This window comes from Sprattus sprattus (assembly GCF_963457725.1).
Source record: "Sprattus sprattus genome assembly, chromosome: 10".
Lineage (NCBI taxonomy): Eukaryota > Metazoa > Chordata > Actinopteri > Clupeiformes > Clupeidae > Sprattus > Sprattus sprattus.
The window spans coordinates 13,682,160-13,811,562 of NC_137908.1; the positions used below are offsets into that span (position 1 = coordinate 13,682,160).

Consider the following 129,403-nt stretch of genomic DNA (forward strand, 5'->3'; position numbering starts at 1 on the left):
GCATAGCTGGGAGCAGTATGAGCACACTTGCTTGCTTTGGGTGTTTGGGGTCAGGGTGTACAGTGGAATGATGATTTGTACAATTTTGTATACCTGGGAAAAACTGTCCTGTCATTTCAGCTCTGTTGTGAAATGCTTTAATTGTATTTCCTGTACGATTGTTATTTAATAATAAATAGGTCATACGAACACAAGTTATGTCGAAGAAACATTTGTTGAAAAATACATCTAACAAGGATTTGTCTGTGAAGTCCCGCCCCTCTTCTTCCAGCAAATTTGATTTTGCCTGAGAAGTGGGGTCTGGCAAAGATTGCACAGCATTTCACTACAGCATTCTCAGGATCTATGGGACCAATCACAAACTGGCTTTTGGCTACCTGGCGCGCCATTGGCGGATTTAAAATAACCACGTCTACGTTACAAAAGCGAAAGCAAAGACAAAAGCACAGCAAAACGATGCTCTCGCGGCTGTCTTTGATGATTTCAAAGGCAACTTTTCTTTGAAAATAGAACAGAAACATTTCATACAGACAAAAGATGTGTTTGCTTTATTACCGATCGTTGTATCGTTGTATAGTATCGTTGGTCTGATTGGTTAAAGGCGTGTCCAATTACGTGAGTGAAGTGGACCTCCATTTAGTACTTCGCCAGACTAACTGAGCAAATGAAATGCAGTGTAGGGGCGGGGAATTCCCAGACAATCTAAGGATGTGATTTGATGTCCTTTTCCACATAATAGCATACAGAGCTTTTTCACTTCTGGTATAAAGGTTATTTTGTGATATTCTGTCACTTTTTTTTTTTTTTGCAAAAATGTACCAACATATATTTAATATATGATGGGGCTTTCTTCAGGTCGGAGACCCAAGCACTTCCTTATTCTACTGTGGGAAAAATCTTTATCAGGGGTCGGCACTTCAGGTTTTCAATTGTGAGTTAAGTTTCATCTTTCAGATTCATTGTTCCTTAAACACAAAAAGAATGCACATAATTGCCACAAATAATTCAAAATGATTTGTCACCTGTTGTTCTTCATAGTCATCTTTAATCCGACAGGGTAAACACATCTAGTCATAGTCCTAAAATGATCTGCCATTGAGACTTCAAGACATCAAGTTTGTAATTGATGTTAGCCATATGATTTAATATTGTATGTGTTTTTTCCTTACTGTACACCCCTCGTAAAATTGCAAACATCCCGTCATTGTGTTATTTGACTGCCGAGTGGCATCACCTCTCACACACTGGACTGTGAGATGGTCTGATTAACTGCACATATAAACTCTGTAGTCACATACATGCACACAGTCCTACTGCGAGAGTCCTCTAAGGAGGCAGAGAAGCTGTACTGAGGGTTAAGAGTTCTTGTAGAAAGAGAGCATGTCGTCCAAACTCTGGGGATGGCTCTGCTCAGACCGAGGAGGAGGAGGAGGAGATCTTGTGTGACTCGATGACTGCTGGGCCGTGGGTGCGCGTGTGTGCTGAGATGAGTGTGGTTGTGTCCCGGCCCACTTGAAGGAGAGCTTGGCTTTGTTCTGGGTCTCGGCCCGGTTCTGTCCACCGAAGTAGGCAGATGGTGGAGCAAACTCGGAGTCCCTCTCGTCACGCCGACCGCTGACCCACTGGTCCCACATAAACTCTACACAAACCACATGAGAACAGCACATAAGGGCAGATACCAGATACCTCAAATCTGTGTAGGAATATGTGAGTCTGTCTGAATGTGTGTGTGTGTGTGTAAGAATATGTCGGTGTGTGTGTGTGTGTGTGTGTGTGCGTGTGTGTGTGTGTAGGAATGTGTGTGTAAGTGGGTCTGCATGTGTGTGTTATATGTGTGTAAGGGAAGAAAGAGTGAGTGTGTATTTGAGAGAACAAGACATCAGCTCAGTATGTGATTTGCATGATATGTATGCACAAATGAGTGTCGAGAAGTGAATGTATATTCGTGAGTGTGTAACTGTACGGGTGTATGTGTGTGAATACACAAGTGAGTGTGCTCGCTGTGTTTGGTTGTTTAAGAGTAAGTGTGTTTGTTTAAGAGTAAGTGTGTTTGTGAGTTAGTGAGTCAGAGCATGTGTCTGTGAGTGGAGTGTGTGTCTGTATGACAAAGTGAAAAAAAAGAGTGTGCGTGGGGAGAGTGAGTGTGTGTGTGTGTGTGTGAGTGAGTGTGCATGTTTACCTTTCCCTCTGTCCCACTCTCTGACGTGAGGAACACCAGGTTTGGTGTCCTTCCTCTCCTGAATCTCCACATCCACCTTTGGCACTGGCAGCGTCTCAGGAACCTCTTCTTCCTCGTCCTCCTCCTCCTCCTGCACAGCAGCACCTAATGGGACATCAAAGGGGGGAGACGTCTTAAAACAATCCTCTTCATAGAAACTCTACTGACATACATTTTAAACTAGTGTTTGTTCTCCTCCGCCTTCACATATGATGTAAGGACATGTAAGGTCCAATAGTCTGGCTAGATACGTGAAAAGAAATAGGATAATGTTATTAATAATCATTTTCTACACACGGGCTTCAGTTTTGAAGCTGACCTATTCTCACTGTTAATGAATTATGGTCTTCTCCCTAGGTTGTAAGACTGCCTGTATGAATGTAACACTATTGTGTGAAAGATAACTTCATTCTACTAATCGTTTCAACTGCAACCTTAGTTCAAATCACACCTGCAACAAGTCAAGATTAAACTAAATGTTTATATCAAATGGTAGGCTTTGAATTCATTGGACTTATTAATGCTGAGTGTAGATGAGGGCAGAAAAGGGCCATCTTCAAATACATTTTTTTTTTTTATGTTCATTGACCAAAATCTTCACAAGCTCCCAACCCAGCGCACCTGAATCCTCCTCGGATCCGTCCAATTTGCCCTTCTTCGTCTTCCTCATCCTCACTTTGGCCAGTCGAGCCTCCAGCATTGCTTTCCTCTTCTCCTTCAGTCGCTCCCTCTTACTACGCTGGTCTGTGGTCTAACAGGAGAGGAGGAGAGAGACAACAGTAAGGAGTAGTGATGTGATGGTGGTGGGGGGAGGTTGGGGGCAGAGGAAGACAGTCAGACTAAGGTTGCAGTGAACATTTTGTGTGTTTGGATGGACACCACCTAAGGTGCTTATCTGTTAACTGTACCTGATCTCTGAGCATGTCCAATGTATCTCTCTGTTTCCGTCGCTGTTCCTCATCATTTGCAAACGCAAAGTAGCCAACACCCAGCTCTCTGGCCTCTGCCAAACAAACACACACACACACACACACACACACACACACACACACACACACACACACACACACACACACACACACACACACACACACACACACACACACACACACACACACACAGTGAACATAATCAACACTCACATTCATCACTTAGCTGTCACTTTTATTAAAAGTATCTTGCAGTACACTTAGCCAGAAAGAGAATTACCCAACAAGAAAATGACACACACCACACACACTCTCTCTCTTTCGCTCTCTCACCCTGTTCTCTGATGTTCTCATAGTGAATGGGCCCCACAGGTCTCTTCATGCTCTCCTCCTCCTCTGCTTCCCACTCCTCTCTCTGAATCTCTCTCCGCATGTCTTCTGAGAGCAGAGTCTTATCTCCGCTACCCAACCTACAAACACAAACACAGTAGATATACAACAATGTTGTCTAGGCATTAAGGGAAAAGTTACCACAAATGTTTCCAGCAGTTAGCATCACTTAATACATTAGGTTAAACAAATGGACATTAGCAGTTAGCTTTACTCAAGACATTTGTAAGTCCTCTGCAGCTTGTGTCTTATGTCTTCTGGCAACACCGACGTGACATGAGAGGTAGATACATGGATAACTCTCCAGAGATCCACATGGCATGCCTAAAGACACTACTCGTCGAGAGATATGTACCTTATAAAAGATGAGCAACACTGGCCAGGATAATTGTGTGAATCTGTAGCTATATTAACGGTGTACCTATTTTTCTGCAAATTCTGATCCATCTTCTGGAAGTCTGGCAGGTCTTTCCTCAAACATTTCCGTGATCTCCCCAGCGCATCGACATACTCTACCCTGAGAAGCAGAGACAAGGCACTGAAACATGATGATCATGTCCAAAACGTCAGGTGTTTCCTCAAGTTCAACTTCAAGTCTGAAGTGTCAATTCATTTTGATAAATACAATTAAAAAAAAAAGAAATAGATTACATTACAGTAAATTGAGAAAAAGAAAAAAGAAAAGGAGATTACCATTCTTCATTAGGGTTCTGCGGGGGTGGAACTGGAATCTGTTGGTCCAACTCTTCTTCATCCCTGGTGTTTGCGTGTGCGTCCCTCCTCTGGTCGATGATCTTCTGGGTGAAGTCCACCAAGAAAAGCCCCTCCGTCTCCTCATCTGGAAAAGCAAAACAGAGGCCTTCATCTAACCGCCAGATATAATATACAATTCACCTGTGATATATGTAACTAAACAGTTTCTATATACACTGTAAGTGTCTGTGGATGTTGTTTTGTGAGGACCTGGAAAATCTCCTTTGGTCATCTGCTCATAGAGACGAGCTTTCTCCTCCAATTTCTTTCTGTAAGAATGCAGGACAGATGTATAGGTAAGCAACGGAACAGTTCTTGACGGTAGCAGGATTCCTGTCCTCATTGCTGATCATCACCCAGAGATCATGTCAGAAAACAACCAGTTGGTATTTCAGAGGGAATTTTTAGCCAATGGATAGTATTAGTAGTACTGTTACTTCACCTACTACTCACTCTAAATTCATGAGATCGATCCTCTGCATGTGGCAAGGAACATTAAGAAACTACACAACACAAAGTTAAACCACAAAGTGTGCGCAGTTGGCCTCCTCATAAAAAACAACTGTACCCTTAAAATGCAGGGCATAGAGTAAGATGATGCTAAATGGTAGCTGGTGGTATACAGGTTTGAGGAAAGGACTGTTGCTAACGTGGCTCACTTTGATTTTTCCAGATTATTCTCTTCCTCTGCACTGATTTCCACATCCCTCTGAGCACGTGCAGTCACACCTTCATTCTGTTTGGTCCAGATGCTGGGTTTCTACACACACAAAGTCATATAACGTCAACAATCTATCCTGACGAGGCACATCTTCTATGGGACTAAATGCCTACAAGTTAATTCTGTTACCTTAAGTTTGGGTCTGGCTGTGGACCCAGCAGTAGAAGTACCTCCATGCTGGGTTATCTTTTCCTGTTGAAATTCCTGCTGTTTCCTGTAAAGCTCTGCCTTCAGGTCCACCAGCTATAAAAACAAAAATTTTGAATTGAATAAATCCAATTCATTATATCATGAACAAACCATTTCCGAATATGGTTACATATGGAATATTCATTCGTGTATTCACCCTCCACGATGTCGCACTGTTAATTTGGTCAAACTCTAGCTTAAAGTTCTATTAAAGAAAAACGGCCTCTTTGTTCTGGTGTTACTAGCAGCAATCGTCCAAGTGAGTAGATCATTCATGAGTAAGTGAGAAATGCAATAGTACAAAGCATTATGGAGTCCAAACACAAGTTAGCTAGACAACTATTAAAACGTCAACATTTCCCAGTCACTGAAAGACTGTAGCTATGACGCCTTTCTCAGCTGGAAGGTACATTTGGTGCTTCCTTGATGGAGGACGTTTATTCAGAAAACGAGGATAATTTGAAAGCAAACCACAAGATAAGTTACGTTATCAGGGTAGATACACAGCTAATTCGTGCTGCATATCGACGTTATTTAGCCCCAGAAACGCAACTAAGTTAAACATTTGACTTTTAAACACATGAGCTAGTCGCGTGTCGCGTGACTTACCGAGGAGGCTGTCACTTTGAACTGCTTCTTTTTGTCCATGATAGTGGAAATTAAGATGATTATACATCCAAGTACACAAATTGAAGTAGAGGGTCAAAACATCTTCTTCTTCTTGAGTTCCAGCAGAAATGGAACTACTAAGAAGCGCTACTGCCTCTCCCGGTTATATCTGGTACTGCGAATCTTAAATTCTACCGAAGCATACAGACCAGTGGGTAGCAACCATTGCATGACTATCCTAGCAACCAGTTTAGCAACCAGTTTAGCAACATCTTCAATTACCATAGGAACCTCCATGTCTACCATAACAACACCCTATTACTTGTGTCTTACGTCTCTATCTTTCAATGTATCGCAGTTTTACGTATCTCTACGCTTTTTGCACTCCTTCTCCTTGTCTCTCTCTGCATGTCTTGAATTGAGTAAATGTCCTAATTTTTTACTTAATATTTATTTTGAATTTTGAATTTTGAACTTTTGCTTTGCATGCACTGGTATTTCCCTCAGGAAATGCAAATCTAGTTACCCTATTATAATATCACAAATGGCCCAATGTAAGTCTATGGGAGAAATTGTATTAGTTTTTCTGTAATATGTTAAACAGTATTAAGTTAAAAAGACGTAGCTGAAGATTCCTTTACGCAATACAAATACTACGCATTTTGCGTTAAGTGGTTCAAGCTAGTTAATCGCAGAAAAAGGTACATAGAAGAAGCCACCAGATAACAGCTTTGCATCATTTCCCTTCAGTCGCTCATGTTATTGCTTTTCCTAACACTGCTGATCCCTAAGTATACAAAACAGGAATGATAAAAAAAAAAATGTGTGAGCTTATGTTAGACATGCATGCCATTGAGGGCAGCATGTTTGTTTACGTATAGTGATCAGCATAAGAGGAGATACTGTATGTCCTTTGTGTAACTGATAGCGATAGACATTCAACATCTTTACCTTTAACTGAAATAAAAAATTGTAAGTCAATTTTTAGAAGGCAGAATCCTACCATTTATTTTATTTTTTAATTACACAAAGTGAAATGTGACAGTGTTGTTTTGTGATCAAATGAGCACCCTGTATTTGAGCAATGTCTATATCATGGTGAAATACAAAATGATTCAACATACAATTTACTATATCGGCATGGGATTTTTTTCTATTTTGATCTTAGAAAAAAAGTAATCGCTTGTTGATTCTTTAGTAAGTAAGTGTTGAGTGGATGAGTATTCCGTTACTTTTGAGCTTTTGAACCTCTCGGTGCAGTTGTGTTGTCGTCCTGATGCAGGCCCTGCACAATGTCAGTCCATGTGAGGACCGTATTTCTGATGATAGAGATGCTGCAATTGAATATTCAGCAAAATGAAAGTCCTTATAATTGTGTTTTAATTTCATGAAAGTAAGAAACACCTGATCTTCAATAAGGCTTTGAACATTCCAACCAGCACGGTAGGTGACAGAGTCCTCCAAGCTTGTGGCACATTCAGCAATTTTATTTAAAAAAGTCTTTATCCGGGAGGCCTGTCTCCATCTTAACCACGTCATTGCTCAATAGAGAGGCAGTGTACCGGCTCTGAGAGTATGCCAGCCTCTGCTTAAGAAGCCTCAGCTCTCCCTTGACATCTTTCAGCTCCACCTCCAGAAATATCTTCTCCATACGCTCATAACTTACAAGACTATATGTTTGAGTGGCAACACTGGGACAACTTTTGGTTAAGACTGGTGATACAACATCAACTGACTCTACAGGAGGGATATCATTGGTTATGACAGATTCCAATTTGCATATTGAGTCTTCAGGAGTACTATTACTGGTTAAGAATCGTTCCACACCATACACTGATTCCACAAGGGGAATATCATCACATTCTTCTTAACATGGTGGGGCGGACGGTACCTGGGTATTTTATGGTCAGTACAAATGGTCCCATCTTTGTTCAGGAAACAAACAGGACCGCTTTCTTTTTTTTCCTTCTGGGAAATGACAACCACAGTCTGGACGTGCAAAAACATAAAAGGCCTGGTTTGAAATCCCCCACACCCCTGACTTTGAAAACCCCCAAGTGAACCTGTTCTGATATGCTTAAAGGTTTAACAGCAGTAAGCTTGATTACTGTAACGCTAAATATGGGGGCTTGTAACTGGAAGCCCTGCCTTTTATTATAAAGAGCCCATCTATGATCAATCCACCAGGAAAAAAAAAACCCTATGCTCTTCCTAGAAAGCAAAGCCTGGGACTGCAACATGACCCATACGTTTAGGTACACAAAGACAGACCCCTGTCATGCCACAAAGTAAACGTTTTAAACCTTCTAAAAAGGTAGAGGGGCTCTGGTTTTACTTTCAAACATAAAGTCACCTCACCCTATGACACGGACCCATCCTCGTCTTGTCGTTGGGAAACTTGTAAAACTTACAGTGGGCCTACACCACCAGAATTATGATTACAACGCGTTACTAAACAGTGAACCATATGGAGGCTACAGGTCCAAATGTCACCCACTGATATTTAACATAGCCTAGACTTAACTTTTACTGAGAGGTTTAAACCATTTGTAACCAAGTGTAAATAAGCTCAACAACAACAAGGCAACAAACAAGCCCTATTTCGACGCCACAAGATGACGCACCTTCTGCCTTAGATGTTATCAGAGATGTAATGTTTTTACATAGCGTAACATTTCAACATTAAGTCATTTCTGCTTTACTAATCATGTGTTTTGTTAGTTTTTCAGGGGGCAGCCAGCCTAATGCCAATATCTTAGAGAAAGTTTGGCTTTGACATACCGGGAATTCACAGTTGCTGGCATATTAAATCCAAAGTTACTGACTTGGGACCTCAGAACCCTTTATCTAGCCAGTTGCATCACACCATGTTTGGAATTAATACTGATAACATGTTCAACACACACACAACGCAGACATGTACACCCCGCTTGCTGCTTATTTAGAACAATATCCCAGACCTTAAACATACATTATCCTCAGTAGGCATACATCCAATTGCAATTAAGTATCCACTTTGTATATTTGCACCGACGATCTGTTGCAGATACATGCAAGTATCCAAATATATTTAGTTTGTTTGACCGTTGCTATTTACTTACATTCTTTCCATTATTTTACAAAAGGCACACATGCTCTATAAAAAGAGGCAAGAGTCACCTCTTCAGGAAGAACAGTAAGCACCTGTGTCTGGTAAGTACGTCTCCCGCTTTTCAATTTTCATCTCTAAATATCCACATTTTTCCAACTTCACCTCCTATTAGTATAAACTTTAGGCCTATTTGCTGTTAATATTAATACTTACTGCATTACGTGATTATGTGAGTGTGGCAGCTTTCACAACAGTATATCTGGAGTATATATATGTAGTATATATCATAACAAGGGTGCGATTTGTGTGTGTGTGTGTGTTATTCACTTAACTTAGAATCGAATTAATTTCTAGGGTGATAAAACTTGTCTCCACCGGGAATTAAAATGATTTAGGTGAGGCAGGGATGTAGAGACAACTCTGAGTAGAATTATAAAAATGTTTAGTGTTATTCTTTCAGATTAGCTCAGTGGACCTTACATCTTTAGCCATGTTGCTGTTGGGCGGCCGTGCCAGTCACATGATCGTGCTCGTCTGTACCCTTGCCCTGTTGATGGAGACGGTCAGAGGAGGCTCCAGCTTCCTGAGTCCTGCACAGAGACCACAGGTACAGCTGTGTGTGCATTCTAGGTTAACCCTATAAATCTCAATTAATGAATCAAATAATAACGTTAAAACATTGAGTGCATCCTGTCCAGATATAATCTGGATCCAAGATCGGACCCTAACCAGTCATAGAATCCCAGAGTGCATTTCTATTGAAATAGTCATGGATTAATCAAACATTGAAATGAGGTGAATGCGATGGCTGTTGAGGAGTCTACCAGGAGTCGTGTGCCTTTACTGTAAAACTCTTATTCAGTGAGTGTGTTCTGTGCCTGATTGTGTGTGTGTGTGACTGCAGGGGAAGGGAGACAGAAAGCCACCTCGAGTGGGGCGAAGGGATGCAGCCCAACCAGACAGCCCACAAGGGGATGCTCACTTTCTGGTACACACACACACACTATATGTCTATATCTATATCACATGTATTTATCTCTCTATGTATCTATATGAAAAACACATGTGCTCAGACACCACTCATGCGTAATTTATTGTTACTCTAACTCAACTTTACCAACCTATTAGGCGAGTCCTCCATTTCGGCTGGGTGTGACTATGACTGAGGCAGAGTTTGAGGAACATGGCTCTGCCTTACAGAAAATCCTTGACAACATCCTTGGAGACACAGAAGGTAAGTAGGAAGATTGGGTACAGCTCTTACCCACACAAAATTCAACTGTGATGTGTAGATTGGTCACAAAAAGAGACTATCTTACTTTTTTTAATCTATCCCAATTACAGAAATAACACATAATGTGATTGGCAAGAGAAATACACACTTAAAACTTTGGGTTTGAAAAAATCTCAAGAGGGTCTACTTTTATTTGATCAATGTGGCTACATTATCACATGCTCATATTCTGCAAAGATGGAACAACTACAACATAGGTTGGACAGACAAGCATGGGATATTAAGACCTTTAACACAACCTTTTATTTTAAACTACTTCTGATTGAGAACCAGTGCATTTTAAAATGATTTTCAGCATTAAACAGCGTGTGATACTACTGTGCTGGAAAACTAAACTCTAACAACATGAGAAAGTATGACACTGATGTATTGTGGGTTTGTTTCAGACTGATTCTACCGCTTCCTTGGAGAAGAGCATTTAGACAGGGTTCCGATGAGAACACAAAAGATCCACACACAACAAACACACACAAACATTTTCAAAAAATAAACATGACAGAAGCATGAGTGCCTCAATTATCTCTGTGTGTTATGGTCGTCCTCTCTTACTGCTATAGCCTTCATAAGTAGATTGAAGACTTCTGAGATAGCGGCAAACTTTGTCCGGAAAGAATGTGGCCTAAATCTACACCAGAACAGAGCCAGTTCCATTTCAGAATCAGCTGTGCATTCCGCCATGAAGCAATCTGAAGTTTCATTTTAATTAACAGTGGGTCTAACTGGGAATTACGTTGATCTTTCCATATCTTGTCCTTACACAGACCTACATTCAAGTGTGAAGGCAACGCAGAGGGAAAACTAAGACATTTATCTTCAATAAAGAACTATTACAAATTAAAGTAATGCCAGCATTTTGCACTAAAATCACAAAGATCCTTCTACTGACTTGAGACAGAAACAAATTAACATCTCTTTATAATATTTACAGCAACAGATAACAATTCCTTTGGACAGCTTTTTTAACAGAAAATTGTGAATTTTTTCTCCGTTTGTTTTTTTACCTAAAAAATGTGTCAGTTCAAACTCAGAAACTCACTTTTTATGTCCATCTCTGAAGAGTTAAACTTGTATCAGAAATATATATATATATAAATATATATATTAAAAAAAGGTCCTCCAGATAAACATCCGTTTCCAGATTAATAGAATCACTATAACTGCAATGGGATTGACCATGGCAGTATCGTCAAAAAGTGTCCATATCCTTCTGAGTCTTTGTAATGGCCCACAGCTGTTGTGAACACCAGCGTCCTGGGTACAGGCAGTGATCTGTGGAAATCACGGTTCCACGCCGTAGATTTTGACAGTGTTTTGACCAACCGTTTGCAAGACAGAGGAGAGTGGTTCACCCTTCAACATGCTGATTTCTTCCAAGACATGTTTACCCATCCCAGGGTGGGCAAAATTACACACACTCCTGCTTACCTACAGGGAGAACACACATAATTACATACAAACACACATGCGCGCAAAATAAGCACAGTAAGACACCAATGAGGGAACATGATGGATAACCAGTGCTTCTAGTGTGTATTGTGATCGTTGTGTGTGCATATTGTACTCTTTCTCTCAGTAAATCTGACCCCTTTTACAACAGTACACACTAATTGGTAAGAGTGAATTATTAACAGACACATTTACAGAAATATAACTTAATCTAAAGAGACTACACACTGCTTAATAGATAGTGCCCGTACACGTGTACTGTACACACACACACACACACACACACACACACACACACACACACACACACACACACACACACACACACACCTACCTGTCGTGGCAAGAAGTAAGGAGAATCTGTCTCCATCAGAATACGATCAAGAGGGATTCTTCTCACCGAGTCCCGAACCTCCACAGCCCTCCTATACGTCACCAGTCCTGTGAAGCCCACGCACAGGTTTGGGAACTCTGTCAGAAATGGCTCGATCACAGAGAATTTGTTAGTGAAGCAGTGCCTGTAAAAACACACATCACACACACACACACACACACACACACACACACACACACACACACACACACACACACAAGAGAGACATACAAACACACGTCAGGGAACGTTTTGTAATGGTTTCATACATTTCACAACAAATGACCAGGGGCCTTTACCAAATGTTGCATAAAATTCATACTAAAATGCACAAAGCTGGAAACAACAAAAGATTCTAAATTATGAAACCATTTGCACCTTTTCTTTAGTAGTAAGTAAGTTTAGTAGTAGATAGTTTTTTATAAAAGAGTCCATGACATAAACAAATATAAATATAAATGTATTGACCTGTGTATTTTGTAGTCAGGAGGGACACACTTTTTCATGATCTCCAGAAGGTGGTCATCTGCATCTCTACAATGAATCACCAATGGCTTGCCCATGGACACAGCTAACCTCAGCTGCCTCTCAAACACCTACACACACAAATATGCACAGCACACACACACACACACACAGACGTGCACAGCACACACACACAGACATGGATACACACAGACATAGACATGTACACGCACAGATAGGCCCACAAACGTACACAGACACAGAGGGACCACACATACTGATGAAAATCTATATCTCTAACGTACTGAAAGTCCCTTTGGACGTGTCAGAAGTTCTGCTAGTACATGTATATGTTAACCTCTGACCAACATCCCATACCTCTTTCTGCTTGCTATACTGTGTGTTATTTTTGTGAGAGTAGTCCAGTCCAATCTCTCCAAAAGCTATAGCCTTGGGGTGCCGCATGGCTTTCATGATGATCTGCTCGTGCTTGGCGCAGTAGTCCTTAGCGAAGTGGGGGTGGCACCCAAATGCGCCCCACACCAGCTCCTCCCCCAGGAGCCCCTCCCATATCCCCTCAAGCTCCGTCAGTCGCGGGTTGCAGAAGTTCGACACACAGCCGCGAAAATTCGCTGGGAAGCTGCTGCTGTACTGACTCCGGAAGCTCTGGAAAGTTCCGCGGAAGCCTAGCTTCCCGTACAACATGTCCAGGTGGCAGTGGGTGTCGATGAACCCAAAGGACTCCGTCGTTCTCGCCTGGCCAGGGTCACCTGAACAGGTAGGGGTCACCTTCCAATCAGGTGCATGAGGGCTGTCAAGGAGGTCACTTAAAGAAAAGGGACTGGACGATTTGCCTTGATTTGACGAGGGTGAGGGTGTTGCCGACCGTAACGCATACGGATCCGGGGACGGGGCACAGCAATTGGTGTGCTGCTCCCTGTAGCTGCACCATGGCATCAGAGACGGGGTCAAGGGAGTGTGGCCTTTTCCAACAGAACTTCCACTGCTCCCAAACAAGGACTGATTGGGTGATACTGTCAAAGAGCTTCCACTGTTTCCGATCCAGGATCGGTTAGGTGGTATTGTTGAAGAGGTTCCATCGCTCCCAAACCAGGTATGTTTGGGTGACACTGTTGAAGGGTACATTGAATAACCTGGTGGTGTGACAAAGCTGCGAATCTGAGAGGTAGATGCTTTGTCTAGCTCTTTCTTCATCGTCTTTGTCTCTCTTCTCTCGTTCTGTGGCTCGTCACTCTCGCCCTGTGACAGAGTCCTAATTTCGACCTGGTCGTCCAGATCTGACCAATCAGGGGAGTCACCACCACCACGGACCTCAGGCTAAGGGGATGGGACAAATCAGACATAATTTACTCAAACTTAACTCATGAAACAGCCTCCTGACAGCTGACATAGTTCAGAGATGAACAAACAACCCATCCATGGCAAAGGATGGAATAGGATAGAATAAAATGTGATAGGCTGGCTGGCTGGATGGATGGATGAGATTGCATCCTACAAGACTGCTCACTGATCCCCACAAAAATAAAAAATAAATGGTACACTCTTGACTCTAACAACTTGTCAATCTGTACAAATTCCAAACTAATTGTCTCTCTGGAATTCAAATCCATATATGCCAAAGAACCTTATTAAGTCTCAGTATCTCCCTCACCCTTTTGCTGGTTCCTGGATGGTTCTCCACTTCCTCTGTCTTGATAAACACCAGTGAGGCAGGCCCTGGATCGCAGCTGACCTTAGGGGCTGGGAAAGACTCTGCTGTCTTACTGGCTGAACACCGGCCCCCAAAGACCACTGCATCAGGGTCTAGCTCCAAACTGGGCATAGCTGGTGATGGCCGCTTCCGGAAAAAAGAGGCCTTCCTCCTGTTCCTTCCTCCAGGAGTGCTGATCACGTTGACCTCTGACCCTTCAGCTGGGGTCTCTTTTGATCCCACCTGGCAAAAAAGGCAGAGCAATCTATATCAGAAAGCTACATTTGCAAGTTGGGGTACACAAACATACACTGCCTGTGAGCATATAATGTTGACATCCATGCCATGTATAGGCATAGGCTATCACCTAAAAAAAGAGAATATAATTATTCTCTAATATCTCCACTAGCTGAAATATAACGCATGCAGGTAAGATGAACATGAATTTAGGTAAGCTTGTGTGTGTGTGTGTGTGTGTTGTGAGGCCAGTGTGGACACGTTACTGTGGTTACCTCAGAGAAGCCTTTGACTTTCTCAAACTTATCGAGCAATCTCCTGGCCTTGCTAATAGTCCGCTGTGCTTTAGGGGTGGCCTCAGACATGTGTGTGCCGACTTCAAGACCACTTTGAGTCAACTGTGGAACCGTCTGAGCACTGAGGGGCTTTCCGGTTGGGCTTGTCAGCCTGATGTTGGCCACTTTCCCCAAACTATCTGCTGCCTCTGTGCTGTCTTTGCCCTCCTCTGCCCACTGGGTGGGCTGGCGAGTGCCCCAATTACTCTTCTTCATCTTATGAGGGGAGGCCCCGCCAGCTGTGTGCAGCCAACCAAATGTAAGCAGTTTTCTTTTTTCTTTCTTCTTCTTCTTCTTATTTGGGTTCATCATGCTCTGACAGAAATGATCACAACATAAATAATGTATTAAATAATTACTTAATATCCAATATATTAATTAATATTGAGTTCATTTCCTTGAGTATAGGGTCACTGCATATGTCAAAATTATATTGAAATATAACTATTAATCAACTAATTACAATTATGTGTAACTTGGACATCTGGTGCAGATGTTTGGTACATTTCCGTCTACAGCGATAGGAAAGACTTAAATGTCAGCTAATATTAGCAAGCTAGCATTACGTTTGCTACCCACACAACAAAGTCGTTAGAAAGCTTAATAAACATTACAACTACTGGGGACCCTCAGTGGCTTCAAATTACATAAAATACAAATGAGCGTGAGTATAAAAAGGGAGTCATTTCAAAAACAGGTTAATGCCACCATCATTGGCTAACTCGCAGGTCACTCACCTAATTTAGCTAGTTAGCCATTAGCTGGATAGCAAACGTCAACTCTGACCTAAATACATCTTAATCTTAATCATACGAATCGTTTGCGGACCAACCTTTGGATGTGGTGGGCATGATTCCAGTTAACCACCCCATCATTCATTTTGATTAATCCAGTTATTTAAAATACCACTCACCATCTGTAACGAATTTCAGAATCCAACGGTTTGGATTCCCCCACCACGTGAACTTCTTCAGAGCACCTGCTTGCATCTAGCATACGGCACACATCAAGTAAGCTAGCTCGCCAGCCAGTCAGATTTTTTTCTAAAATGCAATGGCCATTTAATCTTTCCACTTACATACAGCTCTAAGATGTTTACTGAAAATACCGTATGCATTTATTTTGCACGAAGCTTTAAGGGCAAGGACATTTTAACACTCACCTGCTCTTACTTGCAAGGCATGAAGAAATTAGTACACATTCTGGATAGCCAACCTTTCTCTCAGTATTGCCGTCTACGGAAATTATTCTGTCCGGAGAGCCTTCATTGTTTTTCTTGCAGTCCCCCCCCCCAGGTAAAATGAAATACCTCTAACTCTATCCGTTTCCAGAAATCAATTGTTTCAACCAGTTAAAAACTAAAGGAAGCAACTGTTTCTTCAGACAGACACTTTTATCTTTCAATATGATAACCATTGAAATGCTTGAATTTAAAATCCCAAAATTGTCCATGACGCTGTGTAGAAGTTGGATTTAGTAGGATTTTTTTTTGGCGGGTCAATTAGTGAATATATTTATTTATTTATTTAAATGTTTTAATTAGTTCAGATGAGAAAACAAGAGACCAATTTAAGTGCATAATTTTAATCATACATTTCAAATATAAATGTACAAATGTGTTTTTATATAAAGTTACTATGACACATACACATTCACTCACAACAATAATAATCTTATTTATACGTATCCATCTTTTCCTCTCTCTCTCTCACTCTCTCTCTCTCTCTCTCACTCTCACACACACACACACACACACACACACACACACACACACACACACACACACTCATAAGTGCTCTTGTTGCCTCTCCTGCAGGAGCCTCTGCTCCACACGCTGTGCAATGCGTTGAAGGTCTCTCTGGAGGCTTGGCTTGTCTGCCAGGTCCTCCTGAAGAGTCTTGGCGATCTCCAGACGAGGGAAGTCCTCTGCAGAGACATACTTCCTCACTGCCTGCAGGCAGCGCTCCCGCAGGGTAAGCACTACACACACACACACACACACACACACACACACACACACACACACACACACACACACACACACATATCATATAACACACACAGGGGTTACTATTGTGTCCTTGTGTTGCTGCAGTTCAGAGGTTTAAGATCAGTATCAACTTGAGGGGAACTAAATTGCTATGCAAACAGCAACAGCAGTAGCAACATTGCAAACACACTCAAACACACATACACACCACAAAGCCATTCAATGCATATAGTTACCTAATATAGTGCATATAGTGTGAAAGCACACACTTAATATCAAAGCAAAACATTTTGTGTCATACATCATAGCATAGAGCCATACACTGGCTTCAGTGCTCTGGTCTGACATGTGTATACCCATATGCAGGCACAAACCTGGTAAAGTGATGTTGATCAGTGACATCTGTGACCTGGTGTTCTGGGCTCGTGGTAGGTACAGCTCCTTCCCATTCACACGCATGGGATCATCTGACTCAGCATCACGGAACATCCAGGGATGCCCTGGGGGCCATTTTTGCTGTTAGTCTAAAGTCATTGTACTGACAGACACTGACAGGTAATATCTATTGTCAGATGCTTACACCATTTTACACCTCTAGTCACCCATTTTTTAAAGGTGACTCATCTAGACTACAGGGGCCCAACCACTCAGCATTTTGCCTAGGAAACGTAGCCCTCCACAGCATGCACGTCAAACTACTGTGGAATTGTGAAACTTCCCATAACATGATATTTAATAACAACTGGCGCAGCTATGTGCTTGCAGGCCACTGATTGCTGCTCATTGTATCAGTTAATATCTATCATAATGATTGGGTGTCCATAGAAACTTTTATAAAGAAGAACGTATAAACAGTCGTGTTTTACTTTCCCCTGAGCAGTGTATAATCTGTTAATACCAAATACAACTGTGGTTTTCGGTTCCCTGTTGTTCACACCACCAAATTTAAACTCAAACCTGACTAAAATGTTCAAACTCACCAACAAAGGTAGTCATTCTCTGGCCCGTCCAGGGCTGGATTGGGCTGAAAGGCTGCGGCTCACCACGGAAGTTGATCCACACTGGGAGAACAACGCGAGGACTTCGGTTGCAGAAAACAACATGGCACGGGATTCCACTGGGTAGGGACCGCACAAGTGGAAGAGGGGGCTCTGATTCTTGCGGCATAGCCAAAAAAACTGCTAAGCAGACTCCAAAAACAGACGCACAAACACCGCCTCAAATGCTACATGGCTAAGGGTACGTAAACAACTTTACTCACCAAGCAAGACAAATCTAACTAGAAATAAACGTTATACAGTTGTATTTGTATCCCATTGACTGTTTGGATAAAATGCCTCCACTGGCAGAAATGTTTTTTTTAATGCTGGTGAATGGGGATCAACTAACTCCAACGTTAAAATTCCATAGCAAAATTCTGATCTCCGTAATACGTAATATGACCATCTTCTTCTTTAGTAGATCTGTTCAAAGGTTGGGCACGAATTAAGCAGACGTATAATGACATCTACTGTTCCGGAGTATGAACAACAACCTTTGGCTGTCTAGTGACAATTTAACACCGATCAACTCAGTCTGTTTCACTTTAGTGTACAAACCTCCAGTTAGCCAACCCCTTTTACCATGTACATAAGCCTGGCACAGGGCCTGATATAGTATACAAATACATTATTCGAATTAGACCTTCTGTAAAAAAACACCGGAAGCACAAACATTTCAGCACTAGGTTTATGACTTTTCACACAAATAAATCTTACATCCTTTTACAATATGCCATGGGTTTTTGTGCATGTTTTGCTGTTTTATGAATCAAGCAGTGGTCTGTGAGACATTCTGAGAGTATATTTGGATTTCGGAGTACTGTTTTAATGATCTTTCACAGCGATATGTTTTCATTACTCATGTGAGAGAGGCACTCACCTTTTCCAACAAAATTGGCTCTGATGGACGTTAATCACAAAAATACAAAAATATAATAATTACAGAAGACAACTTCCTCCATATAAAAACTCTGCACTTAGTCCCCATTTAAGTCTATCAGGGTCAGCTGATTACAGAGCCACCTCCCCCCCTTCCCTGACTCTTGTTTGATTCTCATATTCCATTGGACTTCCCATCAAACTGTGTCAACATCATGGCATAGCATCAAATCATACGATCTGATTTGAAACAAAACAAAAGAAAAATCCATATGGATACAAACATGGCACACCCCCAACTTGCAGGCACGCATGCGTACGAGTGGACTAAAGCTAGAGAGTGCAGAAGTCAACTGATGGACAGAGGAGCTCACTGTGTATTTGACATGGTTAGATTAACCAAGATACTGATATGCTCTGGTTTTGGAGACAGATCAGATAACACTGTGTATTACCTACAATTCTCTCGATTCTCTTTTTATCCTATCTAACTCAGTAGTTTAACCCTTCTCTTTTCTTCACGTCATTCCTACCCAGTGATATTCACTTGCCCTGCACACTCTGATTGTCCATCTGTATAATAATGATCTTAAAGGAGGCGGACCAAGATGTCGGGGTAAGAGTAATGTGCGATGGGGGTCAGAATTGAGTTGTAGGTCGCGGAACGGTGTATAAGTCAAAAGGTCAGAGGCAGAGCACCCGGGAACCCTCCAGGCCCTCCTCGTTCTGTGGGATTGTGGGTAGCAGAGCAGAGCGGGTCAAGCCCCAGAAACGCACAGGGGTCAAGTCCTTCTTCACCGCAGTGAACTTCCATCCCATGTGAGAGCCACATGTCCGGCACTGTGCGATGGTCCACGCGTACCTACAAGTATGTGTGTACACAGACACAGTTACAGACACAGACACAGACACAGACACAGACACAGACACAGACACAGACACAGACACACACACACCACACACACACACACACACACACACACACACACCACTTTGAGATCATGCTTGTTGCCATACAACTCTATATGGTATTCTCTTTCTATGCCCCCCGGCCCCCATTATCTCTTCACATGCAAATACATACTGGACAAGTTCATAAAGTGTATTTGAAGTGCACACTTGGACTTGAACGTTAAGCATAAAGGACAGTACAAACGTAAACAAACACACAGGTACGAGGAGGCTTACCCCGGGAACCAGCTGTGCAGTGTTGAAGGTCGTCCAATCAGATTGAGGTTGCTAGTTTTATAGACAGTCAGCGTCTCATGCACGTAGCCATGAGGGTTCACGTACGCCGCCATAGGCCCATACAGAGACAGACTGCAGCGGAGGAGGGTAGAGCGTAGTTAGTCAGGGTGTGTTGCGGCCATCCAGTCTGTATTTGATCCTAAAGTGTCTCCTCTCTAAGGCATTTTCTAGCTGCGATCTGATTGATTGTGCCAGCGCACATGGCATGTCTCTTTAGACCGTATAAAAGGTGCTGATAATTGACTTTAAACTGCAGTTGGCTGCTTTTGTGTTATTAAAAAAAAGATATGTGTTTGCCACCTTGGTTGATTTGTTTGTATATATCCAGTTTATGCAATAAAACACCTGGTCTTACAGAGTCCCTACTTAGCTACTAAATCTAAACAGTAAGTAACAGGTGTCATATGGTAACATCTGATGGGAGGGTAGAGTGTGGGTAGAAAGGGTGTCATATGGTAACATCTGATGTGAGGGTAGAGTGTGGGTAGAAAGGGTGTCATATGGTAACATCTGATGTGAGGGTAGAGTGTGGGTAGAAAGGGTGTCATATGGTAAAATCTGATGTGAGGGTAGAGTGTGGGTAGAAAGGGTGTCATGTGGTAACATCTGATGTGAGGGTAGAGTGTGGGTAGAAAGGGTGTCATGTGATAACATCTGATGTGAGGGTAGAGTGTGGGTAGAAAGGGTGTCATGTGGTAACATCTGATGTGAGGGTAGAGTGTGGGTAGAAAGGTGGTCATGTGGTAACATCTGATGTAAGTTTGGCAGGCAGCTGACCTGAATATCTCACTCTTAATGGTGATCTCTGTGTCTTGACACTGCTTACAGCAAAGAGAGGTGCACTGTATGGGGTAGTAAAGCAGTACACATTATAATAACAGCCACACAGACACGCACACACACAAAGTAAGCTCGTGGACAAAGGATATAAAGGACATTACATTCACAGTCTTGACCCTTGAGCTAGGCATATCAACAACCACGCCACTTTCATAAGAATCACAGACCTCTCAGTGTTTCCTTCTAGAGAAACCCTATTACTATGACGACTGCTGATAGAAGCTAAGCAATAGCAATATAATTATTATTTATATTACTTCGATATCCTGGATAGGCAGCCATACTCTGGACACATTTACACAGACAGTAAATACACACACACACCCTGTCCATGATGTCAAGCTCACAGCGTAGCCGCTGGATGGCACTCCCAATTTTCAGCAGCTGCAACCTCAGAGCATCATCGATGGGCAAACAAGCAGCAACCCTGTAGGAGAAATCTACAGAGGGAAAAGAGGAGGACGGAGTAACTATGAAGTTATGGAGTCTGTGTTTGTGTGTGTGTGTGTGTGTGTGTGGTACCTATAGCATTTGTAGGAAGGGATTCATCTTTGAGGTTCTCATCCCACTCGTGAAGCTGTTTCTTTACCCTTTTCATAAGTGTGTCCTGAAACACAAAAAAACTTTTATCAGAAAGATGAAGGCCTGAGCAAACACAACACAACTTCTATGCCTAATTCAAGTACAGGGGAGCAACTAATGTAACTCAGAGACAAACATTTCATCAGGATTAAACACAACCTACAGTACAAACAGAATTAGGCAGATGACTTATGCAATTCTGTTATTTGTCCCTCATTTTAAAAACACATCAAGCTCTTCAATCAGTCAAAGCATAACAAACATAGACTCATCCAATTGCTTTGCAAAAATGACTCACTGAATCATAAAGTGCATAGACCCATGGTGGCCACGCGGTCATACTGGCACAGCGGAGAGACTTCTGTGAAAGAGAGAATGGTACATCCATCTCATTTACAGCTCAGTTTTTTTTATCTCAATTAAAACTTAAAATGAATTAATTAAAATGTACTTTAAAAATGTTAAACTGTATTTGACAATCAAAGCCATTCATATGTCCAATCAAAACCACTGTGTGACTCTGCATGATTGCATCTGAATGCAATACCTGTCTGTTGCCACGGCATTGTTGGTTCTGCTTGTGTATGTGCATGCGGGTTAGAAGCTGAAGTGCACACAGGGGATCGGGTAAAATTCGCTCTGGAAGGATCTGCACCGTAGCCTGCCGAATCCTGAAACAAACATGCCACACACATCATTCAGGTGTATAGAAAGGGCCGTGTGCAGCAAAGGAGAAATGTGTGTATGGAAAGGGGGTCATGTAAAAATAAAGGAGACGTGTGCGAGTGCATGTGTTTACAGTGAGAGGGATGGAGGTGACTATAGTGAGTATTAGACGTATGACTAATTTAGACAAGCTGTGTGTGTGTGTGTGTGTGTGTTACTAGCTAACCCATCAGCCTGCGTCCTCAGCTCGTGGACACGAAACCTTTGGCGGCCGATAGCTTTTAGCTTCACAGTCTCAATCCCGTACTCCTGTTCCTCTCTGAATGCATAGATCTCTGCCGTCGTGCCAAACTCTGCCACCGGCTCTCCACTGTCACTAGGGCTGTGCGCACTCACACACACAGTGGTATATATTATAAACTCAGTTGGACACAAATACAGAAACTTGACATTTTTACAAAAAGGTTAATCATTCCGGTTTTGTTAATTACTTTACTGTTTGAAACACGGCTCACTGTACACATGACACCTGCAAGTTTATGTAATAGGGTGTTACCTGTAAGCCAGCACAGCGAAGGTGCGGTCTCTGGTGATGAGGTTGCGCATCATGCTAACCTCGTGTGGTCTGAAGAGTTGCAAGGGAACAGTCTGGCCGGGGAGCAGCATTAGTGCCGCATGGGGCAGCACCGGCAGGACCTGGACGCTTTCTTCATCATGCACTGTGCGCCCGTGGAACTCCTCCATGTCAGAGCCCAAATACTATTCTCACACACACACACACACACACACACACACACACACACACACACACACACACACACACACACAGCCACAGGCATTTTATATGTAACCAATGCAACCAAGTTGCTGTGTCATCCTCAACAAACAAATTCTCATCAATCCACAACATCAGACTATCACAGCTAAGGTAAAATGTCTCTCTCTCTCTTTCTCACACTCACACTCACACACACACACACACACACACACACACACACACACACACTCACACAAAAGACCAGATGCTTACTGCATGTGACGTCGGCAGACTGGTGTCAAAGTTGATAATGTTGGGTTTTTCGGGCTCATCACTGTCCCGATCTTCAATCTCCAAGTCATCATCTTCCTCTTCATTTTCTACAGGAAGTCCATAAACACAAATCATTCAATGAAATCCTGTCAATTTCACATTCGTTAATAAAGAGGGTCTTTTATCAGTTCAGGAAACGTACTGCATGCATTTGATTTACAATTGACAGTTCTCACAGAAACGGCATAGCTGTGATTAAATACTACCTTAGTTGAGACGGTAAAGCCAATTACTTGGGCTAGCTAACAGAAGCGCACTCCCGACCCACGCAGCAAACATCAGCGTGAACTTAAAACGTCACCATACTTTAGCTGGATTTGATTGCTGTGCAGGTGTTGCAGCCGAATAGCCACACGTACTCGAGCGAGTGTTTAGTTGCAAAATGACTTGCAAGCTAATTCAACATCCATCCGCATTTTGTAGCTAACCAAGCGTTAGCTAGATAGCTACTCCCAAATGACGTCTATGAAATAGAGCCTAAACAGCGTGCAAACTGCACATTTAAACAATGGCAACAGTTGTCAGAGCACGGGTATAGGAAACTAATTGATCAACTTTCTCACCAGGTAGAAGCTGTAGCTGGTTTCCCATATTATCCTCAATGTTGTTGTTGTCGCCTCCACCCCTATCGTCAGCCATAGCCGTGTGTTTACACTTTGCACTCTTGCTCTCCAGCTTTCCCTTTCTATAGCAGCTTACTCCAAGGAAACATTACCGCCACCTACAGTTTCTGTTCTTTCCTTCTGCAATTTAATTTTGGTGCATCACCTAAGCAAAGCCGGTGACATTTACTAAACATTAATCCTGTAAAAAAAAAAATTATTTAATAATAACTATTTACTGATAAATTGCTTTCAAACCTTGGGGATTAACATGGATAAAACACATATAGTTGATGTATGTATGGTGTCAAAATATAATTAACCACATAAAATAAACATATGAATGTGGAAAAACAGTCTTGAGAAGATATTTGGTTACTGTGCATAAATGTTTATTGCATAAAGTAGAAAACATTGAAAAATTCATTACATTAGTAAGCATGGGGGTGTTAATACGTTAGCATTTCTATTCAAAGTTTTATTCTCGGACCAAACAGATGCTGGATTTCGCTGGTCAACAGGAGAGCTTCAGAATTTTGGAATGTCCAGTCGTTATGTGAGTGTACCAAAAGTGCAGAGGCCTAAGGCATTAGACCTCAGCATTAGTCTCTCTTTCTCTCACACACATAAGCAAGCAAGCAAGCAAACAAACACACACACACACACACACACACACACACACACACACACACACACACACACACACACACACACACACACACACACACACACACACACACACACACACACACACACACACACACACACACACACACACACACACACACACCAGTTTACCTTACATTTCTCACCAATAGATCTCCATACCTGATATGGTGCCATATTATCATAACAAAATAAACTAAGGAACATTATACACATGCATATATTATCTTTGATATAAAAAAGTCTGTGAATGACTGAAACAAACTTGGTCTTATGTGTACCTTATCTCATGAGTAACCAACAGACCCCTTAATGGGTGGGAAGAGAGGGGATCACAATAATTTGGGTAAATTACATTCTGTTACATTTGATAACTGTTCGTAAAAGCTGTAATACACTGACCTATATCACAGTGATGGACTGGTTTGACAGACAAGCCTTGAGCTGGAGACAGTAGGGAGAAGAGAGAGAACTGTGGGACTAAGGTATACATTATGGCTCTAATTTGCTACTGAACAGCAGTGGATCTTCACAATGATGCTCCTGAAACAGGTTGAGTTGATCTCCTGCTCCTTCGTTGGCAAGTCTGTTGTCTGTAGAGTAGCTTTGCTGTCTCAGAGGCACCTAGTATCTCCCTCAGTAACCAGTGTGATGGGCGTCACATGGCCAGTGCAGACACTCTTGCTTTTCTCAGAACTGTGGAGCAGAAAAAACAACTTAACTTGAAAGCAAACTCCAAGGAAAAACATGGGAGAGAAAAACAACTGTGACAAAAACACAAGCAACCCCAGGCAGTTGCAGAGTCATCCATTATATGTGAAGAGATGAAAATAATAAGAAACCACTACAGTAGGAAAGAGACTAACGTTTTTGAGGAATTCCTCGGCGACGATGCGAGCGCGGGCGTTGACTGACAGCTTCATTTCACTGATCTCCTTGTCAATCTCCTCCATGAAGTTGATGACAAAATCCACCAGTTTATGTTTGTACATCTGCTCCGTGTGGAAGTTTGTGATGAGAAAGCTAATGTCGTAGCCCTATGATGACCGAAGGGGAAGAGAGCTTAAGTTTCAGGCGGTGGTGGAGAACCCTAATGCAGAATGTTAGCAGTATGCATGTGCAGATGTCAAAGCCTGTGTGTGTGTGTCTCTCTCTCTCTCTCTCCTCACTCACTCACTCACTCACTCACTCACTCACTCACTCACTCACTCACTCACTCACTCCAAGTTATAGGAGTCTGACACTGAATGCTTGCAGCATTATGTTGATGATAAAAAGTAGCCAAGGCCTTTACAGGTTTAATTCAAAATGCGACTGAATCTCTGCCATGGCTCAGCGGGCCATCTCACACCTCCCGTCATTCCCACCTTCCCCTTACCTCGACAGGCTTCCTCCGCAGGATGAAGAAGTTTTCTGCTCTCATCATCATGAAGCGCATGAACTTGTGGCAGAGGATCTTCTCGATCTCATCAGCCTGCTTAACAGCGATGCTGACACGCACGGAGTTAATGGAGCCCTCTATCAAAACCTTTTCTTTGTCATTTCTGCTGATGACGACTGGCTGAAACAGCAACTCTTTGCTGCTCCTGTAACACACAGCAAACGAGAAAAATGTCAATGTAGGGGATGCAACGGTCACTTAAATGAATACCGCCTTTTCCTCATTAATCTCAGTAGAATATATGCACTCACCGAACCTCGACTTCAGGTTTGTTGTGGCGTTCAACTACTTGAGAGGAGAAATTCTCTAAGCATAGGGCGGCCTGAAGTGTAGCACGCACCGCATTCAAGTACGGACGCAGCGTCGCAGTCTGCAAAAAGAGACACACATCCATAGGCCAGTGATTTTAACAAATTCACTCATGTGCGTTACGTTAACGCTGCGCGTTTGATGTTATGTAAAACTCAGCATTTGCAAAGCAACACAAATAACAGAGTTGTGAGAAGGCTTTTACTTTAGTCACCTATATGTGGCACATACACAATAAGGTGCTCGGTGGACAAAATCGCTAGTTAGGTTAGCAAGAATTAGGGTGTGGAATGAATGCTCACTGCTCTCAATTGTAGCTAGCTGACAATCATATATTCCTGACCCACGGGAATGTGTGCATACAAATTATGATATGATTTTTTTCAAAGCAATGTATCTAACGCCTTGGTCGCTCAGAATTTAATAAATAAAGTTATCAATCTTACCATCGCTCTGTATTCACTGATAAATCCGAAGGCGGAAGTACAGCAGGAGCTGTCGGAACTTCCGTGAACACGAACGCTGAGAACATACCATTACACCCTCACCTCGGGGATGACTACAAAATGTAAACTAATGAGTTCGGCAATATTTAAAGTATAGTTAAGGGTTTTATGTGTAGTTTTATCGTATAGGGCGTCTTTGGGTCATATGAATGTCTAATTTCTAACAGTTATTTATATTATAGATCTGTATTCCATAGACCATCAGTTCCCACGAATTCAGCTATGCAGCCTACATTCTTCCATATAAGGTAATACCTTGTTGCCCATGACTTGTAGCCTTGAGCTCGATTATTGTCTGTGTAACATACCTGTTTCTCGTTTTTCATATTCCCTCCCCTCCTTTCCTTCTTTTCCCTGTTCGTCACCTCTTAACTGCATCCCATTCCCAGCATGGCCATTGCCAAATACCTAGGTTCTAAACTGTATTCTACTGTCTTGTTAAGAAAACGTTTTTCCTTGTCACCTTTGCCTTTCTGGTTGCTGTAGACAATGTTCATTGTTTTAAAAATAAGTTTAAAAAAATGTTAATATTACTATTTGTCTTGAAAGTGTTTGGAGGTAGGCTATAGAGTGTCAGTAATATTTTTCGTTAAAATCATCTGATGAAGATTAATCTGTTTACACCAGCTCTGTAGGATCTGGTGCATAAACTTCCTGCTGTAGTGCCCTCTGCTGAATTCAGTTACTGTTTGTGTGGAAGACAAAACACCCCATCATCACCCAACTGTATGCATCATTCCATCACTACACTGATGTTACTCCACCAACCCTATCCTAACCATGTTCAAGAATACATTTTAAGTAAATAGGACACCCTTTAACCAATAAGAATGTGCAAACTTTCAGCAAAAAATTAATGCAGTTTATCTTTGTCAACCAATCAGGAAACTTATCACAACACACAAATCTCTGCTCGCCAACTATGCCTATATTTTTCAAGCGTATACTGCACAAGGGAGGGGTTCAACCCACGACAGTAAAAAAAACTGCTGACTGCTTTTTACAGTTATTTGGTAAGACTCTTATGCTCATACTGTCATGAAGAAGACATACTGCACATAGTGTTAACACTGTTTGCCGCACCTAAAATCATAAGGACAGACCATAAGTCGACAGCAAGGGAAAAATTAAAAGCCAGGCTTTTCGTTTATTATTTATCATCTATATAGGCCATGTACTATCTATCTGTCTATCTATCTGTCTATATATCTATCTGTCTATATATCTACTACAGCAACGCCAAATCTAATAACAAAGCAGACTTGACTTGATGTCTACATTATGCAGTCACATTATGGAATTCGCTATTCAAAAGCATAGGAAAATTGATAATTTTCCCAAAAACATAAAATTACTGGATTCACACAAATCTGAATGTAATATAATCAAACTCTGAACCAACAGCCAGACATACAAAGAGAGAGGCCCTCCCATAGACTCCCTATGTCTATGGGCCCTCCTACTAATCTCTTCAGCAACGCCCAGAACCAAGAGGAGTTTAGACTCTCCACCTATCAGGGTTGAGGATTATGATTTGAATTGTGTGTAGAACACAGCCTACACTCAGATGCTCTCTCAAGAGTCCGTGAGAGTTTCATAAAAACCTTTATGTATGTTTATTTTAACCAAGAGAACATAGAGAGAGAACATATAGGCTAGGCCAACGTGTGCATTCGACTTCCCTAATATCAGAAAGAAGGCAAAGAGTATTTGGCAGTTGGCAAGACTTTATTTACAAGACATAGCGATGGTATTTGTTTCAGATTAGGCTTGTGCATTCACATACACAATTTCTCAACAAAAGTGTTTTTTTGTCTATAATGGATGACAAACTGTAAAAAATAAAAGGTCTATAAAAATATAGGCTACGAATTGCTTAACACTTGACGTGCTACGCCCACTTCAACAAAACCAATATAAAGGAATGCAAACTGCAGGACTAGTTGCACGAAATAAACAGAAACTCCTTTTTAAGAAGCCTAGAGACAAGGACATGGTCAATAATAGTATAGGTAAAACTGATATTAATTCCCGCAACCTCAGTCTTGCAGTGGGTTGGGCACAGACAAAGACAGTCCAAACGAGAATAAGCAGCCTACCTTATCTTACACCCACGCCATTATAACCTATCCTACACAAACACCACGAAATGAACAACGTGTTTTATACAAAAATATATAAAAATAATAAACCAATTTAGACCTATTTGTATCAGTTCGTTTTTCGTCAGCAACAGCAGCTTTTGCCGGTTTACTTCTTTGTCTTTCTGGTGTTCCTTGCACTCAGTGTCTTCTTCACCGCCGTCTTTTTCACCGGTGTCTTCTTCACCGCCGTCTTTTTCACCGGTGTCTTCTTTACCGGTGTCTTCTTTACCGGTGTCTTCTTCGCCTTGGGTGCAGTCTTGACCGCTGCGGGCTTCTTGCTGGCCGCTGTTTTTTTGGCGACTTTCTTCTTGCTCACTTTAGCGCTGGCCGCCTTGGTCGCTGTTTTGCTGATTGGCTTCTTTGCAGGCTTTGCTGCCTTGGTTGGTTTAGTCGCTTTGGCTGGTTTAGACGCACTCTTCTTCTTGGCAGCTGCCTTTTCAAATTTCTTTTTGTTGAGCTTGAATGAGCCGTTCGCACCAGAGCCCTTCACCTGGATGAGAGTATCATTCAGCAGCAATGCCCGAATGGAATACCTCAGGTACATCCTCCCATTTTGCTGGTCGAACCAACTGATTTTCTTGGCTTCCTTGAAGATCTTGAATAGGGATGAGCCATTTTTCTCACCGAGTGTACGGATAGCATCGATAACCAACTGACTATATTTGCCTGGTTGTCCCTTCTTGCCGCCCTTGTTCTTCTTCTTTTTCTTCTTGGCAGCAGATACGGCACCCGCAGCCACCGGCTTTGCATTGCTTATTGCACCCTTTTTAGCTTTCTCAGCAGCCGGGGCTGGTGGGGCAATCTCGGGGGCAGTTTCCACCTTCTCCGTTGCCATCGTGGATGTTGAAAATGGGTGTTGAGCAACTACGCAGCACTGACTCCGGTATTGAAACAACCCAGATAATGAGGTGGCTACTTTGATTTATTCAGCGAGCGCGGACGTGATTGAGAACAACAACAATAATGGCCAGGGCGCGTGAGAAGTTGTGTTTTCTAACGGCACTTTGCGAACACTTTTTTCATCCTCAGATTCGTTATTTAACCTCAAAAATGTACATACTTAGATTGGAAACGATATATTTCAAGGTAGTAGACGCGATTTGACGTTGTGTTCTGTAATAACCGAAAGAAAGGTGAAAGTGAAGAGTATGTCCCGGGTGCACCTGGTTAAACTAGGCGGGGGCTCTGGATTTTAACCTGAAAAACTCCGTTCTAAGAATATCTCAACGAAAACACATATTGATAACATAAAGAGAGAAGGATACACTACAAAGCGATACCAAAGCGAAGAAGAAACGACCTCGCATTATAAAGATATCGTTAATTTAAATCCGAAAAACTAACACATAAACGCCCTCGCGTGGTTGGGCCATGGCAAATCGTCACAAAAGCCCAAATGTGTCTTCCTGCTATTGGCGGGCAGTTAATCAAACTCGCGCCAGCTTAGAAATAACAATCTAAGAGCTTTCAATTATTTAAAATAGCACTTTTACAGACTGACGCGTTATGAGCTGTAAAAACCATTCAGTTTTAAGATCTCCGTCCTCAGCTGCTGCATATAGTCTGCGGATTCTAGGTTATTTGGTTACCTATCATACTCGCCAGAAAGTCTTAACAAATTAATAACAATATAGTATTGCCTGATGTGGCACTGTTATCAAGCTCTGCAAATAGCGGTGGTATAAGATCATGATTCTGAGACAAACGGCACCTTCCAGTAAATGCACAAACCACACCTCATATACAAGAAAGAACAGTCCAGGGTCTCTAGAAAAAAACTACTTTATTAAATCTCTAACAGCTGTACAATTCATATATCCAAATATATACAATCAATGCAACACACAGACATGCAAAAAAACGCATGTTTGTGTGTTCAACATAAATTAGGGCCATTGTTTGTAAATTAATTCATGAAATTACTTTTTCATCACCAGGTTAGAATATGAATCATCCCTGAATAGCAGATAAGACAGGAAAGTATCCCCTCCTGATCTGGTGTAGTTTGGCCCCAGGTTCTGCCCAAATACGTTTCAGGGTCAACTTCTTTTGTTTCACGTGATGTAAAACTCAAAACTAAGTTCTGCTGAAGACTACACCAGTTGCCTGTGTATTAGATGATGCATCATACAGTGGTGCTGGGCTAAATTTAGACATACACGCCTTCCATATACATTTTATTGCAGTCTATTGTGAATGGCTACATAGAAACACACACACACACCTCTCCATTCTCTCAGTGACACACACACACACACACACACACACACACACACACACACACACACACCTCAACCATCCAAGCCAGTGAGTCAACTGTTGTGTCCATACAAACTTGCGAGGTGGCTTTACACATATGCTCCAGTACTGTTTTCCTGCGTTATGCCCCTGTACTGTATGCAAGCCAGATTCCTGTATGCCTTTCTTCTGTTCAAAGCTGGTGTCAGGCCTGGCCACAGGCAACGTCCTCTCTCACTCCAGGAAGCCGTCAAGCGTCATGCTGGCAGGGAGCTTTCCCATTGGTGGACGGGAAACCTTCTTCCTCTTAGCCTTCATGAGCAGTGGGCGGAGCTCAGCCAGTGCGGACTGCAGTGAGAGTGGAGTTACGGAAAAAACTTTCTTAAAACAGAAGAGATGGAACCTTTCCTTAGAGCCAGGTGTGTCTCTACATTAGGGGCAGGTGGGGCCTAGCCCAATCACTAGATGTTATTGTGGAGCAGTGCACAACATGATCAATAATTCAATCTAGACTGGTTCAAGAGAAAAACATGGCACTGCTAGTTTGTGTCTGGATTCATTGAGCAAGTAGATTTGCATGAAGTTTCGCTGACAAGTCGGATGCTGCCCACACAGTTTATTGTGCCCTGCCAGTTTTTTTTTTTTTTTTTTGCTGGGTCCTCCTAACAGGAACTCAAGTATGGACTGTTGGAAGTGGAAGTATGCAGACCAAGACACTAAACTCGGACTGCACTCAATGGGCATGCTACAGTTATCTTGGCCTGCAGCCCATTTCCCATTTTTTTCTACCAGTCATCAAACAGACATACCACAAAATATGTCAAATGCCTAGTAGGCAACACCTAGCTATTGATAAGGCAGATACAGATAAGATGGAAAATTAGAAGAATGGAATACAATGTATAAAGTCTCCTCCTCTAGTTTAACAGGAACAAAACTTTGTGTTTGCAGTGGTAAGAAAACAGGAACCTGTAAACACCCTCATTGTTTAAATTAAATCCATTACTGATGTAGACCAATCGGAATCTGTCAAAAGGATACAGGCTGAATAAATTTGGTCCTTCCTCCAAGGCCATCATACCCCGTCCTCACCTACACAAAACACAACATGTACCAAACATGTCAGACAGAACCATGGCAAATTCAGCCAGATGTATGTTTGTAAACTATGAAGGGAAATACTGTGTGTGTAAGTATGAAGGGAAGAATGTGGGAGGTGTGAGCGTAAGTGAAAGAGTTTGGTGTGTGTGTGTATATGGTACAGAGATTGAAGAATGTGTGTGACATTAATGAGCCTTACCACTCCTGGTTTGCTGTGGGGATCCAGCATGCTGCCAAATGCTTTCTTTCTGAACAGAAAAGAGTTCCGTAAAAACGGATCCGTGGGATCATCTTTCACATGGGATTTCTGTGTCAAAGTACAAGAACACACACAGAAAAAGCTTGTGTTTACAGCAAAGTAGACCTACATTCTTAACTTGATGCATACAACTCAGCCTGCACCGAGAGAGTCTTCCTCAGTGGACAGTAAGAGGTACCTTGGTTTCGGAGGCATTCTCGGAATGGGAGGGTGATAATCTGTGATGAGGAAACAAGATTTCACATTTACATGTATTCATTCAGCAGACGCTGTTATCCAAAGTGACTTACAATACTGTGCACATTTATCTGCATAATACTACGGGGTTTTCACCTACTAAATGAAATACTCAATTACATTCAAAATGTGACCTGTAACCAGTTATGCAGGATCTTTCGGCTAACCCTTACATCTAAAACAATGGGACTCTTCAAGAACAATCTGGCAACAAACTACCATCAGTCTGACTCATATCTAAGTTGAATTTAAAGCAGTATGTAATGTAGGTGTAATGGGGAGGAGGGGGGATTCAGACGCACCCTGTGGGGTCCAGGCGCATCTTCTTGGCGGGTGCTTGGATGTGTGAGGGCTTGCGTTCGGCTTGCTCTGGTGTCGGCACGTCAAAGGTCATATTCAGGTCGATGTCCTGATCCTTGTCTGGGCGATTGAGGCGGGGCTTCAGTTCCAGAGGGGCCGGACTATAAATTAAATTGTAATCAAGTTTGAGACCTCAGCAATTGTTTTATATTCATTTTCAAACTGCATTCTGTAGTAAAATGCTAAAAGAACAAAAATGGTATGATCATGAAGGTTTAAATGTTTGAGGTAATAGTGTACGCATCAAACACACACACACACACACACACACACACACACACACACACACACACACACACACCTCTCAAAGACCAGCCGGCTGATTGCATCATTGGTGCGAGTGGGTGTGCTGAGGGTCTTCTGTAGGATTTCAACTTTCTTCTTCAGACTCTAAACACACACATACATACACACACGGTAAAATGAGGACATAATAAAGACCTCTCTGAATCTACAAGCTGATGACGACATGCTAGCAGTGGTATAAAGATGTGTGTGTGGCTCCTACCATGATTTCTTTGTCAGCGTTGTTCAGGTCCTTCTGAGCAGCGAGCATATCTTCTTTAGTCCGGTTCACCTCCATGCTGGCCTTTTGCAACTACATGACACAAAACAGTGTCCCAATACATCCAAGTATAACAAACACATACTTTACTAAAGGTTAAACATGCTCTTCTTGCGGTTAACCTCCCTACAAGACCCCACACGAACATACAAACATATAAACAAAGCCACACACACCGTACCTTGTTGTTGGAGCTGAAGACCTCCTTCCTGAGTTTCTCACACATCTCATTGGTGGAGCGGAAGCTGCTTTTCAGGTTGTCATACTCTCTAAACACGCACACACACACACACACACAACATTAATTCATCATCCATGTGTATAAGAGAAACACAACAGTATATGTGTGTGGGCCCTTTATTCATCATGGTTTTGTGTGAGGAAAGTAGAAATATGTGTGTGAGTGTGAATGTAATGTGTGTGTGTGTGTGCTTACTTCTTGAGCGAGACACAGTAGATTGAGAGCTGTTCCACTGCTGACTGGCCTACTCCCATGTCAGAGATCATGGCCTCAACTTCAGACCTATGGCCCTGCAGTACCTTATCTAGACTACACAAATAAACACACACGCGCACGTGGACACACACAAATGGGTACATACAGACACATACACGTGGACGAACAGACACACATGTACAGTCATACAAACACACACACACACACACACACACACACACACCAAGAAAGAAGCAACAAAGCATGATAAAGAGCAATTATGCCAATTATTTACAATTCAAAGTACATATCCAATGTAGGTGTATTTTAGCTTGATGAGATCAGTTCAACAATCTTTGTGTGTGTGTGTGTGTGTGTGTGTGAGTGAGTAAGGGATGGAGGGACATCTACAATGTAGAGTATAAATCCGGGTGTAAGTGTGTAATCCTAACTTTGTACGCACAGAGCAAGTGTATTTGAGGTGTGTAATGTGACTGGGTACCTCTCGTAGGTCTTCAGTCTGACCCGTAGCTGACGCGCCTCCTCCTTGGCGGCCTGAGTGTCGCTGTGTTGCTTCTCCAGGTTCCTCAGCTTTTTCTGAATGGGCACAAGAGTTCTGTAAGAAGAACCAGACCTGGCTATGGTTCTCCCCTGGCAACCATCTTCACAAATGGTGTCCAATAGAGATGGAGTAAGACTGATCAAGAATGCACAGCGAGTTCAATCACCCTCAGAAACTAAGGTTGTTCTATGCATTCAAGGTAATAATACAATGACTACTACTACTACTACTACTACTGATGATGACGATGATGACTGATGATAACAACAACAACCTCATCATCATCATGACCTTGAATGTATGCTTACCGTTAAAACTGTGCAGATCATCTCTCTTTCTCCAATATCTTTCTTCAGGCGCTCCAAGTCCTGCTTAAGCTTCTCCACCATCTGTTTCAAGCTCTCTATCAGCTGCTGCTTGTCACGGCAGTCTCTATCTACAACACACACACACACATTAATATGCTTGGTGCATCACCGGTGTACAGTCAGCCATATTTTCTGAGAATTTGACTGTAGTTAAAAGAAATATAGTATTAATAAAGACCTATGTATTTCTCACCTTTCGTGCTCAAGACAGACTTAATACGATCCAGCTCATTCTGAAAAGATGCATGAGTGGAGCGCATAATCAAAGTTTACATTAAATTGTTCCTTCAGATACATTTCAGTGTACAAATAATTCACATTACTAGCTTCCAGTGGAGACAACACGAAATGTGTGAACAGACATGACAGACTGCTAAGACACACACACACACAACTCACCTGTAAATTCTCTGGGTCCACTGTACCTCCTTCTTCCTCGCCTCCAATGTCGAAAAACAGCTTGTTGATGATGTGTCTTGTGCTCACCTGCCACACATGCACACAAAGATAGTCCGTGTGTTGCCATGCTTAATGGTATCCAGGTTTGAGGAGAATAGCCTTGCAAACTGCCTTCACTTATACATGGCCTTTTACTATACCTGTTTCCTGCACTGGGGACACGTCTTGTTTGGAGCTGTCTGAAACCACTGTAGAAGACTGCAAACATGACAAGCAAGTATTCGCTATGAGTCTACAGTTTAATAATCTCAATAAGAAACAATAATTTACATCCATGAAAGCTATTCACTTGCCATTCATAGTGGAAAGTATGACCACAGTGGATGGCAGCCACGTCTCGTGAGTGATCAAAGAAATCCGAGCAGATGGTGCAGTACGCCCGAATAGGCATTTTTAAAACAATGGTTCGCCGGAGAGATTAGATACCGTTAGCTACCGTACGTTTTGCTTATATTACCGCTGTTATAAGGTCGAATTGCTGGTTAGCTGGCAGTTAGCTACCCAGGTTACGCCAGTCTCAATAACTCTTGCAGCGTTACATCAGGCTAATCCTAAATAAAACATCCGGATTTGAAAATGGCGGGCGACAACTGTTGACAACATGTCAAAATAAAAGTCCGGTCCTAAACTGTTAATACAAAACGCTCATTACGAACGGTGGATATTTAAAGCCACCCAGTGCAACTTTATAGGCTTGAGACTCGAAAAATAAACATTCAATTTCTAGTCTTTTTTACACGTAGAAAGTTTCAATAAATCCATACCATTACATATCGACATTCAAGGAGCAAAGATGAGACGTCGTTGTGTGGTGAGAACTGAAAGAAAATCGTAAACAACAACAATCGCCGGTGGGGAGAGGCCATTTTTCCATTGACGGAATCCTGCTTTATTTATTGGTGGCACCTCTCTTGCGGCTAGTTTTAGCGCTCTTTTTAACGCTCAAAGTATCAAATAATGTTACAAATGTGCTAATATTTTGAAGTAAATGTCAATATCATAAAGATTGTCTTTTATCCAGAATATTTCCATTTTGATGCCCTAATGTTGCACTGGCTGCCTTTAAAAATCATAATTTGGATGTCTAACTGTCGTATTTATGGTGAAGTAGATTATAATGTAAGACAGTGAAACAGGTCGACATATTTCACTCTTATTTAGGTTATCATCTGCTTTGCTAAACTGTTCAAAACTTACCATGCCAAGAAAAAGGAGTGTCCACTGTTTATAATTTTATCTCCAAATCTGCCCAAATATCCCCATAATACTAGGCCATGTCCATATGGCATACGCAGCCTTCCAAGCTTGTGCTCCATTGACCTATATAGGCGTTATTGACATACACTGATACTGCAATAATTGTTAGGCTGGGGACACTACAAATTGTAAATATAGGGGCAAATTCTCTTTATTGGAAGGTGTAGCACATGCTTCTAAAATAAAGAGTGGGGAATTGTCGTCCATGTCTCATCCTCAGCCTTTCAAGTGTGACCTATTAACATTTCATTAAGTAATTCATTTACCATTAATTACTACTGCGGCTCATGAAGATGTACAAAATATGTTTTAAAATTATAGTTCTGTCATAGTTAAAGCCAATACATGTAAAGCATGTGGTATTTCATGGGAACAACTTATTGAATTGATAGCTGGTTGTAGCTCTGTTATTACAGACATATCAGGTCATCAATAATAGTTCTCAGCAGGAAGATGCATAGGCCTGAGACATTTTTGTAGTTTAAGTAAGGAGGAAATTAGGTGTTAACTGATGGTACAGAATGGCTAAATGATTCTGTTATTGATAATTACAAAGGTCCGTTGATTAATGAAGTTGGACATGGAAATGTTCTCAGAGTACCAGCAACATTTAAAAATCTTATTATATCAATTGTGATTGAACACCCAGAAATGGCTAGGTTACATAATTAATCTAATTCTAAGAATTTAATCTAATGTATCATAATGCTTCACACTGGGTATGGGCAGCTATTTACATGGGTGAAAACGTGCAAGTGGGGTATTGTATTAGGGAATTGTCATCCGAATGGCGTAGCCTATATATACTTTTGCAGTGTATGTCGATTTGAACCGTAGAGGTCAAGAGGCCACAAACTTGAGAGGCTGCATAATCCCGTAATTGACAATAGCCTACTTTTTATTTCAGAATCTTGTTCTGCCACTTTAATTAAAGAGCTCGGACACCTATATTGAGGGGGTACAATGTAGCTTTTCAAGCCTAACAACTTTTGCAGCATCAGTCTATTGGACCTGTAGGCCTAATTATTATTCCATGCTATTTGGAATAATAATCGAAGAGATCGCAAGTATCAGGCTGTTACAGGATGGAGCCGCTGTTAAAAAATCGTCGCAAGAATATTACGTCAGCCCCGCTCGGGTTTCGCAAATAATGTTACACGTGTACAACTAGGGTAAACATGCGGTTTATTCGTACATGTGTTCGTGTAACAGTTTGATATAAACACCAATTTTATTGAAAATAGGCTTTGGGTGTTCTTGCCCGACACTCGGGTGACCGCTTCCGCAATAACAATTCCAACTATGAACGGGGAGGAAGAAGACGTTTTTCCTGTTGATGACGACTTATTTGAAGAAACATTCTCTGCAGATTGTATTTATAAATTCTGTGGTGAGGAGTTTAAGATTAATCAGGCATTCAGCGCCAACCTAGGAGTGGCTGCGCGAGTGTGGGATGCTGTGAGTATAACATTGTTTCATATACTAAAGTTAGTTGCCTAAGTTCTGATGAGTTCTGTTCTGATGAGGCAATGAATCGAAAATGTTTTTGACATTTGCAGGCTCCTTATTTATGTCGGTTCTTTGAAGAGAAGTGTGTTCCTTTGAAAGGAAAGAAGATAATCGAGTTAGGAGCTGGAACTGGGGTTGTGGGAATCTTGGCTGCACGGTTAGGTAAATCACCCCAGACAAAATATATGCGCTATGAGTTAGCTCATGATCTATGAACTGTATTTTCACAGTTACCCGGTAGAGGTCATAACTACCCCACCGTAGATCATTTCATTCATTAAAGGCTACATGATATCTTGTATTTTAAAGTACATCCTATAAAAACACTGTATGCAACACTGTATTGATTTGTCTACACTGACAAGCGTGTAGTAATATTTTCAAGAGGTAGAGATGAACCATTGACATTGAAACAAAAGGCTACACTATACTTAGGTTACTCTCTTGTTTCTCAATTCTGTAGGAGCTGACGTTACAATCACAGATTTGCCACTTGCCGTTCCACAACTGCAGAAAAATGTGTCTGCCAACACACCTCCAGGGGGCTGGTGCTCTGCAGAACCCGCTGTTGTCCCTCTCTCCTGGGGTCAGGACCAGGAGAACTTCCCCTCTGACTGGGATCTGGTGCTCGGAGCGGACATTGTCTACCTGTCTGACACTTATCCACTTCTCTTAGAGACTCTCACTCACCTGTGTAAGGAAGGAGCTGTGGCCTACCTCTCATCCAAGATGCGCAAGGAGCATGGAACTCATTGTTTCTATGATGACAACCTGCCACAGAAATTCAATGTTGAGTTGGTGCAGCATGACCAAGAGCAGAACATCAGTATTTATCGGGCAACAGTGAGGAGAGATGTCTGATAGTCGGCTGGCCTCAGGGTTCAAGGGACTCCTCCAATTTAAGGTTGTAACAAGATGGAAACAAGAAACATTCCCTCAAACTTTTATTTAACTATACTGTACTGACTTTATAATACCTTTATCAAAGTCATTGTAGAGCATACTTTTACACAGTGGAATGGTTAATTAAGACTTTATCCAGCTGATTCTTTTTTCACTGTAGAGCTTCAAACAGACATGCCCATACAACTGGAGTGAATATATTGAATCCATTGTTTTCATGTTGAAACATTCCATATAAAAATACTAAATTGAGGTAAATGAGTTGCACAGACATTTGTTGGATACAAATAAGAAACAGAATTGAAGACTGCATTTTTGCCTCTTCCCCTTGTTTTTACATTAGGTGAAGCTGATTTCTGTGAGATATCAGTAGATCAAATCTGGTCTGTAAGATTTCCAATTAAAATCTTAGTTTGTGCTTGGTGAAGGTGTGGTGCCTCAAGATTTTCTAATACTATGTACCTTTTTTCTCATCCAATGTATTGTCTAATTGTCAAAAAAAAAGTGCAATGGGACATAAATAAACATTATGGCTGGTGGTTCCGTCCAAGGGCAGATCTTTTTTGTCCACACAGACAGATTTCGCTATCAGTGGCACCCTGGTTGCTAAACGAGTGCATCCTTTCATCCCTGTTCCCCTCCTGCTCTGTGCTGATGCACTGAATTTCTGTTCAGAAAGAAAAGCCTGTTTGTTCCGCTGGGGAGTTTCAAAGAAAGCGGGAGCCAGCCCCCTCCCCGCGCACTACCGCTCAGTGGAGAAAACAACAGATCCCTATCTACAGTCAAACTGTGTTCTCTCTTCTCCAATATGACTATTAATGCAGTATATAAATACTTAGTATGACAGTGACAGAGGTTATCCCACTCTTCGGCTCACCATTGTGATGTTAGTACAACGCTAAAATATTAAGCCAAATTGTGCACTTATATCCTAATACAAAGTGCCGAAGTGTGTGTAGGCATATTTTCTGAATATATGAATGCCAACCAGAGACCTTGTAGTTCAAGGCCTAAAGGTGGGCTTGTTCAAAAACAGGTCTATGACAAAAAGACTTGTAAAGGTGTTGTGTGGATTGTGTCAATCCATTTTATGTTGGTTGCTCCCACAAACCTCAAGTAATTTGGAACCCAATTTTCCCGGTGTAAAGGAGTCTCATATAATATCAGTCCATTTTTCTCAGACATACTATATCACCACAGTGGAACATCACCACTTTTATTCACAGCTATATCCTCTGTGTAATTCCATTGGTTGAAGTCATTGGCCCAATAAACTCATGGTAGACATATTGGCTTTGTTGCTTCAACAATTGACTTGTCAAAAATGCTGAGCACAGCATTTGAGATTGGCTGCTGTTTTTTTCTGCTGTGTCACATTTGTGTGGGTTGCCTGGTGTGTGCGTGTGCGTGTTTTTGTGTGTGCGTGTGTATGTGTCGGCGCGCGCATGTCTGTGTGAGCTTCTGTGTATCCAGATGCTGTGCATGTCACCAGGTCTACACAATAGATGTGACATCTCTGTCTGTCTTCTCTCTCTCTCTCACTCTCTCTCTCTTTCTCTCTCTCTCTCTCTCTCTCTCTCTCTCTCTCTCTCTCTCTCTCTCTTTCTCATTCACACCCACACTCTCTGCTGTCCTATCACTCAAAAGAGACCTAGAGCGACATGAAGGGCGGCAGTTACCTCACAGACTTAATTAAAGAATTCCTTGGAGGGTCTGAACGTAAACAAACAACCCTAGGGGGCCTTGGATGTTAATGTGGAGGAGAGGCTGCGAGAGGGGGGTGGAGAAGCCATCACAAGCACTCACTTTTTAAAACAAGTTGCCAGTTTAGTTTGGAGAGTTCCTAACAGTCCGGTGGATAACAGCACCCCAGATCTGCAAAATCTTCTTAGAGGTTGGTATGGCATGGATTGGATGTGTCTTTTAGGTGTTGATATCATTTTACGGCAAGATGAGCTAAATCTAAATAGTCAAAACATTTGTGTCATATACAAAGTAATTATGGTATTCTAATTGTTTAAAGTTGTATTGACGTAAATACTTCTTTGGATGGCTTTTATTGGTGAAATTAAAATACTAAGTAAGGAACAATTAAAACCATTATAACATTTTATTTGAAGTGTGTACAGTGCAGAAGTGGCTGAGGTTACTTCCCTGTAGTACAGTATCATTGTAGAGAGACAAACGTGAAATTAATATAATTGTGAGTTAAATATATGAGAGCTCCAATGCATGCCTTATCTAATCATAACAAGCATAAAACTTCTTTCTATGTATTATATGAACAGTAGTAATGCCTACCAAGTAGTGTATGATTGTGCTCTAGAGTTTGATCTTTGGCTTTGAAACTTAACAGATGGCATTCTGGACAGGGAGTCAGGGACAAGCACCCCAACATGGCAAATTTGGAACTGTTCCTGGACGATACTTTTCACACCCGTAAGTAGTCATAGCACTCACAATCAGTTCAATGCAATTCTGTTTACTGAAATTGTCTCAAGGCGATTTACAGAGCACAGAGGCTGAAACCCCCAGAGCAAGCACTAAGGCAAGGGGGACAAGGAAACGCCTATTAACAGGAAGAAACCTTGAGCATAACCCAACTCATAAGGGGGGACACATCTGCTTGGGGCCAGCTAGGTAGAGAGATAGAAAAAGGGGGGTGGAGGGCATAAGGGAAGGGAAGAGAGAATAAATAGCAAGCAGATTAATTAATACACGCATCAGGACATTAGTTTCATGTGGCATATATACATGATGCACACAAAATTGATTGAACAGCTTAGTGGGTATACAGTGTGTGCGTGGGGGGGGTTGTTGCTCGATATAAAAAGCTCTGCCTTGGATTGTGCTTTTTGATACTGTTACAAGAAGACCTGCACCTTGGTGATAAAGGGGTCTTGGTGGGCAATAGGGGACAATTATTTCCTTTAGTTAATTTGGAGCTAGGCCCTTAAGAGATTTGTATGTATTACTTTTAAAGATTTTGAAATCCAAATCTATACACATTACTTTTGGGTTTAAAGTTTACCTGATCATTGAATTTAAATGGAGTACATTGTAAAAGCAGTCTATTCAGCATTATATTCTAGATTATATATCTTACTAGTTGTATCTGCTAAGCCTTATAATTATTCCTTGTTGATTTCAATAGACAGAATTACAGAGTCTACAGAGATGTTTTTTTCTCCCCCTGATAGCTATCAAGACAAGAGGCATACTGCAGATTATCACCAGTACTTATATGAGCAGCCTGACCGTGTGTGTGAACCCAGCTACTGGACAATGCCAGGATCCCGAACAGGAGGGGTGCTTCAGGACTACACCAACTGGGCAGAGCAAGGAACTTCTCACCATTTCCCCTTCACCTTAGAGGGTCAAGCTCGGCGACAGGGAATGGGAGAACAGACAATGCATGAGAGATTGGAGAGGGAATGGCTGCCTAGAGAAGTGTACCGAGCACAGAGGGAGAGGCAGGAGAGGGAACGAGAGAGGGAACGAGAGAGGGAGAGGGAGAGGGAGAGAGTGATGCAGAGGGAGAGATGGGAGTCTCTCTCTCATTCCCAAAGTCCTGTTTACTACCGGAAAGATGGAGCTAAGAGAAGCCTCAGTAGCAGCAGTTACCGGGAGTTGGAGGCCTGGGCCACTCGTTACTGCCACTCTCTTCCTAGGAAGAAGCGCCTTGAGGCAGGTATGTGGGGCGCAGCTCAGGGGGCCAGGACAAGTCAACCAGCTCGAGAGTGGCTCGGAAGAGGTTACGGTGGAGAAACATACCAAAGACCTGTAACAAATGTGACGGGATTACCTTATGAAACGAGAGAATGGGGGCTCTGGGAGAGACCAGATGCCCATCAGCCTCCTCCATACAAAGCTCCCTCCGGACTCCCAGATCCTGAAAAGATGTCCAGGGCAAACGTTAAGGAAAATGCTCCCAGCCTTCAGAGAAGAACATTTAATTGCCCTCCTTGCTACATCCCACCGCCACCATATGGCACTCCACAAAATGGAAGTCCATCGGCAACACTACAGCACCCACTTACGAAGCCACAAGTCACAAAAGAAAATATGGCATCAGCAGATCCTGCTTGGGAACAACAGTTCAGGAGCAGACAGGCTTACTGCACCCTGCCAGTTATGAGACGGCATGAGTATGCCGTGCAACCCCAACGGGAGAGGGGAAGCGTGGAGGACGTGGAGGGGATTAAATGGAGGAACAGAAGAACAGAGAGCCTACTGGCATATGATAGCAGTGGATACCAATATCCGCCTACACTAAAATCGTTGGACAACACCACTAGACCACAAATCCAACTCTCTGAGATGTATCCTCAGCCACAGAGCCTAAAACAGCCTCAGGTCACAGAGGATTCAGCTGGGACACCTTCAGACGTTCCAGAGAGCACCAGAACCAAGGTGAAGAAAAGAAGAGGAGGCGAAACCATTTTTTGCTTGGTGTCACGCATGGGTAGTGTAGCGGGCTTGTCCAGTTCTCCAGAAGACCCATTGAAGGCCCAGTCTTTGCCCTTGTTTGCTGTCACACCTCTCCGTGGTGTGGCTGAAGGGCCTCAGTCACATGGGAATCCACAGGGGTCAGGAGCGAATCAAACTCCACCACAGCTAGCAGACGAAGTTGACTCAGGAGTAGAAGCTCCTGACCACCAACCCAGCTCCTCTATATCCAGTGTTCCTTTGGATCCGAAACCAAAACTGAAGGGGGTCCAGCACTGGATGGACGATGAAAAAGTGGCTGCACATAGAGAGGAACTGCTAAGGGCCATTCAGAAGTGTGGATCAAAGCTTCAAGCAGGAAGGAGGAACTTTAATAGTCTGCCCATCAGAAGAGACAGGACCACTGAGGCTCCCTCAAAAGAATGCACCAACATGGACTCATCATCTCCCCTCACCAGAAAAACAGACACGCAGCCACAGAGTGAGACATCACTTAAGTTCCCTCTGTGGAGAGAGCCAAAGGTGCCCTGCCAATCAAAGTGCACTACAGAGCAAATAGATGAAACAGGTAAAGATAGGAATGAAGTTCCCTGCGTGCAGGACCCAAATGATAAAGCAAATAACAAAGAGTTAAAAGAAAGTGAACTAAAAAATGATTTGACCTCAGATAGCAGCAGTGGCATTTTGGTAATTGATGCAACCTGTGTTGTTGTCAGAGTAGAGTTCATCTTCCCGCCCAAAAAGGAACATGTTAAGTATGTTTGCTCAGCGCCTTGCAGTCCATCTGAGGATGAGCATGAACCTGCTGCAAATAACAATCTGGTCCAAGATCCTGAGCCTGTTGGTCAAAATGATTTGGTTCAAGAGCACAGTGATGTTAGTGAGAGTTCTCCACCACCTCATGATGATGGTGCACTCGGCAAAGGGCTATGGGATTCTCAGAAAGACTATGAGACATGCGAAGGTACTCAATCTGAGCTTGAGACATTCAATACAAACTTACCCAAAGGTTTGACAGATGAGTTAGAAAAAAGCTTTTGTCTGGATTCAGAACCACCACCTTCACCACAAATCATTCCAGAAAAAGAATCTCTGGAGGAAAGAGCAACAAGAATTCTGGCAATCCCATGTTTAGAATCCAGCAGTCAGGAATCTTCCAATCAGGTACAGATGGAAGATGTGTTGTCATGCCAACCTGTTACAAAGCCAGAAGAATGTTCTGACTGCCCCATTGAGAGTTTTCCAGAAGCTAGTTCATGTTCAGACATTGACAAACATGATTCTGAAACAATCTTTGAGGAGAAAGGCGAGACAACTACGGAGGTTCTGCTTAAAACCGAGATGAACGGCTGTAATAAAATCACTATTCAACAACCACTTCAGAGTGATGAACATGAAGAAGAAGACATTCATTGTTCCAGTGTTTCAAAAGACGACAACATCCTTGGAGAAACAAATTCTCATGTTAGTCTGGAGTCAGACGATGAATTAATTGAAGAGTCTTTGGTATCCTCTCTAACCCTATGTCTAAGTTCAGCTCAGAACTACTCTGTTTGTCCAGTAGAGTCACTTTCCAACTCTTCATCAGCATCTACACCCAGATCTAACACTCCCTGTGATTACCTGCTTGAATCAGTCCCAGTGGCCCCTTCCGACTCCTTTCCCACTGTATGTGTTACAGACCCCGAATGTGTATCAGAATCATATTTGCTCCCGACCTCTTATATAACTGGTCCATTGGTGACCCCTGCCTCTCCCACAGAATCTCACAATTGTAGGTTTCCATCTCCACCTCCAACTCCCTCAATGCACCTCTCTCCCTCCACATCCCCTCTACCCCTCCCAACCCCTCCTCCACCACCCTCTCTTTCTCCTCCACCTCTCCTTCTGACTCCTCCACCTCTATCAAACTCTTCTTCCCCATCCTCTTTCACTCCACCCCTCTCCATCTCTCCTCTTCCTCCCTCAAGCCCCCCTCCTGCTCTCTCTTTTACTCCTCCAACCTGCTCAAGCCCTTCCCTGTCTGACTGTCTTTCTCCTGCACTAGCCACAATGGCTCCACCACCTTCCTCGAGTCCTTTGTGCCCTCATGAACTTCCTGGAACTCTGAACTCTGAAACATTGACTGAAATGCCTCTTCCTGTGCCTTCAGCACCACTTACTCCTAGAGAGGAGCCTCAGTACCCAAAGTCTCTCTGGGATGCCGTGCATCGCATCCGAAAGCACACTGCACCAGATTCGGAGAATGAGGAGGAGGAGATGATAGAAGCATGGGAAAATCCAGAGAGTGTGGGTTCGGATGCCACAGCTTTAGGTCTCGATGAAGACACATTGTTAGAACATGAAGCTTGGACTTCACAGGACGTGACCTCACAATATTGGACCACTGTGGAGGATGAATGCCCCACCAGTCACAGCACTTTCTTTGAGAGTGGCACAGTTAGAGAGGATGATATGAGATCCTTTACTTTGATGGCACAGAGTATGGAGGACAGAAAGGGGCATGCAGAGGAGGATACATTATCTTGCAGCAGCTCAGATAGCCATGCTTCAAGAGACACTGTCATCCTTGGAGAGGAGGAGGACGGACTCTCAGAGACAGGGGCTGAGGAACAGAGAGGGGAGGATTTTATAACCTATTCAGACCAGACTGAGAGTAAGAACGACCAGGCTGAAGGTATAAGTATAGCATCGCAAAGGGACATCGACAGAGACTTGGAGGGAAAAAGTGAAATAGAGCTACAGGCAACCATTTTGCCCAATAGAGATGAGGATAGCATGGATTGCACACAAATTCATCCCACTGATGATGAAGAATTGGGTGACCACAATGACACGAAAGAGTCTTTTTGTCATTCAGTTGGGGAGAGGGGACAACCAGAGGAGTTTCCTGGATCACAAAGGAGCCTGTCCACTGATGACACAGAGAAGGAGATATGTGATAGTTGTACTGAAGACAGAATGATGACTGAGCCAGACAACAGAACTTAGTAAATAGTGTGGAAGTAATTTTAGGAGTTTCTGGTCTCTTATAGCAAATGGTTGTAAACAGCATTAACAACAGCAGGGCTAGCTGACTAACATAACTGAAGTCTTCACACCTGAAAAGGTATGCACAGTAGCAACGTCCAAAATTAGACATTTGATGTGAAATGTTTTATTTTAGTAGATAAGGTGTTTGGCTAAGTAAGACAAGTTACAATACATAACATACTGAATAGTGGTAGACATAAATAGGGTCTTGCTTTTACCAGTAGTATATGAATAGAATACAAGAATACATTGAAAGCATACATTTGCAATGTTTTGTAATACACCTGTTGTTGTTCATGTTTCCTTGCTGTGTATAATAACACTTGTTATGAGAATATAATGTTTATGTGAGATCTCTGAGTAATTTTTAATAAAATAGAAATGTTATCTGTCAAAAATAGCAAGCTATTGTTACTTTCATTCTGCCTTTCTCAAGCATGAAATGTGTCATTATACTGGTTGCAGAATGACTTGAAACACTCTAGATGCCTATTTAAATATGTATATTTTCAATGTTTACCATGTCTCTAAACACAATCATTTGTATCTTCATGTCAATATGGTAATGCTCAATCAACTTTCAGAAGTGTGATGGATCCCCTTGCAATACATTTATAAACCACTAGACGTCTACGAATCCTTTGTTGAAAACTCATGCACCGTTAACACTGAAAAAAATCTAAGGAGAGATTTTGGAAAATGTAGTTTTGAAAGAGCGATGTTTTGAGCATTCCGTTTTTAGATATGTTTCGGTGAATGTCACCTGTGATTTTAATAGATAGCAATACAACATTGCAAAATAATTTGATAGACTAAATTAGAGGGGTCTAGAGATCAACTGAAAACTTCCGGGTCCTTACTTTGACATCAGGTGGAGGCGTGGTTTTAGATGAAAATGTGTCATGTCTTCGGCACTCTACTTGTTGTAGTCATGTCCTAGCCTGCATGGTCATTTTTCTCGAGTATGCCTCACTACATCAGTTTCCCCAAACTAACATCTATTTATGCGCATAAGTGACACTCAGGTAAGTGTGTTGTTTCACTATGTTTACTGTGATCTTGCTTTCTTTTTCATTTTGAGCCCTGCGATATGTATCGCTAACTAGCTAACCTGTCGTTCCACGGTCAAAGCTATTAGCTAGCTATTCCAAAGTTAGTTAGAGTTCCTTTGGGTTACGAAAAGATTATCCATATGCTAATGAACCGTTGCTGCCTAACCGACGGCCCGCCACATGAGCTAATGTTGACGTTTGATCACGGGACACAACTCTCCTATGAAGCAAGGTTGCTGGCTGGCTAGCTTGATAGTTTAACTGCGAGATTACAGGCCTGCTAGGCTAGGCAGTAGGTCTACTTTGCTCCAAAGATTGAGTAGTTCAGTCTTTGAAAATCAGTTAGCAGTTACCCTGTCAGGCAAAGTTATATGAGAACTAGTAAAGGCTATCTTAACGAAAACTGATGAATAATTTGCGGGCAAGGTTAGAGTGTTAGAGGTTAGACCGAATAACTAGAGCCAGGGCAAAGAAGGTAGTCAGGGCTTTTTCTTTTACAGAATTGGTATTCGTATACTCATATTATTTTAACAGAGGAATCCGTTCAAATTCATCCTTCGCATTGACCATCTGTGTAATATATTTTCCCACGTGTTTCCTACAGTTGTTTTTCTTGTTATGTGCGTGCTTACACCCACTTTCAAATTGTGTTGTTAAGGCTGTATAACTTGTTTCAAGATCAAACAGAGGCACCTTGAGGACTTGTCATAGTTTATTGACTGAAATTAGTCATCGTATATAATTGCCTTTGTAGCTAATGTCCCTGATGGGAAGCCAGCATAGTTTCCCCCTTCCTTTCAAACTTTGCCTCTCCTACTTGCCACCTTCTCAGGCATGCATCCACACTGTGCCAAGCCTTCAGTTGTGATGAGAAGTGTGACAGATTGAAAGGCATGGGTGCATTTGCTGATCGGTCATTCCGCCCTGTGACATTTTGGCATACTTCTTAATAGTAGCCTAATATTTGCATTGCCAGCCTACCTGGCATCAGCTGACATCAGTGCCCCTCTCTTTCAGTGTGTCAACATTGGTTGAAAAACATACTAAAGTTAGTGTTGAAATGTCCAAGATTAGCTGCAGGAAACAGAAGTAACTTTTGATTACTTTTGTTTAAAGTTTTTGATTTGTGCAGCTGTTTGGGTTAGACTGGTCACTTGGCTCATTGGTGTGGTTGTGTTGTTATGCAGCTGCGTACCACATGTGACGCACACGTCTTCTGTTTTTGAATGAAAAGAGAGATAAAGTAACTTTACTGTGACATAGCCCTAGCCTCGAATATGCAGATTTTATGAAGATGTATCTTTGTATGAGTATTTTAATAGTTCATAAAGATATGAGCACATACATGAATTAATGAATATGTCCTCTGGATGTGATGCAGTGAATATTGACCCTGTGTTCCTTGTGCACTGGAATTCGTTGAGATGATGTTGGGTGTGTGTTCCGTTATGTGCGATATGAAGATAAAAGTGTGCTGGAATTCACAGATTAGAGAGAAACACTGGCTTCAGGGTGATCAGACTGATTTTGTGCCCCCACCTCCACCCCCAGTTTCCCGCCTTAAGAGTGCTGCTGAGTAATAATACTCACTTCCCATCTGTTACTCCATCACCTTGGCTCTCTTTCTCTTACTCATTGTATTCTCTTTGGTCTGTTACACTCTGTTTCTCGTTTCTCTCAGTGTGTGTCTCTGTTATCCTGTACCCCCTCTTTCTGTGTTTCTGTTACTTCCTCATTCTTTCTCTCGTTTTTCTCCCAGGGTGTCTGTCTGCAGTTTCACAGTCATGTGACTAATTCTTAAGCTACCCTGTGCTTCCCATACATTTTATCCTGTCTCTGCCACCTCTGAGGTAGGCAAGAAGTCTGCCCGTGTGACTAGACTCTCACAATAATCCTCAGTTTCCAGACACCTATAATTATGTCATTATTGGGAATAAGCACTCATAAAAGTGAAGATTTTCAACCCTGACATTAGTAAATGCTGTAATTTCTGTTTATTTGTTTGGATGATTGTCACTACAACTGTTTGGTGACTTTTGGGAAATGAAAGCAGGAAAGGGACAAGGAACTGTTTTTTTTTGTATTAGTAAGCTAACCAAGCACATGAGGTTGGCGCCATTAGACAGCATTTTTTTCACAAAAAGAACGTTACACAGCACATTTGGTGTTTTTTTTTGCTTTGTCACTATTTCACAACTGCTCATCATGAGGCTATTTGTGTTCCACTTGGTCAACAGCCAGGCTAATAGCGCTGTATTTTAAGTGCATCTATACTAGCTCCGACAGCTTTGTTGAGCGACCACCGTGGTAACCGTGGAGAGAGTGTTCAAAATGATAGCGTCTCTCTTTAACGTTGGTAGGTGCTCAACGGTGCTTTCGGGAAACGTACCCCTAGTTGTTGTGGGTTTGTAGCCTTGCTAAATATAGGCTACATAAATAAAAAATAAAAATGAATTAAAATCCTTTTCAGGCTGGTAACTGTAAGCACTCTCTTGTACCATGTGGTCAGCCTGGCATTTGGCACCATCCATGGAGGGTTGGTGTGCAGTGCATGTGTCTGTGTGTGGTCTGGGGTGAAGGGTGGTGATCAGTGGCAAAATCTTGCTGAGACATGGTAATTTGCTGAGACATGAGTTGTGTATCTCTATCTATCTAATATGAGACGTTAGGCTGTTTAAAGATTGTTACTAACTACAATCATTTTGTGGGAGGTGACAGGATTTTTTTTGGACAGTTAAGTTCATGAGTCTTACAGGATCAATTGAAATCAAAGGTCAGTTAGTATGAAAATGATCTCATCTCAGTAGACTGATGGAGGGTTGGGCAGGAAGCCGTTGTCACTGAAGTTATTCATCTAAGGGCCCTAGTTTGAGAGTGAAAAAAAGAGAAAGAGGTAAGGGTTTGCTCATAGGCATTAAGTGGGCAGAGCCAGGGTGAAGTTAGTTAGTTAAAGGTTTGGCTAAAGACAAGAAAAACTGATGAGATTGCAATGAAAGAAGATGGCAATATCACCGCTACTGGTTAACTGTTCCTGGTCAGTGTTCGCCAGTTGCGCTTTTCCAAGGAATAAACCAAAATGCTTTTTCTGTTGCTTTAAACAGGTCCCTTCACTGACCTATAATTGGAACTTTTCATACATGTTTGAAAATGCCCAAGCCTTTGCTTTGCCTGCTTTAAGCTGACAGTTATAGGCCTATGGGTTATAGGGGTAGGCTATGTGATTTTTGAGTCTGCAAAAAAAACATAAATTCCACGACGAGCTATTTTTGTCAAGATCAATGTAGCCTATCCCATAAACGCACCCATTGAATGAATTTAGGTCCAGCATGTTAAATGTTGGATATCAGATGCATAACATTCAGTTTAACCATCTCAATGTGTCTAAGCAGGAGAACTCAGCCCTACTTTCTATTGAAAGTTAAGTTTTAAGGAGGATTTACTTTTTACTTTACCCCGCTCTCCAATAGAAGCGGTCTGGTGTGGTGATGTTTCTTAAGCGTTAATTGCAACAGCAAGAAAAGATTTGTCTCCGGTAACTTTGGTATTCAACGTTGGTTAGATACAATTCTTTAGGGTTTTTCATTTATCACTGGAATTTAAGACAACCTGCCCGGCCAGTTTCATACGCCAAACTAGAGCCGGCTAAGGCTTCATAGTGGTTTCAGGAAGTACCTGTGGTGTCAGAGGACCCTCAACATCTGTGAAGTCTAGGGACCAGATATTAGTACATTTCCAGCTGGCCTGATCTTCTGATGTCCGATGTGACGTAGATAAAATAGATATTGATATGTTTAAGATAAAGTTTTTTTGTTGGTTTTTCCTTTGGGAATAAATCAGCTGGGTGTGAAGGTTAGTTCTGTGATCTGACACCTCTGGGGTGGTTGGGGCCTAGCAGGAATTGGGTCAAGGTTTCTGGCACCAAGCCTCCATTTTGTTTCCTCCCGTTGTGCCCGAGTGGGAGGAGTTTTGAATGGTCAAACCAGAACACTGGTGGGCTGGTGTGGGGAGGGGCAAGTGCAGGTGGGCTAGACTTTTTCTGACGGTGCACTTGCTGCCTTTTCCTCTCTGACTCGCTCTCCTTTGCTTTGTCTAGTTCTCTCCTTCTCATTCCATCTCATTCCCTCTTTTTCTCTCTGCCTTTTTTTGTGTTTGTTTTCTTTGCACCCACTCAGTTATTCCTAAGACATTTTTCACCCTTTAAATAGCCTTCTTCCTGGATGAATGAAAAAACCTGAGGAACTGGTTATGACAACTGGTCATAGGAATAGCTATGGTAGGCCTTAATCGTGTGTTTGGCAGAGATTTCGACTTTGTCTTGGTTTTTCTTCACCCTTTTTCCCCCCTTAATTCTATACCCTCTCTTTGGCTGTGGTTAGCTTCCTGCATTCTTTTCTCCCAGCTATGAAAGGTCACATGGAAAGGGAATGGAGAGGAGGCCCGTGCTGTAAAGCTGTGGGAAATCTCTTCCAGGGAGTGGAGTGTACAGTGGAGGGATTGTAATGGGCTCCTGTGTCCTTTGTTTTGATAGGCCAGCCTTCAGCTCCTCCAGAGCCCCCCGCTGCCTCTCCCCCCGCCCAGGCTTCACTCATGAAGACGGACAGAGAGCCCGACCTCGAGGAAGGTAACCGTTAAGGAACACACCGTGCTGACACACACACACACACACACACACACACTGTACACACTCACACCCACACTACACAGAGAGATTTGCAAATGAGCCCACACACAAGCTCTCGCTCTTTCTCTCTCACAAACGCACAACAGAAGACAGACATGCATAGAGTGCAAGCATACTCACATACACATCGAACCCATGCACACTAAAAAAAAAAGAATCTCTACAATGACATACAACTACATGCTCACGTGCATACTGTCTTTCATGTAGACCTTCTTACTTTCTCATACTCACACACACACACACACACACACACACACACACACACACACACACACACACACACACACACACACACACACACACACACACACACACACACACACACACACCTGTGATTGATTTAACTCTCTCACGCCCTGTGTGTGTGTGTGTGTGTGTTCTATGACACCTTGGGCTTTTTTCCATAGCACTCATTACATTGGCTGTGAACATCAGGATGATCCTCTTGTGCTTGTTTTCTCTGTAGTCAGGCTCTCCACTCTCCGTATGTGGATGGGTGATCCTGTCATAATGGTTTTGATTCGAATAAGTGTCAAACTTATCTTTCGTTCTCAAAATCAAAAATGTGAATGGAGCTGGGCGTTGTGTTTATTTTGGGGACAATATGTAAGTGTGTGCAAATGTGACTGACTAAAGGAGTCAGGTGATTGTGAACATTTTTGTTTTATTTTGTCATAGTATGCATACACATGTGCACGTGTTCGCACACTGACCCTCTCACCCTCTTGTCTGAGTAAGAACTGAAAATAGGAAGTCTATTGACACACACACACACACACTCGCACACTTAGAGTATAAAGGCCACTCCAAGGCTAGCCATAAACCTAAGGCTTTGGAGAACAGAACAGAACAGAGATGACGGGACAGAAGGATACATTGGGGGAACACGCCACACTCAGTGAGTATTCAAACACAACTTTGGTCCAGTATAATGTCTGTGGGTTCGTGGTTAGGTGGGCAGACTGTGGCTCAGATGAGTTAAATGTATGGATAAGAGTTCTGGGCAATGGAATGTTGCTCAGATGTAAATCAAATAATGTGCAATTTTTTTAAATAGGCTCAAGCTGGAAGCATCAGTACCTGATAGACTGTGACATTATTCACAATAGAAACTGCTCAACCTAGAAGCAGCAGTCTGGGGAAGGATTTCATCCCTTCTGTTGGAGTGTGTGATTGTTACTAAGGAGCTGCTTGCTTCTTCCAACTGTTTGCATGAAGAATGTGTTACCATTTGGGCCTAGTATGTGAAACTGAATGAAGTGAGTTTGAGTGTCTTCCTAAGGAACTGAGATCCCTATTTCATCAGAAGGGAGTGCGGCTGGCACATTTGTTCACCATGCCATGTTTCGCCGGAGGAAGTGTAGCTATGCAGCGTCTGCAAAAAGACTAGCCTGAGGAATGTCTCGATTGCACCATGGTGACAGCTGTAGAACGGTCACTGAGTTCATTCAGGTGCTCACGCAGGTGCTCATTCTATGGCTTGTTACTGAATAGCAGGTCCCCCAGCATAATGGGCAGCTTCCGGCAATTTAGTGATTTATATTGTACGTACATAAACTGTCTTGTTCAACACATAAAGTACTACTTCAAACTCGACCTAAAGCCGGTCTCTAAAAAACCCCATGATGACTCAAGGAGAGCGCTATTGCGTTATTGCGTGATTAAGTGACTAGGTTGCCCAATGTGTGACGTCTGTCCTCATTGTGGGACTTTTGACTCCATCGTGGACTGGTTTATATTGAGCAATGGTCAGGGTAATATAACTTAAGGTACCCATTAAATTCAGTGTGTATGATATGTTTAAGAGAGAATAAGTAACCATAAACCTGATCAACACCAGGTTGTACTCCAGTTGGCTTTCCAGTAGTATATCTGTTTGAAACATGTGTGTGTATTCCTCCACCCTTCACCATGGAAATCCTGTCTCTCCTTCTGTCCTTACAGATGTTTTATGATGTTCAAAGCTTTGTAAACCTCTGTCTCCATTTGGCTTTGTATTTAGTAATTTGTCCTTCCCATTTGTTCTTCCTATTGTCTTTTTTTTAACCTGGTCCTTACCTTCCTTGTTTGTCTCTCTGTCTCTCTCTCTCTATCTCCATCTCTCTCTCTTTCTCTCCTTCTGGTTTGTAGAAGACCCCTCTCAGGAGAATGGGGTCATCCAGACACAGTACAGCGCCATCTCCCCCCCGGCCTCCCCTGTGGTCCAGGACGAGCCCTTCTCCACCTACTTTGAGGAGAGGGTGCCCATTCCTGATGATGCCGATCAGGTATGAACACAGAGTGGTAGATCTGGGGTGTTGCTTATTTCGCACAAACCTGATTGACTCTCCAGCCTAGAAGTTTCTACTGTACGTATTTTATTTCTATTTTGAATGCACTGAAAAGTCCTTAACTTTAAAAGGACCATGCTCATCATTGGGGGCAGCTGTGGCCTACTGGTTAGGGTTTCAGGCCGAAAACCGTAGGTGGCCGGTTCGATCCCCAACCAGTAGGAAAAATGTGGGTGGAGGAAGTGGTAGACCAATGCTCTCCCATGCCCACATCCACGGCTGAAGTGCCCTTGAGCAAGGCATCTAACCCCGATCACTGCTCCCCGGGCGCCGCCAAAGTCAGCTCACTGCACTGGATTAGTGTGTAACTGCACTTTACTGTGTGTGTGTCACTTCCCTGGATGGGTTAAATGCAGAGGTGGATTTCAGAGTGTGTGTGTCTACACCACCTCTGCCATAGAGTCACTTTTTCACTTCACTTTCACTTCATTAGTCTTTCTTTTTTGGCTTTGGGTTGAACTTAAATACTTGTTGTGGTTAGTTTAACTACAGTGTGCATTTGTGCAGTGGTTTCTTCTAAATTACTTTATAATACTTGCCGTAATGAAACAGGATGTGAAAGTTGAGGCCTTGGCCCATAAACATGATTTAATGATGTGTGAAGAGTCGAATCCTTGGCTGTTAATGTATCCATTGCAAAAACACACGTGAATCATAGAAATAGAATGGACATCAACATTCTGCAGTGACGGCTTCCTACCCTGCAGGGGTCTCGACACTCAGTCGTCTCACAAGTGCATCATATGCCTTTAATTTATTAAGTAGTTGTGGAATGGTCGAATATCATACAAAACACATCATTGACACATACCATGAGTTCATTTACCCCCTTCTTCAGTGTTTGACACCTTGCATTTCTAAGGATTTGAATGGCCATGTTGCTCTTTCTTATTATATGGTGGAGATGCATTTGAAGGCTTCATTTCCAAATCGTTTTTAAAGTTTTTCAGTTTCCGGAAGCTCTGGGCCTTTACCGGGCCCGGTTTCCTGATGAGCATAGCCTACCTGGACCCAGGGAACATTGAGTCAGACCTGCAGTCTGGAGCTAAAGCTGGTTTTAAGGTGAGCCGCCCGTCAGTCACAATGGAAAAACTCCAGGAAGTATTTGTTGACAAAGAATGTCCAGACTCAGTATACTTCCACTTGCATTTGGAACAGAAATAGGACTTAATAAGCGATATGCTTTATATCGCTGTCATTCCAGTTATGCCCTGCTTGAAATTGTGCACAGGGGACAGTATATGTGTAAAGGCAAGACCTCCTCTAGATATTTTGGGTGTCACCTTAAAGCTTTTGTGCGTGGCAGGCATGGTTTCTGTCTCTTTGAGAAAGCCTTGTTTATTCTAATTCGGTGACGGAGAAATCCAGATTTGAATTCTTGTAAAACAAAGATCCTTACCGAAACTGAAGCTCAATAGTTACATGACAAAAGTTTCCAGAATTACTCGTCAGGCTGGTGAACTAAGAACAGGTATAACAGGACTTACAGTTTGGACCTCTCCTTGCCAGACAATAGCATTGAGTTGCATGTTGTATGAATAATGATACGTTTTACCCCATATTGATCTCTATGTATTCAGCAAAATTCAAAATGAAATTAGCCTGTACAATTTTTCAAAATGTTTAGTATAGAAATGTTTTTTTTTGTATTTGTTTATCTGGTTTTGTTGTTCTTGTCCCTCTTCAGCTCCTATGGGTTCTTCTGGGAGCCACCATTATTGGTCTGCTGCTGCAGCGCTTGGCAGCTCGCCTTGGTGTTGTCACAGGAATGCACCTGGCAGAAGTCTGCAACCGGCAGTACCCCACAGTAGGTTCACCTCTGTGTTCTTTTTTTCTGAGGTGTTGCCAAAACCTAGTGCCTATCCAAGACCAGCTGGTAGACCAGAAATGTATGTATATACATTTAACCAGAAATGTAAATATCCATTTCATTCAGGGTTACCCTCAATCATATACAATTTAAACTTGTGACTTTGGTACTGTTTGCACAGAGGTCTACCAGTCTAGCCACAATAATCTCCCCCATGCCTCTATAGGGGCCTAAACCCTGTAACCTGGATCTGAAAATGTCTTAAGCCCTCTGTGATGACAGTCCAGCTCTCCAACTCGCCTAAGAAGATCTAAGTGATAGTTAAGATTCTAGCTTGCACTGTCTTCCATCTAAAGATCTAAAAGACAGGTTTTCATAATGGGGGAGTTTGCTTCTGTATCTATTGCCAGTGCCAGTCTAGTGATTTCATCTATATCGGTAGGGGGAGCTGGATGACTTCTGCTGTGGAATAACCATAAATAGTCGTATGATTGAGACCCAGCCTTAGTCTCTTCCCCTCTCTGCTCCCCAGGTCCCCCGCATCATCCTGTGGTTGATGGTGGAGCTGGCCATCATCGGCTCAGACATGCAAGAGGTCATCGGCTGTGCCATTGCCTTCAACCTGCTCTCTGTTGGCAGGCAAGTCACATACTTCCTGGATTAAGGGGGTTGTGTTTCTCTGGGTAGTGGCATTTGTACAATGATATTTACAGTTACAGTCACAAAGAGGATGGGGTAGATGTACAATGAGCGTTTCCTATGCATGCAGACGGTGCACATTTACTTGCACGCACGCACGCACGCACGCACGCACGCACGCACACACACACACACACACACACACACACACACACACACACACACACACACACACACACACACACACACACTCGTACACACACACACTGTGAACGACGAGCATATCCCATTGTCCTAAATTAATTTCAATTGCCTTATGTGTTTCAGGATACCTTTGTGGGCCGGTGTTCTCATCACCATCATCGACACATTTGTGTTCCTGTTTCTCGATAAATATGGTAGGTTTTGGGGGAGTAACTGTATTATTGGTGCTGTTGATGTTTATAGTGTTTGTTTTTTGTGGATAAGTTGATTGTTGTAGCAGTAATTGTCTCCTAGAGATATTTTTGATAATTTATACTGATGTTGATGTATATTGTGCTTTGTGCTGTGTCATCAGGCTTGAGGAAACTAGAAGCCTTTTTTGGCACCCTCATCACAGTCATGGCCATCAGCTTTGGATATGAGGTAACCACGTCATGTTTTCTTCCCTTACGTTTTTTTGGTCTCGGCTACTGACTCTGTGCCTTTTAACCTTTGCATTGAGATACAACACGTGTATCTAAATATGGACTATGTGTTAACAGCGTGTCTCTTATCATCTTGTTTGACTGTGTGTGATGTGAGATATCAAACTGGATTGTACTTTGGCCAGTTGTTTTCATCCAATTAATCACAACTTCCTCCTCTTCCCTCCATTTCCTTCAGTGTGTGAAAATGTGGCTGGAAATGTGTGTATGTGTGCCAGTAACTTAGTTCCGTTGTTTTGTGAATAGTACGTGATGGTCGCGCCCAACCAGGGCGAGCTTCTGAAGGGCATGTTCCTCCCGTACTGTGCTGGCTGTGGCCCACCTCAGCTGGAGCAGGCCGTGGGCATCGTTGGCGCCGTTATAATGCCTCATAACATCTACCTGCACTCTGCTCTTGTCAAGGTAAGAATCACAACACGTTGTTCACGTTCTTGAAAATGACTGGATGCAGGGATGCCCAAATGATCAGGAGTGGCTGTTGCCTCAGTTTTTCTATGACGTAAGACTTGTAAATGCAGAGGTTTGTTGACGTTGATGGACAAAGATTGGTCAATTGGTAAATTAGTTTAGTTAACCCCCACCACACATAAACACACACACACACACCACGTCCCAGCCTATATTTATAAAAAAAAAAGGGTACTTGGATGGATAATGAGTAGAGGATAGTGAGTCTAGATTAAAATTGGTAATGCATTAATCATGCTTTAATAATGTTTTGAGGTTAATGTTATCAGTTAATTCTCTTTTCTCTTTTGTTCTTCAGTCGAGGGACGTAGATCGCAACAACAAGAAGGAGGTGAAGGAAGCCAACAAGTACTTCTTCATCGAGTCCACCGTCGCTCTCTTCTTGTCTTTTCTCATCAACGTTTTTGTTGTGGCCGTTTTCGCCCAGGCGTTTTACGGAAAGACAAACAATGAAGTGGTGTGTACACCGAGCAGTCGTTGCTTTTTTTTTTCAAGTGGTCTTGAATAGTAGAAAGAAGTCTTGGCTTCAGTGTTTCTGAGCAATTTAAAAATGTATGTTTCCATTTCTTATGTAAAAAATCTCCCTCTGGAGAAGTCAACAAGCCATTGCAAGTACGAAACCCCTGACCTCATTGTGACAGCATGTCTCACACATGCCTCTCCTCTGACGCTACCCAGGCTAATTTAGACCCTGACCCTGTGTGTGGTTAGAGTCATAATAAGCATCTTTAGAGATTTGATGTGGCTTTGGTCGGTGTGTTTGTTACCTCTCGTCTGCAGAGCATGAAGTGCAATGAGACGGGGAGCCCTCACACGGACCTCTTCCCTTCCAACAACGACACTCTTGTGGTGGACATCTACAAAGGGGTACGTCTCCATTTCTTCATGGTTCTGTGTTGCTTTATATTGTGATACAGTTACCCTGTCACTGCTGTTTTAGTTGTAGAAAGGTTTAACAAGTCAAGCTTAATGATGTTCTCATGTACTCAAGTCTTTTTTATGTTTCAGTTGTTGATCATTTTTAATAAATAATGTATTTGTAGTGATTGCCATAATCTCAGAAGTGAATTGTATATTAGAATATAGAGTAAGCAAATATGGCTGTTTTCGTAGGGGGTGGTCCTGGGTTGTTTCTTTGGCCCAGCTGCACTGTACATCTGGGCCATAGGGATCCTCGCTGCTGGGCAGAGCTCCACTATGACGGGGACCTACTCAGGCCAGTTTGTCATGGAGGTTAGTGTGGATTTCCCCTCCCAACAAACAAACAAAGTCTCTCCTGTTGTGTTTATAGACTTTTCCTTCACTGTAATTGTCTTATTTCTTGGGTATTCAAATACCTGAGCATAGGTAGCTGGTCACTTTGTACTTGTATCCTTGAATTTGGATTTTTTTTTTACTGTCCCTAACTGTCATTTTCCAATTTCTCAGGGTTTCCTTAACCTGAGCTGGTCTCGTTTTGCCCGGGTTTTGCTGACGCGATCCATCGCCATCGTCCCCACACTGCTGGTTGCTATCTTTCAGGACGTGCACCGCTTGACGGGCATGAACGACTTCCTCAACGTGCTGCAGAGCATGCAGGTCAGTTTGAGGTCAAGAGTTCAAAGTTCAGAGGAAAGCACTGCACTCAGTCACACGGGTCTGCTAACTGAACCGGACACTTAAGTGTGATTATTAATGATATTAGCATGGCGGTGAAATTCAATTTGGATTACAAGGAGCAGACTCCACCACCTCCACCATAACTGCCAGCAAGGATGGTACAATTACAACCAGAGAAGCAGTCCAGCTGCCCTTTTGAACACTTCTCTTTCATGTGCATCTGTTCCAAATCTGCCAGATCAGCATCTTACTCCAGCATCTTACTCCTGGTTTTATTCACCTCCATTCATCATCTCCTTTCACTTTGCTCTCTCTCTCTCTTTCTTCTCTTGACCAGCTGCCGTTTGCATTGATCCCCATCCTGACCTTCACCAGCCTTCAGTCCATCATGAATGACTTTGCCAACGGACTGTAAGTAGGACACGTCTTATCAGTACTGAACAGCACATAACATACCGACATCACTGACCTACCACATAGAATTTTAGGTTTACACCTACCTCTGCCATATAGCCGCCACATATAATTGAAGTGAAGTGCAGTATGATGGTATTATATGCAGTATTATATAGCACAGAACAGCACAGTGTTCAATTGTAGCAGTGTCACCAGCTGCACCTACTACCTACTGCCGACCTAGACTTGTGCTTATACTTTTACACGGGATGTGTACATAATGATGACTGCACATATTTCCTAAAAGAGAACATGGTGAATATTATAAGTGTATGTGTTGTGTTATTACAGATTGATCGCTCTGTGTACATTTGAGAAAGAGATCTTTCATTATTCATTCATTGCTCTATCAGACAATTTGTTCATTTGTGTTTTTTTTTTAAGATTTTGGAAGATTGGCGGTGGCGTGGTCATCCTGGTGGTGTGTGCCATCAACAGTTACTTTGTGATTGTGTATGTCTCGGCACTCAACAGTGTCCCCCTCTACGTCCTCTCAGCCATCTTCTCCATCGCATACCTGGGCTTCGTAGGCTACCTGGTGGGTACCCCACTTTCTCAACAACCAAACTGCTACACAGACATGTTTTTACTGTCCTGGCCAACAGAAAATTCAATATCATCACAATATTTTGGACACTGATTTCACTGCCCATAGTTTTCAGAGCATTTAGTCTTGAAGCCTCATGGGCATCAATCATTTGTAACTTATCTGTTCTCTCTGTCTCTCTCTCTCTCTCTCTTTCTCCATCTCTCTCTCTCTTTCTCCATCTCTCTCTCAGTCGTGGCTGTGTCTGATTGCTCTGGGTGTTCCATGTCTGGATTTCGGCAGCAGGGTAAGGAACCCACCAGCGGTCCTCATAGAGGAACAGCCTGAGTTTGACTCTTAGAACTAAGCGCATGTGTTTCACTCAAAGTAACCTGAGGTGTGCTCTTAGAAACCCAGGAAAAGCTCCTGTCTTAGTTTGGCTGTGAAGGGTTACTCAACCCCACTGGTGGCTGCGGCTCTTTGGGGTTGTACAAATTGCACTGAAATGGCTCTGGGAAGAGCTCATCATGCCCCCCAGAGACTGATTGAGGAACTGCACCCATAATAGAATAAAGTGGCAGCTATTGTCCCTGTCACTTCTCAAAATGACGGAACCATTTTTATCCTATTTTGTTAATACCTAAATCGTCAAAGAGCAATAAATAGCAATAGGTAGCATTGAAAAAAGGATCTGCTACAAACTGCTGAACACATTTCCAGTTGGTATAACTGGGAAAAGTACATCCTTGACCAAGAAATGCCCTGTTAGAAAGCAATCATTCTTGACCTTAATATTTCACACAGTTATACCCCTTTTGTATCAAAGACATTAATGCATGGCCGAACTGTAACACAAGTTCTGCTGTTTGAACAAGGTCTTTCACATAGTGGAGGACCAAAGTCATTGTTGCATTCTTATTACAGTTACATTATGGTACTACTATTATTTAATCTATTTCAAACCCCAGTGGAAGCCATGTTAAGTCATTATTACGAATGTTTGTATGTATAAGTGTTTCATAGTATTCAAACTGTTCTCACATAACTCAGAATGAAGTGTGATGTTGTTGCTCATTGAAAGACCTGTCATTGAACCTTGGGCATACACAAAAGCACCAAGGACTCAACTACATAATGTCCGCACATATGAACTCCATCCAGGGTTTTGTGTATGTAAACCAGCTACGTTTAAGCTTTCCTGTATATTTTTGGTGCCTTTGAAGTCATTGGGAATCTGAACTGCACATGATTACATCTTTGTTTTCAGAATTGGGGTTCAGTTGTTAACTGTCCTGTTTTGTTCAGGACGATTTGACTGTTCATCACTATTGAACTTCACAATTTGAAGTTCATCCCTATTCCGTTACCTTGTAGTTATCATATATTCCTGGAGAAAAATCCTAGTATTAGTCTAAAATGTGGTCTGCAAAGACAAGCAAGCTTCGGGATCACACACACACACACACACGCACGCACACACGCAAACACACACACAGATATTAAGTTCTCATTTATTTTCTATCATAAAGTATAAATCTACCTGAACTTCATTTCTGAAGTGTTGAAACCAAGTTGAAAGGAGCCATGAAAAGTTTTTGAATCCGTTCCGTTCGTGAGTTAATGACATGACAATACATGTCTTCACATGTGCATTAACATGCGCACTAGAGCTGCTTTATTTAATGCTGTGCACCCTCACTCACAGAATGCACGGTGCCATGGCGAGATTCGTCCATTGTTGCTATTGAGTTTTTGATTATGTCTAAACTATTGAGTACATAATGTTTGTTAGGTAGATTTTAATGATTTTCATTCAGCTATAGAAACCAGCACAATCGTCTTCAGAACCGTTTTAATGTTGTTTCAGACCAATGTGAAATGTGTCCTTAACTGGAGCACTGGCTTGGGAATTTAACTAACAACAAAGAGCTCTGTGAAAGAAGTGAAGTTCATTTACTTTGTGTAATGCATTTGAAGTTCATCATAACATCATCAAGTGTACGTAAGGGCATTGGTCTTCCAGCCTGCATTTGCTTTTAGTCTTCTAAGACATCATCTAACCTGAGTTTCTTGAACCCAAAAGTTCCGTTTCACAGGGCTCGCCTATTAATGTCATGTCTGCCTCATGGTGACAATTTGTTTTCTTTTTATTTCATTCTACAACGTTCATATGAATTTCTAACATTTTGCTATCCATGGATTTCTGAAGCACTGCTGATTTCTGTGGAGTATCTGATAGTCCATTTGGAATACATTTTGTTTTTTAAATGTAACCTGTCCAGTGTTGCTGTTCATATTGTATTGGAACAGATTATTAGTGTGTCCATGAGCACCAGTCTAGCTCACTCTGTTCAATAAGGCAGCATCTTGGTTTTAACTTTAAATATGTACACGGGCATAAGACTATATGTAGAAGTGTCTTTTCCCTGCTGAATAAAACTTGCTGTATTCAAAAATAAATGAAAAAGTGAACAAGGAACTCAGCTGTCTTTTTGTCCCATCCCATTTGCTGTAGTTTCTCGTGAGGTGGGTAGATACCAGTAATAATACATACAATCATATGCATTGCTAAACATCATCCGTTTCTAGTTGAGTAGAATCAGTGGAAAGATTTCACCTCAAGAATGGCCTTTGAACTTATTTCTGCTTCCCATGAGTCTACTGTTACAGTGCTGTTGTGTTTCATCTTGTGTTTACAAGCTGGCCATCCCTGTAGCACAGGATGTTTACTCAGTAAGTACATTCTGATCTTGACTCTCACTCCTCCAACTGAGACACTGAAGATGTCCATAGAATGTGTCATAAAGTGATTAAATCAGATTGTCATAAAGTGATTAAATCAGATTGTCATAAAGTGATTACAACCTGTAATATCCCAAGTTATGATAGAACCAGCTCCTTCACAGTATTGTATGCCCCAAGTCTCACTTCTTTGTGGTCACTCATTAAACTGCCTTTACAAAGGTCATAACGAAATGGCATAAGCATTGTTATGAAGGCTTTAAAAAAAGCTATTTGCTGTGACTTTGTACGACTACAATGCCTGCATGAGACTACAAACTAAAAAATTACCTTCACTTATTTGTTGTCATGTATCAGTAAGACATTCAGATATGGCCCCTTTCATCCCAGACTGACATGAACAATACAAAAAAAGAACTATGATTAGGTCCGTGGTTTTGTGTTGGAAAAAATGTAATGCTTCTAGACCTACAATAATGATATATACCTGAGGGATAATAGTTTATAATCGTTTCTGCATGTTCTGTGTATGTTTATTACTTTTTTGTACATTTGTTGAAAAAGAAGAGTTGAAACATGTAATCAAAAACTGAAAAAAAAAATTGAAACAAACTGTAAAGTGTACAGTAAAATTGGGGAGCACTCATACATTCCATCAGTCACATCATTATTATTGGTCCAGAAGGTATTTGTATTTTTGGACAACAAAAACAACTTACTGTACCTTAAATCCCTAATGTATATCTCAGTTATTGGTGTAACTGTACATGAAGCTAACACTGATATTTATGTGTAAAGAATGAATACAGTTCATATTTTTGTGTTTTATTTTTGTGTTTATAACTTTTTATGCAGACATCGGATTTGATATGTCCTTAGCCTCTGTATTTCACGACTTTCCATCTACTATCTTAAATGAGAAAGAGAGAGAGAGAGAATTTATAACTGGGAAATGTACAGACAAAAGTGGTGACTAACCAGCACAACATAATGTTCTATGTCATGCATACCACTCTAGTTCAGCCTTGCCAGTTCATGCATACCACTCTAGTTCAGCCTTGCCAGTTCGATTTTAGTCATAGCTGGGAAGACAAGACGAGTAACGTATTAGTAGTCTCTTATTCATGTGTACCCATAATTGTCATTACTAAGTGTTGATTTGTCACGGGGCAGTTTGACTCACGTAATTTAAGTATGATATGACAAAATGTGGCACTATGTGAATCGGATGCAATTTTAAGAGATTTTTACTGTTACACTTCTAATTGGATCATTACACAAGAGACGTACTTACTAACCATAATCTACATGGCCAAATAAAAGTTGGGGGATAAAAGAATTCTCTGATGGTTCCAATCAAGCATTTTTTACTGACTGCCACACCAGTTTTGTGCACTATTATGTACATCTCTTAATATCTATCCTCTGTTCCCTTTTGCCACACAGATGGGGTTATCGGGACACACAGACCTCTACCTGCTGACGGACATGGACAGTGATGGGCCTATGGAAAGGTAGAGGGACCAAGGAGTGGTGGCGGAGGTCTACGGGCTGCAGGGTTATGACTGCGTGTTTGAAAGTGGACTGGATGGTGGGACCAGCTGATCCTTACACTAGGCCAGTATACAATGCCTTGTCCACATACATGCCCCAAAGTATACCAAGTGACCTTACTTACTTTAGAACAGAGGAGTTTCTCTCTTCCACATGTGGAACATTCCAGAAGGCAGGAAATTGTAGTTTGACTGTCAGTCATGGTGTTAATTTTTGTTCTGTTTGGTGCATCCTACACATGGCATTCCAAGACAACATTATGACTGATACATCAATGTTTATCAAATTGATATTCTATTGATGGACCCTTAAAAATGAACTATAATACCCACGCCCCCGCTAGGAAGGAGTCACCAACAAATAAAAAGATTATCTCAGGATTCTCAACAATAGATGTACAGTTTAGATAGTCATGGATTTGGGGTGAATTTATTTCAAACACAGAAAGTTTGAACATAGTGGAAGCTACCCTGACTCTTTCTCTCCACAGAAGGCCTTTTCTTTTTTATGTCTGTTACACTACGAAAACAGACAGCTTGAGAGGGCCTGTATGTACAGCTCAGACGTGTACCAGATTTACAGTTGCATTCATTGGTCAGAGTCCCTGAAGGCAAGGTTTTCAGTGACTGGCGGAAAATAAATAAAAGGACTGTGGTATTTTGCTTTAAACCTGGGCCCTATTTTACTATCTTTTGGGTCCAAATTTTTACTAGGGACAAAAATGATCAAAGTCGCTCCATATTTAGAACGCTTTAACCTATGGGGCAAGCACCTGTGCCAAAGTAATCTGCTTGTTTTCGCCACGGACAGGTTTATGATGTTATAAGTGTCCGACAACATGGAAAGGATCCCAACTAAGATAGACGTGTGTCTGTTTACCTCAATAACTGTTTAGAAACTGTAGAAAGAAATCTGTTTCTACAGCCATTAGTTCTTCCGGTCTGGTCCAGAAGAAGAGAGAGGTAAACTAATGACTGTAGGAACTGCCATTTTCAACAGTTACTGGAGTTCTCCTTAAACTGGTCAGAATATTCTGACTTGAAATTCCTGTCATTTTATGGCCTCATAGTGGGTCGGTGTCTTCTGTTTACCTTGTGTATGAAAGTACTTTGGCATCCTTCTTTTGATTGGTCAGAGACTTTACAGTAGCTGGAACATCTTAAATTATATATTTATGACTGAATATTTATGACAACATATTGTTGATAAAGAACACGTTTAACTCATATTTAAATATTAACTCAATACGTTTAATGAGTTGCCAGCACTACAGCATGGTTCTGTAGAAGGGATGTGAAGACACTGAGGATCATATTTATTGGAGAACTTTAGAAAATAATTTTTGATGGAATGTCCTAGTCTTTTAAAACATCCCCAATGGCATTGCCATTGCATACAATTATTTGTTTCCTTTGTGAAATGAATAATCTGAGAATGTTTTTTCTTTTTATGAAAGTTGTTTTGGCCTGTAGACAAAGTGACGTGCAGTTCCCAGATTTGCTATGATTAGCATGGCCCTTCCAAAATGCTGCGGAAATGGTTGTGGAAAAATTATTTCACTTCACACGTAATCTTGGCAACTCAATGTCCTGTAAACATTTGCTGATGACTTTTCACTTGAACCATTCACACTGTGAGTGCTGTTCTCCATCTATGCATTCAAACACAAGAATGCACAACTAGATACAAGACTTTTAAATGTAAACAGACAAATTGGATTGAAATCTGTGGGGTGCTGTTTTGATCCAACTCCGTCAGAAACAGGAATTTCAGGTGATTCTTGAGTGTCATCTGGCCCTCCCTGCTATTGCAGTTTGTCTCCTGTTCATTTCACAACTGAGAGCAAAGACCTTTATAACTTTATAATCATGGACTCTGTTGGTTATGATTATGTATTGATGCACGCAGTCATCTTCAAATGCAACTTGGTTGAGATGTCAAACTAGGGCATTTAACACTACACCATAACAAAGTGCTTTTGTATCAATCATCACTGGGATTGAGGGACTATTCATAAGGGTGCCATCATAACAAAAATGGATTATGTGTTATGTCAATAATTAGTGAAGTAATTACTTGTACATTTGCCAGATTTATTGTAACGTGTAAATTATTGGAAAGCCTACTTGCTGGAATTGATGAATGCTGTATGTTTTTTAAGTGTAATATTAGAGCAATGATAAGTTTCTAACTGTTCGTATCATGTTTTTCTCACAAACAAAAACCAAAGTGTACAGTTTTCAACTCTGTTACTTTATTAAAACAATTTTGTATATTTTTTTTAATTATCATGGCAAACAAATAAAAAATATTTCTACGAAAAAAAACTATGTATTTCAGTATATCATTTTTAGTTATATACACTGTGTCTAAGTTATACATTACTAAGATCAGAATACATCTTATAAAAGAACCTCAATATGAGGTCAGACAACAAAAAGGCCTGTCATGACATCAAATTACTTAGGTCTCAAGTTTCAGGTGACTGAGTTTCCTGGTTTGGTATCCTGTTTGAGGTGTTAGTTCAACCAATGTCTTCAACATGGAAATGAAAATGAATTCAGGCATTTTGATGTATTAGCCCAAACTGAAGTGTATAAGGCTTTGTCTGACCTAGTTCAAAAAGCATTTTTGTCTTCTGTCGATAATGAAAAATATGATTAATGTCACGAACACTATCTATCTCAATTCTTATCCATCTCTGTAGCCAATGCATTCACCATGTGTGCCCAAAAACTGAATGCACTTTCTCTTCTTTACCCTCAGTTTATAATTTAAGACACACTTTTTGCAAAACTGTAAACACAACTCACTGCTCTACACTCAGCAATTTAATAACACCCAATCACCAGCGTGTTTACTACTTGTATGACAACCTTATTGCAAACTGCACACACAAAAATCAAAAGCTATACTATTAGTGCATAATTGGTGCTTCGTGTACTTATTCAAATAATGATGTGTGCACGGTCATAATGCAAAAACACAATTTTTAAAAAGAGTTTTGCAAGAATTGTTTGCTTTTGCAAGAGATGTATAATGTTTTGCTGATCTGGTATATAGTTTTGTGGTTAGTGTGTAGAGTTCTGTAAAAGTAGCCTATAGGTTCAAATATAGTGCCAAAGCAATCAGAAAAAAAACTTACAGAGTTGAGTACAGAGGTGATACAGTGGTTGGAGTGGTTAGTCTGCATGTAAAGTATACCCAATGACATCAACCTTACAGAGGTGAGTACAGAGGTAAGTACAGAGGTGAGTACAGAGGTGATACAGTGGTTGGAGTGATTAGTCTGCATGTAAAGTATACCCCATGACATCAACCTATGTCATGAGAGACGGGAGTGAATGCAATGGATGTCACAGCTCCTTCATGTGGTTCTGATAGACCTGGTTGGACATTGACCACATGACTGGAAAGGACAGACAGCCCACTATCAGTAATTTGATTCATTAAGGTTGCGACCCTTTGAGCTTGTATAACAAAGCATTTGATTGATGTGGATGATGCACTGTGCTCTGACTTATCCTTTAGTACCTAGTGTTAGGTGCACAGATGTCCTGATTTGATTTGATTTGATTCAGAAACGATTCGATATCGATGTAAATTATATTAAATACTATAAAGCAGGTTTCCATATTTAGAGAGATGCTTAAAAAGATCTAAAGTAGGGTGACCAGATCGCAAAACATTATTTTCTATCAGAATAAGTTGGCATACTTTAAAAAGTGCTGAAAAACGGGACTGTTCTTGGAAGAACGGGACGTCTGGGGAACACAACTTCAGTTGCTGGTAATTCATTTTGAAAACCACAAAAAAAAAAGCTAAAACCTTATATACCAAATTGTCACATTTGAGGGAGATATGGGTTTTGCTTTGATAGTGCAAAATGGTAGTAAGGTTTTCCTCTATGCGTTTGCAGTTTCCATCTAATGGGGAGGAAACAACTTGATTTTCTTAAATATGACAGATCGGCTATGTTTAACCCCTGCAGAAATGAACATAGGACACGGGGGGGAATGTTAAGTAGCCTAAAATCTTGATGCAGACATTTTACAGATCGATATCGAATCGGACAGATTTTTAAAAGCGTTTAATTGATCAACCAATATTTGCACACCACTATTTGGACCCTGTGTATGCCTGTGGGGTGACTTGGACCTTGGGGTCACCAAGAGACCTTAATTTGTCTTTATCCCTGTCAGCGGTCACATCCATTACATTAATTCTAAAAGAGGTAGCGTACATTTAAGGAACAGCAGCCGTGGAGAAAGTTGCCTGACCCCAATACTGAATAGTTGCTGGCTCACTTGCCGTCTTTTCCTTGCAATTTTGGAGCCAGGTACTCTTTGTACATGGAGTATAATACACCTGCCACAAAACAAGACCACTGTTAACAACAAACAAACTGTTTACACAGTTACAGAAAAGCTTACATATATTCTATAGATCTTCAGTGTACTTGTTTGGTGAAGTCTCAGGCTCTTACCCAGTGTCATTGCGCCCACCACAAATCCTTGTGCTCCGACACGCATGTGAATTAGGTGGACAGACATCTTAGTGTCTCCACGCGATTTAAGCTTATAAAGCCCAAATGCCACAATTCCAAGACATCCAGCCATACCTGAAATACATTACACATTATATTTATTCATTTTAGCAGGTTCGTTTATCCAAAGCACATATTACAGATAGGCCAACATTTTCATCAGTTTCATGTATGCTCTATGGTAGTCAAACCCATGATGGTCTACCACTTGCTCTACCAGTGTAGCCACAGGAACACACAAACAGCATTTAAGGACATGGAAATATTTTTTAACAAAAAATGTGTTGTTGACCACCTTACCTATAGGTACGAATGGTGATTCTTTTGCCTTTCTCATGAATTTGGAGGTGTGTTCATCCTCATAATTGTTATCAGATGACATGATGAGGGCTGTATGGAAAAAGAACATGTGACTTTCAGTCACTGGCAAAGGTTCCGTTTGCAATGTTCAATTTTGTAGACACTTAAGTTATAATAAGCACATGATAGTACAGCTATGCTTGCCTCGCCTATTGGTTTAGGAATCAGTGAGCTATCCAACCCCACTATGACTTATTTATCTCTAAGCACGTCATTAAATAAACATTTGACCAAAAACAAAAAACTCCTTATCGGATTTTTTAACTGATCCAGTTGGGCACGGCCCAGTTACTGTTAGTTACTTGCCAGCTTCCGTGAGAGGCATCCCGAGCGAGTGAGTTTCCGCTCAACGTTTCAACATTTGATAACGTTAGCTATCCGGTGATAAGGATCTGCTTGGGTCCATTTTAACCAGTCAATAAGAGACATGTAACTGACAGTGAAAGACCACAACAACACAGTTTTACATGTATCTAGTTCCAAGCAGCTGGCGACGATTCATCAATCAGGGAAGCCATAACATAAACTCTGCAAGTGTGTGGATGTTTATTGAAATGTCATGTAATCCTTTGTTGCTGTTGCTGACACAATTTATGAACACATTTCTACATAGTTTTCTGTTGATGGTGGTGCTTTTATTGTCGCGGAATGTGGTGACAAGGCTGAGAGGACAGGCACCAAGTAAGCTCGCAAGATTCGCAATCGTATCGCGATTCAAGTGCTCCCGAATCAGAATCGATTCATAGAATTCCAAAAATCGATTCATATTTATATACAGTACTGTGCAAATGTTTTAGGCAGGTGTGAAAAAATGCTGTAAACTAAGAATGCTTTCAAAAATGGAAGTGTTAACAGTTTATTTTCATCAATTCTTCATAAATTAACTAAATGCAGTGAAGGAACAGAAGAAAATTCTAAATTAAATCAATATTTGGTGTGACCACCCTTTGCCTTCAAAATAGCATCAATTCTTCCAGATACACTTGCGCAGTTTTTGAAGGAACTCGGCTGGTAAATTGTTCCAAACATCTTGGAGAACTAACCACAGATCTTCTGTGGATGTAGGCTTCCTAAAATTCTTCTGTCTCTTCATGTAAACCCAGACAGACTCGATGATGTAGAGATCAGGGCTCTGTGGGGGTCATACCATCACTTGCAGGACTTTCTGTTCTTCTTTAAGCTGAAGATAGTTGCTAATGACATTGGCTGTATGTTTGGGGTTATGTTCCTGCTGCAGAATACATTTGGTGCCAATCATACGCCTCCCTGATGGTATTTCATGATGGATTAGTATCTGCCTGTATTTCTCAGCATTGAGGACACCATTCATCCTGACCAAATTTCCAACTCCACTTGCAGAAATGCAGCCCCAAACTGGAAAGGAACCTCCACCATGCTTCACTGTTGCCTGCAGACCCTCATTATTGTACCTCTCTCCAGCCCTTCGGCGAACAAACTGCCTTCTTCTACAGCCAAATATTTCTAATTTTGACTCATCAGTCCAGAGCACCTTCTGCCATGTTTCTGCACCCCAGTTTCTATGTTTTCGTGCTTAGTTCAGTCACTTGGCCTTGTTTAACTTGTCGGGGTAGAGCTTTTTGGCTGCAACTCTTCCATGAAGACCACTTCTGGCCAGACTTCCCTGGACAGTAAATGTCTGTACCTGGGTACCACTGGTTTCTGCCAGTTCTGAGCTGATGCCACTGCTTGAAATCTTCCGATTTCGAAGGTAAATAAGCTTGATGTGTTTTTCATCAGCTGCATTAAGTTTCCTTGGCTGACCACTGCGTCTACGATCCTCAACGTCTTCTTCAAAAGAGCTTGAACTGCACATTTTGAAACCCCTGTCTGCTTTGAAATCTTTGTCTGGGAGAGACCCTGCTGATGCAGTATAACTATGTTGTGTCTTGTTGCTGTGCTCAGTCTTACCATGTAAATGGATACAAAATAAATATTTATTGTTTACATTTTTCAAAGCATTCTTAGTTCATAGCATTTTTTCACACCTGCCTAAAACTTTTGCACAGTACTGTATATTTATTTATTTATTTTTTTAAGATTAACGTTCTTTTTGGCTTCGCAAACTGTGTAGTAGGCTAACGTTACGGTTTGAGTGATGGTGAGCACGATACGGCGAAATGGTTGATAAAAAGCTTCTGAATAGAAAGTTTACCTTTAAAAGTTGTGTTGTGCAAAAGAAGCAAGCTTCACTGTTGTCTGAAAATGTCAACAGGCAGCTGGCTGAAAGCACAGAAGTAGTAGGCTTACCTTTTATTGGTAACCTTACTGTTACGGTTAATGGTTTTTGAAATAAGAGGCCTGACTTCTATGTTCACAGCAAACTTGAAAAAAGAAAATATTAAGCTGGTTAAGCATGGTTTAACTGCACTATAAGGTGAGTCTGAAATGTGCACTTTATAGTTTAATTTTGTACCGCCCTGTTTGGCAATGTTATTTTTCAATAAAATAAAACATTGGATAAAGCAAGCCAATCCACTTTTCCATGATAAGAGCATAAAAATAAAATTTGCGATGAATTCATTTGCGATTAATCGTGATTCATTTTGAGTTAACTATGACAAAAATGCGATTAATCGCGATTAAATATTTTAATCGTTTGACAGCACTAACATTTACATACTGTGAATCAATTTTTTTGAATCGAGAATCGTTTTTGAATCGAAAATCGATTTTGAATCGAATCGTGAGCCTAAAAATCGGTTGAATCGAATTGTGACATTTTCTGAATCGTGCACCCCTAATATTTGTTTCAATCTAAATAGTCTGAATAGCCAAGTCACATTGGCAAAAATACCAAACCTGAATGTTCTGCTATACCAAATTGAGAGAAAACTGAAAATTCAGAAAAAGTATTTCCTGTATTTTAAAAATACAAAACACATGTATTGTATTTTGTTACATTTTCTGGCAACAGTATTTTGTATTTTATTTTGATACATTTATTTGAAGGGTATTTTGTATCAAAATACATTTTGATGTATTTTGGCCCATCTCTGAGTACCACCATATTAAATCTGACTCCATTTTCTTTGTCTGACTCCACTCTATTGGGAACACAGCCTTAGCTCCTAGCTTTTAATGTAAAAATGCTACAGGGTTGTGCAGGCTGATCTCCAACTCATTCTTTTGTACACCTATAGTCTGTAATATGAATTCCTCCCTTACTTTTTAATAACCGGTTTTGTCAGGGAATAGTGTCGCTTAGGATATGGCCACGGCCGATTTACATCTGGACATATTCCCCGACACAGGCTGAAACTATTCTTGATCTAACTCACAGCTCTGTTACGGGACCTTGCAGCTTGTTAGTTCGACTTTGTTCAGTGACGGGCACCAGGCTTCAGTACGATTCCGTATAACCATTCGATCCAGTGCAGAGGCTGGTCGGCAAACCACTGCTATATAATACAATTAACAGTTCTCTGTAGCATGTCTAGTCCAGTTGAGATAGCCAGTTCCCTCAAAGTTTTACGCTTGTGGCCATTTTGGGCATGAAACTACCTCTAGCCCGTCATCTGTGGAAACACCGGAACCTAAGAGGACTTCTCTAGTTAAGAATTTCTTAAGAAGGCACAGTGGGTCAGAATTACCTATTTATTACGTCAGGTACAAGTGACTACTACAGTTTGCAAATCCAACAAGTCTAAAGTGAAGAATATAAGTCTAAAACACCACATGAAACATAAAAACACTTACAGAACATGAAAATACCTGACTGCTTCGAAGTGACTACTCACACGGTTGTGAGGGCGATCTGGATAAGAATGCTCCAAGTTATTTGACTCTCTTACCCTTAAGTACCCATTTTAGTCCTGCATCTAGTTTCATAATTACCCCTATAGCCTAGATAATGTAGGGAGTTCTCATTCTGGACCTCCTCCAAAGAGAGATACCTTTGCACTCTCACAGAGACCAGAATTATCAGGTCTCTGATATCCATGTTCTAGTTAATAGTAATAGTAATATATACAGCTGTAGAACTGCGTGGCAGCGGCGGTTAGTGATCCACCCTGATAATTTCACATAGTTTTAGTGTTATATGCAAATACATGTGTGCGGTAGGAGAGGGTGTGGCAGCGGCAGTTACAAACAAGAAAATAAGGGTAGGGACTGTAAACTACTTTGAGAATCACTGGCACACCGATGGGCCGTGGATAACTTTCTAGTCAGAATGGTGGTCCATGGGACAAGCAGTTGGAAAAAACCCTAGCCTAGATCATTTGCAGACATAGGCCTATGCTTAAGATTACGTTCTGTTTGTTTAATGATCAAGGACACGAACACATATAACATTGTAAAAAGAACTGCATAATGTTACTTATAACACACCACTTAACAGCATAACAGAGATTTTCCTTTTGTCAAATCAGTCACATTAGTTGTCTAAGTTACCCCTAAACTTGGTCGACTTAAATTGTTTGATTTTATGTAGGGAAGCGCAAAATTCGGCCGAGTCATCATAGGCTATATAGCCTATCGACACATTTGAGGTTCGACCACACAACGTCGCTCCTGTTGCCTCATAAAAACACGCTATCATGCAATGTAATGATATAGTATTGAATATGTAAGTAATATAGCCTACAAACATTTGAATAAACATCCACACACTTGCAGAGTTGGTGTTTTGTCTTGACGGTTTGACAAATTAGTAGTTACAGCTGCTTGGAAGAAGCCAAAACCAGATATTGATAGTGGGTAAATAAAACTGCGTTGTTGCTATCACGTGGTATTATTTACCTCGGAACTAGGAGTTCCCCTTTTAAAATGAACCCCTATAGATCCGTGACATCCGGCACCTCCAGACCGAGGATGTTGCATCTACACAACCATAACGTTAGATCGTGACTTAACGCTGACTTAACACAAAACTTACTTATGGGTTATGGCCTGGCCATGACCTTTAGGGCTAACTATAACATAACACTGAAGTTACTGGGCTCAGATCAGCTAGCGAATGCTAAAATACCAAGTGATGTATGCTATCTTGTTAACAACATTATCAGTAAACCCAAATGGCAGTTTGGCATTTAAAGAGCGAGTGATTTCAGATAGATAAAGAAATTATTAAGCTACTTACCTGGACAATAAAACAACCTTGACAGAACAACTAACGTTAACGTTCAGCAGTACGCAACTGTAGGTTGGTCTTGTTATGCAGCAGATGTGTGTGTAGGTCGTTTGCGGTTGTCATCTGAATGGGACTTCTCGTTTCAGCTGTTATGTTACATCGCGAGAAGAACATAGCTACCGTAATGTTCAGAGGCAATGCGTCAATATGTCCTCTTGGTGGACAAACAGATAGACAAAAAAATTAGAAGGTGGATATCGTAAGCTCATATTTACAAAGCTATTTTTAACATAAAAAAACTACGAAAAAAGCTGAACGGGAAAAAACGCAGAGGGGAAATGATTAGCCTGCGTAAGTAGTTGGGCTCACGATGCTACTCCTATGTTGGAAATATTCATTACATTAAGAACAGAAATGGGCGGTTTGCTTGTCTGCGATCAAGCTAGGCATGTATTTACCGTAATGTTTGTAAAGCCAGAATAACGAATTACCAACTGCAAAATGTGTCCACATGGTGGCACCCAAGAACCATATGCAATAGTTTGAACGAAATCTAGGACAAAGCAAATCATTACGCAACGACATTTGAAGTCTTCAGCTCTGCCGTGCAGCATCTCTATTTGTGATCATTTATTTATATATCTATGATAAAGATATATCTTTTTAAAGTATCAGTTATTCTGTATGAAAAGTGACCAGAATAACCTCTAATGTTGTTTTTTAGCCTAGACATTTAGAACCACCTGATTTAACTTGTTAACTCATTAAGTGGTTTAATTACACCAGTGTGTTTACTATAACTAGGCCCTCTGATGCTCAAAGTTGTAAGTCAAATATGGCTGAAACAAAATGGCTACCAGTGGTTGACACAAAACACAAAATGGTACTACAGGCCAGGTTACATGAGTTATGTAAGAAGGGAGCTTTTTCCCGCCCTCTCTCCAGCTCTCTCACTCTCACTCACCAGCACTCAGGCTCTCTGTTCCTTAGATTTTTTTCCCACTGATTGCCGTTCCCTCTCCATTTTGCCTGTCTCACGCTGGTGAATATGTTGTGCAGCCTATACGTCTATCCTGTCTGCCCTGCTTCCCCCCACCTTCCTTCTTTCCACATAGGCATCAGTTTGCCCACTAGGCCCCTTTCCTGGAAACACAGGCCTGTGGCGGGGGCCACCCTAGGGCAGAAGCTGGAAAGGAGGGAGGGGATGGGGGGCGCTATGCTTCCTGAAAGTCACATGGTAGAGGTCTCCCTGATATAAATGATGTCGAAACACAGCACACAGTAAACATGATCATAAAGGACTGGGGTGTTGCAATTGTGTTTCTGTACCAAAAGCACCTAGTACAGATGACATATATGAACTATTTGTATTTATTTCTTTTACTTTTTATGCCATTGAAGGTATACAGTACATATTTAGATTAAAGTTTTGTATCATAATTTTCTATTTTAGATAGTTTATAACTTCATATGTGTTGCATGCCCCATTCCCATCTACAGATCTTCTGGGATTTCGAAGAATGTGTCTTTAAGTAGTGTTACATGAAAACATGTTGGAACTTGACTGTCCTGATTTTTTTCGAAGCTGTGCTTCATCTGCAGTTATGTAAGAAAGTAGCTGAATTGTTTAACAGTTTATTTGACAATGTATGTGTTTCAGTGTCTTTTTGTTTTAATTCCTTAATTTAGCATTTGGGGAAACAGCAGTGTGCTTTGACCAACTCTGGCATCTCTTTTATCTTGTCTCTCATGTTTCTGTAGTTACACAAGACCAACCTGCAGGTGTGTCATGTCACAGGCTCAGCCCCCCCTTTCTCAGGAAAAGCCAACAGCATTAAAAGATTTTTATCATAAAATGTGTGAAACTTGCAAATATTTAAGTTACATTTACATTCACTGGTAATTGTTTGATATCGACTATGTATTTAATGTTCCAAACTTTATAACAGTATAGAAACATCAGAAAAGCGTTGTTTGTAATAATTCTGAAGAAGTATATCAAGGGAATAAAATAACGTAAATACTACGACTACTACTAATAATAATAATACTCATTAAAATTATAAAAAGATAAATAATAATAGTAGGGAGAATAAGAACAAGAAGAGCAAGAACTAGAAAAAGATAAATACAACATTACACCAAATAGTAATTATTCCTACACGATACATATTTATGTATCATGAAACATGGAGATAAATAAAAAAATATTTTCCATAGAACTACATAGCAATACAATTACATTCATTTTCATGTTTTTTATACATATATGTTATAGACTACCTTGGTAATCTGTTATCCTCTGTTGATGATCTGTTATTTTATTGCCGCCATTATTGCTAGTAAAAACAATGTGAATGGCGATCAACAATATGGTCATAAATATTTTGTGTTGCTGTGTTTTCGTTTGTTTAAAACATCCATAAACTGAATTTGGGCACTCTGTTTGGCTATCTGCCCATGCCAGCCCTAAACGTATCCTCTCTCTTACCTAATATTTTTTCTCTCTCTCTTCCTCTGATCTCTAGAGTACTTCAGACATGTGACCATCACAGAGGTTTTCCATACATTCCTCCTTTTAAGCCAATGAGAATCTAGAGTTTGTAAATCCCCCATCCCTGATTCCTGGTTACCTCAGCCTTGCCTTGCCTTGCCTGCACGTGTTTATGTATGTGGGCATGTGTGCACTGGGCCATGTGTGTGTTAATCTGCAGCACAAAGCTGCATTTTCTCACAACCTAAAGTATTCTGAATCAATATTAACAGGAGCGAAGGAGCGATGCATATTCTGGGTTGATACATTTGCTCATTCTAACAATCTGGGGGAACTAATAATCCCAAAATTGTAAGAGACTGAAAAGAATGAAAACTGTGGAATATTCAAACAGAGAGGCAGGCAGAATCGGCAGATGTCATAGCTATAGCTATAGTCCTGCAGAGTCCAAATTTAAAGGAGAATATCCATTATTTATTTATATTATTCTTTAAACTTATAAACCTTAACATGCTATATATGTCTTAAAATGTGTGAATGCACTAAACAAATTCCAGATGGAGAACCATTTCACATCCTCCTGGAGATCACTTATCTATAATAAAGTTCTTTATCATTGATCATCTCAAGGGAACAAGCATAGGCTTCTGCTGCAACGCTGCATAGCTGCTTTTGCATTGCACAAATGATAGATCAGGAAAATAATATGCTATTCAAAAGGTTACCTTTTCAAATGGGTTGTCTCTCTGCTTACATCAATTGTTCATGCTTGTGCACCTTTCAAAGATGTTTAAGTGATAACTGTGATGAAAACCATAGCTGTGGTGACTCTTGATTTCATCTATTACTTTAGGTCCCAATCCAAAGTATCATAGAACTATATTATTACAGTTTTTTTGTTTAATTGCTCAAAGAGCTCTGCTGTGCTGTGTGTTCCCCCTTCTGTCTTGATGTGTCAACATGCATGCTCACTCTTGAGATTAATTTCCCCATCTGCAGTAGACTGTTTAGATTTACATTTGTTTTTACCAGACTCTGTTTATGCAGCTGTGTCACCAGTATGGTGTTCCGTGATAGTGTCATCGCCCATGACAGATGGGTGAAAAGCTGTTGACCAAAACATAGTCCCCATCCTTCTATCGAGAGGGCATTTGTACAAAGCCAGCCACACTCCTTCGATACATGTATTTGTTTGATAGTGTGTGCACTCCCAAGCAATCTTGCTGTGCTTAATTACATGTCAAACTGATTGAGTGAAAGGGATATTAGATAATTAATGCATTAATGTTTGTTTGTTTCCTCTGACAAATCAACTGACCATCTCTTGGGAATAAATATATGGTCCGAAGGTTGAATTCAAAATTAAAATAACAAAAGAGAATAAAGAATGTAGAAGTTGCGTCATAACATTTGATTATGGGACTTACAGTGGCAGGCTTCAAAAGGAAAATAATTCTCATAAATTGGACCCTTATATTGAAAGGTGATTTCAAGAACTGGTCTTTCTGTTTGCTCCAGATTCTCTTACTTTGAAATGCCACTACGATGAAACAAAAAAATTATAATATAATGTGTCTGAACAGTTTATGTTTACCATCTAAAACATGCAGAAAGATGGGCTGGATTAACAGCACAAATGTACGCTAAGGATTATGTGAAATTGGAAGAAAACAGATAATAGTCAGATCATTTTTTGTATTCACTCTTGATTTTCAAATTGTTGTTCACTTTTTTTAGTTCACATTTTTGTCAGAAAACTATACATACATATTTGTCACAAACAACCTATCTATCTTTCATTAATCTCACATCATGAGGGACATAGGCTGTGTGGCCGATATTTTTTTAATTAATTTTGAAACAAATAACGTCAAGTTAATCATGAGACAAACTGATTAATCTATCTGGTGCTATGATATTGTCTTATCGCTAGCTTTAAAAATGTGAGTAGTATGGTCAGTAACCAACACGATGTTCAATACAATTATGGATCTTAATTTCTCTCTTAATTTATTCAATGAATTCAATTATGCATTTATTACACATAATTTGACATATATAACCTATTGGTGTGTGTAACGTTTAAATGGCGAACCGCTGCGCTACATCTAAACAGGTCAATAATGTATTCCTTTGTCCTTCTCTACTGCAGATGCAATATGGTGCTCTCGCCGTCGATACAATGCGCACTACGTCACACAATGTTTACAGTTATAAAATACCGCGTCGCAAGTGTTGAAAAAATAGCCTATACTTTTTGCACGAGGAGTGCCATTAAAATTACGAATTTTCGACCTCAATTATGCAGTAATCACAACAATTCTACAAAATGTGACAGGTGCATATTGTTGCCTAACTGCAAATATGTTTATAAATGTATTCCTGAGACTCGCCTTCACTACCTGCGACTATAAGCTTACACTGGAATGTGTTCAGGATGGAGCGAGTAGAAAAGAATGCCTCTGCTACTCCCACTTCCACACGATCCAATCCGAGTCGGCGACGGTTTCAAGGCGCCCGAAAATCGCAGAAGGAAAACAAAGCTGGAGATATCGAAAATATTACTATTTTAAGTCTTCAGTACGCCGAATTTGTGTTTCGAACATAGACTACACTCGTTTGTTCGATTAGTTTTGCGTTTTCTTCCCTCTGATTCCATATTGGGAGGTTGTTTATCAGTAGTAGGGGGGGCTTGAAACCGCCCTTGCCCCATTTCCTCGGTTGTTTTGCTTTTTTCGCCTGGATTCTCCATGTTGGAGCAATAGCGAGGTCTTTCACAGTGACACTAGCAAGTGGAGCTACCGTTCAATTACTTTTTACATAGCCTGTTACATATATGTGGCGGGAAAGGTAGCCAGTATTAAGCAACAAAAACTGCAAGCGAATACGTTTCTTTTGTTGCAATTTGGACAAAGCCAAGAAAAACAATTTGCTTTTTGGATTATACCGAAAGAGAAGACCACAGCAGCTTGCCCCAAGCGCGAGAGCTAACAGCTAGCTAGCTGAATGTTGAAAGTGCCTGTGACTGGGGGGAACGGATTGGATTTAGAGGGGCTGCGCATTTGTTAGATGGAAAGTTCTATCATCACTCAAGTGCAAAAAGAAGATACCCATCTACCGTCCAAGACAGGTGAGTTATCACGGCCAGCTGTGTTCGTTTGGATTACTTTCTCTTTTTAATCTCGTTTGCTGAAGCCGATTCAGAGAAACGCAAGCTAAGAGGTTAGCAAGCTAACTCGCACCAGTGTGTTCATTTACTCAACGTCAACCATGGGTGGCTAAGTTAAGTTTTTCATTAAACAATAGTTTATTCTCTATGCTACGTTCATTATACAAGAAATATGTAATCACATTTACAGTTACTAATGTTGTAAAACACGTGTCTGTTATCCATTTGTTTCATCAGGCATTCAAATAACAGGGGGTTTCTCATAGTTAGCGCGCGCAGAAACGAAAATGTAACTAATAACGTTCGTTAGCATTCAGCGGTGATGGCTTGTTTGCTATCGTATATACGCATCTTACGAGACGGCATACTTCCAACCGATATATCAGACGACTAATAAAATGTTTAGTCTTTTGTACGAAGTCACAAATAGCTTTAGAGAATTTAGACAACACCCATTCGACACATTGTTTTTGTGAATTGTTTTGGCTGGTTTTGTGTTGTTTTCAAGTCTCAAAATGTAACGTAAGTTAACATATGTCGTTGCTGAAAGTCCAGTTAATCAAACTTTCATGTGAGCTCGAGTTTTTTCGTATATCCAACGGTAGATAATATCTTATTTGTTTAATCATCAAAGCTCATTATGGAACATGCAGATCAGAATTGTTGCATATTATGGCGTGTTGTAGGGGTTAGTTATTACGGAGATGGTACAAGTAAGGGTCGATGCGCTATATTCATAATATCCTCCTTGATGTATCTGTGATGGTTTCCAACATCTCACTAGAGAATTTCAACTATGTCTGTTCTGGTGGATGTTGGACAGGTGGTGTCGACCAATGGTTGGACTGGTTTTTATAATTAGGGGTGATAACTTAGCATAGATAAACACGACGTCAAAATTTAGCATGTTAGTCGTAGTTGGTTTCCTGATTAAGTTAGTTCGTAATTGAATACAATTGCATTCCATTGCATGTCACAAAAGTTCGACATCAAACTAGATACCAGGAACTGCGATTTTAAGATTGTTTAAGACTCCTACTCCTAGTGCCACTGCCTGTCACACAACTGGACTTTAGTTATTTTTTGATGCTGAACTGTCAACATCGTTTGTCCTTTGCAGCTTGCTATTCGTTTTTATTTAATGATCTTTACATGAATTAATTGGATATCAGAAGTCAGACGCATATCTGCAGAGAAGCACAGCAAGCTGCCACCTCTCCACAGGTAGAGGTGTGCATTTAGTCACACCCTTTCGCATTTACAGCTGTTTCAGGATGGTGTTCCTATGATTTATCAGCACTTCAGGCCAGTGTGTCCCCTCCTACCACCAAGTGTTGCAACGTTGTGTTAAGTACATCGACTAGTTCCTGAGCTGTAAGCAGATCATGGAACAGTCCTAGTCTTTTGATTGAGCCCCCAGCAGACTTTGAGTATGAAGTTGGTCAGGGGTAATGCCACACCTCTTTAGGTTTCTTCTATGTGTTGGATCACCAGACCAGGACTATTGATGTTGCTGTCCCCTTTATGGGCACTGTCACTAAAACAATCTATGCTCTGTTCTATATCTTGACCCTTTCAGGGCATTCTTTGCTGTTGAAGGCATTTACTGCAAGTTTCATTGTGTGCATTTGCTGTCAACTATCTGCACAGAATGGAGACATTCTGCCATGTAGTACACATTTGGTTGAGTTCATAGCTTGAATATTGTTTTTCAGAGTGTTCTATGGGTGTGTATGTATGTGCTTAAGTCTCGTGCTTTGCTGAGCTCTACGTAGCAAGGCATTCTGCACATTCTCGATCTGTGCCTTGTATCCTCTGTAATGGCAAAGGGCAGATGAAGCCAGTCAGATATAAATATCAACTGGTTAGACTTTGCTTGCTTGAGCTTGGCTAGTGAGCCACATGTATTAAGCTACATTTGGTGGACACACTATGTTTAGATGAGCACACGAACAATTCAAGATATGTAAAACTTGTATTCTACAATGTACCTGTTGAAGCCTGTTACATTAACAGTTATTCATTCGATGCATTTATGCAAAGCAACATACAGTACAGAATAGATATAGCCTACATTTCTTCAGTAGCCTATTTAATGTTAACATTCTGACTGATTTAGGTGCTACCTCTCAGATTGGTGGGAAGCTTTACATCTATAGATTACAATGGCGTATCGTAGCACACGTTGCATATGTTCGCAGATATTATCTGTGATGAACATAAAAACAGCTGACTGACCGTCATCATCCTGTTTTGACTGGAGACGTACAGCTGTGTTCCTTATAACAAGATTAGTCAGCGTTCAGTCTGTGAAGCTGTAAAAGAAAAAGCACCTTGCCAGCTGCGATGGACTGGCTGCTCTCTGCCAATGTGTCTGTCAGGGCATTGATGAATTAGCCGGAAAGGAAACAAACAACATGACATAATAGTGCCTTTGATGTTGACTAGTGAGCACCTAATCAGACATCCATAGAGCTTGTTTGCTGAGAAAAAAACACATCTCTGGAGGGTTTTACAGAGCCGTGTTTTTTGCTGGACGTGTTTGATTGTAGTCATTTTATAAATGTTGGCAGGATACTCTAGCAGTACCGTGTCATTTAGATATGTCTACACCTGCTTTGATCACGTATAGTGATTTTCAGATCTTATTACAGATGTGTGATGTCATAGTTTTCAGTCTTCCATGGCCATGATGTTTATCTGGTGATTCACTGCTACTGTGGTTTTTTTTTTTCTTGTAACATCTTTGAGGGATCAAAGTGTTTTCCCCTTTTTCCCCAACCGCATGCTGAAGGCTGTTCCTGTACATAGTGAGTGCAAAGAGCAATGCATGTGTACATAACATAAACATTTATTAAAGCCGTATGAAATTAAATGTTGGTTGGCTTCTTTAGAGTTGGCACAGTTTCTGTGGCAGGTTTGAAATGTAGCTGACAGCACATGGTCTGTGTCTGATATAAGCCTCACAATGCCAAAGTCCTTTTCTGTAGTGGGCTTGGTGGTATTTTGCACACTAGACACAAAACCACTGTAGTCCTGAAAAAGATTCAGGGAACCTAATTTTGTGCATTTGTAAATTGAGCTTTTCCAGGTTACAACAGCCCATTTCAGATACAAATTTGTTTATGCGGTATATGATTATCTTAAGGGTTATGATAGCATGCAAGTATAGATCTGCCAGATCAGGTTCTGAGTCTGTTTTCATGGTGCTCAGTAACAAACATGCAAATACTCTCACATTGGGAGGAGCTTCAAAGAGACTCCCAATTCTGGAGAAAGGTTGTGGATATTTGAGCTTAACAGCCAATGCAATTTCACCCCTCCCTTTCATGTTCCTGAAGCAATGTGTTGATTGGCTGGAATTGTTTATAGCTCTATCCGAGCCATTTATTTCACATTTACAGTGTCAGGACTGTGTATGCACACCGGATCGTTTTTTTGCGCACACCCCCAATGGACAGCTAGAGTTCCGCGGGGAGCACCTGAATAAGACCAAAAATATATTGGATTAGTATTGTGGACCTCACCCTTAACTGTAAGTGGCTAAAAACTGGCATCATCATTTGGCCTTTCCAAGTATCATTGAGGAGGTGTCTCCTTTCACACTAGATGAAGATGACATAGATCATCTCATGCCGCCTTTATGAGGTCACCATTACCAGCTGCTGGTACCGATTGGTCGGTAGGTCGGAGAGTGCAGAGCCAGCCAAAAGGACCGGGATGAGAAGGTGTAAATGAACTGTGGTCGACTTTCAAACACCTTCACTGTGCTCACATTCTCACCACCACACTTCGAGGTGGTTTTAATTCCTTGGGGGAAATAATTGTCACACCTAACATATCCAGCCAATGGTCGTCAGTTTTAGCAAAAGGTTAAGGTAGAGAGTGGGTGTTTGCATATTCAGTGGGCTTGCATAGTGCCACAATGGTTTGTTATCTTTCTTTTTAATCAAAGCAGGCGTGTGTTTTTCTATATATCCATAAACAATAAGGGAAAGTCAGTATAATAATGTTGCAATATTCATAATCTAGCCTAAAGAAATGTCACAATCATTACCAAAGTCCAAATGAAATGCCCATTAAAATGCACATAAAAATTCCTAGACATGGTCTATAACTAGGCTATATCACTTTCTCCCTTGACTCTGTACTGGCCATTGGGCTACATTAGCATAGAATCCACCATAGCTATTTAAAATGTGTGAGGTAACCATGTTATTGCAGACACATATATGGTGTATTGATGTATGGACATTTTTTTGTATTTATATTTTGTACATGTTGGTTTATGTCAGAATTGTTACAGTAAAATGTGCTCCTCTGATATCTGGCAGAAGTGATTCGGTGTAATTTTTCTCACTGACTCCAGACCTCTGAGTGGAGACCCTCATCCAGTGCTGATTTAGCTGCAAAACAGACGGAAAGAAAAACGGTAACCGCACCCTCAAGCCTGCTGCAGCGCGGGAAGATAGTCATGGGGACTGTTTAAACGGACGTCTGAAATGTGTCCGTTCACGTCTAATAATTTCTAAGAGGACCCTCCTCTCCTATTTCTACTTCGGTACTGTTCCATTGTTGTGAGGCTTCTGATTGAAATCAAAAAAATTTGGACCGCAGTGATTTTGACCATCCAGTTTAGCCCATAATCTTTTAATCTCATTGCACAGTGGCAATTCATCTGAAAGTATGAGAGAGATTTAGTGATCCAGATTCCCGTCAAGCTCCTTTATCCTCTGTGTCAATGGGAGTCAGCGTTTGTAAATATTAGAAATGCATAGACACACACTGGTTTGGGTGGGGTTTTCAGACCTCGATAAGATTCCTACATTTACCTCACAACTACCTGTACATGTATGAAAAGCTAGTAAGTTATTTTGTTATTACAGCTTCACCTATTGTGGACTCCAAAACAAACAGGTTGGCTTGTGCGAAGGTGGTGATGGTTTCATTTAAGAGTGCAAAGCAATGGTTTCATATAAGAGTGCAAAGCAATCTCTGTTTCATTAGGTGTTTAAGAGGCCTTTTGCTTTTGAATGCGTAGATGCAAGAAATAGTTTGAGAGTCATAGCTTTGTCCTTTTCCTTTGTTTTGAAATCCAAGGCCTAGAGCAAAGACTGCACTGTTTTTTGTGCTGATATTTAATTAACCAGTCATTTGGTTTATTTAATGTCTATGTGAGTGTTCGTCTGCCAACAGACTTAGGTTGTCTGTTCAACTTAGTTTTTTCACATAAACTAGGCGTAATACATGTTAATCTCACAACACAGTACACTTGGTTTCACAATAGGAATAGCCATATGAATTGCAGTGTTGTGCTAATGTTTTTAGAAATATGGTAAAACTGTCCTGATGTCATTGATTTTTTTATTAATTATTAATATAAACATGATAAGATTGGTATCCGATGCATCCCCAGAATGAACTCTTTGGGACTTTTAGAGGCATAATTCTTCTGTTGGAAAAAAGAAAACATTGTCAGCAAGATTTTCAAACTTAAAAAAGGAAAAGAGTTTGTAAAACAAACGGCTGTTAACCTCACTTGAAGACTTCGATAATATCCAACAAGGACACAACAAACAAAAAATATAGCTGCAGGCAGCGATGAGGGGGCCAAGCAGCCCAGTGTTTCCTTGGAAACTTCATGTCATGACGTCAGGGGCATAACTCCAAGCCATCACGCCAAGTTTCATGTAAATTGACCGAAAATTGGCCAATATGTATGAACTTACTTCCTGTTTGGAATTTTTGGCTGCCTAATTTTAAAGTCCCATGTCAATAACATCCACTATCACATAATTACGTAGCATAGTGTTAATGCAGTTGGAATCTCTAAGCACAATGTTTTTTTTTTTTTTACCATTCAACCGCTGCCAAAGTTTGGTGTCAATATATCAAACAGTGGCAGAGATGTGATTTCACTTCCTGTTTGGTGGCTTTGCTGTCAATTTTGATTGGCTGCAACGAACAAATGTTTTCAAAAATCCATCTAATGACACCAAATTTGGTGATCATTGGGCACAATTTGTGGCCTGTGAAGAATATTCAAACTTTTTGAACATTTTAAGTCATAGGGTGCCTCAGGTTCTGCTTGGTTCAAGGAGTCCAATGCTACCTCATTTTGGAAAAACGTGCATAAAATGAGCCTCCAACTTTGACCCATTGGTGGTGGCACAGATCCCAAGGTGCAGACCTAACACTTGGTGAAAATGAAAGTCAGTATGCTAAATTTCAAAACATTTACCATTCAGTTTCAGGGGCTGCTATAGCCTAGCCAGAAAAAGAGAAAGATGAAGTAGAAAAGTTAGAAACACAATGGGTGCCTACACAACTTGACTGCTTGGCCCCCAAATAAAAAAACCTCTGTGTCACCTATCGTGCCTTTGTGCTCATGAGTCTTTAAAATGCCACAACTAGGTCCAACAGGCTTTAGCGCACTTAACAATGGAGTAGGCTACTTGGGCTTTTTGGTTGCCTCATCGTTACCCATAACTGTCATTTGCTTGACAGGTGACCCCACATCAACCACAACAAATAGAAGTATAGGCCTACACCCAAATACATCCCAATCTTTTTGTGTGTATACACAAGGGCAGAATCAGGCATTTGCATACAGTTTTACAAGTTGTCATTTAATCTTGAAAGGTGGATTAAAGTAGTACATTCTTGTGGAAAAACACCAGCTATTGAGGCATTTCCTCATGAAAAAAGCTTCACTCTGTTGAGTTTCCATTTCAAGATGTGTCGTCATTTCATAAACCGACAATCAAATATCATCCGTTCTCTCAGACATGTCAGCTTCTCAGTGGGGTGTCGGAGGTAGGCCTTTTTCAGTATTTTAATCAGTGGCAACACAAATATTCGCCCTAAGAGAGATGTGTTATGAGAAGGCTTCTCTACAGAATCTCTTTTAAAACACTCAATCCCTAGAATAGCTCAGCTATCTTTTTGACAGGGAAGGCAGACCGGCATGTAGTACAGAAATAGATCCTGTGGACGTGTCTCCATTTCCCCTCTTGCTCTCATGTTGTTGGCCTGTGTTGGTAAATGAAGACATGGGGGGAGGCTGCAGAAGGCTGATGAATTCCTCCAATGCTGACAGCAATGGCGGGTGGGGTGTGGGAACTCTCAAGTGCTCCCATTTGCTGTAGTCACAGTTGGATCTAAAGAGCTGGCTGCAGCAGCTTCCCAAGCTCTTCATATGCGAGGTTAGCGCCGTCGGCTAGCGTCTTCATATTTTCTTAAGCAAGCCTGGAGGAAGTTAGGATTTGATGACCAGGTGGAATGCTCTGAATGCCTGTTTGGTTGATTTAAGTGTGGGAGGGATGAGAGGAGGTAGCTTGTAGCTGTTTTCATCCTTTTGTGTTTGCAATTAAATCATTCCACCCCCCAAACAATCCTGTGTGGGTTTTTTTTTTTTGTGAGAGACAGTACTGGAAGCTTATGCAAGTGTTGCCTGACTAGTGACTATGTGAGTCCCTGCTATCGTAATAGTGGGTACATGTGCAGTCACAGTCAGTCAGTAGAATTGGATTGTGGTCTCATGTTCAAACACCCTTCCTGTTGCATGTTGTGTGATCTTGTTTGCCAGTCTTGTGTGTATGTGCTGTTGGGTGAGGGTATTAGAGTGTGTGTTGTAGGGTTGTGTGTCGGTTGTGTGTTTCTGACTGTTCTTCATGTACTCTCGATTCTTCAGGCCAGGTGAGCAAATCTTCCCCCAAGAAGCCTCGGAGCCGGAATATCTTCAAAGCGCTCTTCTGTTGCCTCAGAGCACAGGATGTCCCACAGTCTCCACCCCCTTCCCAGGATACCTTGCTGCCTCCTGAGGACAATGGGACGATCGCCAAGGTAACACCCTGACGCCTCTCAGTTTGCCCAATGTAACTTCAAATGTGCTGAATACGCCCAACATTGCTCAGGTTTATCAGTGAAAATGGGAATAACCGGGTTGTCAAGAAGTTCTGAACAGTTCTTTGAGTCCTCTTCTATTTAAGAGGTGCAGAGGCACTCATCTTCACGAAACCTTTGTTTTGGCTTCATCTCTATTAGGATTCCAGAGCACCCTTAAGTGTTCACTCACTCCACAGAGTGTAGGCTCACTAGATGCCAAACGGCGCTAAAACTCCTACTGCAGCCAAAAACACCGGCCACGCAGGCGGGTTTTGCTGCACCCCCTAATTAAAACTGTGCAAACAGACGCAAGTGCTTTATGGGTTAGTAGGCCTGTAAGCAGTCTGCCCTGGAGCCAGATCACTGTCCTTATTAATTGGACTAGTAATCCAGCTGGACTCCCCACTGTTAGTGGGACAAGCTTCACAACACTGTGCTCTTACAGTGAGAGCAGACTGTGTGTGTGTGTGTGTGTGTGTGTGTGTGTGTGTGTGTGTGTGTCACTATATCTGGTTTGACATTATTAATTAAAATAATGGTAACTTGCACTATCAATGCAATTACTTGGAAGTATTAAAATAAATCATTCCATCAGATGTCACCTGAGTGAACAGCGGCTAGATTTCTTCAGAGGTGTTTATTTTTGAAACATCAATGTTTTTTTTGTTAGTTTTTTTGTTTAGTTTTTTTTATCCTTTCATCCAAAGTTTTCAGATGGATTCTGGTAAGACTGATCTGATCTGTAGAGATTCAGAGTACTCCTTTAGTTGTGACTGTTGTGTGTAGTAGAGACCCAGATAGACTCAACTCCTTGTAGGACATTGTGTAATACTCCTACTTAGAGATTATTTAGAAACTATTCTTATTACATGGGCTTTTACTTACAGTGTTATGTAAGAGATCTGAAAATCAAAAAAGTGTTTTTTGAACCAAAGTTAACATCTTTCGAGTTCAAAGTCTTGTGGTGCTTTGTTTACCTTACCCTGTATCCTATACGGGTCCCAAAGGAATAGTCTAGTGGTGAAGTGCCTTAATTAAAGCAAAAACATACTCCCATGAATTTGCATCGGTTCTGCTGTGCTTGGTACGTCTCAGCTGCAGGAAGTTTCTGAGATATTTTCGGTACGACTTCAGAAGGTTACTCTCTTCTGACGCTTCTTCACAGTGTGTGTGTGTGTGTGTGTGTGTGTGTGTGTGTGTGTGTGTGTGTGTGTGTGTGTGTGTGTGTGTGTGTGTGGTGTGTGGTGTGTGTGTGTGGCATAGGACACTGTGTTGGGGTGGGCCTCTACACTAGATTGAGGACATGGGCGGGAGGAATGTCATTAACTGTCTTTTCGTCTCTTTGTTTAGTATGATCTGCTCCAAACTCTTCGCTACCAGTATCACCAAGTACGTAAAGGCCCAGATCATTGATGATTAACCATGTTTGAGCCTCTATCAGGCCCGAAGTGGATGAGATGTAGGCTAGCTAATGCCTTTGTATTTAGCTTACCCTTTGTCTTTTCTGTTAAGGCTAAAAATCCTTATAGCTAATAATAGCTTTCGAAGTATGCATGCCCTATTCTACTCGATTTGTTCATTCAGAATTTCCTCACATACTCTGATGCAAGAATGTGCCTTGACCACAACTCTAAAATGCTTCTTTTTTCCTTTGTTTGATCTGTTAAGCTATTTATGTTTACTTGAGATTCAGCCTCCAGCATGCCAGTTCTGTTCTGTTCTGTATCAAAGTGTGCAGCTATTTCGTGGTTGCAGTTGACGAGTGAGTTTGAGTGCATATTAAACCCAAGCTCCAGTTTATGTCTAAGCAGTCAATATTGATGGCTTCGAGATGACCTTAGGTGTCAGATCTAGGATTAGTTTGTCCTGGTAGTTCAGATTGATGGAGAGAAGGCATGGGCCAGAAGGGACCTGACATTGCATCTTGCATCTGGCCGCAGTGATGGCTTCTTCACCAACCATAAAGGCCGTTAGCTGAATGATGGGCAGACAGCGCCTCCTGCTGGCGTCTTGTTTAAATTAGTTTCTTGGTCTGCTAATAAGCAGTTGGTGGTTTTGGCTTTGCAAATGCAATTGCAAAGAGGTTTGGATTGATTGTTTATCTTTAAAATATTTATGATAGTAGTGAATAGTAAAGGTAATAATAATCACAATCAGTTTTAAGATCAAAGCTTTTGTGGTCTGAATGTATTGTATCTTGATGTTCTACACCTTTAGTCTCTCCAGTAGGTGTCCCTGGACAGGCTTCCCATTTTTTCTATGAATACAAATTATTTGGCCCCTTTAGTGGTGTAGTTGTAATATTAGCATAGTAGAGTGCTTTTTAGAAAGAATATGTGTAAAAACGAGTTCTAGAGTAGCGTAGACATTGTCAGCAACTAAGTCCAACTTAGTGTGGGTGGTGTGGAAGTTGGGGTGCAGTCAACTGACCGGCATCCCTCTGTGACCCTCTCCCCTTCCTTCCCCCTCCTACACTACCTCCTCGTCCCCACCCCCACCCCACCCCACTCCAAACCCCCACAGATCCCAGGGACCAGCCTGCTGCCCGAGGTGACCCCTCAGGACCAAGGAAAGATCTGTGTGGTGATCGACCTGGACGAGACTCTGGTGCACAGCTCTTTCAAGGTGAGTAAGGACAGAGAAGGAGCACAAGGTCCAGGTTAGCCAGGGGTAGTAATTACTAGGGATGGGAACCGAGAACCGGGTCTTGTTTAGAACCGGTTCCCAATGAGCCGAATCTTTGGAATCGTTAGCCAAATTCATAACCGGGTCTGTTAACGGGTCTCTGTGGCATTTGCGCATGCGCAAACTCTTATAATAAAGTCAGAACGCAGCAGAAATGGCAACTCGACAGAAGCAATCTAAAGTGTGGCTTTATTGCACCCAAACGGATGCGAACACGGTCACTTGTAACCTCTGTAAAAAATGTATTTCCTCAAAGGGAGGAAGTACATCTACCATGAATAAGCACTTGAGCACACATGGTATAACATTACAAGAATGTCATGTTTTCGATGCCAGCAGCAGCTCAACTAACGTTGGCGCTTCATCCCTTACTTGCCAAGGTAAACTCCTCAAAATGTTTTATCATAAGTCATAACGGTGTTACTCGTGTGTTATCAGCAAACGTTTGCGTTTTTGTGTTAACCATAACTAAACTTAGCATTGAATTGCTTAACAGAATGGGCGATGTTGGACATTGTCATATATTATATATAACTTACATAACTAGGCTAGCATAACTGTATAATCTTCTATTTTCAACCGTTGGCTAGAGGCAGGGGCAGTGCTTGCCTCCCCAATGTTGGTCCTAGGGTAGGGTCAGGCTGTACAAAAGACTCCGTTAATAAGCAAGCAACGCGTGCAGCTCCCTCAGTTTGACAGTTCGATATGGATAAGTTTCTCGTAGCCAATTCAGTTGCAGCAATAGCTAAGTGTTAAATATACTGAGTGCCTAGTTTGTACATGATACAAGTAATTATGTTTCAGTACGTTATTGTGTTTGTAGTGGACTCTACATTGCTATTAGAAGCGTTTAGCATAATAGTTCGCTATTAGCAATACAACCAAGCAACCTACAAGAAAATATACAGTCCTTTACCTCAATAACAAGGGCTGTATGTCAGATCAGAAAATTCAGCGATTTTGTTAGTGCCATTTTTTTCATTGTGCAAACCAGCGTTCGCTCTATAAATAATCTCCATTTCCATCCAATTAAGCTGATGATGACGTTCTAAATCAGACGGGCTCAGAGGCTGCTAGTCTGTCATCGTTACAGGCTGCAGTTAGTACGTCTTCTGTAAGGAAGGCACATTGTTATTTGTATGAACGTTTATATTAAACAGAACACATTTTATTTAAGTTATGTAAGTTTTATTTAAATGTGTATGTAAACATTCTAGAAATTTATATAAAAGAACATTAATGTAAAAAACCCGTTTGTGCTCTTTTTTCGCCCCTTACCAAATTATAAGAATCGATAAGGAATCGGTTCGATAACCAGGAATCGATAAGGAACCGGAATCGTTAAAATCTTATCGGTTCTCATCCCTAGTAATTACTGCAATGGTTCATTAGGTCTCTAATGTGAAACTCTGGTGGAAGTGGGCAGAGTTCTGTCCAGTTCTATCCTCAGAGAGGGGAGGGTGGGCAGGCAGCTGTTATATAGCAGGCAATGTACAAGCACAGGGAACACACTGCAATAGAGCTGTAATCTCTGCAAGACTGCCTTCCCCATAAACAGAAACAAGACCTTAAACTAAGAGCCAGGGCTAGATGGAGCGCAGCAGATCCAGAAAGTTATGATGGTCATTTTGGCAGTGACGCACCCCCTTCTCACAACTGATTTATCTCAGTTGTCAGTTATCAGTCCAGCTTCTGCAGAAGTACAGGCAGTGAAAGAGTTAGTGAGAGTGAGCGAGTTTGGCTTCCCTAATTATGTAGTCTGTTGGTTTATCTCAAGTAGCTGATGGTCATCTTAGTGAGTGTCATGACTTGTCTGTTAAGTGAAATGGATGAAGGTTTAAAGTGTCTCCTAGAGCAGCTGTTTGTGTCTGTCAACCTGGGTCGCTACAGCATTTTGATCAGAATCATAAATTCCAGCCTGTGGTATGCTGAAGCTTTGGTCGGTTTTATCATAAGATTTGTGCCTCGTTGTAATCGCGCACGTTGCATTTAGGAAATCGCGATTTATTATATCGCGATTTTATCGCAAATGCAATTAATCGTTCAGCCCTAATGTGGAATATATTATATATATAATATATAAATACAGTATTATGTAGAATAACATAAACTGCATACAATTATGCCATTACAGGTATATTAAAGTGTTTCTGTAAGATGTAAGTAGTAGCACAATAAAGTGTTTTGTAAGATGTTAAACAGTAGTTTAGCAGAAAAGGTTTACTGATTGAAGACCATCTCCGAAACTACAGTGCTCAAGGAACACGCTCTATGTAGAACACCCAAGGAGATGGCGTTGCCTCCCTCTTGACCTAACAGTGCAGCCCTTTGTACTACAAAGCTGAACGAGTCAGTGTATCTTTAACCTTATCTATCCCATCTGCAACTTGAGTGAGGGCACTGGGAGTCGTTGTTTTTATCAGTATCTGTATCTGAGCCTGCTGTCAGACAGCATTCCTGCAGGGACATTTTTCTCATTGCTGAGGAGCAGAGAAAACAAGACCAGTATCTGTGTTTATCTAGCTCTCCCTGGGTAATGCAGTTTTTTATTATACCTATACCTATGTGGCTGAAGGTTTCACGTTGCTTTTCCTGCCTCAGTGAAGGAGTAGTGGTGTGGTTGTACATTGTGAATAACATGGGTTGGGTGGGTCCCCAACCCATATCCAACCCAACCCAACCTACCCTGCCCTGCCCTACCTGTGCAGGCATGTTCCTGTCAGTAATGGACCTGGGAGCCACTGCTTTGTTTATATTACACTCTCTGTTTATCTATCTGTGCCTCCTCTGTCTGGTGTCTGCCTGACTGACACACTGTTGATTGTAAATAAACCAGTGAGCAGATCAATAAAAACAGCACAACCAGCTTGCACTGCCAGTGCCCACTTTAAGTGACTGTAGTTTTGCACAACTCTCAGCCCAAGTTATCATCACAGTTATAATTATTACACTTAAGATGGACTATACATTACTTTATTATCACAGAAAGAGAATATCTATGATACGATTTGGCGAATATTTATCAAAACCTGTGTTTTGGTTCTAGTGTTCAAATAATTATATTGCCTAGTATATTCATTTTAAACGGTCTTTCTCTCTACAGCCAATCAGTAATGCTGATTTCATTGTACCTGTGGAGATTGAGGGGACGACGCACCAGGTGAGGCTGGCCGCTTTTAAGTACCACTTACTGAATAAATACTTTTGTGTCACAGACAGGACATGCCCTCTGCTGGACAGTTGTAGGACTGTAAGCTTTAGAGAGGAAATCAACATGGAGCAATGAACATTTATGTAACCACATTAATCATGTTAACAAGACTAGAGAGCTGTTAAGAACAGTGCAGTACAGAGCTACAGAGTGCTCCATTTATGTATTCCATTTGCCATTGTTGTGTTGGTTGTAAGTGTTACATTCCATGAAATAGCACTTGCATGGTCAGCCTTATTGTGTACAGTACTGTTGACTAAGCAGAAACTCTACTGAAAACTCATCTTGCATTATGGTAAAAATATTTGTGTTACCAAAATAAAAGAAGCTAGCCATTAGTATTCACATAGTGTTTCTTCAGTCTTCTCAGCCACCACCATGCTTCTCTTCTCTCTCGCTCGCCCTCTCATCTCCTGGCCTTGGCCCGGTTCAAGTAATCCAGGATAGGCTGTTTTCCACCAGTGCGGCCTATTCTCGATTACTTGTTCCAGGAGGAGGCCTCTTGCACATAGCCCCATTGGAGAGATGACAACACCTGGATTCCAGAACGGGTTTTGAGGAATGTTTATGAGAGGAGCCTCACAAGTGCATGACAACAGACTGCTAGAGGAACGTGTTTTAGTGGTGGCTGAGGCATTTAATCAGAAAGTTGTTTTGAAATCTTGAGAATATTGAGTCATGCCGTTTTACCACCTCTGTTTTTTTCTTTTTTTCTTTTGTTTTTTTTGGTGTAGTTTACACCAGATGTCCTGTGTGTGTATATATATATATTTGTAAACGTATTGTACAAATGTGCAGTTTATGACTTATGATTGAGATTTTTAACTGCAGAATGGAGTTTTTTATGTGCTGGTGCTAATCTTCTTCACTTGTGCTTTAGGTCTATGTTCTGAAGAGACCCTATGTAGACGAGTTTCTGCAGAGAATGGGGGAGCTGTTTGAGTGCGTCCTTTTCACTGCCAGTCTAGCCAAGGTACAGTGGTGTGTCTTTCGCGTGTAAAACATGTCCTCCGCTCTGAAATTATGTAAGAGAACTTCAAACGAGAGTATAATCTAATTTAAATGTTTTGTTTTTGAACGTTTAGCATGCATGTATATAATTTGTGTACTTAATAACATTTCCCTCTCTCCCCCTCTTTCTCTCTCTCACCCCCTTTTTCTCTCTCTCTCTCCCCCTCTTTCTCTCTCTCTCTCTCTAATATGTGTCTTCAGTATGCAGATCCGGTGACGGACCTGCTGGACCAGTGCGAGATCTTCCGGACACGTCTTTTCCGGGAGTCCTGCGTCTTCCACCAGGGCTGCTACGTAAAGGACCTGAGCCGCCTGGGCCGGCAGCTCAACAGGATCCTCATCCTGGACAACTCCCCCGCTTCCTACATCTTCCACCCTGAGAATGCTGTGAGTTCACGCTGCGGGCCCACAACTGGGAGAGTCCCTGAACTGTTGTTACCTCAGTGTTACACAAGAAATTCCCATGTTAAGCAATCTGCCTTCATGCAATAAACTGCATACTGATAGGCATCACCCATGTCATACTTGGCTGTGGAGATGTCCACACAACATGCAGAAGAAACTGAATGTACAATAACGTCCAGGTTCACGTTTAGATATACAGATCTGAGTGTTTTGTAGTGCCAACCTTTCCAAATAGTGACTGCTTACATGGACGGAGTGACATATCTCTTTTGTGTTTGTGTGTGTGTCTGACTAGGTGCCTGTGGTGTCCTGGTTTGATGACCTAGAGGACACCGAACTGCTGAACCTGCTACCCGTGTTTGAGGAGCTGAGTGAAGCGGACGACGTCTACGCCAAACTAAAGCAGCTGCGCGAGCCCTGATCAAACCCTCGCTCCTGTGTACCCCTCCCGTCTGAATGATGCCCGCCCACACACTCCTGCACTCAGATACACACACACACACACACACACATACACATACCCATACAAATACACACACACATATACAAACACACACAAAATGCTGAGGGCACACACCCCTAAACAAAATGCTGAGGGCACATAGACACTCACATATACACGCACACATACATACACACACACACACACACACACACACACACACACACACACACAAAATGCTGATGACACGCACACACGCGCCCAAACTAAATGTTGAGGGCACATACACACACAGACAGACACACACACACACACACACCCACACATAGCTATGCACACAAATACTTACACACACACCACACGAAGGAGACGCAGAGCCAAACTCGCAGACAGATGCATATACACGTATACACAGAGGACACATGCAAACACATCTCTCGCCAAAAGCCTGTGCCCGAGCTGAGCCTGGTGCTTTCAGTTCCAGATGCAGAAACAATCGACAGATTGTCATTTCTAAGCAACGAGCACTGCAGCCCCCCATCCAAAACACACGCACACACACGCAAGCACGCATATACACACACACACGCACACACACATACGCACACACACGCATATACGCACACACACGCATATACGCACGCATACATATACATACACACATTCACTTATACTGGGAGTAAGCAACCCCTCTTTCCCTTCTACTCCCCTCTTCCAAATGAACCTTTAATTCATAGCACTAATCCACACCACCACAACACTTCTTTCCCCTCAACATGACTTGTGACTGTCTTACTGTAAAAACTTGACCCATGCCAAATCTCTCCCGCAGACCCTCATCCCATAGCTGTCCTTTAGGAACGCACAGTCCCTAATACCCTGATAGCCTCACTGATGCCCACCTGGCACTCAGCAACATTGGTTAAAGACTTCCTGTTAAAAAAAGAAGAATACTGCTCAAGTTTCCCTTGGAGATTTATCTTCAGGAAATGCCCTCGATGCTGAACCACAGGCGCTTGTGACCCAAGCGACTTGACATAGCACGACACTCAACGAGAAGACACAGCGACCTACGACCAGACCTTTATTCAGGAGCTTGGAGTCTCCATCATCGTGCCTTTTTTTTTAGAGAAGAAAAGCGAAGAGGACAATTTTTTTTAACAGGAAATAAGAAGAAAAGCTTTGTTCCTCAAAAAGATGGTTGTTCTTTTTCAATAGTTAAGTTTTTTTCTATATATGTTTTTCAAATGTGTTTTTGATGTTCTCAAAAAAAATAGGTAATTTTTGTATTTTTTTTTTCTGATGTTGAGGAAGAACAGCCATACAATTGATAGCCTCTCTTCCTGGTTGTACCTGTCTAAAAAAAACTCAGTGGTTGTTTGCCAGTGGTGACATCATCCTCAGCCAATAGGGACCATCGCAATCAATTCCCATTATCAGGCCAGACTGTCAGTGTTTATTTTGGTAATTCCATACCTTTCACTTTGCCAAGATATGCAAATCTGCCTGTCATACCTTTTAAATTCAGTCTTTCACTTGCATTTTATGGCCTTTCTCCAATTCACCTCTTCTTAGGCCTTAACTAGTTTGAGATACTCCTGGGAATTAGACCTAAATTTGCCGTTGTTACATTGCAACCACAGTTTTCAAGTGTTTACCTGAGATGGCTGTGCTAGCATTCTGATTTTATTTGGGGGGTTGGGGTAGATGGTTGTTGAAATGTAGTGCTATGCATATGGGTGTTGCTCCACCACCCAAACCCTGCTAAACCAAACGATGAACTTTACCACTACTTTGTACCAAGTCAGCATTTAAGTATTGCTTATTTGAAAAAGAAAAGCAAAATAATTACAAACTGTTCTAAGGGGAGGGAAATTCATTTACATAACAGCATATTAAAGTGAAGAACCTGTTTAGAGCTCTCCATTTGGAGAACATGCCTGACTGAGGTTGATGGATGTGAGAACATCCAAGCTTGATCGATGTACAGTCTAGGCAAATCCCATCTGCTGCATTCGTCTTGTCATTGTTATGTTCTTTTTCTTTCATTATTTTTTGTTTGTTTGTTTTGTTTGCCAAAATCCTAAATATTGTTCTGAATACCCAAATTAAGTGCCTTAACTGTGCACAATTGGACTATTTCTCCACTCCTAAATCTTTTTGTTGGTCTTCTTTTGTCATACCATCAGAATAAGTGTGTATTTCTGTGGACTTGTACGCTGCATATTCAAACAAATGAATCGCTCCATAAAATAATTCTTTCCAAAGTGATAAACCCATGGCTTTATTTTCTCTTTTGTTTTGGTCTGATTTGACATGGTTCCATTCTTTATTTCATCCTTTCTTGCTTTCCCTCTTTTTTGTTCTTCTTGCCTTCCTTTTGCTGTTATTCTTTCTTTCTCTCTTTTCAACTCATTCTGCATTTGTATGTATATTGTTAAGGACAATATATCGGACTGTCTAATTAGTAAGTAATTTAGAGCCTCTTTTTGTGTATGCTGGAACATCTTGACTTTATAACTAAAGCCTTTGGAGATACAAATCTACCAAAGCATCTTTTCCAGACTTGTTCGCAAAGGCATCAAACACAGCACACGGATTCAGTTCTGCCTTGATTTCACAAGCTTGGGATCAATTATCCTGATGATGTGACTTCTGAATTACTAACCACGGGCTCTCTGCATTTGGTGTGGTCTTGAATACCAAACGCCTGAACATACTTAAAGGGCATCCAGAGGTTATAGGCAGGTGTACCTTGATCTTGATAATTAAACAAGTCATGGTGAGGCAGTGGGTGAAGAAATGTTTTTCCTAGTGATATTCAACCATTTTAATGGAACAGGGTTATGTTCCCCTCAAGTATTGTGGTGCTCTGACCCATCACAACTGAGAGAAAGCAAGGTGTTCACAATTAAAGCTTCTCACTTGATGATGCAGCACCACAGAACTTTTGGGGAAGCACAACCCAGATTTAGAAAAGATACAAGAAGCTGGTTTTTACTGTATGTGCAATTATGAAAAAAATACGAATGTTGGATGATGTGTCTGGTCTATCATGGTTGGTTGACACACACAGGTTTGATTTCTTACATGTGTTCTTGTTGTATTTCCTGGTGTTATTTGTTGGGAGTCACACACACACAAAAATACAGGACGTGGTTGGGGAAGGGATGTTTGACTCACTGGAGTCTGAGGGGATATTTCCCTTTGATGTTAAAAGACGCGAGACTTTGGTAGTTTGAGAATTTTATGTTGGCTTTGGAAAATCACATCTGCACTTGTGTCCTTTGTCGTAAATAAGCCACCACTGCTATCGAGGGTGCTAGGTTTTTGTCACCAACTTTGGTCTCTTGTGGTAGCCTTAAACACACCATACAGCTAGAACAATCTCACGGATTCATGAGGCAGCTCGAACCCTAAGCTGGTACTGCATTGCATTTTGCTAACAGTGGAACTCAATATCGTGGACCAGTCACTTGTTATTTAACAGCAAACACTGAGGTTACAGTGATGCGTTCTGAGGGCATTTATGCAGTTTTCTTCTGCCTGATGTTCAAATGGACTTTGTTAACTGATTAAATACCTTGACTTTTACCTCTTTTTGAGGTATCCTGGGGTGCAAGTTTTAATTTTCCAACTACCACGGAGCCTTGACCAGATACTGAGACACTCAGCATGTCAGGATGGGTCAGCAATTACTGGCCACAACTGAGTATGAGTTTTCTCTGTCAGTGCTAAGTGGACCAATAATAAAAGTGTTCCTTTTGGATATCGATGAGCGGGATTTTGAATGAGCATATTTTGTTGCTTGCAAGAGTAAGGTTTTTAACTGTCCTTAAGGATGCAGTCCAAGGTTGGATTTCGATTTCACTAAAGGTGGTTGATATTTGAGCTCAACAGCCAATCAAATTATCCCATTCCCCTTTCCATACTCCTGAAGCACTGAGTTGATTGGCTGGGAATGTTTATGGCTCAGTCCGAGCCACCATGTTTGTTTTCCATTTACAGAGCCAGGGGTGTGTTATGAACACCAGAGACGTGAGTTTCTGTTCATCCAGTTCAAAGTTGATGCGTGTGGACATGAGTGTTTAACCGATGAATGAAATCCAGGACCTACGGGGGTTATCCTGTGCCTGGTCAGAGGAAGACTTAGTTTGTAGAAAAAAATTAAAGATTTGTCACAAGATGTGTCGAGAGTTTTTTGTGGTTTGACCTAGGGATACACCATGAACAATAATGCCAACTACAGCTATGCAGAAGGAAATAAAGTACATTATGTCAATAAAAGAAAATCATGTATTAATCTCTGTTCTTTGTTCAGTTCAAAATTCAGTTTTACAAATAAACTATTTTTTAAAACTTGAAGTAAAATGAGTGCACACTATTTCTACAATATATTGGTTATTTTTTTATTTTTGTTTCTCTTTTTTGTTTGTTCAACTAGAAACTCTGAAAATTGAAAATAAAAACATCAACATTGATTATCACCTGTTTGGGCTCTCTTTGTTTCTGTTGATTTCCACAGTGTAGACAACATTTGCTTCCCAACACAAGCTCTGTTTGTTTAACATTTGCGTTGGGCTGATAATCAAGCTCAAATACCCAAATCAGAGGTGACCTTGTGTTCATTCTGAGTGATGTCCTTGCTATCCAGCCTTCAAACAATGACAGAAAGACATGGGGTGTATAGTACACAATGTCATTTTACTGGAGAGGGCATCTTGCATGGGATTTTTGTGATCATGCGGGAAAAATATATAATGATTCAAAGATTTACTGTTCTTACTGTATATAAATTTGGTTAACTATAAATGAATTCATCATTTTTATTTACTAATGAATATACTGGTCCTTGGGGATGTGTACTTCGTACACACATTTCATTTGACACAAACAAAATCCATAACATTTGACTGCCAAATGTATTGTGATGCTCAGAGCTCCTTTCTCACAATGTGTTGAGTTGACAATTTATCCAGCTTGTGATAGCTTGGCCTCTCAGGTCCTCTGGACTATTATTATCATTCAACACACCCTATGCGTGTTAAAATGAGACACTATGCGGTCCTTGCAGATCGATACAGTGACGTTTCAAAGTGCATAATATTTCCTCTTGGCTACCGCTTTAGCCAGCAGTTGTGGAGCCTCAAAAGAGGATTTAAATGGCTCCTAATGGCATTCTGTCCCACTCTCTCTAGGCATTGCCTCATTAAATCCACTGCCAACCGACTACGTAACCACACAAAATCAATAACTCTTTGGCCACACTCCCGTACTGTAGAGTTCTCCCCCCCCCCCCCCCCCCCCCCCCACACCACCACCCACTCTCAGGCAGTTTTCCTCTCCTCTCCCATACTTGGCCACCAATCTTGCTAATACTGCTCGTAAACTGGCCCCATCCTTTGAATACATCTCCCCCATTCTCCTTCTCTGCTCATTTGACTGCTGGCTTGTGCATCTGCCCACACTGAGCTGGTCTGCGATTGGATGAGGCGATACAGAGAGGAACCTGGAACATGCAAATCCAAGCAAATGTGTTGAGCTTGTGAGTGTGTGTGTGTGTGTGTGTGTGTGGGTGGGTTGGGTGGGTTGGGGGTGGGTGGGTGAAGCGCAGAAGTGGAGGAAGATGATGGGCTTGAATATGACCCTGGAGATCTACAGCCCTCGTGTTGCTGTCCAGAGAACCAATGAGAAGAAGACAGACAGAGAGAGAGAGAGAGAGGTTGAGTGAGGGAGTGTGAGAGTGAGAGTGACAGAGATAGGATCTAGTGAGCACTCCTCTGCACAGGCCTACCAGACATCTTTTGGATCCACCACTCTCTGCTTCTAAGGTAAGTCCCATCTCTCTACTTCGTCATTGAAATCCACTTTATGATTTCAAGCTCAGGTTCTCAGGCTCGACTGTTTTGATTCCTACCGCACTGCTGTTTGAATAGTTTACAGCTGCTAAGATGAAGATATGAGCAACAGGGCAAAATCACTATGTCAAGTGTTACGAGTGGTAGATTCAGGAAATTGATTTGTAGCAATCACATCTTAGAGTCGACTAATATTCCTGAGTGAAATAGAGCATCAGTTTTAGTGCCTTAGGTTGTTGCTTTTCCTGAATGTTTCCCTATGATTATGATGGAGACACATATCAAAAGAAACAGCATTTTATCAAAGTGGGAGTCCCTGTCAGAATATCACCCTGATTGACAGGACCGCTTAAGCACATCACAGACAGAGCTTAATGCTTTATCGTCTGATTAAAAGCAACCATTCGCCAAATTAACAATTGTCATTTTGGGAATGGTTATCAAATCTCATTGTGATGTGTGAGAACATTTGAATGGCAGTAAGGGTAAAGGGTACTGCACTAATGGATATTTGCTGTCTGCAACAGATTTGTATGGAAATATGAAATGTATCCAAATCATGTTTTTTTTACAGTTTAAAAGCCTAAAAGCTATTCTAGTCATTAATTTAGCACATTATTGTGTCTCTGCATTAAAAATAATACCAAAGACTGATTTTAAAATTCTCTATAGTTCATGCAGGTTTAAGGCATCATTGCCTTGACTGGACAGGGCAGTATGTGAATGGTTAACACTCGTCAGTCCATACCCCTCCTTTTTGTCAAAAAATGTTAACGCTCCGGGAGTTTTCATCTTAGAGACATAAAGAACAACCACGGAAACATTGAACCCTTTTTTTTTTTTAAATATATACAGTTCAAAAATAAATAAGCACTTTGTCAGGGAAATAGAACTGATGTCTTGCACATTTTAGTATCTGAGGTTTCTGCTGCTAAGGACCCACCCATTAGCAAATGACAGCTATTCATATGATAAGGGTGATTCAGTGGTCTGCATTGGGTCATGGTGTGGCGAGATAACCTCCGGGGGTAGTGGGCCACAAAGACATTCCAGGGCCATTAGGTATTGGCCTTTGTCTTTGACTGAGGTGTCCCAGGTTTGTTTACACTAACTCATCAATATGCATTTGTAGGGACACATATTTCGAGAGGCACAGGTCACTCTGAAATTATAAATATGCAGTAGTGAAACAAGACACACTTTCTGAATGCTAAGCTAACATATGTATAGCCAACACCTATGTTTACAAGGTTCAGAAATAAAAAGTCTTTACAATGTGTTTTTGTACAAAGTATGAGCACCTCTGAAACAATGTTTTTCCAAGGGTATGCTTACATTTGATTTAAATTAAACCTTTTTTTACTACATTCCTTTTACTTACATGTTATTATTGCTGAGGTCTTCTAGAATATAATCAGATATTCCATTTGTGCATCAATGTTTTTAGTTAAGGAAAATGTGCAAAAACACCCAGGCATATCAGACAACTTAGAAAAGTCGAAAAGGCATTGGACTGTAGAGTGTTTTAACTCACAAATTTCAAAACCCTTATAGCTGAGGGTAGCAATGACTAATTTCCTGCTTGGGTTCCGACTTTGACAGGAGGTAATAAGAGATTGTGACCAGGAAATCAAGACATCATGGAGTACACATTTCGGGCCGTCACCCAGACTCCTGGGATTATTATTTGGCGAATAGAGGTACAGTTCATCTGATACCATTGCAAATATTTGTAACATTAAGCAAAGCTGCAATTTTTTGGCTACACAACCATGTGACTACACAATATTGGTTAACAATTCAGTGTTGATTGTTCAATGTCACACTTAAACTCATTTGATTTACACACAGGTGTTTTGTCAGACATTATTTCAATCATGCTCTTTTTATTAATATATATAATTTCAGAATTCTATTGCACAGAAATATTTTAACAGATATTATTTACATGCTATGTCATACCCTCAATACACTTGAATATACTGCTTTAAATGTGTTCTTGGGCACTTTGGCACAGAGAACATCTAAATGTGTTCTGTACTCATCAGAGTGTCCTAAGGGAATTCTGGAGGCTTCATCGCCATCTTGATTTGTTTTACAGAAAATGGAGTTAGTTCTGGTTCCAGAGAAATCCCATGGAAATTTCTTTGAGGGCGACTGCTACGTGCTCATTTATGTAAGTGCTGGATGTGAACAGACCGCTTTTAGGACAGAAAACTCACATATGAATACATCAAATTAGTTTACAATGCTCTGGTGAAAGGCACTGTCTGCATTTCCATCTGCTTTGCGTGTCTATCTGGATGCCTGAGATCATTATCTGCAGGGCGCTTCCCTTGACCCCCTTCTGCTGCCATGCTTCCCCTCTTCCAACTCCTCACTTCCCTCTACCCATTCTCTTTCTCTGTCTTCCTTTTGGAGTACTTATATGTTATGTTATGTTATGTTATGTTATGTTATGTTATGTTATGTTATGTTATGTTATGTTATGTTATGTTATGGTAGTGTGGTACGGTGTCCTGTCCTAAGAATTTCAGTGCCCAGTCCGACTCTGTTGTTCTGTCTATCTGACAATAAAAAGACTTGACCTGACTTTCACGTACACTGCTTTGACCCCCGTTCACGCTCTCGTCCGTGTGTGTTTATTCTTGCATCATGTCACCTTTCTTCCTCTTTACTTTGAACCTCCCTCTTTTCCTAATGTGTTTATATCTCTCTACGCTCCCGTCCACAGAGTCGACCTTGCTTCTCTCTTCCTGTCTTCCTCTTTCCCACTATCTCTCCATCTACTCAGTCTCTCTTTATCCAGCGGTCTTTCTCTCTATCTTCCTCTTTAAGTAGTTATTTCCTCATCATGCCTGTTTCTTCCCTATTCTACACACCTACCAAGTATACACTTGCTACTGTGTACTCACCTGTGCACACCTTTACACTCATATTTAATAGTCACCTAATAACCCCTCTCTCGCTCTCTGTCACACACACTTACACTCACATACACAAACCTAAAACACAAACCTAAAACACACACACTTTGCTTGACCCCCTCTCCGCTTTAGACTCGGAAGGTCAGTAACGCTGTGTTCTATGACATCCACTATTGGATCGGCTCCGAGTCCAGCCAGGATGAGCAGGGGGCAGCCGCTGTGTACACCGTGCAGCTGGACGAGTTCCTGGGTTCCGGTCCGATCCAGCACAGAGAGGTCCAGAACCATGAGTCTGACACGTTCCGTGGATACTTCAAGCAGGGCGTCATGTAAGGCCTCTCGAGGGCATTCAAGCAGAAGCTAATACAAGGATGTGTTGTTTTGAGATGCAAAAAGGATTATATTTAGTTTGTTTAACAAAATACACGAGTGCCCAAATCTTTGTCACAGGTGTCTTTGTTTTTCTTCAGCTACAAGAAGGGTGGTGTGGCCTCAGGCATGAGGCACACTGAGGTTAACACCTACGATATCCAGAGACTCCTACATGTGAAGGGCAAGCGAAGAGTTACTGCAATGGAGGTACAGCAAGAAAGGCTCAATCTACATTCCCATTCCGGGGAAAAGCCAAACCTTCAGACTCATGAGTGTTTTGACTGCTCTATGCAACCCCAATCAGTCATCTACAGAGCTAGCCTTCAATCAGCCCTGCATCACCACAAAGTTTCTGCTCAAATGCTCCAATAAATGTAGGCAAGTGCAGAGGACTAATTTGAATTGCGGTGCATGGTTCTCCTTTGTCTTGTTTCATCTGAACAGGTAGAGATGAAGTGGCAAAGCTTTAACCTGGGCGATGTGTTCCTGCTGGACACGGGCAAAGTCATCATCCAGTGGAATGGCCCAGAGAGCAACAGACAGGAGAGGCTGAAGGTATGACTCCTCACTTCCTGATTCATTTCTGTCCGCCCCTTATTGGCCAGTTAGTCTAAGCTACAGTTTATTAGACTTCCCAAAAATAAATACTATTGATTACAATTAGGCTATCTAGAAGGCTACTGTCCAGCAAACTGCTTCATTCAGCAATAGTGCAAGGTTTCATTATTGATCTGTTATCAGTTAATGTAGAAAGGTATATTTGCGGTAGGAAGAATGCTCTTACAGGAAAGAGAGGGATACAGAAGCAGACCATAGGCTGGTGGAAGTGTGGGCAACAATAAATATAACTGAAATGATTATCACAGTGCTTTTGTTTGCACAACAACACACATGTTCCTCTCCCTCCCGTCTTTTTCCTTTTCCCCCAAATGATAACCACTGATCTGAAATATCCAGTATAGTGGAGTGCAATCATGTTACTGAATGATTGCATGATGTAGGGTGTAGGGTGTTTTTGAAGTTCAGGTTTCAGAATAGCACATCAGTGTAGAGTTCTAGAGGGATGCTGACTGCAACAGTTCTGGTCCCCATTGAGGCCGAAACCTTCCGGAGGGCAGTCCAACGATGGTTATGATTCCAGAGGGCGTATAAATGTTCCTCAGCGTAATGTACCTTGCCTTGGGTCGGTATAATATAAAAACAAAATGCCAAGTCATCCTGCACCTATCATCACTGCTTCCAACATGCCTCCAGGGCATGCAGCTGGCCAAGGACATCCGTGACCGAGAGAGGGGGGGTCGGGCGGAGATCGGGGTGATCGAGGGCGATGTGAAGGGGGACAGCCCCCACCTGATGGAAGTCCTGAAAAGTACTCTGGGAGAGCAGCCGGACAGGCTGTCCAGTGCAGTACCTGATGACACACCTAACCAGGAGCAGAAGTGCCAGCTCACCCTCTACCAGTAAGAGGAGAGTAGGAGTGTGTTCATAAACGTCTGTTTCATTCATAGATTAATTCAGATTATTATTATTTCAAATAACTGTTCTCCATTTGAATATTACCTACTGAGTTTTTTGATGTCACAACATACAATTATTCTGGTCATAATATTTGTTTGGAATATTGATTCTTCATGCAGATTCTGAACTTGTTCTTTTTGCTTGTTGTAACTTTTTCCCTTTGATAGTGGCTTACATGTTATGTTGTCTGAGAAACACATCTCCTTCTGTTCCCAGTGTCTCAGATGCTGATGGTGTGATGAAGGTGACAGAGGTCGGGGCTAGGCCACTCGTGCAGGATTTATTAAATCATGACGTATGTAGGCTCAAAGATTCACTTTATTCTTCATTTACACTCTAACATTAGATCTGTTTAGGACTTAAAACTAAATACTTAAAACAAATTGAATATAAATAGGTTATGCAATGTTAAAGTCTGACAATTCTGTTGAAATCCTGTGTTCTAAATACAGTATATAAGGTTGAAATAGAGATTGAGGTGGAGCAGGAGTAGGGTGCTTATGTTGATGTGCTTTCAGTAGTGCAGTGATATTGGAGCTGCTCCACTCAGTGAGTTATGATCTCTTTATCCATGAACATGGGCTGCCATGCCCATTTTGATGATTAGTTTTTCAGATTTGTTCCTGTTTATTTAGATTATTGTCAGAATGGTCCTGTGATCTCAGTGCTAATCAGGATAATGTTTTGGTTTTCAGGACTGCTATTTCTTGGACCAGGGAGGGCTGAAGGTGTTTGTGTGGAAAGGGAAGAAAGCCACCAAGGCTGAGAGGCAGACTGCCATGTCAAGAGCTCTGGTATGGATGAATTAGTTCCTTCATTAATCCATTGTGAGAGAGGGGATATTTTTTGTAGTCTTCTGCTCCATACCACAATACATCTTGATGATTGCCAAGCCCTTACCCTCACCCAGCCTGAAAAGAGGAATGACAGATATTGGCGGTTACTTTCAGCACAAAATAAAATTGTGAAAAACAGTGTGACTACACTCTACCTCTGGTCTGGTTCTCTTTCTTACCAGGAGTTTATTAAGCTGAAGGGGTATTCCCACACCACCAACGTAGAGACGGTGAACGACGGGGGAGAGTCTGCTCTCTTCAAGCAGCTCTTCCAAAGCTGGCGGGTCAAAGAGCAGACGGTTGGCCTAGGGAAAACACACTCAGTGGGGAGAGTGGGTGAGTGGTGCAACCTGACAAGATCATCTGCACCGTCACTGGATTTGCACGACACAGCCGTCATTTGTGCTGGGGTTAATGCAGAGAAGAGTTTTAGTATGGCTGTCAGGAGTGTGTGTGTGTCTGTGTGTGTCTGTGTTTTTGAATGGTACTTTTTGATAAGCATATGTTTAATGTTTTCGTATACACGTCTACACATACTGTACACCATTGAAATAATGTGGCCATGAGGTCTCCGCTGTTCTTCCTCTGAGCTTGGTGACTGATCTCAGTCATTTTGTGTCTGCAGCCAAAGTGACCCAGGAGAAGTTTGATGCCAGCAGGATGCACGTGATGCCAGAGATTGCTGCCCAAGAGCGCATGGTTGATGATGGGAGTGGAGTAGTGGAGGTACGAGATGGGTAAGAGGTGGTGGGAGGGGAAGAGGGCAAAGGGTAGGAGAGGAGACATGAGGAGAGAAGTGGAGTCAAGAACGGTGAGGGTAGTGCAAGAGAAGCGATGGTGAAGATAGGAGAGGGGAAGAAAGGCCATTTGGAACGGAAGTCTCAAACGGCCATTTGGGACGGAGGTCTCAAAGTTCACACAGTGGCTGAAAGGAAGTGACCTTGCAGAAACATATAGTGGCTGTCTTTTAAACTCTCCTCCCTTTGTCTTGTTGATGGTAGAATGTCAAGCCAGTCATTTTCTCTGTTCTCTGTTTTGCATTTTGTCTCAAACCCAAGTCTCTTCTTTAAAAATCACAAGATGTTTGCACTCATTGAGTGTATATTGTTAATAATTATAATAAAACTTCAACAATATTTGATATAAGCTGAGACCAGGGCGTTGGCCTCTAAACACCCTCATGTTGAGGCTCATGTCTCGTTACACAGACATTCTCTGACCTTAGGTATTTGATTCTTCTAGGTTATACACATGATGATTGGTCCGATCACAATTCAATTGTGAAATGTGCAGCCTCATTGTTATGCTAAGCACAAGACCTGTCTGATCTCCTATAGGTGAAAAGTAATTACCAACAGGGCTGGACGTGATATACATTCATCATGGCGGTGAACAAAGTCTTGCGCTGTCACAATTATGTAGAGAATGGGTGGGTCCATTTGTTCAGCAAACGTGATCTATCACCATGAGAGGGAGCTGTTAGTTCTTTACATGCAGACATGGAGAGCTTGTTACTGCATCAGTGTGAAGTGCAAGAGAAGAGGTGATGAAGATAGGAGAGGGGAAGAAAGGAAAAGAGAAAGGGGAAACAGTGAGGAGGAGATGAACAGGGACACAGAAAATGAGCAGATGGAATAAGATAAAAATGGAACGGCCATTTGGGACGGAAGTCTCAAAGGTCACACAGTGGCTGAAAGGAAGTGACATTGCAGAAACAGGACAAGTGACTGTCTTTTAAACTCTCCTCCCTTTGTCTTGTTGATGGTAGAATGTCAAGCCAGTCATTTTCTCCCAGAATGCATTTGTTTTGCATTCTGTCTCAAAACCCAGGTCTCTTTGGAATTCACAAGATGTTTTCAGTCATTGTATGTAATGATATCGTTAAATAATCATAGCAATACTTCGGCAATATTTTATATATGCTGACACCAGGGTGTTGGCCTCTAAACACCCTCGTGTTGAAGCTCATGTCTCGTTACACAGACATTCTCTGATCTTTGCATCTTTGATCCTTCTAGGTTATACACATGATGATTGGTCCGATCACAATTTGATTGTGAAATGTGCAGCCTCATTGTTATGCTAAGCACAAGACCTGTCTGATCTCCTAAAGGGCTGGATGTTATATACATTCATCATGGTGGTGAATGCAGTCTTGCTGTGTCAGAGACATATAGAGAGTGTTGATAGTTTTTCATATGCAGACATGGAGAGCTTGTAACTGCATCAGTGTGAAGTGCAAGAGAAGAGGTGATGAAGATAGGAAAGGGGAAACAGTGAGGATGAGATGAACAGGGACACAGAAGATGAGCAGATGGAATAAGATAAAAATGGAACGGCCATTTGGGATGGAGGTCTCAAAGATCACACAGTGGCTGAAAGGAAGGGACAGTGCAAAAACATAATAGTGACTGTCTTTTAAACCCTCCTCCCTTTGTCTTATTGATGATAGAATGTCAAGCCAGTCATTTTCTCCCAGAATGCATCTGTTTTGCATTTTGTCTCAAAACACAAGTCTCTTCTTTAAAAATCACAAGATGTTTGCACTCATTGAGTGTATAGATATTGTTAAATAATTCTAACAAAATTTCAACAATATTTTATACAAGCTGAGACCAGGGCGTTGGCCTCTAATCACCCTCATGTTGAAGCTCATGTCTCGTTACACATACATTGTCTGACCTCAGCAACTTTGATCCTTCTAGGTTATAAACATGATGATTGGTCAGATCACAATTAAATTGTGAAATGTGCAGCCTCATTGTTATGCTAAGCACAAGACCTGTCTGATCTCCTATAGGTGAAAGGTAATAACCAACAGGGCTGAACGTGATATACATTCATCATGGCGGTGAACAAAGTCTTGCGCTGTCACAATTATGTAGAGAATGGGTGGGTACATTTGTTCAGCAAACGTGATGTATCACCATGAGAGGGAGCTGTTAGTTCTTTACATGCAGACATGGAGAGCTTGTTACTGCATTAGTGTGAAGTGCAAGAGATGAGATGATGAAGATAGGAAAGGGGAAGAAAGGTAAAGAGTAAGGGGGGACACTGAGGATGAGATGAGCAGGGACACAGAAGATGAGCAGATGGAATAAGATAAAAATGGAACGGCCATTTGGGACGGAAGTCTCAAAGGTCACACAGTGGCTGAAAGGAAGTGACATTGCAGAAACAGGACAAGTGACTGTCTTGTAAACTCTCCTCCCTTTGTCTTGTTGATGGTAGAATGTCAAGCCAGTCATTTTCTCCCAGAATGCATTTGTTTTGCATTCTGTCTCAAAACCCAAGTCTCTTTGAAATTCACAAGTTGTTGGCACTCATTGTACGTAATGACATGGTAAAATAATAAGCAATACTTCAGCAATATTTTATATATGCTGAGACCAGGGTGTTGGCCTCTAAACACCCTTGTGTTGAAGTTCATGTCTCGTTACACAGACATTCTGTGATCTTTGCATTTTTGATCCTTCTAGGTTATACATATGATGATTGGTTTTATCACAATTTGATTGTGAACTGTGCAGCCTCATTGTTATGCCAAGCACAAGACCAGTCTGATCTCCTATACGGCTGGATGTTATATACATTCATCATGGTGGTGAATGCAGTCTTGCTGTGTCAGAGACATATAGAGAGTGTTGATAGTTCTTCATATGGAGAGCTTGTAACTGCATCAGTGTGAAATGCAAGAGAATAGATGATGAAGATAGGAGAGGGGAAGAAAGGTAAAGACAGGAGGAACAGTGAGGAGAAGATGAGCAGATGGAATAAGATAAAAATGGAACAGCCATTTGGAACGGAGGTCTCAAAGATCACACAGTGGCTGAAAGGAAGTGACCTTGCAGAAACATAGTGACTGTCTTTTAAACTCTCCTCCCTTTGTCTTGTTGATGGTAGAATGTCAAGCCAGTAATGTTTTTTCCCAGAATGCATCTGTTTTGCATTTTGTCTCAAAACACAAGTCTCCACTTTAAAAATCACAAGATGTTTGCCCTCATTGAATGTATAGATATTGTTAAATAATTATAACAATAATTCCACAATATTTTATATATGCTTAGACCAGGGCGTTGGCCTCTAAACACCCTCATGTTGAGGCTCATGTCTCGTTACACAGACATTCTGTGATCTTTGCATCTTTGATCCTTCTAGGTTATACACATGATGATTGCTTTTATCACAATTTTATTGTGAAATGTGCAGCCTCATTGTTATGCTAAGCACAAGACCTGTCTGATCTATAGGCGAAAGGTAATAACCAACAGAGCTGGATGTGATACACATTCATCATGGTGGTGAATACAGTCTTGCTCTGTCACAATTATGTAGAGAATGGGTGGGTACATTTGTTCCGCAAACGTGATCTATCGCCATGAGAGGGAGCTGTTAGTTCTTCACATGCAGACATGGAGAGCTTATTACTGCATCAGTGTGAAGTGCAAGAGAAGAGGTGATGAAGATAGGAGAGGGGAAGAAAGAAAAATAGTAAGGGGAAACAGTGAGGATGAGATGAACAGGGACACAGAAAATGAGCAGATGGAATAAGATAAAAATGGAACGGCCATTTGGGACGGAAGTCTCAAAGTTCACACAGTGGCTGAAAGAAAGTGACATTGCAGAAACAGGACAAGTGACTGTCTTGTAAACTCTCCTCCCTTTTTTTGTCTTGTTGATGGTAGAATGTCAAGCCAGTCATTTTCTCCCAGAATGCATTTGTTTTGCATTCTGTCTCAAAACCCAAGTCTCTTTGAAATTCACAAGTTGTTGGCACTCATTGTACGTAATGACATGGTAAAATAATAAGCAATACTTCAGCAATATTTTATATATGCTGAGACCAGGGTGTTGGCCTCTAAACACCCTTGTGCTGAAGCTCATGTCTCGTTTCACAGACATTCTCTGATCTTTGCACCTGTGATCCTTCTAGGTTATACACATGATGATTGGTTTTATCACAATTTCATTGTGAAATGTGCAGCCTCATTGTTATGCTAAGCACAAGACCTGTCTGATCTCCTATACGGCTGGATGTTATATACATTCATCATGGTGGTGAATGCAATCTTGCTGTGTCAGAGACGTATAGAGAGTGTTGATAGTTCTTCATATGCAGACATGGAGAGCTTGTAACTGCATCAGTGTGAAATGCAAGAGAAGAGATGATGAAGATAGGAGAGGAGAAGAAAGGTAAAGACAAAGGAGGAACAGTGAATAAGATAAAAATGGAACAGCCATTTGGGATGGAGGTCTCAAAGATCACACAGTGGCTGAAAGGAAGTGACCTTGCAGAAACAGGAAAAGTGAATGTCTTGTAAACTCTCATCCCTTTGTCCTGCTGCTGGTGCATTACAGGTATGGCGGATTGAGAACCTGGAGCTGGTCCCTGTAGAGCCAGAGTGGCATGGCTACTTCTATGGCGGGGACTGCTACCTCATCCTGTACACCTATCAAGTCAACATCAGGAAGAACTACATGCTCTACATATGGCAGGTAACAGCCCACTTCCACAGGATGGACCTGTGCCACTAAAAACAGAGCAGTCACAGGTTATTTATAAGAATGGGTTGAGTCTGGATTTTTTACACTAAAACCAAAAAAATGTTGTCAGTTGAGCTTTAAACCCTTTTTTCAATTTCAATTTAAGTTAAAATGTACAGTATTTGGCAAATGCTTTAGTCCAAAACCATTGAGATTGAAAAAAGAGGAGCTAAATTGGGATACTCATGAAGAACTGTGTGATGTTTGGCTTGGTGTTCCCAGTACAGATCAATATAGATGCTGTATTGTGCCTTTATATTTGTGTGAAAAACTGTTGTAAACAACAGGAGTAAACACCACATGAAATAGTCTCCTGGGCCAGATGAGGGCCAGATCTGGGCCAGATCGGTAGCTGCTTGATGTAGAAAATAATCTGAGCCGATTTAAATCCCAACAAGAAAGAATTCAAAACAGGTCACATTGAGTGGGATAGCACGATCTCGTGATGTAGATACAAGTGCCTAGAAATAGAAGTCCGCTGGTGGCATCTCTCTGCAGGGCAGACACGCTACGCAGGATGAGCTGGCGGCCAGTGCCTTCCAGGCTGTGGAACTGGACCAGAAGTACAATGACGAGCCTGTCCAGGTGAGGGTGACCATGGGCAAGGAGCCCAGGCACTTCATGGCCATGTTCAAGGGCAAGATGGTCATCTTTGAGGTGAGTGCAATATTAAACCATCACCTTAATAAATGCTCAGTAATTCAGAATGCTGCTCTTGCAGGCCTGCTGCTATGCACTGTTTTCTTAACTGACTTATTCTGTGGCACTCTTAGTTAGATGAATACACCTGATTCAGCTAGTCAAGAGCGTTGATTGATTTCAATACAAATGATCAGGTGCGCCTGGGACAGGAATGCATAGAATGTCAGTCCAGGGCACCCCAAGAGCAGAATTGAGAACCCCAGCGTCATGGTTGCGGATTTATCAGATGCCTGAAAGTCACATATCGGCGTCATATGACGTCATACACAGGGGGTTCAGGAAGTGTAACGTACTTTCAGGCATTGGTAGGGGTACCGAGACCGAGTTTTTAGCCTTATACTCTTACCCTAACCCTAACCCTAAAAAATCCTAAGAAAAAGTTGATTCTGACACTTAGAAACACTACGTCACTTCCGGTATGTGACTTTGATAAATACGCAACCCACCGTCATAGGAACTGTATTTGTGTCATGTGACCACTCTGTGCTCAGAGGTCATGACAAAGGTCCGATTTCTATCCCAACCAGTTCAAAGGTATTTGACTGCAAGACATTTGATGGAGATGATTCTAACATAGATAGATAGACAGAAAGATAGAGTTCTTTGTTCTCAAAAGGGACATTTCAGAATCATGGTGCCATAGGTTATATTATACGGAAATAAACAAACATATGTGTTCTTCAGGGTGGCACCTCTAGGAAAGGGGGTTCAGATCCAGAGCCGCCAGTGCGACTGTTCCAGGTCAGCGGTTCTGACCCGTCCAACACCAAAGCCATCGAGGTCCCCGCCCTGGCTGGCTGCCTCAACTCCAATGATGTTTTTCTGCTAAAAAGCCAGGCTGGTATTTACCTGTGGTGTGGAAAGGTATGTGGGCACACAGCATGAAGGAGGATGTGTCTGTGTGAGTGCGGACATTTTGATGGATTTGTAAGTGATTATGAGTGTGACTGAGTTTCTCTGTCTGGGGATTGTTTGTGAGTGCGAGTGCTATTCTATGCCGGTGTGTACAAATTCCTCTGCACGGGTGTGCATGCGCGAGTGAGTGGGAATTGTCTCTCCAAAAATGACAATTCAAATGACAAAAATCTTACTTAGACAAAAATCGTACCCTGTTTATTTGCAACGTATCTCAGGGGGAGTACTTGTACTCCATACCACTGCAGTTTGTAATCTTTTTTTAGCTTATTGTGTTGTCCGTGTTGCACTAACAGGAGCAGCACTCCACATTTCGTTGTATGCAAATACAATGACAATAAAGGCTTTCAAACTCCAGCAGCTGATTTGAATCCTGCATTGGACTGGTAGAACGTCTACTAAATTCTACAAGCCATGCATTTTCTCCCAGAATGCATCTGTTTTGCAGTCTTTCTCAAAACACAAATCTCTTCTTTAAAACATAGAAGATGTTTGCACTCATTGAATGTATAGATATTGTTAAATAATTATAACAATACTTCCACAAAAGTTTATATATGCTGAGACCAGGGTGTTGGCCTCTTACCACCCTCATGTTGTTGCTCATGTCTCAATACACAAAGATTCTCTAACCTTTGCATCTTTGATCCATCTAGGTTATACATATGATAATAGGTTTTTTTTATCACAATTTAATAATTGTGAAATGTGCAGCCTCATTGTTATGCTAAGCACAAGACCTGTCTGATCTCGTATAGGGCTGGATGTGATATACATTCATCATGGTGGTAAATGCAGTTCTGCTGTGTCAGAGATAAGTTGAGAGTGGGTGGCTTCAGCAAACATGAGAGGGTGTTGTTAGTTCTTCACCTGCAGACATGGAGAGTTTGTAACAGCATCAGTGCATGCTTGGCTCATCCATTTCCTGTCCCTTACACCACACACTGTGTTTCCCCCTTCCCCTGTAGGGCTCCAGTGGTGATGAGAGAGCCATGGCCAAAGAGATCAGCAAGGTCATTGGACCAGACAATGCTGAAGAGGAGACCATCGCAGAGGGGCAGGAGCCTGGGGAGTTCTGGGTGTTGTTGGGAGGCAAGGCCCCGTATGCAAATGATAAGAGGTATGCTGTGGGATGGAGGATTGATCTTAAATTCACTTTTCAGATTTATAGTGTTGAGGTTAGTGAGAAAAACTAATGGTAACTTCAACACAAACACAAATCAAGTTAGCATTTCTTCAGCAGAGAAAAACCTCAATTTATTCATTACTTTAGAGCGAGCTTTACTAATCTAGTATGGTCATAAAGTGGATATGAGACTACGTAGTGATGGTAACACTCAACACCTGACCTTCAAATACCTGTCCTAACCACAATGGCGTAATGGCAAACATTTTAAACAGAAATTAGTCTTGAAAGATTAAGTTATTTAAAGTTTGTTTTAAGGTTAATGCTAAATTATTGGACATAAAAGTTAACTTCACACCATATGCTAAAAATGGGGGATAAATGTGTTAAAACACAAAACAAACATAGTGTCCACCAGCATCAGAAGCATGGTGAAAATGCAAGGCCCCCTTCTGAAGGCCAACAGCTTGGCATTTATCCACACAATCAAGCAAATTATGCTCATTAACCACCCAAAGGCTGTTGCACTGCCACTGCAAACATTCGGTTCTAGGGATTATGGGTAAATGCCACTTTCTTGTTTTAATGTTTAATTTGGCTTTGAAGAGTTTTGTGCGGCTTCTCAAGATGTGTGCATGGTAAAACAGCTCATGAGCATTATAACGGCGTAGGTTATGTTTGAGAGTATGGTCAGGATCACCATTATAGAGAGGACCACAGGCCAAATCCAATTCAGATATCTTCATAAAAGATATTGCTTTCTGTTACTTTAAAATGTGTAAGAATAGAATTTCAAGGGTATGTTGTTCATCTGAGTCTTCCCTTCTGTGTAAGAGGCCTAAGAGTAAATAGAACTCTAAAAGTGGTAGCACCTTTAGATTGAAGTTGACATATCAATTATGTACGTCCAGATATTGAACCCTACATATGAGATTTGACACATGCTGTGTGTGTTTCAAAGGTGCTCCCATTTGTGCGTAAGGGTAGTCAGACCATCAGTACACTTGAAATGGTTTCAGAAGTTAAGCGAATTTGCAATTTTGAGGTTATGTTACCAAACAATACATACTCTGTAGTAACAGTTTAAAGTTTTACCACTTACGAGTAATCAGTTACTTTAAATACTTTTTTAATTTTGAGGCAATCAGTTTTCCCCCTTATACTGAGTAAAGCTAATTTATAAGAATTTACAGCGAAGTATGAGAAACATTGAGTATTCCAACAGGGGGTTAGATTGCTGTGTGTAATTCGATCACCAATTGGAAGTAACAATCTCTACATTCAGTCTTTTTAAATATTTATTTAATATCCTTAGAAAGACGCCTTTGGTTCTGGAAACGTTCAGTTTCAGACTTTTAATCAGAAAATCTCGAGGTCTCTGGAGACATTTAATCACATGGGTCTCACCACCTCCTCAGACTGCAGCAGTCCTCAATGGATCATCAGCCACGCCTCTTTGAATGCTCCAATAAGACAGGGCGATTTACTGTCTCTGAGGTTACGGAATTCACTCAAGATGACCTCAGCGAGGATGACGTCATGCTTTTAGACACATGGGATCAGGTACATAACACATTCATTACAAATTACCTTTAAATGTGCAAAAAAGTACAACCCCAAATGAAAAAAGTTGGGACAGTATGGAAAATGCAAATAAAAAAAGAAAGCTGTGATTTATAAATTGACCTTGACTTGTATTTCATTGCAGACAGTATGAACACAAGTTTTTTCATGTTTTGTCTGTTCAACTTCATTTGATTTGTAAATATACATCCAAATACTTCACCTTTCACTGTGCATAACAAGGAATCTGGAGGAATTTCAGTGCATAAAGGGCAAGGGCACAAGCCTTAGCTGAATAACCGTGATCTACGAACCCTCAGATGGCACTGCATCAAAAACCGTCTTTCATCTTTAAGCGGTATAACCACATAGGCTCAGGATCACTTTGGCAAACACAAATAATTGTCAGGTTTTACACACCTGAGGTCACGGTGAATTTATTCTCTGCCTTTTCCCATCCTGGCCCATCCTTCCTCCAGGACCCCCCAGGTGTTCGGTTCTTTTAGCATGTTTTTTCTGTTGGGGTTCTTAGTGGAGGAAATCCCTTGTGAACACAGGGAGAACATGCAAACTCCACACAGAAAGGCCCGGGAGATAGCCCACCTGAGCACTGAAGGGCTGGGGCGGACCTACCCCCCAGAGCCAACAGCGCCCCATGCGGGACCCATGACCTTCTTGCTGTGAGGCGGCAGTGCAAGCACCTGAGCCACCGTAGTTACATCCACAAATGGCAGTTAAAACTTTACCGTGCCAAAGGGAAGCCTTATGTTAACCATGTCCAGAAGTGACGTCGACTTCTTTGGGCTCGGAAGCCTCTGGGATGGACCATCACACACTGAAAACGTGTACTGTGGTCAGACGAATCAGTTTTTCAGGTCTTTTTGGAAGAAATATACCATCCAGACTGTTACCAGCAACAAGACCAAAAGCCAGGGTTTGTCATGGTGTAGGGTTGAATCAGTGCCTCTGGCAAAGGTTTGTTTGGGGGAAGAATGGGACAAAGTAACACCTGAAACACTTCCTCACTTGGTGGCTTCAGACCCTAAAGTGTTGTGAAAAGGAATGGCAATGTTACAAAGTGATAAATGCTTTACTGTCCCGACTTTTTGGGAAATATGTTGCAAGAATTTGAATTAAGTGTTTTTAAAAAAAAAACAATCAAATTCATGAGGTAAAGCATCAAATAATGTGCTGTTGAAGAGAATTTACAAATCACTGTTTTCAGTTATAATTTTAACATAATTTATACCATCCAAACTTTTTCTGATTTGGGGTTGTAGAATAACAAACCATTATCACTTATTTCACAAACATTTAATAATGCCTGCCAAATAAGCTTAGCTTTCAACTACCTGTCAACTACCTGTCAGCTAACCCTTACCATAATCACAATTCAACTCCAAACCATTCTTCATGATAATGGAGAGACAGATTGTCTATTGTTTCCGTATAGGAGAGACAGCATATTCAAAAGTGAGAGATGATAGGTGTTCAGTACCGATGGTATAAGTCACTGTGCTACAAATATGCCAGACATAATGTTCATAATAAAATCAACAATGATTTGGCATACATTATGCACACATACACCAGGACTGTGCTTATCACCATGACGCCACCAGAGCTATCATTTTTATTTTTTATAGCGGACCTCCCCTTTGTGACTCCTGCTGCCATCTGTTGCAGGTCTTCCTGTGGGTGGGTAACCAGGCCAATGAGGAGGAGCGTAAAGAGTCGGTGGTAACCTGTAAGGAGTACCTGCGTACCCACCCTGGCTCCCGCGACCCTGACACCCCCATCCTGCTTGTCAAGCAGGGCTTTGAGCCCCCCACCTTCTCTGGCTGGTTCTTGGCCTGGGACCCTTCCAAATGGAGTGTGAGTGAACGAGGGTCTGCATTTGGAGAGCAGAGTTGTCATATGAGAAAAAGGAATATCTGCCTGATGTCCATGCACAGCCCTACATTAATAGTGTTTCAGTGTGTGCATGTGCACGTGTGTTTGGGTATGTGTATGTCTGTGTATGTGTATGTGTATGCAAATACATAAGTATGTGTGTGTGTGTGTTTTTGATGAAATGTCACAGCATTGTAAATTATCTCCACTCTTTTAGGGAGGGAAAACGTATGAACAGCTGAAGTTGGAGCTAGGGGAAGTGACATCACTGACCCGAGTGCCTGTAAGGATAATCCACTATGTTTTGTAAAACTTTTACTACATGCTTTATAACTCAATTAGGAATGTATGTAAAGTGACTATAACTTCTGAACGGATCTACCTGCAGGAAGAGGACAGCAGCGCAGATAGCAATATCACCTTCAAGAGCTTCCCTGCTGAGGATCTTATCAACAAACAAGCCGAAGAGCTCCCTGAGGGAGTGCATCCTGCCCACAAAGAGGTCAGCATGGTCACTTTAATTAATTCTAAAGTTGCATCCAACATTAGTTTCTAATCTCCTAATTGGTGTGTAAATATAGCTAAAGGTTGTACAGACTGACGAATTGAGAAAAACAGAGGGGAAAATAATAAGTGACAAGCCATTCAGAATGTTCATTTGGGTGATGGTTTTTGATTGACCAGATATGACATGAATGCTGGCAGGAGGTTTTTGGAGTACAGATTTAATGATTTTTAACTGTTTGTTTGGCCAGCATTGTTCATCAAAAACATAAATTCCAGACACATTCATTTTTAACTTTTTTTTCTCTCACAAACACCCATTTACTCTTCTTTCACCCTCTCTCCATCATCCAGAAACACCTTTCAGACACAGACTTCAAGGATATATTTGGAGTGTCTAAAGACGAGTTTGCCAATATGCCACCGTGGAAGCAGATCAGCTTGAAGAAGGGGAAGGGATTGTTTTAATTATATGCACTGTAATAAAACATTGTCAACGCATCCTTTTTTGTGATTTAATTATCAACGTCATAAACCTTCGTCAGTCTGTTGTTTTTATCATTTTAATGAAGTGACTTAATAACATTTAAAATATATAAAATATCTGATATGTAAAGCAACATTGTTTTAATTATATTGCCCTGCGTTCCTGTTTATACCAACAAACCAACGATATCAACTGTATGCATATGAATATATGAAAAATACATGATTCCACTACCTGCCCTTGTAGCCTGTGTAACCTCAGAGATAGGTTTGCCCTATGATGTCAATCTCACATGTTTTACATTGTGTATTCTCATGTGTGTTGATTAAGAGGTAGGAGTAATGTATTGGTTGATTTAGCCATTGACATCATGACCATTTCATTTGTTTGTCTACAGTCATAGTATATTTGCCATTTTTAAATCTGTTCAGATTCTTTTGATAGAATCGTCCAAATATAACTGAATAAAACCACATCCACATTCATATTGTATGTATTATTTTACTTAAATAACACAGGGCAGGAAAGCTGCCCCTTGAAATGTGAAAAAATATAAGATGGTGCATCCATTGAAGGACCTTCACCTTGACTTCATTGTTCCATCTTAATTAGGAGGACAATCAGCAATCAAAAAAATTACATTTTCATAGCATGCTATTCACTGCCCAGTGCCCACCAAATGGATACCTCTTTAGCTAAATAAAGTATCTCAAATTGAAAAAGTTCAGGCTTTATTCTGCAATATAACATGCATAGATGAATTAATTTGCAACAGAAAACATACTACTTACATAGAGTAGTACAATGTTTATTCACTACAACTATAACAAAACACACAAGCAAATATAACTATTGGGGTGTTGTGGAGACAATACGATGTTTTAATGGAAAGCATAATGAAATAATAATGTGAATAATATAAATAATATTTTGTGTGATTTCGATGTTTTACCACAGGTCTACACTCATGTCCTGTGGGAATGTGTGCATTATTCACAATCAATGTACTAGAGTAATGTTACAGTTTCAGCTCCTTCCTCCTGCGGATCGATGGAACTGTCGAGTCGTTTCACCATGGAGAAAGCATCGCGACCAGTGAAGGGCCTGAGGCTGGAGCTCTTGCTGAGCCCTGAGCCAAAACGCGGGGGCGGGGGTGCTTGGTGAGAGGGGGGTGGTGGGACCCCTTGTGGCAAGGGCAGATTGTACCCTGAAGTTAAGATCTGAGCACGTTCACTGCTGGTGCCCGCAGAGGCTTCCCTGGCATGGACTGGTAATGGGGGTAGCGGCCCTTTCCTTATTGCCAGGGGCAAAGACTCCCTTTTGGGTCTGGGGAGGGTTCCTGGGGGGCTTGGGGATGATTTAGACAGAGCTGGTTTCACTTTAAGAGAAAGCTTTTCGGTTGAGACATCTGGAGAGGCAGTGAACATGCCAATGCTCTGTGGTGAAGCAGGTGCTGGCCTTAAAGATACAAGAAATGCAGTCACCGACAGCACATAGTCAAATGCAATGTTATTCCCAGAATGCAGAAATAATTAAACACGTCAGATAATACTTCTATTTTATGCTTTTTTCTTATTGAAACAAGACGGCACATGAAGGCAAAGTCAGTGTTTGGGTGCGTTGGAAGTAAAAAAAAAAAAAAAAATCAGTTGATGTTTTCTATGATGACTGTTTTTCACCCGAAACTGTAATTATGACCCAATATTGTATTTTTGTAACTGTGATGTGTGATTATGTCTACTATTATTTGCACTAGACTGGGGTCTTATGTTGAACAGATATACAGTGGTACTTCGGTGCTCACTTGAGGTCTGTTGGTGAGCTGAGATGACCTTTCTCCCGCATCACCCACAGATGTCGCCCTGAGGTGGAGTCAAGACTATAAGTTCTCATTAACATCTGAGGCCGAGCTGCAGACCAAAAGTAGTTTGGCATTGTGGAAGGCCCAGAGGAGGAAAAAGCATGGTGAAAGAAAGAAGTACAAAATCATTTTTAGAGATACGGGTCTCAAATGCTTCATGAAATAAGATGTAATACTTTTTCTTGACACATGGTGGGCGGACTGTCATGTGTCATTTCCTGCATAATTGTGTTAGTTGTAGCATATGGATTTATGTGTGATGTGTGATTTTCTATGTGAATTCATTTGAAACACTCTAAATGACTTAAGAATGTACTTATCAAGTGCGTCCTATTGATAATTACCTTGTATGAATCATGTGCTTATGTAAGCAGGGACATGGCTTTTCTGTGTGTGTGTAACTTCAATTGATAGGTGCTGTGGCCACTTAGTCTGCATATGTGTAAGAGGTCAGAGGGGATAAGATGGGTTGAACTGTGCTTCTTTCGACATTGTGTAAAACTGACATCCTTGCATGACAGAAAGCATAATAAGATGACCTCGGACATCATAAACCCACCACGTGGTTATCCCTGCTGACAAAGTGTTTTGGCGTCAGAGAATGCTAACTTCTATCTACGTATATAAACCATGTGGGATGTGTTTCATTTTGCTTGCTCTCTCATCTGCTGCAGTATGGGAGTGGGCCCGGGCACTCTCTCTCTCTATCTCTCTGAGAGTGGGCCCGTGTCTCTCTCTGGCCTGCCAATGAGCGAGCCCGATAAGCTTGTTGTTGTTGAATACATATACTTATGCAACTACGGAGTCCTGAGTAACTTGAGTGAATTTTCACCTGACACTATGTACAGTATGTCAATGAACGGATGCATATACATGCACTGTCTATGTGTGTGGGTGTGCATTGCTGATCAGACCTGTGTAGCTGTTGACATATGTTTGTACAGCAAACAGGAACTTGTCAGCCTCCTCCTCATCAGCAAAGTTCAGCCCAGCACTGCAATCCTGACCACAGAACCCAGTTTGACAGTCAGATACATATTAATCATCAAGACGCAGTTTCACAGCTTCCACCTAAGATTACAAGTAGTACATCAAACAGATACATCATAAGTCATGCATGTAGGCACACTAAACAGACCCACATTGAAGCATTACAGGAAAGTTTAATTTACTTGTTTGATTTCGTTTTGTTGGGTTGTTGTCTGAACTGGTTTCACTCACATCTCCTGGGAAGATTTGGAAATACGGACGTGGTGCTGTATACCTGAAGGGGATGTAGACCTCCTGTTCCCATAGCAACTTAGCTCTCTAAGGGGTGGTAGAAGTTGTGTTACACTTTGTGTTGCAATCTATTGACCCACAATTATACAGAGTAACTAAACAATGAATCATGGTGTTACATGCTGAGTGATAATGAGTTATGGCATAATGATAGTTTCAGCAGAGTGTCAGCAAGTGTGTGCTGACCTTGACAGAGTAAAGGCGTATGAATGCAGAGTGCAAACGTCGATCCTGCACAAAACATACAACCCCGCAGCCATGGACCTCCCATTCTGACCTTTGATCTTTCAAGCCAGGGCTAACAAGGACAAGCTGGACCACTGCAGACGCCAGTGTCTGAAATGCACATGTGTGAGGATTTATGTACAAACATGCAGATACACCACACCAACACCAACACACACAAACACACACATGTAAATTGCACAGCTTACGAAGACACCCGTGCATACATATTTACAAGAATGACAACACCCTACTACAAGACCAAACAACAACCATTTCACACTCTTTATACTACGATGTCCACCCAGGTGATAATGTAGTACGTAGGATCAGGCAGTCACTAAGGTAAATTCTTGTGACAATTAATTATACTTGCAAGGACATGTGAATGGAAAAAAACTATTACAAACAGACTGAATGATCAGAAAGTAAGTGTTCAGTTCTGAGAGAAGTACATCAGTTTCTTTATGTCTCTTTCTGTTAAATTATCAAACCCAGACAAGCAGGAAGTAAAATAGCCAGTATGCAAAGGCAAGTCACAAACAGATCTCAGACAGGAGAGGTGGCGAGAAAGAGATCTAAAATCATGTATCAAAATTATTCTCATATACTTTTACAAGGTAATAGTTTATAGCTTTTATTACAACAGGCTTTGTCTTTGCAAAATAAGATACTTCAAAACTGTTAACTGACCACAAAGAAAAACTAAATGTAGCACAACCTTAATGCCTAATTCGAATGCGAGTTGCTGTGTTTCAATCCTTGCATGTAAATGTCAAACAGAACATAGTTCACTTTCAAGTAAGATTTTGATGTTTAATTGACCTCTACACAAAATCAACAACATTCACAATTAGCCAATCACCATAACTGAAATGTGCATTTAGAAGAAAATATTGATCAAAATAGCTAGGAAAATGGAAAGGAAAAAGGGAAGGCCACATAAATGTTAAATGAAAAGTGGAGATAATTTGGAAAGGGAGAAGGACATAAGATAAGGAATGGGAGAAGGTCAAAAGGGGTGAAACTTACACTAGAGTCTGTTCCAATTAAGCTGGCGAGGAGGGCGTTTTCTCTGGTCGACAAATGTTTACTAAAAACTCTTGATCCATACCTTGACATATTCGATTTCTCTTTTTCAATCTTAATCCCACTGTCAGCCTCTCAATTGCACCTTTCAGAGCCTAATAAAAACCCAGATGACTATTGATGCTCTTCTACCACTTCCTCATGCAAATGTGTACACACGGTCACATTATGAAAGCATGCAAGGATAACAGACCATTTCTTTTCCTTTATTTATCACTACAACAGACACCTGATACAGCTCTCCTCTTCATACATTTAAAAGAGGGACGTCCATAAACTCAAGTTTCAGAATAAGATAATAAGTGCTCATGTTCACGCAAAGGTGTCCTGCTGAGGACAATTCATCAGTACTAGATAAGAAAGGCTACTCATCAGTGTGGGAGGCACATTCATACCACCACACCTCGACCTATACTGAACAGTATTTATAATATATTTTAATATGTTTTCTATAATATAAAGTATTTTGTTAAGGGGAAAAGAAAGAAAACAGTGCAATGAGGGGGTATAAAATAATATGTGGTTCATTATGCTGCATAGGTACTGCTAAATGTCTTTGCGATCCTGAAGTAGTTAAAGTGTTACTGAGGTTAATAAAATGAAATTAATTCCTCTTGATTGCTCAAGGCTTTCAATCACGCTTGGCACTATCTCTGAATCCATATCTAAATACTACATGGGTGCTTTTTCATTGTTGGTGGCGAGCTTGGATTTTGCTCACTGGATAAGCTAGGTTATGTGCAAATGTTCATTTGATAACTCTCTTGCGGTCGTAGAACGTGGATTCTAAACACCATGTTGCATTCATTTGGTCTTGTTATCTTCTAGAAACGCGTGCAATACAAATACACCCTGCAAAAATGGAAGTAAAGCTTTCTCACGCATGGCATTGCTAGTTAAACTGTCAAAAGACACACGTTGGTGTGTTGGCAAGCTTAAGTCACTGTCAGCTGAGGTGGTGGTGAGGAGGTGTTGGTGGTGTTTTCAAGGTTTTTGCATGCAATTTAGGTAGTCAGCTTGTGCTGAATCAAAACTACGTACCAGTATGCTACTATAGCTATCATACTGCGATGTGAGGGATTGCCGCGTGATATATCCCCACAGTAGGGAACACTGTCCGATACCACACAATGATTCAATATTAGTAATGTTTACAAAATCGGGATCAGAAGGGTCATGTGCTTGCGTAACAAGAAGGCAGCACATCTCACGAAAAATCGTGAACAGACCAATCATCATATGTATGACCGAGAAGGATCGGAATATTGACGCGCTGAGAACGTATTTATACCAGTAGATGAGCTTCAGCATAAGGGTAGAAATTTGGCAATCACCCCAGCCTCAATACAAATAAAACACGGCCAAATTAGCCTAATGTTGTAATTATTTCATGATATAATTTTCACAACGCGTGAGTTTAAAACAAGATCTCTGTGTTTTGAGACAGAAATCAGAACAGATGCATTCTGGGAGGCAATGATTGGCAGATATATTCTACCAATCCCGTGCATGATTCTTGTCTGCTTAACCGGCGTTGGAAAAGACTAGACGTGAGAGAGAGATAGACGTGTAGAGTCACATAGTAGAACCATTTCTCTGGATGCTCTGAAATCTACGATGCTGTGAATGGTTGTTTCGCAGTCAGGTTCATAGCCTACTCCATGGACAGGCACATTCTAGCGCTCGTCCAGTTCACGAACAAAAACCCAATTTTACAACGTAAACACGCGGATTGTGGACTTGGCTATGTGACCAAAAGTCTCAAATGCTGATTAAACAGCATATTTTCAAATGAACAGTAAGGATTTCAGTATAATCATACCACTAGTTCAGGATGAAGCGCTCCAACTACAAAAAATCTAATTGGACAAAAGTGTGTGAGACATTTGTGTGCAATGAGGACGTAGTATGATGCCACCGTGGCTCAAAATGCACCGAAGGGGAGTGCTGGAGAACCTTACAGTTTTTCACTGTTGCTAAAACCCGTTTTTCAAAACAGTAACGTCTTTCTCAAAACTGCACACAGAAAATTGAAAACCTCACACACAAAATGCTAAACCTGACTCCCTTTGCAAGATGACTCTTTGCTAGCAAATCTCTTAACTGTTCACAAAATGGAACTCGTGTTTTCATTACACAGCCATATTTTCAAAACACACACACATACATTCATTTTTTTACACACAACTAAGCATTAGCTGCACACTACCAAGCATTTACAGCACACAGAAGTGCAAAATTTCTCCTTTCTCCTTTTGTAAAATGTATCAGTGTAGGCCTACATTTTTCATAGTCAAACATAAAACAGCAATACCGTTGTTCTCACAAACCATATTTACAATTTCAGTCTCCTGTTCCACCAGATTGTATTGACATAAAATTGTATACAAAATGCTTATAGTTTTTCTCAATTGCTTACACACATTTTTTGAAAGCATGCCTCGTTCTCAAAACTCTAAACACAAATCCCAAAGCAACTAACTGAAAATGCAAAACCCTTTATATCTCCTGGAAAATGCTACTTTGCTTTAAAAAAATATTGAAAGTGTGTTTTCTTCCTCCACAGTGTGGTTCTCTTTCAGTCCTGCAAAATACAAATACTGTGAGCACACTACATATATGATATTGATATGCAGTATTACAGTACACAAGGCAAACAGATTTCGTACTTGTTCTCCATCCTAAAGGTTCTAATGAAAAACCATGAAAACATGGTCTACCACAGCGGCCCAAATCTCATTAGAGATGACCATTCTCCTTCTTCTTTCTCCTGATCCTCCTCCTTCTTCACCTTGTCCTCATTCTCTTCCTCCTCCTTGTCCTCCTCTTCTTTCTCTCTGTCCTCCTACTCTTCAACCTCCTACTCCTCCTCCTTCTTGTCCTCCTCTTCCTCCTCCTCTCACTCTTACCCCTCTCCTTCTCTGGTTGTCGATCTTTTCAAAGTTTTCAATAGTTTATCAAACAAAACAGAGGCTCAAGACACTTTTATGGTGCAGTCCTCACTGCAAATTGGTCAAAAGACCTGAAAGTTTAGAGATTTGACTATTTGTGGCTTGCAGGTTGATGCTTTGAGATTTTACTTGAAAATTGTGTGCAACAACAGAACTTTGTGTACACTGTTTTGACAACAACGTGATGTGTAATTGACATCAGTGTGTTCACAAGGAAAATCGGACTCTAATGTAGATAAGGGAATCTTAAGTATTTCCCACTTGGGGCGAGCGATTGATACATGACGTGAAGGTTGTGCAGATTGTGCCGAATTTTCGCTTTTTACTTCTTAACAATAGTGAAAAACTGTAAATAAAAATCCTTAAATTGTAGTTGAGCTGGACGCACTACTGCCATCCACAGTAAGGCAAAAACAGGTAAAAAGTAAAGTATTCAGAATGAAAAGTTTTCACTCTTCGTAGGTCGTGCTACAGCTCCAGCACAACATTTTCTAATGCCCAGTGGGTCATCATTTGCCTGACCATAGACTATGAACCTGACTGCGAAACAACCAATAACAGCATCGTAGATTTTAGAGTGTCCATACAAATGGTTAAACATGACTTTACACGTCTCTCTCTCTATATATACAGTATATAGATGCACTGTGTGGCATATCTGTAACATTTATATCTTTTCAAGTCCAAAAGGCACACACATCATTTGTTTTAGTTAATTTAACATATTAAACTAATGCTGTAAACTTCCTTGATGGCATACAGTATATTTGTCATTTTTTTATGTTTAGCCAATTTTAGGCATATTTGGGCCATTCTACCGAATTGATGCAAAGTCATGTCGGATATATATATTTTTTTTTTATGGTTTATTCCCAAAACTTTGTCCGTATGTATATTGTACCATATCTAAAGTACACATATCTAGTAAAAGAACAGTCAAGTTTTATATTGTATTTTCAGAATGTGTTGGAATGTTTTTCCTCTTCCAAAAATTGTCACTACCGAAACATCACATTTACTATAGTAAAAAAGTATTATTATTGACCTGTTCAGATTGTGTTTCCTTCCCTTCTCTGAGGAGTATTTTTACAAATATTGCTTGAAGGTTTTCACAATGAAATTATTATTTTTTTTTTACCAAATTTTCAAGTTCAATTTATCTGTTTCGGTAGTGACTGCATTGTTTCGGTAGTGACTGCACTGTTGGATGGATGTTCATTTCTCTCCCAAAATCATCCAAAAGGTGCTCTGGGCCGCCCTTTAGTCCACACAACATATTTATTTAAAAATGATGGGATTGAACTACTTAACATTTCATTTTGTCACTACCGAAATCATCTGGTCACTACTGTTTCGGTAGTGACAATTCTAGCTAACTTTAAGCATAAATAAAGAATTCT

The 129,403-nt window shown here is 41.3% G+C and overlaps 13 protein-coding genes across 21 annotated transcripts in view; 6 read left to right on the forward strand and 7 right to left on the reverse strand.

Moving 5' to 3' along the window:
• Positions 1-164, forward strand: part of os9 (OS9 endoplasmic reticulum lectin) — a gene marked incomplete at its 5' end in the record, with an annotated part of 10,793 nt that extends 10,629 nt beyond the window's left edge. For both annotated transcript variants that reach the window (XM_080845673.1, XM_080845674.1), the window contains one exon: positions 1-164. This exon is cut by the window's left edge and continues 711 nt beyond it.
• A 921-nt stretch (positions 165-1,085) lies between these two features.
• On the reverse strand, positions 1,086-5,920 carry ccdc174 (coiled-coil domain containing 174). Its single transcript, XM_080846197.1, has 11 exons — positions 5,810-5,920; positions 5,141-5,254; positions 4,950-5,050; positions 4,501-4,559; positions 4,231-4,375; positions 3,959-4,054; positions 3,481-3,617; positions 3,127-3,221; positions 2,840-2,969; positions 2,180-2,323; positions 1,086-1,639 (listed from the first exon to the last, which is right to left on the reverse strand). Exons 1-11 carry the CDS (start codon positions 5,846-5,848, stop codon positions 1,356-1,358), a joined length of 1,344 nt encoding a protein of 447 aa, XP_080702323.1. The 5' UTR covers positions 5,849-5,920; the 3' UTR covers positions 1,086-1,355.
• A 3,470-nt stretch (positions 5,921-9,390) lies between these two features.
• On the forward strand, positions 9,391-10,585 carry ghrl (ghrelin/obestatin prepropeptide; the record flags this gene model as incomplete). The annotated part of the gene is made up of 4 exons (XM_080846060.1): positions 9,391-9,507; positions 9,805-9,888; positions 10,029-10,134; positions 10,581-10,585. The coding sequence occupies 4 exons, from the start codon at positions 9,391-9,393 to the stop codon at positions 10,583-10,585; spliced, it is 312 nt and encodes a 103-aa protein (XP_080702186.1).
• Positions 10,586-16,398: 5,813 nt separating this feature from the next.
• Positions 16,399-18,172, reverse strand: vhl (von Hippel-Lindau tumor suppressor). 2 transcript variants are annotated; one of them, XM_080846596.1, is made up of 3 exons: positions 17,732-18,172; positions 17,126-17,218; positions 16,399-16,741 (listed from the first exon to the last, which is right to left on the reverse strand). In XM_080846596.1, the coding sequence occupies exons 1-3, from the start codon at positions 17,916-17,918 to the stop codon at positions 16,548-16,550; spliced, it is 474 nt and encodes a 157-aa protein (XP_080702722.1). In that variant the 5' UTR covers positions 17,919-18,172; the 3' UTR covers positions 16,399-16,547. The 2 variants fall into 2 exon arrangements, with proteins under 2 accessions (XP_080702722.1, XP_080702721.1); XM_080846595.1 differs by having other exon boundaries at positions 17,126-17,251.
• A 291-nt stretch (positions 18,173-18,463) lies between these two features.
• crbn (cereblon) lies at positions 18,464-23,739 on the reverse strand. 4 transcript variants are annotated; one of them, XM_080845608.1, is made up of 11 exons: positions 23,660-23,739; positions 23,037-23,143; positions 22,563-22,765; positions 22,233-22,388; positions 21,888-22,011; positions 21,639-21,701; positions 21,281-21,365; positions 21,083-21,198; positions 20,696-20,760; positions 19,859-19,990; positions 18,464-19,532 (listed from the first exon to the last, which is right to left on the reverse strand). In XM_080845608.1, the coding sequence occupies exons 1-11, from the start codon at positions 23,733-23,735 to the stop codon at positions 19,355-19,357; spliced, it is 1,305 nt and encodes a 434-aa protein (XP_080701734.1). In that variant the 5' UTR covers positions 23,736-23,739; the 3' UTR covers positions 18,464-19,354. The 4 variants fall into 4 exon arrangements, with proteins under 4 accessions (XP_080701734.1, XP_080701733.1, XP_080701732.1 ...); XM_080845607.1 differs by having other exon boundaries at positions 21,639-21,698; positions 22,233-22,397; XM_080845606.1 differs by having other exon boundaries at positions 22,233-22,397.
• A 737-nt stretch (positions 23,740-24,476) lies between these two features.
• Positions 24,477-26,623, reverse strand: LOC308371077 (actin-related protein 2/3 complex subunit 4-like). Its single transcript, XM_080845866.1, has 5 exons — positions 26,561-26,623; positions 26,057-26,175; positions 25,743-25,950; positions 25,231-25,401; positions 24,477-25,060 (listed from the first exon to the last, which is right to left on the reverse strand). Exons 1-5 carry the CDS (start codon positions 26,561-26,563, stop codon positions 25,055-25,057), a joined length of 507 nt encoding a protein of 168 aa, XP_080701992.1. The 5' UTR covers positions 26,564-26,623; the 3' UTR covers positions 24,477-25,054.
• Positions 26,624-28,335: 1,712 nt separating this feature from the next.
• h1-10 (H1.10 linker histone) lies at positions 28,336-29,642 on the reverse strand. Its single transcript, XM_080845808.1, has one exon. It carries the CDS (start codon positions 29,597-29,599, stop codon positions 28,871-28,873), a length of 729 nt encoding a protein of 242 aa, XP_080701934.1. The 5' UTR covers positions 29,600-29,642; the 3' UTR covers positions 28,336-28,870.
• A 1,594-nt stretch (positions 29,643-31,236) lies between these two features.
• On the reverse strand, positions 31,237-35,740 carry traip (TRAF-interacting protein; the record flags this gene model as incomplete). Its single annotated transcript, XM_080845858.1, has 15 exons — positions 31,237-31,350; positions 32,044-32,094; positions 32,303-32,410; positions 32,541-32,580; positions 32,902-33,060; positions 33,261-33,349; positions 33,468-33,557; positions 33,706-33,793; positions 33,961-34,074; positions 34,463-34,557; positions 34,831-34,958; positions 35,084-35,123; positions 35,290-35,376; positions 35,490-35,547; positions 35,643-35,740. 15 exons carry the CDS (start codon positions 35,738-35,740, stop codon positions 31,237-31,239), a joined length of 1,359 nt encoding a protein of 452 aa, XP_080701984.1.
• Positions 35,741-37,908: 2,168 nt separating this feature from the next.
• Positions 37,909-38,976, forward strand: LOC308370747 (EEF1A lysine methyltransferase 3-like; the record flags this gene model as incomplete). Its single annotated transcript, XM_080845453.1, has 3 exons — positions 37,909-38,064; positions 38,166-38,277; positions 38,579-38,976. 3 exons carry the CDS (start codon positions 37,909-37,911, stop codon positions 38,974-38,976), a joined length of 666 nt encoding a protein of 221 aa, XP_080701579.1.
• Positions 38,977-47,399: 8,423 nt separating this feature from the next.
• Positions 47,400-65,220, forward strand: slc11a2 (solute carrier family 11 member 2). Its single transcript, XM_080846314.1, has 17 exons — positions 47,400-47,525; positions 52,081-52,173; positions 54,367-54,503; positions 55,509-55,628; positions 56,254-56,373; positions 56,909-57,015; positions 57,343-57,413; positions 57,575-57,642; positions 57,951-58,106; positions 58,471-58,629; positions 58,953-59,039; positions 59,286-59,405; positions 59,601-59,750; positions 60,109-60,182; positions 60,612-60,765; positions 61,007-61,060; positions 64,942-65,220. The coding sequence occupies exons 2-17, from the start codon at positions 52,140-52,142 to the stop codon at positions 65,011-65,013; spliced, it is 1,683 nt and encodes a 560-aa protein (XP_080702440.1). The 5' UTR covers positions 47,400-47,525; positions 52,081-52,139; the 3' UTR covers positions 65,014-65,220.
• A 151-nt stretch (positions 65,221-65,371) lies between these two features.
• LOC308371440 (HIG1 domain family member 1A, mitochondrial-like) lies at positions 65,372-76,058 on the reverse strand. Of its 2 annotated transcripts, none has more exons than XM_080846340.1 (4): positions 76,012-76,058; positions 69,896-69,985; positions 69,536-69,670; positions 65,372-69,417 (listed from the first exon to the last, which is right to left on the reverse strand). In XM_080846340.1, the coding sequence occupies exons 2-4, from the start codon at positions 69,975-69,977 to the stop codon at positions 69,353-69,355; spliced, it is 282 nt and encodes a 93-aa protein (XP_080702466.1). In that variant the 5' UTR covers positions 69,978-69,985; positions 76,012-76,058; the 3' UTR covers positions 65,372-69,352. The 2 variants fall into 2 exon arrangements, with proteins under 2 accessions (XP_080702466.1, XP_080702465.1); XM_080846339.1 differs by lacking the exon at positions 76,012-76,058 and adding an exon at positions 75,057-75,168.
• A 4,022-nt stretch (positions 76,059-80,080) lies between these two features.
• ctdsp2 (CTD (carboxy-terminal domain, RNA polymerase II, polypeptide A) small phosphatase 2) lies at positions 80,081-100,833 on the forward strand. Of its 3 annotated transcripts, none has more exons than XM_080846446.1 (8): positions 80,081-80,671; positions 88,404-88,555; positions 89,948-89,986; positions 91,121-91,222; positions 94,386-94,442; positions 95,374-95,466; positions 95,706-95,891; positions 96,205-100,833. In XM_080846446.1, exons 1-8 carry the CDS (start codon positions 80,611-80,613, stop codon positions 96,328-96,330), a joined length of 816 nt encoding a protein of 271 aa, XP_080702572.1. In that variant the 5' UTR covers positions 80,081-80,610; the 3' UTR covers positions 96,331-100,833. The 3 variants fall into 3 exon arrangements, with proteins under 3 accessions (XP_080702572.1, XP_080702573.1, XP_080702574.1); XM_080846448.1 differs by lacking the exon at positions 80,081-80,671 and adding an exon at positions 87,790-87,915; XM_080846447.1 differs by lacking the exon at positions 89,948-89,986.
• Positions 100,834-103,849: 3,016 nt separating this feature from the next.
• avil (advillin) lies at positions 103,850-120,577 on the forward strand (the record flags this gene model as incomplete). Its single annotated transcript, XM_080846608.1, has 19 exons — positions 103,850-103,909; positions 104,311-104,385; positions 105,269-105,465; positions 105,607-105,715; positions 105,953-106,063; positions 106,763-106,968; positions 107,243-107,321; positions 107,722-107,820; positions 108,045-108,198; positions 108,488-108,588; positions 113,221-113,358; positions 113,905-114,063; positions 114,793-114,972; positions 115,992-116,143; positions 117,568-117,712; positions 119,399-119,587; positions 119,823-119,888; positions 119,994-120,107; positions 120,464-120,577. The coding sequence occupies 19 exons, from the start codon at positions 103,850-103,852 to the stop codon at positions 120,575-120,577; spliced, it is 2,448 nt and encodes an 815-aa protein (XP_080702734.1).
• Between the last annotated feature and the right edge of the window lie 8,826 nt (positions 120,578-129,403).

What these genes read in the sequence shown, in the direction of transcription:
- ccdc174 (XM_080846197.1), bottom strand. Translation starts at nt 5,848, where the DNA reads ATGGACAAAAAGAAGCAGTTCAAAGTGACAGCCTCCTCG. An exon ending in AATAATCTGGAAAAATCAAA is followed by an intron (nt 4,560 to 4,949) that starts GTGAGCCACGTT and finishes GCATTCTTACAG; the next exon opens with AAAGAAATTGGAGGAGAAAG. An exon ending in GACCAAAGGAGATTTTCCAG is followed by an intron (nt 4,376 to 4,500) that starts GTCCTCACAAAA and finishes TTGCTTTTCCAG; the next exon opens with ATGAGGAGACGGAGGGGCTT.
- vhl (XM_080846595.1), bottom strand. Translation starts at nt 17,918, where the DNA reads ATGCCGCAAGAATCAGAGCCCCCTCTTCCACTTGTGCGGTCCCTACCC. An exon ending in GAGAATGACTACCTTTGTTG is followed by an intron (nt 17,252 to 17,731) that starts GTGAGTTTGAAC and finishes AATGGCCCCCAG; the next exon opens with GGCATCCCTGGATGTTCCGT. An exon ending in GATCAACATCACTTTACCAG is followed by an intron (nt 16,742 to 17,125) that starts GTTTGTGCCTGC and finishes GTGTGTGTGTAG; the next exon opens with TGCTTACCCTGCGGGAGCGC.
- crbn (XM_080845606.1), bottom strand. Translation starts at nt 23,735, where the DNA reads ATGGCTGACGATAGGGGTGGAGGCGACAACAACAACATTGAGGATAAT. An exon ending in CTGAGGACGCAGGCTGATGG is followed by an intron (nt 22,012 to 22,232) that starts GTTAGCTAGTAA and finishes TGTTTGTTTCAG; the next exon opens with GATTCGGCAGGCTACGGTGC. An exon ending in CCTTCCTACAAATGCTATAG is followed by an intron (nt 21,199 to 21,280) that starts GTACCACACACA and finishes TTCCCTCTGTAG; the next exon opens with ATTTCTCCTACAGGGTTGCT.
- LOC308371077 (XM_080845866.1), bottom strand. An exon ending in AAACCTGAAGTCGAGGTTCG is followed by an intron (nt 25,951 to 26,056) that starts GTGAGTGCATAT and finishes TGTGTGTTACAG; the next exon opens with GAGCAGCAAAGAGTTGCTGT. An exon ending in TGCGGAGGAAGCCTGTCGAG is followed by an intron (nt 25,402 to 25,742) that starts GTAAGGGGAAGG and finishes CGGTCATCATAG; the next exon opens with GGCTACGACATTAGCTTTCT.
- h1-10 (XM_080845808.1), bottom strand. Translation starts at nt 29,599, where the DNA reads ATGGCAACGGAGAAGGTGGAAACTGCCCCCGAGATTGCCCCACCAGCC.
- slc11a2 (XM_080846314.1), top strand. Translation starts at nt 52,140, where the DNA reads ATGAAGACGGACAGAGAGCCCGACCTCGAGGAAG. An exon ending in GAGCTAAAGCTGGTTTTAAG is followed by an intron (nt 55,629 to 56,253) that starts GTGAGCCGCCCG and finishes GTCCCTCTTCAG; the next exon opens with CTCCTATGGGTTCTTCTGGG. An exon ending in CAGGCCAGTTTGTCATGGAG is followed by an intron (nt 59,406 to 59,600) that starts GTTAGTGTGGAT and finishes CCAATTTCTCAG; the next exon opens with GGTTTCCTTAACCTGAGCTG.
- LOC308371440 (XM_080846340.1), bottom strand. Translation starts at nt 69,977, where the DNA reads ATGTCATCTGATAACAATTATGAGGATGAACACACCTCCAAATTCATG. An exon ending in ATCACCATTCGTACCTATAG is followed by an intron (nt 69,671 to 69,895) that starts GTAAGGTGGTCA and finishes AATGTATTTCAG; the next exon opens with GTATGGCTGGATGTCTTGGA. An exon ending in GGTGGGCGCAATGACACTGG is followed by an intron (nt 69,418 to 69,535) that starts GTAAGAGCCTGA and finishes GTTTTGTGGCAG; the next exon opens with GTGTATTATACTCCATGTAC.
- ctdsp2 (XM_080846446.1), top strand. Translation starts at nt 80,611, where the DNA reads ATGGAAAGTTCTATCATCACTCAAGTGCAAAAAGAAGATACCCATCTA. An exon ending in TGGTGCACAGCTCTTTCAAG is followed by an intron (nt 91,223 to 94,385) that starts GTGAGTAAGGAC and finishes TTCTCTCTACAG; the next exon opens with CCAATCAGTAATGCTGATTT. An exon ending in TCTTCCACCCTGAGAATGCT is followed by an intron (nt 95,892 to 96,204) that starts GTGAGTTCACGC and finishes GTGTCTGACTAG; the next exon opens with GTGCCTGTGGTGTCCTGGTT.